This window comes from Portunus trituberculatus, chromosome 38, assembly GCF_017591435.1.
Source record: "Portunus trituberculatus isolate SZX2019 chromosome 38, ASM1759143v1, whole genome shotgun sequence".
Lineage (NCBI taxonomy): Eukaryota > Metazoa > Arthropoda > Malacostraca > Decapoda > Portunidae > Portunus > Portunus trituberculatus.
In genome coordinates this window covers 19,948,762-20,068,761 of record NC_059292.1, presented here as the reverse complement: position 1 = coordinate 20,068,761, position 120,000 = coordinate 19,948,762, and the positions used below count along the sequence as shown (strand labels likewise).

General features: G+C 40.2%; 2 protein-coding genes across 2 annotated transcripts; both read left to right on the top strand.

Annotated features, from left to right (window-relative positions):
• Positions 1 to 9,045: 9,045 nt before the first annotated feature.
• Positions 9,046 to 95,311, top strand: LOC123514585. The gene is made up of 6 exons (XM_045272549.1): positions 9,046 to 9,478; positions 46,697 to 46,861; positions 62,824 to 62,916; positions 73,145 to 73,380; positions 83,194 to 83,414; positions 94,373 to 95,311. Exons 1-6 carry the CDS (start codon positions 9,207 to 9,209, stop codon positions 94,631 to 94,633), a joined length of 1,248 nt encoding a protein of 415 aa, XP_045128484.1. The 5' UTR covers positions 9,046 to 9,206; the 3' UTR covers positions 94,634 to 95,311.
• On the top strand, positions 50,301 to 53,031 carry LOC123514586. The gene is made up of 3 exons (XM_045272550.1): positions 50,301 to 51,498; positions 51,871 to 52,164; positions 52,263 to 53,031. The coding sequence occupies exons 2-3, from the start codon at positions 52,085 to 52,087 to the stop codon at positions 52,570 to 52,572; spliced, it is 390 nt and encodes a 129-aa protein (XP_045128485.1). The 5' UTR covers positions 50,301 to 51,498; positions 51,871 to 52,084; the 3' UTR covers positions 52,573 to 53,031.
• Positions 95,312 to 120,000: the final 24,689 nt, after the last annotated feature.

The window sequence follows — 120,000 nt, the reverse complement described above, 5'->3', positions numbered from 1 at the left end:
GAACCTACTCGTGGACGTTTGCCCGATCCCACGCTCACCACCTTATCCACAACGCCACCGCCTCCCTAACATGCCACATATATGCAAGTTTGTTCACCTCTAAAACTAGAAAATAGATTTCTTTGTTAATAACTACGACTTTCCTTGACTGTCTTAAGACTACCGTTCTAAATTTCCCTCATCCTGTCCTGAAACTTCCTACTAAGAGGTTGTGTTAGACTTTACTTCATTGGCTCAACTATTGTTTTCCTCTAACTTCACTGACCATCATGGTGAACAAGCCTTCAACTTTGCTATCCTCCATGACCTAGAGCAACTGGTGCAACACCCTACTCGTATTCCTGACCGTCTTGGAGATACGCCCAACATTCTTGATCTTTTCCTTTCCTCAAATCCTTCTGCTTATGATGTTACCCTATCTTCTCTGTTGAGCTCCTCCGATCACAATCTCATTTCTGTATCTTGTCCTATTTCTTCAATTTCTCCTTAGGATCCCTCAAAGAGGAGGTGCCTCTGCTATTTTGCCTCTACCAGTCTGGGGGACCTGAGAAGGTATTATGCTGATTTTCCCTGGAATGATTACTGTTTTCGTGTCAGAGACCCATCTTTGTGTGCTGAACACATAACAGAGGTGATAGTGTCTGGCATTCCTCATTCTTTTTCTCAACCTAAACCTTCTGAACCTTGGTTTAACACAGCCTGTTCTCGTGCTATACATGATAGAGAGGTTGCCCACAAAAGGTACTTGAGCTTTCCATCTCCTGAATCTCATGCACTTTTCATTGCTGCCTGGAATCATGCCAAGTCTGTTCTTCAACTTGCCAAACACTCTTTCATAAATAGAAAATGTCAAAATCTTTCAAACTCTAACTCCCCTCGTGTCTTCTGGCATCTGACCAAAAACATCTCTTATAATTTTACTTCTTCATTTTTCCCTCCTTTATTTCATCCTGATGGCACCACTGCCATCTCTTCTGTCTCTAAAGCTGAACTCTTCTCTCAAACCTTTGCTAACAACTCCACCTTGGATGATTCTGAGCTTGTTCCTCCCTCTCCTCCTCCCTCTGAATATTTTATGCCTACAATTAAAATTCTTCGTAATGATGTTTTCCATACCGTTGCTGGCCTAAACCCTCGGAAGGCTTATGAACCGGATGGGGTCCCTCTTTTTGTTCCCGAAAACTGTACTTCCGTGCTTGCACTTTGCCTGGCCAAACTCTTTTAACTATGTCGATCAACTTCTTTCTTTCCTTCTTGCTGGAAGCTTGCCTACATTCAGCCTGTTCTTAAAAAGGGTGACCGTTCTAATCCCTCAAACTACCGTCCCATAGCATTAATCTCTTGCTTGTCTAAAGTTTTTTAATGAAACCTCAATAGGAAGATTCTTAAATATCTGTCACTTCGCAATCTTCTATCTGATCACAAGTATGGCTTCCGTCAAGGAAGCTCTACTGGTGATCTTCTGGCGTTCCTTACTGAGTCTTGTTCATCCTCTTTTAGAGATTTCGGTGAAACTTTTGTTGTCGTGTTAGGCATATCAAAAGCTTTTGATAGAGTCTGGCACAAAGCTTTGATTTCCAAACTGCCCTTTTACGGTTTCTATCCTTCTCCCTGCAACTTTACCTCAAGTTTCCTTTCCGACCGTACTATTGCAGCTGTGGTAGACGGCCACTGTTCTTTTCCTAAATTTATCAACAGTGGTGTTCCTCAGGGTTCTATCCTACTTCTTCCCCTATCCACTCCTACGCTGATGATACCACCCTACATCTTTCCACGTCATTTGAGAGACAACCAACCCTTCAGAGAGTCATCAGATCACGCAGGAACGCCAAAGAACGCCTGACTTCTGATCTTTCCAAGATTTCTGATTGGGGCAGAGAAAACTTAGTGTTCAATACCTCAAAAACTCAATTCCACTATCTATCAGCTCGACACAACCTTCCAGACAACTATCCCCTCTTCTTCAATGATACTCAATTGTCTCCCTCTTCCACACTGTATATCCTCGCCTGTCCTTGACTCATAATCTTAAATAGAAACTTCATATCTCATCTCTTGATAAAGCAGCTTCCTTGAAGTTAAGCGTTCTGCGGCGTCTCCGCCAGTTTTTCTCACATCTCCAACTACTAACTCTTTACGAGAGCCTTATCCGACCTTGTATGGAGTGTTCTTCGCATGTTTGGTGATATTCCACTCACACAGTTTTATTAGATAGGGCGGAATCAAAAAGTTTTCGTCTCATCAACTCCCCTTTTCTGACTGACTGTCTTCAGTCTCTTTCTCACCGCCGAAATATTGCATCTCTTTCTATCTTTTATCGCTATTTTCATGCTAACTGCTTTACTAATCTTGCTAACTGCATGCCTCCCCTCCTCCTGCGGCCTCCCTGCACAAGATTCTCTTCTTCCTCTCAACCCTATTCTCTCCAACCCCTAATGCAAGAGATAACCAGTATTCTCAATCATTGATACATTTCTCTGGTTAACTCTGGAACTCCCTGCATGCTTCTGTATTTCCATCTTCCTACAACTTGACTTCTTTTAAGGAGGAGGTTTCAAGACATTTGTCCCCGAATTTTGGATAACTCACGTGACTTTTAAAGGAACTGACAACCCAGTGGACTATCTCTTTACCCTATTTTGTTGCCCTTGGCCAGATATCCCTCCTGCATAAAAAAAAAAAAAAATCCAGTGCAATGTTACCACGTGAGCGAAAAACACCAACAGTGCGCAGAACATCAGGCCGGATGAAGCACACACACACACACACACACACACACACACACACACACACACTAAGAATAACATCATTGTCTCTCTCTCTCTCTCTCTGTCGTTCTTTTTTTTCAGGTGTTCACCATTCTTTATTTCAATAGGAATCACTATGTGTGATAGCAGTTATCCCCGCTATTTCCAGGACAGCTGTGTATAAGGGTGACCTCCTTTGCTCTGGCATTCAGTGTGTATGTGTGTGTGTGTGTGTGTGTGTGTGAGAGAGAGAGAGAGAGAGAGAGAGAGAGAGTGTGTGTGTGTGTGTGTGTATGAGAGAGAGAGAGAGAGAGAGAGAGAGAGAGAGAGTGAGTGTGCGTGTATGTGTGTGTGTTTTCCTTGTTCTATTGAAAATATTTGCTATTCAGTAGCATGCATCATACAGTACATATATTAAATATACTAAACTTTCAGTTACGAGTCATTATATACAAAACTTTAAAGTTATTTCTAGGTGTGCCTTTCGAACGGCGTGGTAACACTGCGCTATGGAATGTTTCGTCTATACTAAAACTGCACTTTTGTGTTTTACTTTAAATTAAGATTATAAGTATCAATTTAAGTTTCGTCCAGTCTGATGACACTGCAATGGAATATTTTGCCATACTTGAAAACTGCACTCTTACGTTTTCCCTTAAACTGAAATATGAGTGTTTCTGAGTGCTTAACCTGGAAGCCAGTGGGTGATGATTTTCTTAGTCTAGCATCGGAATAATTTGCAATATTCTTTATAAAATTATGAGTTAAAGATGGCAGAATAGTAGCTGAGAAGCAACATATGCCATTTTGTATTCAAATAAATATCTTTGAATACTAATACGAACATACGGCTGTCTTATAACCAGAACTATTATTTATAGTCTACCAATCAAGAACTAAAATCCTGTAGATAACAAGTAAAACATGATAAAACTAGCAAACCTTAACTCATGTACACACAGCAGACTGTAGTGTGCCTATACAAATACACACCATCCTTCTATCCGCCCACCCGCGCACTGAACCACAAACACACACACACACACACACACACAAAGAAAAACAAAATATATATATAGGTACAGATAAATGCACAAGTGTTTTGTTTGCGAGTGTGCGAGATGTGGGCGCTCATGTCCTCTCACTTTTCTCTCTTTCTCTCTGAACTGAGGTGAAGGATGTAGCAGGGCCTAAGGGCCCCGAGTCCACTACCGACCTGTCTCGCACGCGTAGGATAGCAGTGATGACTCATTACAAAAAAAAAAATATCCTATTACTTTGCTCCATGGACTCAATACGCTTTATTATACTAAATAATTTGTCATTATCATACATTTATTCTTATTACAATAAAACATCCAAGTTCTGCTTAACAAAACAACTTGCAAAGTGAGATACACGACGTAATAAATTCTTTTAAGTATAGGTAATATCGGCAGAAAATAAGCCGATACCGATACTGACACCGATACTCCTTAAATGTGCCGATACTGCCAATATCGAAACCGATATCGATGCATCGGTACATCTATAATATATATATATATATATATATATATATATATATATATATATATATATATATATATATATATATATATATAGATAGATAGATAGATATATGTATATATATATATATATATATATATATATATATATATATATATATATATATATATATATATATATATATATATATATATATATATATATATATATATATATATATATATATATATATATATATATATATATATATATATATATATATATATATATATATATATATATATATATATATATATATATATATATATATATATATATATATATATATATATATATATATATATATATATATATATATATATATATATATATATATATATATATATATATATATATATATATATATATATATATATATATATATATATATATATATATATATATATATATATATATATATATATATATATATATATATATATATATATATATATATATATATATATATATATATATATATATATATATATATATATATATATATATATATATATATATATATATATATATATATATATAAAGCTTAAACTTTTATAAACAAGATGTTATTTTTAAATGGCTCCAAACACTTGGCTACCTAGGTAGACTGGTTTTTTTTTTTTTCGGGGAGGATTAGATGTTTTTATTTTGATTTTTCTTTTTCAATGACAACCATGTAATTGATACACGTATAAATAAAATGTAATAACATTTACAGAAACTCGGCTAGGTGGAGTAAATCATATTTCTAGGCAGGTAGGTAATAAAGACTTTGAATTGAAATTTTTTAATTAAATCACTATGATGGGATAGGCAGGATAGAGGGAAAGACAACAATATAAGTTCGATAAATTTTGAATAGTTATATGAATGACTTGATGAAAGACAATATCGAGTGTATTATGCACTCCGATAATGTCTTACGTACGAAAAAAAAAATGAAAAAAAACTCGCTCACAATATCATTAAAAAAAAAAAAAACAGGAAAAACAATCGATGGAGAAAACTAGTTTTATTTTACCGTGTTACTCCTCTTAAAAAGAAAAAAAAAAAACGAGAGGAAAAAAAAAGTTCTATGCAGAGTAAAGGAAACGAAAGCGGAAGAGGAAGATATACTCGTTTCTTGTGTTAAGAACGTAACAGAAAAGTACGTAAAAATAAATAGAAATTGTTGCGTAGTTATTGAAAGGGAGGGACTTTTTACAATATGACGTCACCGAGAAAGGTTTGAAAATGTGGTGTCCAGATGTAGAGAAGATGTTGGATTTAATGAAGGAAAAAGAGCACATCAGAGACCCTGAAAGTGAATTATACAGCAAAAAAAGCTTTAGGCGGGTTCACACGTGCCAATTTGCGACTGGAATTGCGAGTCGCTAGAAGTATCGACTGAATCCTTCTAGTCGGAAAACGTCACAAATAGTGATTGGAAAGTATCGACTAGTTGGCGCCTTGGTGGGAAGTGAATGTAAACAAACAGCTACCCGCCAAGATGTCTTCCTCCAGTGACGATGTAGAAGCGGTGGTTGCTTTTTCTTTTAGCGTATCAGAAGAGTCAACAGAAAAAAAAAAAAAATGCCTGTGGATAGGCTACGTCCCTCGCTAAAGACTGGTTCACGTGTGCCAATTTGCGACTGAAATTTTACGTTGGTATAGTTTCCAACTCAAAATCAGTGCCTAGCGACTGGAGAAACAGCTGCAAAACAAAACTAACATGTTGGTCTGTTTAGTCGATTTGAGACTTTATTTACGTCGTGACGTCACGGAGTAAGCTTTGAAAATGTGGTCTCTAGGTACAGAGAAGATGTTAAAGTTGGTGAAGAAAAAGAACACATCTGGGATCGCAGAAATTAATTATATATACAGTAGAAAAAGCTTGCGCAAATCGTCGTTCGACGAAATAGCTACCACTCTGCAAGAACTGTTTCCCATAATGCAGGGTGTTGTTGGAGGTGAGGATTGAAGACGAGTCAAGATTTTATTTATTTTTTTTTTTATTTACACCACGTGGGCTTTTCACAGGAATTTATGGGCTAAAGGCGATACTTTTTGTGGTACCTCCTATTTCAAATCCCACCCGCTAGGAAACCATTGCCCCGAGTGAGGAAGCCCACCCTACACTCGGACCGTGGACAGGATTCGAACCCGTGCGCTTGGAGACCCCTCGGACCCCAAAGTACGCATGGTTCCACTGTACCACGGCGGATCAAAAATAAGCATAGTCTGTTTAAGATTAACAATTTTCTTGTGAGAAATGTATAGGCTAATGTAAAGTGTGTTAGACACTCCTTTCTTTCCTTCTACTTAGCCATAGATGTATCCACATACTTATTCTTTTCTGTTGACTCTTTCGGTACGCCAAAAGAAGAGCACCCACAGTTTCAGCACTGGAGGAAGACCTCTCGGCGGGTAGCTGTTTGTTTACACTCACTTTCTGCCAAGGAGCCAACTAGTCGTTACTCTCCAGTCACTACGTGTAACACTTTCCGACTAGAAGGGATGAGTCAGAAACTTTACTAGGGTAAAATTTCTGTCTCAAATTGGCATGTGTGAATCCGCCTTAGGTAGAAGGAAAGATAGGAGTGTGGGCCACACACTAATCTTAGAAGATTATGCACAATTGAGATCAAATTAAATCCTGACAACAACAACCTGCATCGAGGGAAAAAGTTTTTGGAGAGTGGCAGCTATTTTGTCGAACGACGATTTGATCAAGCTTTTTTTTACTGCATAATTCATTTTTGGGGTCCCAGAGGTGTCTTTTCCCTCACCAACTCTTACATCTTCCCTACATCGACACAGGCATAGACGATCCAGTTCTTTCAGGGAGTAAGATACTTTTTGCCCAAATTTTATCCATATACCTAATAAAAATAAATCAGTATTTTTTTTTATTTTGTATTTTTATTACAGATGAACATTTTTATAAAAAGCAATATTAGGCCGGGAACTAGGAACTTCACGATTTTACTTGTAGTTTTAGACCGACAATCAGTTTCAAGGTTTTGATATGTATTTTTGTTCAGCATTTAAACTATCCTCTTCCAGAATGTAGAAATCAGCTATTATCTTATAACTGTCATCATTGGCATCTCCCATCAAAATTTTTGTCAAGGATGTAAGGAGAGTTGAGCTCCTACTTATCAAATCTTTCATGCATCTCAGTTACAACCCTGTCAAATTTCAAATTTCAATTCTTGCTCTCTGTTCGTCGGACACTGTCTTTTCTTGCTTGGTTCTCCCCTGTTAAGGCCAGCAGCATCCTTGACGGCCTTTTTTTTTTTTTTTTCCAGAGTAATGAAAAGTTTTCTTCATCCCTGCATTTCATCAGTGTTTTTACAGTGACTTTATCTGACATAACATCCATGTCCTGCCCCTGTAAGTGTCTTGACAGTGCAATGGTTTTGCAAAAAATTACCTTCAACACATCTAAACTAATAATGAACTGTAAGTCACATACAGAGGTCAGAAGGTCTCTGGCATCATCAGATGTCTTGACATCTTTCATGTTGCTGAGTTCCATCAAGGTTAGTGTTATTCTCGCAAGTTGTTGCTCCACTGCCTTTACAGCTTCCCACCGACACGCCTATACCTTGTCTCACTCATTGATTTTGATTCAATATATGGCTCAGACTCATCCCCCCTGTAAGGTTGCCTTCGTCCTGGCAAGGTTTGCTTTACTAGGGATGATCTCTCTCTCTCTCTCTCTCTCTCTGCATATTTTCTGCCATGTTATCTTCAGTGGAAGACTGGCAGTGCTTTCTACTTTAATTATGTTTGGACCCAAACCACCAGTCACAAGGGAGACAATAAGGCCAGTATTGCTTAAAGATAGTGAGGCTTATGTGCCATTGACACAGTAGTACCACAATTTATTTCAGTCTTTTTGCAGTTTTTTCTATTATTTGTGGATGTGTTTTGTAGGTTTTCAGAGCATTCTCAAACTTTTGGGCTCATCTTGACTAATTTTGACAGGAATTTCTAACGGGGGTTATTTTGGTTATTCGGGCAAAAATAGGCCTACATGATCTGCCCGAATTTGAAGAAAGTTTTGCCATAATTTCATTTGTTTCTGAGAACATCGGAGGAGGGGGGACAATTGCTCCCCCTGCCCCTCACCTCTTACGCCTATGCATCTACACCACATTTTTAAAGCTTACTCTGTGACATCAAAACGTAAATAAAGTCGCAAATCGACTGAACAAGACCAACGTGTTGGTCTTGTTTTGCGATTGGTTTCTCCAGTCGCTGGGCACGATACTCAGCCGGAGACTCTACCGACTTGCAATTTCAGTCACAGATTGGCACGTGTGAATCCGCCTTTACGCAAATCGACATTTGATGAGTTAACTTCTACTCTCCGAGAACCGATTCCCTATCTGCAGGGTGTTGCTGGAGGTCAGGACTGAATACTTGTGAGAATTTAATCTTGATCGCAATCGTCATCGTCACCAACAGGAGGAAACTGTTGAGTAGCTGTCTATTTACATTCACTTCCCGTCAACTAGCCGATACTTTTCAGTCACTATGTGTGAACGTGTTCCAACTATAGAAGGGCTCAGTCGATACTTCTAGCGTTGGCAGTTTCAGTCGCATATTGACATGTGTGAATCCACCTTAACTGTGGCAATGATGGTAAAAGATATCTAGTAAGAGACAATGGTGAAGGTGAAACTTCCTTGAAATGGGCCGAGTTTGATGTACCTATTTAGGCACAGCTTTGAATGAAAGTCAACATAACTCGGAGGGATCCCTTGTAACTCCAGCAGGCGAATGAAATACTTTCATTTATTGTTTTGATGTATTTTTCCATCTCTTTCGTTAGTGTAGTAATAGGAAAGAGAATAGCCTATTTGCTTTTATCTTATGACATCTTAATAAGAAAGAAAAATATACGCTATAGTTGGTAATGAAATGAAAAAAAAAAAAAAATTAAGTGATAAGAGTAATAGTGAATTTCAAGGAGTAAGTTTATCATTCCGTTTGACAAATGCAAACAAACATAGGCTTGTAGGACTAAGCAGGTGCGGTGACTGCGGTCCGCGGGTTGCTCAGCTGGGAAGATTTCGTTCGAAGGAAAGCACGAAGGTAGCAATGGTGCATAAAAAGTCCACATATCGACTTAACTACAGAAATTATGCCCCTCATGTGCGCAAGACTGTGTGGCAGGAAAACAATGACATAAGGTAATGGAATGCAACTAATTTTTAGTCTTAAATAATCAATGTTGGGCACTGTCCCTGAGAAACCTTCCCGCACTCTAGCCTCGATTCCCGGCTCCCCCTTCGCAGCTCCTCCACCCAGCTGATTTGACGTCACATAAAATGAGAAATATATGGTATATAATTTTCGCAATTGGTACTTTTTTCTTTTTTTATTACCTCTCTCCCTCCTTTCCTTATGAATTGCCGCCACTGCTGCTCACCCCTGGCTACACCACCCTACTTCAAATTATTTATTTAACCAAAACTAACTTAACCTAGCAAACGTAACCTAGTTGAGGCAACACGCACCACTGATATGTCTTCCTCAGAACAAAATTAACTTTAACAATTAACTGATCTAACCAAAACAAACTAGCCTAATAAGACTAGCAGCGCTGAGAAATTAATATGAAATTGTTACCTTATTTTTCTTCTTGAAATCTGGTGATACAATGGATATAATTGAGGCAACATCCTGCCCAGGCAGACATCTTCCATAGACTGATTTAGATAGTCCCTTCTCTCCACAAACCGGTCTGATTGACTAAATTTATTATGTATTATTTTTATTGGCCAGTAGTTGCATGCTCAAACAAAAGAACCAATCACCGTCATTCATTTCACGCATGTGCAAATAATGTGACAATACGCACACATGAATGAACACATGATGGTGTTTCTCAGTACCAGCAGTCCATCACACAGGCAGGTGTCACTCACTATCCCCAAAAAAGTGGTAGTTCTTATACAATTCTTATCAACGTTATAAACAGTTTGCGATGGGTATGAATGGGTTCAAATTACTCAGAATAAAAAGTGCTATAAGATAAAAAGTGTAGCAAAAGTCATGTTGCTGTTGGTGTAAGAGTATAACAATACCTTTACTTCAAGGTACTGTTATACAAGTATATACTAGTTATGGCAGTTTTGATTAAATGTATATTCTTCCTATTCCTATTTATTCTGATAATTTTTGTCTTCTTTTGAATTAGTATAATGTTATTATTTTCTTAGCATTTCTTGGGTTTATATATATATATATATATATATATATATATATATATATATATATATATATATATATATATATATATATATATATATATATATATATATATATATATATATATATATATATATATATATATATATATTTTTTTTTTTTACCTTTTCAACATGCCCTCCCCCTATGGTCCCAGATAATTGAACTTTGTACTTTCCTTGATTTTTATGATATATATATATATATATATATATATATATATATATATATATATATATATATATATATATATATATATATATACTGCATTTAGGTCTTAATAGGCCTCTTCATACAGCTCAGTGAATTTAGTCATGTTTACTGCATGGTTGTGATTAAGTGGATGGAAGGCCCAGTGTATGTCCAGTCTCTTTAAAGAATTATCATGATTTTGCTTGAATGACTCTAGCGTGGAGTTTGTTTCATATCTGGGGCATATGATAGTAGAGAAAAATTAAGCTGGACTTATTTCACTCTGTTGTATGATAGGTGGTTGAATAAGGTATTTGAAAACCTTGCTCATAGCTTGGTCTTAATTGAGATTTGAAGTTAGGTGGTATGGTTTCTTTAACTTAGGTGTGAAAGCGTTTCTAAAATCCTGTCACATCCCCCTTGGACATTAATAAACTAGTAGTTAAGTGTACTGTTTAATGGGACAATAATGAAATAAAACCAGTGTTCTTCTCTAAGGTTGATACTATATCTGTGGTATTATGGTGGCTGAATGTAATGCAGTTTACAATATCTTCTATAAACTTTTGATGCTTCAATAAAATTAAGTTGAAAATTGTTTATTCTTTTAATCTGCATCAGTCTCAACATGGTTTTTCTTACCTTTCACATAAGATAGAGCTTCTTATTTTCAGTAATTTGAATCCTTAAGATACCATCTACAAATTGTTTAAAACCCTGATGGCATTTTATATAGATTTATCTGTTTTTGGAAAAGCTAGCTTGCTTACTCGCAGTAACAATACTGGAAAGTGATGCACTCTTGCATGTGATAGATAAGTAGGTACTGTTCTACCCTGGTGGAGGTGTGTTTGTCCCTGCATGCGTATGTCACACCTGTTGTGCAAGTGCAAGTGCAATATTTGTCAAGGTGATTGATTCTGTTGTTTGAGAATACTCCTGCTGACCAATTAAAAATGTACAGGATTAATCTATCCTGTCATACTCTCACTGATGTCTAATAGCAATAGTTCTGGTCTTACAGACCAGTTCACAGAATGCTATGAACATACAATTAAAGCTAGCTATGACCTCACTGTAACTTTTTGTGTCTTACAACTTGAAAGGGCAGTCATAGCCTGCCCTCTAAAGAAAACTCTCCTCCACACACAAAATACATTACTGAGTCCTTCTTCCATCAATGTCTTGTAGTTAGCTACTTCATTTTTCAGTTCTTCGTTTTCCGCTCTTAGCCTAGCTTCGTTTTCTTCCACTTTTTTTTATCCTTTCTCTCAGTTTTATAAACTTTTTCCTGTTCTTCATTCTCTTTCATTTCCATATTCTCCTTTATCAATTTATCTAGTTTATGTTCAATATTGAACACTCTCTTAAGTAGTGAAGTATTCGCCGTATCGAATCGAAGCCTTTGAGTGCGATCTCTCCCTCACCAACATAGTCATCATCAGCTTTCATTCTTTCCCTAGTCTCGTGTGCATTTTGATGGAATCTCTTTTTTACTCATGATTCTTTAATAATTGCAATCAAAATAGACTTGGATAATAGGTATAATGTATGGAGAAAAGGCAGAGTGGGTAAAGGAGGAGGAGGAGTCATGATAATGTTAAGGAAGGAGATAGTGATAAACCAAGTGGAATATGGGGAAGGAAAAGCAGAAGTATTGTATGGTAAGATGCATATTAATAAAAATGAGTTAACAATCATTGTAACATATGTGCCACCAAAAACAAATTCATGGACCAATCAAGAATATAAAGACACGATAGATGACACAATAAAGAGTCTAACGAGAATCGTTAAAGAAGGGAAAAAAGTGATATTAGTAGGAGATTTCAACTGTAAAGAAGTGGACTGGGAAAATTATGAAAGTGGTATGGGGGAAGAAGCCTGGGGAGAAAGATTCTTGAACCTAATGATAGACAATATGATGGACCAGAGAGTAAAGGAATGCACATGATTCAGAGGAAACGACGAGCCGGCGAGATTGGACCTAGTTTTTACAAGGGGTATATAAATGAATGATGATATAAGTGCCCATTGGGAAAGTGACCATGTAATATTAGAAATGGATATAGAAGAGGGAAAGGAAAATAGAGACAATTCATACAAAGGAGACCGATTGAATTACAGAAAGGCTGATATTGAGAATCTCAAGAACTGTTTTAAAAACGTAAACTGGGAGGAGATGGAAAACTCAGAAACGATGCAAGAGAAGTATAACTTATTTTTGGAAATATACAAAACAAGATTCAGGGAATATGTCCTGAAATATAGACCTAAAGAAGAAGGAAAGAAAGATTGGTTTAATGCAAGGTGTGCTAGGGCAAAGGAGAAAAGAGATGGAGCATGGAAAAAGTGGAGGAGAAATAGAAATCCAGCAAATAAGGAAAACTTCAAGACAGCGAGAAATTAATATGTTAAGGTGAGGAAGGAAGAGGAAAAAAACTTTGAAAAGGACATTGTTGAAAAATGTAAGGAGCAACCAAAATTGTTCTACAGATTCATAAATGGAAAAATTAGGCAAAAAGAAACAATAGAAAGGTTAAAGGGAGAGAATGGGATGGTGGAAGACCCAAAAAGTATGGCAGAACTATTAAATAATAAATTCCAGGAGGTCTTTACTAAGGAATCCAAATTTGAAAGGCCACAGGGTAATAGAGAGACAGTCTATATGAAAGAGATTAAAGTAACCAAGCTTGAAATAAAAGAGTTAATGAAGGAACTGGATGAAGAGAAGGCAATGGGACCTGATGAAGTCTCAGGCAGAATACTGAAAGAATGTAGGGAAGAACTAGCAAGTCCTATATACAACATCATAAAATGCTCAATAGAAAATGGAACAGTACCAGTAGAATGGAAAAGAGCTGAGGTGGTTCCCATATATAAGAGCGGAAGGAAGGAAGAACCTTTAAATTACAGACCGGTATCACTAACTAGTGTAATATGCAAGATGTGTGAAAGAATAATAAAGAAACAATGGATCGAGTTCCTTGAAGACAACAAATTAATATCAAATAGCCAATTTGGTTTTAGAAAAGACGGTCGTGTAACTAATTTATTGAGTTTCTATTCTAGAATAGTTGATAGAGTACAAGAGAGAGAGGGATGGGTTGACTGTATTTATTTGGATTTAAAAAAGGCGTTTGACAAAGTGCCACATGCAAGAATACTGTGGAAGTTAGAGGAGAAGGGTGGCCTAAAAGGAAGCACATTGAGATGGATAGAAAATCACTTGAAGGAGAGAAATAAGGACGGTAGTTAAAGATATGAAGTCCAAGTGGAGAGCAGTAGAAAGCGGAGTGCCACGGAGGTCAGTATTGGCACCAATCCTTTTCCTCATTTATATTAACGACATGCCAGGAGTGAACAGCTACATAAATCTGTTTGCAGATGATACGAAACTGTGCAGAGTTATAAAGCAAAAGGAGGATTGTGAAATACTGCAAGAAGACCTAAATAAGATCTGGGAATGGAGTAAAAAATGGGAAATGGAATTCAATGTGAACAAAAGCCATGTCATGGAAATGGGAAAGAGTGAAAGACGACCTGTGGGAATCTATAAGATGGGAGATGGAGTAGAACTGGAGAAAGTTAAAAGGAAAAGGACTTAGGAGTGACGATGGAAGAAAACAATCAACCAGTAAGCCATATTGATAGAATTTTTAGAGAAACATATAATTTGCTAAGGAATATTGGAATAGCATTTCACTACATGGACAAAGAAATGATGAAGAAATTGATAAGTACTATAATAAGACCCAGACTGGAATATGCAGGAGTAGTGTAGACCCCTCAAAAAGAAACACATAAGGAAATTGGAGAGAGTACAAAAAATGGCTACAAGAATGGTTCCAGAATTTAAAGGGATGACATATGAGGAGAGACTAAAGGCTATGGATCTACCAACCCTGGAACAAAGAAGGGAGAGAGGAGACCTGATACAAGTTTATAAATTGATCAACGGAATGGACCAAGTGGATAATGAGAAACTGATCCTGAGAGAAGAATATGACATCCGAAGCACAAGATCGCATAGTAAAAAGCTGAGAAAAGGAAGATGTCTGAGAGATGTTAAAAAATATAGTTTCCTGCAAAGATGTACAGGCAACCCCCGTTTAACGAAGGTTCATACAACAAAATTTTGCTACAACGAAGGTTTCGTTTTACTACCATCTGCTCGTTTAACGAACACCAAACTCGTTTTAACGAAGTTTTATCCAGGTAACCAAATTTGAAAGCCCCACCGTATCATACAAGCTGACAGGCTTTTGAATACACCAGGAGCTGCTGGTACTAAGGCCTGCCTCAGGAGAAATCCTGAGACACCTGTAGAATAAAGATCAAGATCAAGCCTCTCGTGGACAACACAGGCGCTGCTGATACAAAGGCCTGACTCAGAAGAAATTCTGCGTCACCTGTAGCATTAAGATCAAGATCAAGATCACGCACACCACTCACTCCTCAGTCAAAACATAACAGCGTCACCAGCAGCTCATCTTCTCTAGTTCAACTTACCACCAAAACGCCCTGCAATGTGGCCTAACATTCCTAAGAAGACCAGGAAGTGTCTTCCTCTCGAAGTGAAGGTGGGTATTATTCACAGACAAGAGAGAGGCCAGAAAACTAATAACATTGCTGGCCACCATCTTGACTCCATCTACTGTCTACTGTTTTCAAGTCAGCAGACTATATTAAGAAGGCTGGTGAGACCGTATCTTCCTTGAAAGCTAAAAGAACCACCTGAACTCGTGACTCTACAATGGATAAAATGGAAAGCCTTGTGGAAATGTGGTACATAAGTTTTGTATGCGGTACAATGATGCGCACTTTGTTTACATTCCACAGGTTGCCGGTTAGTGTATTTCCCGTTTCACTCTCCCTCCCTTCATAAAGTTAAGATCATCAACATTATAAAGTTATGTACATACATACATTAGTGTACATTATAATGACTTAAATTAAACTACCTAAATGTTTAACTTCATAATTTTTACTTTCATTAAACCTTTTACTGTACTATGATGCACTCTCGCTTTGCTTACTCTCAATGGAAGTTCAAATCGGGGTTAAACTTGTTATAATCGGTTAAACAACGAAGTTTTGAACGAAGTGTTTTTAGAAGAATTCGTTAAGCTGGGCTTGCCTGTATTGAGACATGGAACTGTTTAAATGAAGAAGTAGTGTCTGCAACGAGTGTGCATACTTTTAAAGTAAGATTGGATAAGTGTAGATATGGAGACGGGGCCACACGAGCATAAAACCCAGGCCCTGTAAAACTACAACTAGGTAAATACAACTAGGTAAATACACACACACACACACACACACACACACACACACACACACACACACACACACACACACACACACACACACACACACACAGAGTGTAGTAGTCAACACACTCGGCTCACAACTGAGAGTTTCCGGGTTCACGTCTCAGGAGTGGTGAGGAAAATGGGCAAGCCTCATAATGTGTAGGCCCTGTTCACCTAGCAGTAAATAGGTACTAGATGTAACTCGAGGGGTTGTGGTCTCACTGTCCCGGTCTGTGGAGTGTGGTGTGGTCTCAGTCCCACCTGAAGATTGGTCAGTATTAGCTCTGAGGTCATTCTGTAGGGGAAAGGCTGGCTGGGTGACCAGCAGATGACTGTGGTGAATAGCAAACACACACACACACACACACATGCATAGTGTAGTGGTTAGCACGCTCGACTCACACTCGAGAGGGTCCAGGTTCGAGTCCCGGAGGCGGCGAGGCAAATGGGCAAGCCTCTTAATGTGTGGCCCCTGTTCACCTAGCAGTAAATAGTTACGGGATGTAACTCGATGGGTTGTGCCCTCGCTTTCCCAGTATGTGGAGTGTGTTGTGGCCTCAGTCCTACCCGAAGATCGGTTTATGAGCTCTGAGCTTGCTCCGTAATGGGGAAGACTGGCTGGGTGACCAGCAGGTGACCGAGGTGATTTACACACACACACACACACACACACACACACACACACACACACACACACACACACACACACACACACACACACACACACACACACAAACACAACACACACACACATGCAAGAAATTAGAGTTTGGCAAGAGTGAAAGAAGAATCAGGAGTATGTACAAGATAGGAAATGAAGACATAAAAACCACACACACATACACACACACACACACAAAATGCAAGAAATTAGAGTTTGGCAAGAGTGAAAGAAGAATCAGGAGTATGTACAAGATAGGAAATGAAGACATAAAAACCAGTCATGAAGAAAAAGACCTTGGGGTGACAATTACCAATGACCTATCGCCAGAGAGACATATAAACAAAATAATTGGAGAAGTATTGAACTTATTGAGGAACATAAGAGTGGCGTTCGTATATTTAGATGAAGAAATGATGAAGAAAATAATTACTGTAATGATAAGACCAAGGCTTGAATATGCAACAATACAGTGGGCTCCAAACTTAAAGAAACACATAAGGAAACTAGAAAAAGTACAGAGGGCTGCAACAAAAATGGTGCCTGACTTAAGAGATTTGACTTATGAAGACAGACTGAATAGAATGCAACTTCTGACCCTGGAAAACAGAAGAGAAAGGGGAGACCTGATAGCAATATACAGAGTGATGATTGGCATGGAAAAAATGGATAGGGAAGATCTGTGTATGTGGAATGAAGAATGTCGAGAGGGCATGGGAAAAACTAAAATGGCCACTTATAGGAGAGATGTGAAAAAATATAGCTTCCCTCATAGAAGGGTGGAAGCATGGAATAGTTTAGACGTGGAAGTGGTCAACGCAAGGAATATTCATGATTTTAAGAAAAAGCTGGACATTAGTAGATATGGAGATGGGACAGTACGAGCATAGCTCCTTTCCCGTATGTTGCAATTAGGTAAATTAGGTAAATACACACACAGCTGTGCCACCGCTGAGTGCATGAGTCCTGAAAACAGCTCCTCTTCAACTGAGGACGAGGGAAAAGGAGCAATTACCTATAGTGTTTACAGGGCCCGGGTATCTCTATAGGGTGTAATTAGTGTCCTGTCGGTGTCCTGCTCTGAAAAAGTGCAGAAAATAGTCCATTTTCAAATGAAAATGGAAAATAGTCCCTAACTGGAGAGTGTCGGCAATGTTTTTGTTTTGGGTGAAACAGCTGGCGGTAACATGACGTCGACACCTAGAACCAGGAGGGATTTTGAGGATTGTGACCACTAAGTGGATTAAACAAATTGGACATGGATTCAAGAATTCAAGAGAGAAGAATGAATACCTCTCAAAAAGAAATCTACATGCTAACGAGAGATAACAAGAAATCTACTGAACGAGAGAACAAGGAATTATGGAAAAAAATGAAAATCAGCATCTAAGGAAACATTGTGACGAAATGAAGGCTAAACTACTTGAAATGGAAAAGAAAATATCCGAAGGTGACTTAGGGAAGGAGGAGTGCCTCAACCTAATTGATGCTAGATTGAAGGAAGTGAAACATGAAAACGAAGAAGTACAGAAGTCCTTCAAAGGGATAATGAAAAAAGCAAGAAAAAAATAAAGTGATTACACAGAGTGAAATGGTTAAGGCTTTGAAGGGAAATGAGTATGTGGTGAGAGATATTGCTGAAAAGAAAAAATGCGTGATCATAACAGGTTTAAGAGAGGAAACTAACAGGAATTGGCAAGATAGGAGGGATAAGGAAAATGACAGGATAAAGTTGTTACTGAATAAGATCTCCGAGGAGGACGAATGCCTATATGCTGAAATACGTAGAGGAAAGTGTGAGACTAGGAGCTTATGAAGAAGGCAAGAGTAGACCATTAAAACTGAAATTAAAGTCTCAGGTGGCAGCCGAGGCCTTACTGAGGAGGGCCTGGAAAACAATTTACATAATAAGAAATATGACACAGGAGGAAAGAATGAAAATGAGAGAGCTTGTAACTGAAGTGAGAGAGAAGAATGAGGAAAGAACCGAGGAGGAAAAGACCAAGTTTTTTTGGAGGATGAGAAATGGGAGGCTGAAGAAGTGGTGGATAAAACAGACGGAATAGACAGTACACAAACTGAAACATGGAAGAAAGAGATTAGGAATGGAATTCAAGTGACATACACGAGTATAGATGGATTTCTGTCTAAAAGGTTAGAATGTATGGATTACCTAAGAAACAGTGAACCGGACATAATGTGTGTGGTGGAAACAAAGTTAAGGCCTGAAATAAAGCTAGATTGGTTTGATGTAAAACACTACAAAGTATGGAGAAATGATAGAAAGAATAGAGGAAGTGGTGGTATAATGGTTTTTACTAAAAAAGATCTGATAGTGAAGGAGATGAACTTTGGTAAGGGAAATGAGGAAGTGATAAGTATGCTTATAACAGATGGTAAGAGGGACATTAATATTATAACAGTATACATACCACCCAGAACCAGTGCTTGGAATTATGAACAGTATCAAGAGGTGATGAGAAATACTCTAGACAGAATGAAACAGGAATTCACCAGAAAGGATAGAGTGATGATAGTCGAGGACTTTAACTGTAAGGAAATAATGTGGGAAGACTACGAAGTGGTGAATGGTGGTGAGTAGGCAGAGGAATTGTTAAATGTAGCAACAAATAACTTGATGACACAGTGGGTGAGATCACCAACAAGGTGCAAGGGACAAGATGTTGCAGCGAGGTTGGATTTGGTATTCACCAGGGGCATCTCCCTAAAAGAGGAAATTGAACATGAATGTCCCTTGGGGAAAAGTGACCATGATGTCCTAAGATTTGAGCTGGATACGAAATTAAGCATGGAAAAGAGTGTGGAGTACAAGGAGGAAAAATTAAATTATGTCAGGGCAAATTACAACCATATAAGAGAGTTCTTTAATGAAATTGACTGGTCTGTGGTGTACCAGGAAGTGGATATGCAATTGAAATATGATAAATTTATGGATTTATATAATTGTGCTGTGAAGAAGTTTGTGCCATATCACAGAATGAGGACTTTAAATAATAAGCAGTGGTTTAATGGAAATTGTGAAGAAGCAAAAAAAAAAAAACAAAGAAAAGGCATGGAAGAAACTTAAGAAAAACAGTGAAGTATTATCAAGAGAAGTCTACAAAACAGCAAGGAATAGATATGTTGAAGTAAGGAGAACAGCACAAAAGGAATATGAACAGAGAGTGGTGGAAAACTGATAGTGACCCAAAAATGTTTTACAAATTCATAAATGGAAAATTTAATAAAATGGAGGCAATAGAAAAGTAAAAGTTGGGAAAGAAGTATATGAAGATGCTGGAGGGATAGCTGAAATATTGAACAACAACTTTTGCAAAGTGTTTACAAAGGAGGAGCATTTTACAGGAGAAAGGCCTATGGAAATAAAGCAAATGCAAGACATCATGGTTACTAAAGAAGATATAAGAAAAATTATAAGTAACTTGGATATTAATAAATCAATAGGGCCTGATGGCATATCTGGGAGGTTGCTGAAAGAATGTAAAGATCAATTGTTGAACCCCATATTTGATATTGTGGAAACCTCCATACAAACAGGAATAGTCCCGAAAGAGTGGAAAAGAGCTGACATTGTGCCTATATATAAAAATGGAAGTAGAATGGAACTGTTAAATTACAGACCAGTATCGTTGACTAGTATATTGTGCAAGGTATGTGAAGAAGTATTAAAGCAAAGTGGAGTGAGTATCTAGAAAGTGAAAACATCCTGAGTGAAAGGCAGTTTGGTTTCAGAAAAGGAAGATCGTGCGTATCCAATTTATTATGTTTTTATTCAAGAGTGACTGACATTCTACAACATAGAGGGGGATGGGTGGATGCTATTTACCTGGACTTGAGAAAAGCCTTTGATAAAGTGCCACACAATAGACTGATGTGGAAACTAAAGAAGATTGGAGGAGTAAGTGATAAACTAGCAAAATGGATGGGAAATTACTTAGTGGGAAGAGAAATGCGAACAGTGGTGAAAGGAAAGAAGTCAAAGTGGAAAAAGGTAACCAGTGGAGTTCCACAAGGGTCAGTGCTGGGTCCCATCATGTTTTTGATTTATGTTAATGATATGCCAGTAGGAATTGACAGTTACATGAATATGTTTGCAGACGATACTAAAATTATGAGGAGAGTAAAGAATGTGGAAGATTGTAACAAGTTACTGGAAGATCTTGATAAAATATATGAGTGGAGTAAAGAGTGGCAGATGGAATTTAATGTAAGCAAGAGCCATGTTATGAAAATGGGAAGAAGTAGATACAGACCAAACAAGGATTACAGGCTGGGTGATGAGAAAATTGAAGAGACCAGTGAGAAAGACTTAGGAGTAACCGTGCAAAACACTCTGTCACCGGAGAAACACATAAACAAGATATTTGGGAAAACATATAATATGCTTCAAAATATTGGTCTTGCATTCCACTACCTAGATGAAGGAATGATGAAGAAGATACCATGCACTTTAATAAGACCCCAGTTAGAATATGCAGCTTGCATCTGGTCAACACACATGAAGAAAAATGTGAAGAAGGTGGAAAGGGTACAGAGGCTGGCAACAAGGATGGTACCAGGATTCAAGGAGTTAAACTATGAGGAAAGACTGAGGGAGCTGGGGCTGAGCACATTAGAAGAGAGAAGAACAAGGGGTGACATGATAACTATGTATAAATTGGTGAACAAGATTGACATATTGGACAGATAATTGATAAAGGTCACCACAAGTAATCATCTCTGAGGACATGGAAAAAAAACTAATAAAAGACATCTGTTTAAATGACGTGAGAAAGTACAGTTTCCCGCATCGTAGTGTTGATAAGTGAAATAAACTTAGCAGTGATGTCGTTGACGCGGTGTGTGTCAATGAGATGAAAGAGAGATATGACAGGAGTAGATAAGGAGACAGGACACAGAGAGCTTAGCTCGGGCCCTGTGATACACAAATAGGTAAATACAAATAGGTAAATACACACACACACACACACACACACACACACACACATTATAGTAAGAGAAATGAGGAAGTGATAAGTATGCTTATAACAGATGGCAAGAGGGACATTAATATTATAACAGTATACATACCACCCAGAACCAGTGCTTGGGAATATGACCAGTACCAAATGGTGATGAGAAATACTCTAGACAGAATGAAGCAAGAACTCATCAGAAAGGATAGAGTGATGATAGTTGGAGACTTTAATTGCAAAGAAATAGTGTGGGAAGACTACGAAGTGGTGAATGGTGGTGAATGGGCAGAAGAATTGTTAAAGGTAGCAACAAATAACTTGATGACACAGTGGGTGAGATCACCACCAAGGTGCAGGGGACAAGATGTTGCAGCAAGGTTGGATTTGGTATTTACCAGGAATCTCTAAAAGAGGAAATTGAACATGAAAGTCCCTTGGGGAAAAGCGATCATGATGTCCTAAGCTTTGAGCTGGATACAGAATTAAGCATGAATAAGATTGTGGAACGCAAGGAGGAAAAATTAAATTATACTAGGGCAAATTATAACAATATAAGGGAGTTCTTTAATGAAATTGACTGGTCCATGGTATACCAGAAAAGAGATATGCAATTGAAGTATGATAAATTTATGGATTTGTATAACTCTGCTGTGAAAAAGTTTGTGCCATATTACAGAAAGGGGACTTTAAATAATAAACAGTGGTTTAATAGAAATTGTGAAGAAGCAAAAAAGAACAAAGAAAAGGCTTGGAAGAAACTTAAGAAAAACAGTGATGTATTATCAAGGGAAGGCTACAAAACAGCAAGGAATAGATATGTTGAAGTAAGGAGAACAGCACAGAAGGAATATGAACAGAGGGTGGTGGAAAACTGATAGTGACCCAAAAATGTTTTACAAATTCATAAATGGAAAACTAAATAAAAGGGAGGCAATAGAAAAGGTAAAAATGGGAAGAAGTATATGAAGATCCTGGAGGGATAGCTGAAATTTTGAACGACAACTTTTGCAAAGTGTTTACAAAGGAGGAGCATTTTATGGGAGGAAGGCCTACGGAAATAAAGCAAATGCAGGACATCATGGTTACTAAGGAAGATGTAAGGAAAATTATAAGCAATCTGGATATTAATAAATCAATGGGGCCTGATGGCATATCTGGGAGGTTGCTAAAAGAATATAAGGATCAATTGTTGAATCCCATATTTGATATTGTGGAAACCTCCATACGAACAGGATTAGTCCCGAAAGAGTGGAAAAGAGCTGACATTGTGCCTATATATAAGAATGGTAGTAGAATGGAACCGCTAAATTATAGACCAGTATCGTTGACTAGTATATTGTGCAAGGTATGTGAAGAAGTAATTAAAGCTAAGTGGAGTGAGTATCTAGAAAGGGAAAACATTCTGAGTGAAAGGCAGTTTGGTTTCAGAAAAGGAAGATCGTGTGTATCCAATTTATTATGTTTTTATTCAAGAGTGACTGACATACTACAGCATAGAGAGGGATGGGTGGATGCTATCTGCCTGGACTTGAGAAAGGCCTTTGATAAAGTACCACACAATAGACTGATGTGGAAACTAAAGATGACTGGAGGAGTAAATGATAAACTAGCAAAATGGATGGAAAATTACTTAATGGGAAGAGAAATGAGAACAGTGGTGTGAGGAAGAAAGTCCGAGTGGAAGAAAGTAACCAGTGGAGTTCCACAAGGGTCAGAGCTGGGTCCCATCATGTTTTAGATTTATGTTAATGATATGCCAGTAGGAATTGACAGTTATATGAACATGTTTGTGGACGATACTAAAATTATGAGGAGAGTAAAGAATGTGGAAGATTGTAACAAGTTACAGGAAGATCTTGATAAAATATATGAGTGGAGTAAAGAGTGGCAGATGGAATTTAATATAGACAAGAGCCATGTTATGAAAATGGGAAGAAGTAGATACAGACCAAACTGGGATTACAGGCTGGGTGATGAGAAAATTAAAGAGACCAATGAGGAGAAAGACTTAGGAGTAACCGTGCAAAACACTTTGTCACCGGAGAAACACATTAACAAGATTTTTTTGAAAACATACAACATGCTTCAAAATATTGGCCTTGCATTCCACTACCTAGATGAAGGAATGATGAAGAAGATATTATGTACCTTAATAAGACCCCAGTTAGAATATGCAGCATGTGTCTGGTCACCGCATATGAAGAAAAATGTGAAGAAGGTAGAAAGGGTACAGAGGCTGGCAACAAGGATGGTACCAGGACTCAGGGAGTTAGACTATGAGGAAAGACTGAGGAAGCTGGGGCTGACCACATTAGAAGAGAGAAGAACAAAAGGAGATATGATAACTATGTATAAATTGGTGAACAAGATTGACATACTGGATAGGGAGTTGATAAAGGTGACCACAAGTAATCTTCTCTGAGGACATGGAAAAAAGCTAATAAAGGACATCTGTCTAAATGACGTGAGAAAATACAGTTTCCCGCATCGTAGCATTGATAAGTGGAATAAACTGAGCAGTCATGTCGTTGACGCGGTGTGTGTCAATCAGATGAAAGAGAGATATGACAGGAATGGACAAGGAGACAGGACACAGAGAGCTTAGCTCGGGCCCTGTAATACACAAATAGGTAAATACAAATAGGTAAATACACACACACACACACACACACACACACACACACACACACACACACATGGTGCCTGACTTAAGAGATTTGACTTATGAAGACAGACTGAAAAGAATGCAACTTCCGACCCTGGAAAACAGAAGAGAAAGGGGAGACCTGATAGCAATATACAGAGTGATGATTGGCATGGAAAAAATGGATAGGGAAGATCTGTGTATGTGGAATGAAAGAATGTCGAGAGGGCATGGGAAAAACTAAAATGGCCACTTATAGGAGAGATGTGAAAAAATATAGCTTCCCTCATAGAAGGGTGGAAGCATGGAATAGTTTAGACGTGGAAGTGGTCAACGCAAGGAATATGCATGATTTTAAGAAAAAGCTGGACATTAATAGATATGGAGACGGGACAACACGAGCATAGCTCTTTTCCCGTATGTTACAATTAGGTAAATACAATTAGGTAAATACACACACACACACACACACACACACACACATGTGAAGAAGGTGGAAAGGGTACAGAGGCTGGCAACAAGGATGGTACCAGGACTCAGGGAGTTAGACTATGAGGAAAGACTGAGGAAGCTGGGGCTGACCACATTAGAAGAGAGAAGAACAAGAGGAGACATGATAACTATGTATAAATTGGTGAACAAGATTGACATACTGGACAGAGAGTTGATAAAGGTGACCACAAGTAATCATCTCCGCGGACATGGAAAAAAGCTAATAAAGGACATCTGTCTAAATGACGTGAGAAAATACAGTTTCCCACATTGTAGCATTGATAAGTGGAATAAACTGAGCAGTGATGTCGTTGACGTGGTGTGTGTCAATCAGATGAAAGAGAGATATGACAGGAATGGAATAGGAGACAGGTCACAGAGAGTTTAGCTCGGGTCCTGTAATACACAAATAGGTAAATACAAATAGGTAAATACACACTTGAAAACAGAGATGGGTGGACACAGTATACCTAGGTATTAAAAAGGCTTTTGATAAGGTCCCTCATGGAAGACTATTTTGGAAACTAGAGAACATAGGAGGACTGTGAGGAACTTTGCTAGAATGGACAAGAGATTATTTGAAGGATAGGGAAATAAGAACTGTGATCAGAGATATATACTCATCTTGGGGTAAAGTAACTAGCGGAGTGCCACAATGATTAATGTTAGCCTCCATTATGTTTCAGATTTATGTAAATGACATTCACATTGGGGTAAACAGTTATCTAAATTTATTTGCTGATGATGCAAAGCTGCTAAGAGTTATGAAAACCAGAGAGGACTGTTTGCTGTTGCAGGAAGATATAAACAAGATCTATGAGTGGAGCAGGAAGTAGAAATTGGAGTTTAATACCAAGAAATGTCACATAATGGAACTAGGAAAGAGTAAGAGAAGACCAGTATGGAACTATTTGATGGGAGAGGAATAAATAATGAAGACTAAAGAAGAAAAAGATCTGTGAGTGATCATGCAGGAAAATCTGAACCCCCCAAAACACATAAACAAGTTATTTGTACTATCATATAAAATGTTGACTTATATAAGAGTGACATTTCAATACATGGACAAAGATATGATGAAAAAAATCATCACGAGCATGATACGTCCAAGGCTGGAATATGCAGCAGTGGTATGGTCTCCAAGCTCAAGGACATAAAAAAATTGGAAAGGATACAGAAGATTGCTACAAAGATGGTGCTGGAATTAAAGGACATATCATATGAAGAATGACTGAAGGAAATGGGACTGCCAACCTTACAAGATAGAAGAGAACGTGGGAACTTGATAACAATGTACAAGATAGTCAATGGCATTGAAAAGATAGACAAAGAAGACCTGGTGCTGTTGACAGAAGAAAATGGAAGGACAAGAGGACATGAAAAAAAGATCAGGATGAGGCAGTGTGTGAAGAATATTGGAAAATACAATTTTCCACACAGAACGGTGGAAAAGTGGAATGCATTGGATAATGAAGTTGTTACAGCACATAATGTGCATAACTTTAAGGAAAAATTAGATAAATGGAGATATGGAGACAGGACAGTATGATCCCCACTCGGAGCCTGTACAATACAACTAGGTAAACACAACTAGATAAATACACACACACACACACACACACACACACACACACACACACACACACACACACACACACACACACACACACACACCATGTAGTGTAGTGGTTAGCATGCTTGGCTCACGACTGAGGGGGGTCTGGGTTCGAGTCCTGGAAAGTGTCGAGGCAAATGGGCAAGCCTCTTAATGTGTAGCCCCTGTTCACCTAGCAGCAACTAGGTATGGGATGTAAGTTGAGGGGTTGTGATCTCGCTTTTCCGGTGTGTAGAGTGTGTGTTGTGGTCTCAGTCCTACCTGAAGATCGGTCTATGAGCTCTGAGCTCGCTCTGTAATGGGGAAGACTGGCTGGGTGACCAGCAGGCGACTGTGATGAATTACACACACCATTCACTTTAATTTAAAAATTATGGTGACCCCAACTCCAGCCTCTTAGATATATGCCTGTAGGTCAGACTGCTCTTCTGTTATTAACTTGAATTATCTTGACATCCCCCTCAACTCTTTCTCTATGAACTTCTGCAAGGTTTATGGTCTTAGATCTAATATTTAATCTGTAGAACACCACCTCTTTACTAAGCTTCATCATCTTTTTCTCACTGAAACACAGCTGTCTGAGGCAACTGACAGTAGCCCCTTTTCTGTTCCTTCCTACTTTCTTTATCCTCATTTTCTTCAGAAAACTGGATGTTGCATCTATGTGTGAAATAACTTGACTTGTTCTTGTGCCTACGCTCTTGAATTTTCCAAGCTTTCCCCATATGACTACTAAATTTATCTGTGCTGTATACCTCTCACCTAACTCCTCTGACTATGAAAAATTCTTTGACTTTTTAACTTCTGAAGTGGAGCACATTCTGTCTATCTTTTCAGTGAGATCTCCATCCTTGGAGATTTCATTGTTCACTACCTCTCCCTTCACTGACTATCCTGTTGATCTAACCTTCAACTTTGGTATCCTCCATGACTTAGAGCAACTGGTGCAACACCTTACTCATATTTCTGACTGTCTTGGAGATACGCCCAACATTTCCGACCTTTTCTTACCTCTCCTTACCTTTCTCCTTATGCTGTTACCCTATCTTGTCTGATGTGCTTCTCCAATCACAATCTCATTTCTATTTCTTATCCTATTTCTTCAATCCATCCTGAAGATCCCTCCAAAGTGGAAGTGTCTCTGGCATTTTGCCTCTGCTAGTTGGGGGCATCTGAGGAGGTATTATGCTGATTTTCCTTGGAATGATTACTGCTTCCATGTCAGAGACCCATCTCTGTGTGCTGAGGGCACAGAGATGGTGATAGAGTCTGGCATGGAGATGTACATTCCTCACTCTTTCTCTCAACCTAAACCTTCCAAACCTTGGTTTAACACAGTCTGTTCTCAATCTATACATTTTAGAGAGGTTGCTCACAAAAGGTACTTCAGCCTTCCTTCACCTCAATCTCATCCGTTTTACAGTTTTGTCAAAATTTCTCAAAATCCAACTCCTCTTGAGACTTCTGGCATCTGGCCAAAAAAATTCTCCAAATAACTTTACTTCTTAATTTTTCCCTCCTTTATTTCATCCTGATGGCACCACTGCCATATTGTCTGTCTCTAAAGCTAAACTGTTCTCTCAAAACTTTGCTTATAAATCTATCTTAGGTGGTTCTGGGCTTGTTGCCTTTGATTAAAATTCTTTGCAATTATTTTCTTGATGCCCTCACTGGCCTGAACTTTCACAAGGCTGATGGGGTCCTTATATTGTTTCCAAAAATTGTGCATCCATGCTGGCCAAACTCTTTTAACTCTGCCTATTGACTTCTATTTATCCTTCTTGCTGTAAGTTTGCCTACATTCAGCCTGTCCCTAAAAGGGGTGACCATTCTAATCTCTCAAACTACCACTCTATAGCCTTAATCTTTTACTTATCTAAATATCTTAAATCTGTCTTCAATAAGAAAATTCTTAAAAATAGTTTTTTAAAGTAAAAATTTTTTTTTGTGAATATACTTACCCATATGTAATTACATATGCCACTCTGCCATTATTCCCACACTCAGCACAGAAAATCAACCAGCACCTCTATATATAGAGATCGTGCCTATAGAAGTTCCATGTCACCTCCGTGCGCATGCGTGACAGGAACCACCAGCCCAGTTGGCCAACCATACCTGAGGTCCTTTCTGCCAAAAGTGACAGAAAAACAGAGGGGAGGGAGGAAGGGAACCTCTTACTATGTAATTATATATGGGTAAATATATTCACAAGAAATGTTTTTATTTAAAAAAACTATTTTGTTGCTACATATACTAATTACCCATATGTAATTACATATGCCAGATTCCCAAGTATAGGTGGGAGGGTGTAACAGAACCCCGAAGATGGAAGACACGATCTCCAAAATCGCCAAAACCCTGAAAACGGAAAGACAAACGGTATCCGTAAATCTTGTTGCTGACAACAAGGAAAAACCAGAAACTAAACCAGCATTAGTGAACAACCCTCAGCGCTGAAACTATTGGCCCAAGGGAAAAAGTATCTAAATACCTATGAGTAACATCTCTTAGGTAAAAGGAGGCTAAGGTGGTCATACTCTTCCACATACCTTGGGGACCAAGTCCAGACTCTTAACTTTCCTAAAGAGAACACTGGTCACAATAGCCCGAACCTCATGAGTGTTCATTTTCAGAAGGCATGACTCCTCCGAGACACTCACATTGGCCCTCCGAATCACCTGACAAATCCACTTAGACAAGGTATGAGGGTGGACAGCTCGTTTGGGATCTAAAACTGTGACCAACAACATCAAGCAGGCTGGTCGACAATCCTTAGTCCTGCGAAGATACTCATGGACTGCCCGAACTGGACAAAGAAGGCAGTCTACCTCGTCCTCTCTGACAAAATCAAGAAGAGAAGAAATAGTGAACTCGTCCAAGGAAGGCTGGCCCGGACACTGAGTCTTATCCAGGAAACCGGGGGCAAAGGAAAAGGTCATGGACGTCCAACCCTTGGAGTGACGCACCTCAGCCGACAGGCCGTGAAGCCTATTAACCCGATGAGTTGAAGCGAGCCACAGAAGAAACACGGTCTTAAGCGAGACATCTCTCAGTGAGGCTGTCCGCAAGGGGTCATAAGGAGGACGCAACAAGGACCGAAGGACCAGAGAAGGGTCCCAGGCAGGTAACCAAGGCAAACGAGGTGGACAAGAGACCACAAAGGAGTGGAACAGAGAAGAAAGGTCTGGATCGGTGTAAAGGTCTATGCCTAACTGACGCAGAACAGGAGCTAAGGCACAATGATAACCCCTAATTGCTGACGCTGACAGGCACTTTGACTCAAAAAGGAAAATGAAAAAGTCTGCCAGCTGCACTATAGAGGCAGAGCACGGATCCAAACCCCTCGATTCACACCAACCACAAAAGACTCTCCATTTCGCGTAGTAAACCGAGGCGGAGGACTGCCTGACTGGTCAAGACATGAACTTAGCAGCCTTGCTCGATAAATCTCGCGCTCTTAAGAGAAGCTGGAGAGTCGCCACGCGTGAAGATGGAGCTTCTCCGCAGAACCATGGAAAAGGGGACGGTGAGGTTGTTGAAGGAGAGACCGCCACTTGGGAAGAACCCGGAGACTGTCCACGAGCAGGTCCAGCAACAGGGGAAACCAGTCTGCCTGAGGCCAAAGAGGAGCAACTAGTGTCATATGCACAGCCTGCGACTCACGAACCCTCACCAGAACATGGCGGATCAGAGCGAATGATGGAAAGGCGTACAGATCCAAACCGTCACACGGAAAAGAGAACACATCCTGTCACCAGGCTCCCTGATCCAGAAGAGGAGAAACATACAGGGGCAGACGACGAGTCAGTGCCGTGGCAAACAGATCTACCAGAGGAGACCCCCACACCTGGAAGACTTTCCTGTAAATTTTGGGATGTAGGGTCCACTCTGAACCAACACACTCCTGATTGAGCACATCCACAATTACATTGCGGCATCCTGGAACGAAAACAGGGCACAGAGAGAGGGAACAGCTCTCACACCACTGGAGAACCATCCTTGCTAAAGCCGACAGAGGTTCAGAACGTGTGCCCCCAGACTTCCTGAGATAGACGACCACTGTTGAGTTGTCAGACATCACAGACACCACCGACCCCGACAAGGCCTGTTGAAAACTCTGGAGAGCCCGAAAGACTGCCAAAAGCTCGAGATGATTTATGTGGAGCCCTTGCTCCTCTACAGTCCAGACTCCCGAAGCCAGAGAATCTCCCAGGTGAGCTCCCTACCTGAGCTGAGAAGCATCTGAGAATACGGTTTGTTCTGGGGGCACCACCACGAATGGAGCACCTTTCTAAAGTTGATCTGGAACCAACCACCAAGCAAGGTCTTGCAAACACTGACGACTTGGAGCTACCTGCTACCAATCTGGGCTGGAAGCAGCCTGCCAATGCCTTTTTAGGCACTGCAGAACTCGCATCCGCAGGAGCCCACCTGGCAATAACTGTGCTAGGGATGCAAGATGTCCCAGCAAAGACCTCCAGAGTGACACTGGTGGAGCCTTGGCTAGCAGAAACTGTTGGGCCACTGCCTGAAAACAGTTGACCCGATCTGGTGACGGGAAGACTTGGGCTCTGATGGTGTTGAGAACCATACCCAAAAACTGTTTCCTCTGGCTGGGAGACAAATTGGATTTGGCCCAATTGACCTGAATCCCCGAGAACACAGAAGCAAAAGAGACCGGGCATTGTCGAGGCATGAAGACCAAGAAGGGCTGGAAATCAGCCAACCGTCCAGATAGCGGTGCAAGGGTATGCTGAGGCGATGGGCCCAAGCTGACATGGGAGCCATTACCTTGGTAAAGACCTGAGGAGCCGTGGCAAAGCTGTAGCACAGAGTCTGAAACTGGTAAACTCTGCCCTGCCAGACAAACTGCATGTACTTGCATGACAAAGGATGGACAGGAACTTGATAATAAGTGTCCTGCAGGTCCAAGGACACCATCCACTCGCCCTCAGCCATTGACTCTAGCACTGATGAAACTGTCTCCATGCAGAAGTGGGTTACCACCAGGAAATGATTTAAGACCAAAAGGTTGCAAATTGGCCTCCAGCCCCCTGTGGACTTGGGCACAAGGAAGACGTGTGAATAGAATCCGGCCTGAGGGTCTACCACCAGTTCTATAGCTCCCTTTATCAGCATCTCAGAAACTGCTGCCTCCAGAGCCGAATGACGGTCTGAGCCCTCCCTGTATGCTGGAAACTCTACTGGCGCCCTCGAGAGGGGAGGATCCCTGAGGAAGGGGAGAATGTAACCTTACTGAGGGGTCCTGACCACCCACTCGCAGGCCCTGATGTTCTCCCACTCCTGCCAGTGCTGCTGCAGACAAGCCCCAACTTGCAATGGCACCTCCGCAGTATCCCTAGCAAGATCCCCGATGGCCCCTAGAGCGGCCATGGAAAATTCCTCGAGAGTGAAAGGAACCACTCACTTTAGGAGCAGGATGGGGCGGAACTGAAGGAGGCACAACCGGTGCAAGGTGTTGGAAACCAATGGCACGACCAGCCTTAGCCCTGATGCCCTGAGCTGTGGAAGCCAGACCACGAGCAATGTGGGAAACAAGTGACCGTTATGAGGACTCAAGCCCCCTCTGCTCCATTGTTGTAAGAGATTGACCATCAAAAAGGTGGGAGCCAATGGGGGAAGACATCAACTGCTGTCTCTCCCGATCACCGTAAGTATTAGGGAGGTTTCTCACCACAGCCGGCTTGTGTAACATCATCATCCTCAAATGGAGCATTTCACAGGGCTGCATAATATCTAAATTTGCCCTATCCAATCCCCTCTGGGGGGCAGTGGTGGAAAGACCAGACTACTCAAAATACCCTCTAACTGAGTAGCCATATGCCAGGGAAGACTCACAGACAGATCTTTACTCTCCACCAAATGAAGCAGCTCATCATTGAGAGGAGGAGCCCCACAGAAATCTCCTTCTGGAGTGTACCAGCTCTCTGCCCTTGAAGCCCACCTCCTGGGCAAGGCAAACTTGGCTGAAGCTGGATTAGAGATCCCCAGAGAACAGCCCAATTGTTCCCTGTGAACCTCCAGAGCCAGAGGGGAATGAGGCAGCACCAAGGGAGTGGGGCCAGGCCGTGAAGTCTCAGAGGTGCGCTCGACCCCAGTCTGAAGAGTGGAAGCAAGAAAAGAGGGCATGGGGAGACCCAAAGACTCTCACTGAGGTAATGAGCTCACAAAAGGAGGACGCACCCTCCTCATCCGGAGTGCCAGCCTCCCCTGAGGGAACGTCATCAAAAACCTCATCCATCTCTTCAGAAAACGAAGGCCAGCCCGTGTCACCAGCCTGACTAACTAATGTGCCACCAGGGTCGACGCCCGCATCAACTGGGTAGGGCGGGACCTGCGAGGGCATTGACCCATGTAGCCAATTAACATGAGGTAGGCCCATGGAGGACACGCTTGCCGAGCCTGCAAAATTACCATCATCCGGCAACCCACCATGAAGTCCCATTTTTCTGCCGCCAACAAGGCCCAAGGAGGAGACTGGCCCGGCGGGAGCTGGCTCCCCACAAACCCCCGAGGCCTGACCAGAGAGAGGCGCTGCGTGTAGACTCAGTCCACTGACCCCAGGACTGGCCACGGAAGAAACAGGAACAGCAGGAGCCTGCAAACCACTCAATCCCGGAGCCACATCGGGGAGCGGGGCTGCACACAAGCTCATTCCACCAAGACCTAAAAACTCCCTGGAAGCACCTGACACAGCGGGTGTCTGCACCACACTCACTGCTGGGGTCAAGCTAGGGAGTGGGACTGCACTCAAGCTCACACCCCCGAAGCCAGAATAGTCCGCGGAAGAGCCTGAAACAGCAGGGAACTGGACCCCCCCTCCCAGAGCCAGACTAGGGAGAGGGGCTGCACATACGTATGCTAACTCCATCGAGCCCCGAAAACTCCGTGGAAGGGCCAGGAACAGCGGGAGAAGGGACGCTACTGGCGGCGGGGCAGAGCATGGGGCTGCATGCAAACTCACTCCCCTGACTGCCAACTCTGGGGCAGGGCTTGGAACAGAGGTAGCCTGCCCCCCTCTCACTCCCAGAGCCAAACCAAGGAGAGGGGACACACTGAGACTCGCTCCACCACTACCAGCAGCCACCACCGAAGGGCCTAAGCCAGGGGGAGACCAGGGCCCCCCTACACCTGTCACCAACCTGGGGGGCGGTTGCACACTCGCTCTGCTGTCCGCAAACCTTGAAAATGCGGAACCGAAGGCAAGGGGCAACAAAACTGCTGACAACTGGCCAATAGAAGCCTTCATAGCAGCCAGATCAGCCTCTACAGCAACAGAGCTGCTGGCCCAAGTGGCCTCAGAAGTTGGCTCCTGCCGGCGAGAATGCTTCTCACTGGAACTGCCAGATGACTTGACCCGCTTCTTCTCCTTAGCAGAATGCTTCTCAGTATCCTTCACATATGCTTGGAACTGGAGAAGGGGGAGGTGGGAACACTCACTATACCAGTCTTCAGCTAAACACATGGCGTGCCGACAAGACACACAGCGGAAATGCGGCTCTAAAACCTTGCCCAGCAACCACCTCTTGCATCCAACACAACTCTGAGCGGCCATGGCAACTCAGGGAGAAGTAGAAATGGAAGTAGCAAAGAAGCGGGCACAAAAAAAAAAGCAGGAAGAAGTGAGAAGAGGCGCAGGTTAACACCGTGCTGAGCACAGAAAGGATCTGAGGTATGGTTGGCCAGCTGGGCATGCACACGGAGGTGACATGGAACTTTTATAGGCACGATCTCTATATATAGAGGTGCTGGTTGATTTTCTCTGCTGAGTGTGGGAATAATGGCATATAGGCATATGTAATTACATATGGGTAATTAGTATATGTAGCAACAACATGTCACTTCACTATCTTTTATCTGATCGTCTGTATGGCTTCCATCATGGCTACTTTACTGATGATCTCGCTTTCCTTATTGAGTCTTGGTCATCCTCTTTTAGAGATTTTGGTGAAACTTTTACTGTTGCCTTAGACATATCAAAACTTTTGATAGAGTCTGGCACAAAGCCTTGATCTCAAAATTACTCTACTACAGTTTCTATCCTACTCTGCAGCTTCATCTCAGGTTTCATCTCTGACTGCTCTATTGCTGCTGTGTTAGATGGCCACTGTTCTCTACAATCTATTAACAGTGGTGTTCCTCAGGGTTCTGTCCTGTTACTCACTCTCTTCCTATTATTCATCAGTTATTTTCTAAACCATTCTTAACCTATCAACTCCTATGCTGATGACATCGCCTTACATTTTTCCATGTCTTTTCAGAGACAATTAACTCTTCAGAATGTAAATAGATCGCACAGGGAAGCCACAGAATGCTTGACTTCTAATCTCTAAGATTTCTAAAGTGTGCATAGAAAACTTAGTAGTGTTCAATGCCTCAAAAACTCAATTCCTTCATCTATCTACTTGACACAACCTTGCAGACAACTATCCCCTTGTCTTCAATGACACTCAACTGTCCCCTTCTTCTACACTGAATATCATGGGTCTGTCCTTTACTTATAATCTAAACCGGAAACTTCACATCACATATCTTTACAAAACAGCTTCTATGAAATTTGGTGCTCTGAGGTATCTCTACCAGTTCTTCTCACACTTCAAACTGCTAACTGTGTACAAGGGCCTTATCTGCCCATGTATGGAGTACTCCTCACATGTATGGGGGTTTTCACTCTCAGATAGAGTGGAGTCAAAAGCTTTCTGTCTTATTAATTCCTCTGCTCCATGTAACTGGCTTCAGCCTTTTTCTCACAGCTGCAGTATTGTATCTTTTACTATCCTCTACCTCTATTTTCATGCAAGCCAAGGACGGAGTTTGCTATGGGCAACGTGAGTGACTGCCAAGGGTGCAATCTATTTGTGGGTGTATGAGTACCCCTTCCACCAAAAAATTGCCAATTTTCTACACTAATACTGCTAATTTCCATGTCAAGTCAGAGGAGGGATTGCTGGGGCACCCCTACGATCACATCAACTTGCTGAGTCATGTATACAGGTTGTGTGCCAGAAGAAAGAGGCAAGGGAGAGGTGGGTAGGGGATCAATTTGCACCTGTAAATCTCACTCTCAAAGGTAAAGCAAGAGAGAGAGGGGCAGGGGACAGACTGTCCTCTGGATGATTTAAGATCCCAGGCCACAAACTGTTGCTTCCAAAATAAATTGTATATATTTCTTTCATAAAATTAATATAGACTCCTTATAGCTACATGCTAGACTCATAACAGAGGTGATAGTGTCTGGCATGGAGGTGTACATTCCTCTTTCTTTTTCTCAACCTAAACCTTCTAAACCTTGGTTTAACACAGCCTGTTCTCGTGCTATACATGATAGAGGGATTGCCCACCAAAGGTACTTGAACACTCTATCTCCTGAATCTCATGCACTTTATATTTCTACCTGGAATCATGCCAAGTCTGTTCTTCAACTTGTCAAACATTCCTTCATAAATAGAAAATGTCAGAGTCTTTCAAACTCAAACTCCCCTCGTGACTTCTGGCATCTGGCCAAAAACATCTCCAATAACTTCACTTCTTCATCTTTTCCTCCTTTATTTCATCCTGATGGCACCACTGCCATCTCTTCTGTCTCTAAAGCAGAATTTGTCTCTCAAACCTTTGCTAACAACTCCACCTTGGATGATTCTGGGCTTGTCCCTCCCTCTTGTCCTCCCTCTGACTAAAGTTCTTCGTAATAATGTTTTCCATGCCCTTGCTGGTAAACCCTCAGAACGTTTATGGACCGGATGGGGTCCCTCCTGTTGTTCTCAAAAACTGTGCATCCATGCTTGCACCTTGTCTGGCTAAACTCTTTCATTTATGTCTATTGACTTCTACCTTTTCTTTTCGCTGGAAGTTTACCTACATTCAGCCTGTTCCTAAAAAAGGTGACCATTCTAATCCCTCAAACTTATAGCTTTAATCTCTTGCTTGTCTAAAGTTTTGAATCTATCCTCAATAGGAAGATTCTTAAACATCTGTCACTTAACAATCTTCTGTGATCGTTAGTATGGCATCCGTCAAGGTCGCTGTACTGGTGATCTTCTGGCGTTTCCTTATGGTGTCTTGGTCATCCTTTTTTAGAGATTTTGGTGAAAATTCTGCTGTCGCATTAGACATATCAAACACTTTTGATAGAGTCTGGCACAAAGCTTTGATTTCCAAACAGCTCTCCTACGCTTTTTTTTTTTTTTCTAATCTAAACTGCATTACAGAGGCTTAAAGAAAAAACGTTTTTTATTGGTATCCTTCTCTCTGCAACTTTATCTAAGTTTCCTTTCCAACCGTTTTATTGCAGCCGTGGTAGACGGCCACTATTCTTCCTGTAAATCTATTAATAGTGGTGTTCCTCAGGGTTCTGTCCTGTCACTCATTTTCTTTTTATTATTCATTAATGATCTTTGAAATCAAACTTCTTGCCCCATCCACTCTTACGCTGATGATACCACCCTATATCTTTCCATGTCCTTTCAGAGACGACCAGCCCTTCAGGAGGTCAACAGATCATGCAAGGATGTCACAAAATGCCTGACTTCTGATGTTTCTAAGATTTCTAATTGGGGCAGAGAAAACTTAGTAGTTATCAGTGCCTCAAAAACTCAATTCCTCCTTCTCTCAACTTGACACAATCTTCCAGAAAATTATCCCCTCTTCTTCAGTGACACTCAACTGTCTCCCTTTTCTATGCTGAAAATTCTTTACTCATAATCTTAACTGGAAACTTCACACCTCATCTCTTGTTAAAACAGCTTCTATGAAATTAGGTGTTTTGCAACATCTTCAGTTTTTCTCGCCCCTGCAACTGCTAACTTTGTATAAGGGCCTTAGCTGTCCTTGTATGGAGTTCTCTTCGCATGTTTGGGGGGGGGTTTCACTCACACTGTTTTACTAGATAGGATGGAATCAAAAGCTTTTATATCTCATCAACTTTCTCTTCTGACTGACCATTTTCAGCCCCTTTCTCACTGCCAAAATGTTGCATGTCTTTCCATCTTTTATTGCTATTTTTATGCTAACTACTCTACTGATCTTGCTAACTGCATGTCTCCCCTCCTCTTGTATATATATATATATATATATATATATATATATATATATATATATATATATATATATATATATATATATATATATTTCTATCATGGACACCTGTTTTTCATACAAAAAAACTAGCAAATCCATTGTTTCACTTACTTTCGTCCGTTGAGATTTCAAAAATTCTGCCTGGCGCTATGCCTGCCAGCGCGGTGCCTGGCGCTGCCGATGGGGTCGGCTGCGCTGCCCCTCAGTTTATTCTCGACTTGCATCATGTTCTCACGCGCTGTGCTTCCATCCCTGTTTCGCTTCTTCCTGTTTTCACGTCGGAGGACCTTATGGGCAGCATGCTCATCCAGAGCAGCCTGTTGCTGCTTGGGAGAGTGGTTTGCTGATGGACGTGGCTGTGGCTGCTTCCACGCCTTGTTCTTCCGGCTCTCAGTCATCTTCTAAGTCTTCTAGATGCTCAAGACCAGACTGCACCAGGGTCTTGTGCAGTTTCCTCCAGGACCCTCATTCTGTTTGTGTTAATTGCAGGGATATCTGCAACCCAGGTAAGAGGTGTGGTGAGTGTTCTACTTGGAGCAGTGATAAAGTCCTTGCCGCCTATAAGTACCAGTGTGGTTTTAGGCGCAGGAGGTTCGCTAAGGCAAAACATTTCCATAGTTCTGTTGCCCACCCTTTTTGTAATGTCTCCTGTGATGTAGGCACGTTGGAGTCTCTTAAGGCACCTTCTTCTGTTCAGGGGACAAGGGATTCACCGGCTGCCTCTGTTTTGTCCAACATTCATGGCGGTTTGGAGATGTTGTTTCAGGACGGTAGTGTTTTGTCCCAGGACAAGCTCACAGCTGGGGATTTGGCAGTAAGCCTGGCCTCCCCCCCCACCCCTTTGCTTTGGGTGAAGGCCCGGCTGGGAGAGACGCTTGCCCCCTTGCCTTGTCTCCCCGCCCACAGGATGGCATGCTCACTCCTTACCCATCAGCTGCCTCCTCTGTCCTTTCAGCCGACAGGGGCCTAGTGTCTGATGACCCTATGGCCCAGCAAACCCACTGTCTTGCTCATACTAGCTCTCACAGCGGCCATGTTGACTCTGTTTCTGCTGATGTATCTCGTTCCCGGACTGACCTGCACAGACAGCCATCGTCCTGGAGGTGATCTTTTTCTCGCCGATTGGCGTGTCCTGCTTGGGTCTCCTCTCCCTTCTTGTTCTGGGTGGCAGGACTTGGGTGCCTCGACGTCCCCAGGGCCTGGCGGGGCAAGACATGATTTAGAGAGGCATGATGGGATCCCAACAGGCCTGGAGGGGGATGAGGGGCGTGAGTTCTTCTCCATGTACCATCACATGATAAACTACATTGACTCAGTGTTTGAGGATGCAATGGGCCAGCAGATTGACCTGGAACACCCAGTTGCCCCGGGTACCAGCACCACACCTACAAAAAAGGGACCCATCCTCCTTGGAAGGGCACAGCCTGTAAGGTTTTTCATGGAGCAAGCCTACAGTGCTTATTTGAAGGCAGATGAGAAGAAACCTACCTCATTTTGCTATCCTTTGGGCAAGTTTGCTAATATTTACAGTGTGGTGGGTCAGGAGGTTTACAGGAAAGTTGCCTTGGTTAACTCTAGCTTCCACACTGCCCTAAACCCAAGAGCCTCGCGTCCTCCGTGAGCACCCGGAGGTGGCCAGGATGGAGGGGGGTGGTTGCCAGGTCTAGAGATGCCCTAAACTACTCCTTTTGGTGCTTGGGGACCATGCATCTTCTGGCAGCTTGCAATCTCTCTGCATACCTCTTAGACCTGGTGGAGCAGCTCTTTGAAGCTGTACATATGATGCTTAATGACACTTGCAGGGACTTGACTTACGTTATCACCAACTTGCGGGCCTGGAGGAGGGAGGCTTACCTCGGCCGCCTCAGACCCTCCTTCTCGCAGGTCGAAAAGGGCATCCTTTGAAAGTCTTCCATTTTTATCCCTCTCCTTATAGATAAGGACCGACTTCAGGAGGCGCTCCAGTCCTCCAAGAGTAATGCTGATAGGATGCTCCATGAGGCCGCACTCAGAGCTCTTGCCCGGCCGCATCCTGCTCTGGGTTTGGTGGAGCGTGGTCCCTGGCCTTCTACCACCACAGCTGTAAGGCCCTCTGCCACTCCCACCCAAAGACCGCCCATCGCCGTTTGTGCCAGGGACTCCCGGGGTGGGTTTTGCAGCTCTCACTCTTCTTGTCCCGGTGGGCAAGGACGTGGATAGAAGGACAAGCCCTTTCAGAAGTGACAACCTCCCTTACCGGGGGGCAGTTGCAGGCTGTCTAGCCCACAGGTGGGAGTGGCTCAAGATAGGGGCAGAGACGTGAATTCTTGACATTATGAGGGAAGGCTACAGGATTCCCTTCTCTGCCCTCCTGCCACTCACAACCCACTTCAAGGAACCCAGAGGTTATGCCCCAGGATCACTCAAAGAACAAGCGCTTCGGTTGGAGATCCAACAACTAAAGGACAAGGGTGCCATAGAGGAAGCACCCTCTACCCTGGGGTTTTTACAGCCACATATTTGTGGTTCCGAAGGCCTCGGGAGGTTTCTGACCCATCATTGACCTCTCCATCCTAAACAAGTACGTCGTCACTACCAAGTTCAAGATGGAGATGGTCAGGACCATCATGTCTGCAATACAACAGGACGACTGGATGGTGTCTCTCGATCTGAAGGACGCCTATCTCCAGGTGCCCGTCCATCCAGACAGCTGGCATTTCCTGTGCTTTACCTGGGAGGGCTGCCACTTACAATTTCGAGTTCTTTGCTTCATTCTCTCTACTGCCCCACAAGTCTTCACTCAACTCATGGCTCCTGTGTCAGTGGACTTCCATCGTCAGGGCTTCTGCATTCTCCGGTATCTGGACGACTGGTTAGTCCTGGCTTTGTCAGCAGATGAGGCTCAAAGAGCCACAGCTTGTCTCATCGACATTGTTCCATTCTGGGGATCTGCATAAATTGGGAAAAGTCTTCCTTGACTCTAGAACAGGAGAAGACCTTCCTCGGGATGCTGATTCGCTCTCCTTCTTTGAGGGTTTTCCCGATGCTGGGGAGGATACACAACCTACAGAATACAATTCGGTCCTTCCTCAGTTGTCCGTCCCCACCTGCAAAGGACTGGTTGCAACTTCTCGGGCACTTGTCCTCCGTCATTCATCTAGTGCCAGGATCGAGGAGGAGAATGCGCCTTGTGCAGATTCAGCTGAACCAGCAGTGGGACAGACAGTCGACGGCAGATGACCATCCCATCCTCTGGGACCCCAGCAGTCGTCGGGACCTGGAGTGGTGGCTGGAGGACAAGAACTTGGCACAAAGTCAATCCCTCCAACTGGCTATCCCGGACATCTTTCTCTTTCCAGATGCTTTAAACGAAGGGTCGGGGGCTTCTCTCCTTCAGGACTCGGTGAGTGGACTCTGGGACAGCCGAGAGAAGTCTCTCCATATCAACATCTTGGAACTCAGGGCAATTTTCCTGGGGCTCCAACACTTTGTGGACATGCTGCAGAATTCTGTTGTTGCTGTTTTCTCTGACAACGCCATGGCGCTCGCGTACTTTAGCAAAGAGGGGGTACCCACTCCACCCTCCTCAACAACGAGGCTTAGGAGATCCTAGACTGGGTAGAGGTTAATTCAGTGGGAATTCTGACCCAGTTTGTAAGGGGCTCCGACAACGTGATAGCTGACTGCATCAGCAGGCAACACCAGATTCTGTCCACAGAGTGAACACTGTATATGGACGTGTGCCGTCATTTGTGGCAGGTATGGGGCTACCTGACTGTTGATCTCTTCGCCACACGTCTCAACTACAGGATCCTGAACTTTGTCTCTCCATTTCAGGATCCCGAAGCAATTGCCATGGATGCCTTTCTTTACAATTGGGACAACCAAGACCTGTATGCCTTCCCTCCTTTTTCTCTCATCAGGAAGGTGCTCAACAAACTTCGGGCTTCCAGCAACACCAGGCTCATCCTGATTGCGTCATTTTGGCTGCAGAGAGAGTGGTTTCCAAACCTGTTTGAGGCATCACGAGAGCCACCCCAATGCCTTCTGCTGCGGAGGGACCTCTTGACTCAGCCCCACACCCACAGGTTCCACTGCGGTCTCCACGGGCTTCAGCTGACAGGGTGGAGACTGTCAAGCGATACTTGAGATACAGAGGCTTCTGCTCTAAGGTGGCACAGTTCTTGGTACATGATAAGAGGCCTTCTGCTTTTTTAAACTATCAGCACAAATGGAAGAGGTACAGGAAACGGTGCAAGAACAACAGGCATACTGTTTCCAACCCCACGGTCCAGAAAGTCGCAGATTTTCTTGTTTATTTGCGCCAGGTTTGTAATCTTGTCACCTCTGCTATCAAGGGCTACAAGGCCATGCTTAACAGTGTTCTGGTAATCAGAGGGTTGGACCTCAACAAAGACCAGGTGCTGAGGCTTATTATCAGAGCCTGCTCTTCCCAGCCACTGAGGCGTACCAAGGATCTTAGACCTTCCTGGAACTTGGATGTGGTTCTTTGCTATTTAATTAACCAAGGCTCCCTTTGAACCTCTGTGGCTCTTGTCCACCAGAGACCTGACTAGGAAGACCCTTTTTCTGCTTGCTCTTGCTACAGCACAGAGGGTAGGAGAGATCCAAGCACTCTTTCACAAGACGAGCTGGCAGGGACAGGATCTGCTGGTCTCTTATCTTCCTGAGTTTATTGCCAAGACAGATACAGATGCCCACAGTACTCCACGGGAATTCCGTATTAAGAGCCTTGCTACCGTCGTGGGTTCTGAGGATGTGGAGAGACTACTATGTCCCGTTCAGGCTTTGCCTACAACACCCCGAAACCTCTTTCTTGCTATTAAGTGTCCTTCCAGACCTATGTCCAAGGCAGCAATTTCCTTCTTCCTCTGGGATACCATCAAGTCAGCCCACGCTTCTTCCTGCTGCGAGCTTAAGGTCCGTGCCCACAACATCCATGGCATTGCTACCTCTATGCTCATGTGGAAGAACTGCTCTGTTACCACTATCTTGAGGGCAGCCTGCTGGAGGATGCAATCTATCTTTGCTGACCATTATCTCTGGGAAATAGTAAGACAGGATTGGGATATCTTCGCCTTGGATCCAGTGGTCACTGCTGGACATGTAGTTGACTAACTACTGCACCTGGCCATGCACAACCTTAGGAAGTATGCTCAAGGTTGCTTGTGATAGAAATGTAATTTTTAATGCTAAAATTAATTTCTTCACGTACCTGTTTTTCATACAAAAACAAGTGCTCTCCCTTCCTCCCCCTGTCTGATTCAACACACATGAGAATTAACTGAGGGGCAGCGCCGGGCACCACGCTGGCAGGAGTAGCCCCAGGCGGAATTTTTTGAAATCTCGGCGGATGAAAGTAAGTTAAGCGGTGGAACTGCTAGTTTTTTTGTATGAAAAACAGGTAAGTGAAGAAATTAATTTTAGCATATAAAATTACATATTTTGTGTGTATATTTACCTAGTTTTATTTACCTAGTTGTAGTTTACGGGAGGGGAGCAAGCTCATATTGACCCGTCTTTATACCTTGTTTCGCCCTGCTTAGCTTTGAAACTGTGAACACTGACTGGATTTAAGATGTCTATATCTAATCCATTCCAGGTGTCCACAGCTCTATGAGGGAAACTGTACTTCTTAATGTCTCTTATGCATTGCACCTTCTTCAATTTTTTCCCATGTCTCCTTGTAGTCCTTGTATTTGTGTGTGTGTGTGTGTGTGTGTGTATTTACCTAGTTGTATTTACCTAGTTGTAGTTTTACAGGGCCTGGGCTTTATGCTCGTGTGGTCCCGTCTCCATATCTACGCTTATCCAATTTTTCTTTAAAACTATGTACACTCTTTGCTGATACCACTTCCTCACTCAAACTGTTCCAAGTCTCAACACATCTTTGCGGGAAACTAAATTTTTTAACATCTCTCAGACATCGTCCCTTCCTTAGTTTCTTACTATGCGATCTTGTGCTTCTAAAGTCATATTCTTCTCTCAGGATCAGTTTCTCATTATCCACTTCATCCATTCCGTTAATCAATTTATAAACTTGTATCAGATCCCTCTCTCTTCTCTGCTCCAAGGTTGGTAGATCCATTGCCTTTAGTCTCTCCTCATATGCCATCCCTTTAAATTCTGGAACCATTCTTGTAGCCATTTTTTGTAGTCTCTCTAATTTTCTTATGTGTTTCTTTTTATGGGGAGTCCACACAACTCCTGCATATTCCAATCTAGGTCTTATTTTAGTACTTATCAATTTCTTCATCATTTCCTTGTCCATATAGTGAAATGCTACTCCAATATTCCTTAGCAAATTATACGTCTCTCTGAAAATTCTATCAATATGGCTACTTCTTCTTTAGGTCTATATTTCGGAACATATTCCCTGACCCCAGTTTTGTATATTTCCAAAAATAAGTTATATTTCTCTTGAACCGTTAATGAGTTTTCCATCTCCTCCCAGTTTACGTTTTTAAAATAGTTCTTGAGATTCTCAATATCATCCTTTCTGTAATTTAATCGGTCTCCTTTGTATGATTCATCTCTATCTTCCTTTGTGTGTGTGTGTGTGTGTGTGTGTGTGTGTGTGTGTGTGTGTGTGTGTGTGTGTGTATATTTACCTAGTTGTATTTACCTTGTTGTAGTTTTACAGGGTCTGGGCTTTATGCTCGTGTGGCCCCGTCTCCATATCTACACTTATCCAATCTTACTTTAAAAGTATGCACACTCGTTGCAGACACTACTTCTTCATTCAAACTGTTCCACGTCTCAATACATCTTTGCGGGAAACTATATTTTTTAACATCTCTCAGACATCTTCCCTTTCTCAACTTTTTACTATGCGATCTTGTGCTTCGAATGTCATATTCTTCTCTCAGGATCAGTTTCTCATTATCCACTTGGTCCATTCTGTTGATCAATTTATAAACTTGTATCAGATCTCCTCTCTCCCTTCTTTGTTCCAGGGTTGGTAGATCCATAGCCTTTAGTCTCTCCTCATATGTCATCCTTCAAATTCTGGAACCATTCTTGTAGCCATTTTTTGTAGTCTCTCCAACTTCCTTATGTGTTTCTTTTCATGGGGGGTCCACACTACTCCTGCATATTCCAATCTGGGTCTTATTATAGTACTTATCAATTTCTTCATCATTTCTTTGTCCATGTAGTGAAATGCTACTCCAATATTCCTTAGCAAATTATATGTTTCTCTAAAAATTCTATCAATATGGCTTACCGGTTGATTGTTTTCTTCCATCGTCACTCCTAAGTCCTTTTCCTTTTTAACTTTCTCCAGTTCTACTCCATCTCCCATCTTATAGATTCCCACGAGTCGTCTTTCACTCTACCATTTCCACGACATGGGTTTTGTCCACATTGAATTCCATTTCCCACTTTTTACTCCATTCCCAGATCTTATTTAGGTCTTCTTGCAGTATTTCACAATCCTCCTTTTACTTTATAACTGCACAGTTTTGTATCATCTGTAAACAGATTTATGTAGCTGTTCACTCCTGGCATGACGTTAATATAAATGAAGAAAAGTATTGGTGCCAATACTGACCTCTGTGGCACTCCGCTTTCTACTGCTCTCCACTTGGACTTCATATCTTTAACTACCGTCCTTATTTCTCTCCCCCTCAAATGATTTTCTATCCATCTCAATGTGCTTCCTTTTAAGCCACCCTTCTCCTCTGTCTTCCATAGTAATCTTGCATGTGGCACTTTGTCAAATGCCTTTTTTAAATCCAAATAAATACAGTCAACCCATCCCTCTCTCTCTTGTACTCTATCAACTATTCTAGAATAGAAACTCAATAAATTAGTTACACACGACCGTCTTTTTCATTGTGTGCGTGTGTGTGTGTGTGTGTGTGTGTGTGTGTGTGTGTGTGTGTGTGTGTGTGTGTGTGTGTGTGTGTGTGTGTGTGTGTGTGTGTGTGTGTGTATTCACCTAGTTCACCTAGTTGTAATTTTACAGGGCCTTGTGTGGCCCCATCTCCATATCTACACACATCCAACTTTCCTTTAAAACTATGCACACTCCTCGCTGACACCACCTCCTCACTCAAACTATTCCACACCTCCACACATCTCTGTGGGAAACTATATTTCTTCACATCCTTCAAGCATATTCCCTTGGCTATCTTTTTACTATGCGATCTCGTAGTTCTATTTAAATTTTCCTCTCTCAACATCATTTGCTCATTATCCACTTCATCCAAACCATTCAACAGTTTATAAACCTGTATTAAATCTCCTCTTTCTCTTCTTTGTTCCAAGGTAAGCAAATTAATTTCTTTTAATCTCCTCATAGGTCATTTCTGCCAATTCCAGAACCATTTTTGTTGCCATTCTCTGCAATCTCTCCAACTTCCTTATATGCTTCTTTTTATAAGGGGACCAAACCACCCCAGCATATTCCAATCTTGGTCTAATTACCGTACTAATTAATTTCTTCATCATATCTTTATCCATATAATGAAAGGCTAATCCAATATTTCTAATCAAATTATATGTTTCTCAAAACATCTTGTCAATATGAGCCTCAAACTGCCCATGGTCTTGTATTATCACTCCCGAATCCTTTTCCTTTTCCACTTTTTTCAACACTACTCCTTCACCCATCTTATATGACCCTCTTGGCCGTCTTCCACTCTTCCCCATCTCCATTACATGACTTTTGCTCAGATTAAATTCCATCTCCATGTGTGTGTGTGTGTAATTCACTGTTTGACCTGCTGCAGTCTCTGACGAGACAGCCAGACGTTACCCTACGGAACGAGCTCAGAGCTCATTGTTTCCGATCTTCGGATAGGCCTGAGACCAGGCACACACCACACACCGGGACAACAAGGTCACAACTCCTCGATTTACATCCCGTACCTACTCACTGCTAGGTGAACAGGAGGGGCTACACGTGAAAGGAGACACACCCAAATATCTCCACCCGGCAGGGGAAACGAACCCCGGTCATCTGGCTTGTGAAGCCAGCGCTCTAACCACTGAGCTACCGGGCCGTGTGTGTGTGTGTGTGTGTGTGTGTGTGTGTGTGTGTGTGTGTGTGTATAGTATTTAGCTCCTTTATTGATGAATTAAGCAAATAAGTAATGGCCATCGATAGCATGGAAATATTATGTGGTCTGATTGTACTATCTGTGAAATTTATTTTCAGACTGAGAAGACGAGAAGAGGAGAGATCACACCATTCAATAGAAGAAAGTGACTCTGACTGTGTGTGTGATGAATCTGAAGAGCAAGAAGTGGAGGCCCTAGCACCAAGAGGACTGGGAGTAGTCAGGGTTTCTGGGTCAAGAGACAAATTCACAGATTCTCAGGAGTAAGATTCCATAGTTTATTGTCAGTATTGAATGGTGAAATATTGTATAGAGTCAACTGAAATATTAGGATTTTTCTAGTATGTATTCCTGATTTGTTTATGTACACATTGTGAAATAGCACTGAAAATAGAGTAATTGTACACTTTGCTGCAGTGTATCAGTAATTTTATTTGCATCTAATATTTTTTTCAGAACTCTACATATTGTATATGATGGCTCATAAGACACACTTTTTCTTCCGCAAAAAAGTCTCAGGAAATGGGCCTACATTGTATGAGGCCAAGGTTCAGTATTGAGGCAGTGGTTGGTGGTCAGTCTCTGGCAACAGAGGCTATAAGATTAAACGCCAGACATCTTTGCACATATAAACAAAGTGATGATTGATACTGCACCATAAAACAATTTTTTCTTTAAAGGTAACAATATATAATAGGTCATATTTACCAGTAATTCACATAGAATGACACATGTCAGGAAGGTTTTCTATACATCACATGAACCAAAACAAAACATGGAATCAGCAGTCTTGATATTAACAAGAGCAAGACTCACTGTGTTCTTTACAGTGTTACTCCTTGAGGTAGGACACACTTTCACACAATTAAAGTGCACCTATCATTTAACACTCTTACCTGACATACATGTAAAAAAAATATGAAAAAAGAAAAATTATGATAAATAGGCCTGTAGTCTCTCACAGTCAGTACTGATGCCATATACCAGTTACATGTTTACATAACCATCTCACAACTTGATTGCTACATAAGCTAGTAGCAAATATTAAAGTTTTTAAATGCAAAATACTGGGATCTAATAATTATCTGAATGCATGTGAGTCTTCAAATGTCAGGTGAAATCCTTCAATTCATATTCAGAGCTTAAATCTGCTCATCTACCTTCTTTTTTTTTTTTTCTTTTTTTTTTTTTCATTTCAATGTCTGCCAAAACTAGGTACATCTTATGAGCCCATGTGCCTTATGAGCCATCAAATACGCTAAGGTGTTACTTGAACTTGAAACTTATTATGTTATGGACTCCCAAAATCTATTTCCAATTTTCATAAAGAATGTTGCTAAATTGTTGTCACTTGAATTAGCTTCAAATTTTCGGTTTAGTTAGAGAAACTGATCTTGCCTTTTGATGTATAGAAAACCCCCAGTTATCATGGGGTTGTCCTAAAGGCACCTGTGAATTACAGTACTAAAGTCTGCATTATACTCATATTGATACTACTCCTCAAATGTCTATTTATTATCTCTATTAACCAGTAAACTGAGTAATAGGGTTCCAGTAATTATACCCATGTTGTTCAATTATCAACATAAAAGAAGAAAAAAAAATTTCTAAGAAAATAGTTTTTACTGTTATAAGATGAAAAATTGCAGGGAAAAAGTATAGAAAAACCAACTATTGGTTCATTACTGGAAGTAGTGGTCAGAGAGTGAATGTTTCATTGAGCTGGTAGATAGTTGTTGTGGTGGTGAGTGAGCTGATGGATAAATGGTTGTTGTAGTGGGGAGGAGGATGTCTAGATATAGTTGAGATTTACTTATTTCTGATCATCTAATTTCTGGTCATTTATTTCTATTTGTACAGTAAACTATGCTATTTTTATGTAGCATAATATAAACTAAAAGTTTCTTTTACTGTAATGGTAAAGCACAATTTTGCATCATCAGCAATTTTGCATCATCATCAACTAAATTAATATACCTAGTCACTCCATACTGTATTTCATTTACATATACCTGGAACATAATGGGGGCTAACGCTGGCCCTTGTGGGAGTGAGTGAAAGTGGTACGTGTTCTTAAGGCCGAAAAGGCTTCTGTCACATAAATACAGTAATACCTCGAGATAAGATCGCCCCAACATACAATTGTTTTTGTATACAACGAAAAATGTCATATAATTTACGCATTGAAATACGAAGATATTTTTAACCCCTTCAATACGGTGACGCCTATGTAGGCGTCATGAAGCCCCAGTAGCAAATACGGTGACGCCTACGTAGGCGTCATATTTCTTTTCCGAGCTTTCTTCAGTTCAGTTGTCCCGTATAGTGTGTTGGATACCAACTACACACACCGTATGCTGTCTTTGAAATCCTAGTGCTCCTCCCACCATCCTTGTCTCCACCAATCACTAAAGATAAGCTACATGCATCCCTGCCTTGTGTCTAAAATTACCCAATGGCATAGACTGTTCCCATCTCTCTCTCTCTCTCTCTCTCTCTCTCTCTCTCTCTCTCTCTCTCTCTCTCTCTCTCTCTCTCTCTCTCTCTCTCTCTCTCTCTCTCTCTCTCCTCTCTCTCTCTCTCTCTCCCTCTCCCTCCATCTCCTTCCCTCTCCCCTCTCCCTCTCGAAGATAAGTTACATGCGGTGTCCCGCCTTGTAACATTTAGTGGCACACACACACACACACACACACACACACACACACACACACACACACACACACACACACACACACACACACACACACAAAATACAACAAATTTTCTAATCTCTCTCTCTCTCTCTCTCTCTCTTCTTTCTTTCTTTCTTTCTTTCTTTCTTTCTTTCTTTCTTTCTTTCTTTCTTTCTTTCTTTCTTTCTCTCTCTCTCTCTCTCTCTCTCTCTCTCTCTCTCTCTCTCTCTCTCTCTCTCTCTCTCTCTCTCTCTCTCTCTCTCTCTCTCTCTCTCTCTCTCTCTCTCTCTCTCTCTCTCTCTCTCTCTCTCCTCCCCTCTTCCTCTTGAAAGATAAACTACATGCATCCCGCTTGTGTCTAAAATATTAGCAAATGTCACTCTCTCTCTCTCTCTCTCTCTCTCTCTCTCTCTCTCTCTCTCTCTCTCTCTCTCTCTCTCTCTCTCTCTCTCTCTCTCTCTCTCTCTCTCTCTCTCTCTCTCTCTCTCTCTCTCTCTCTCTCTCTCTCTCTCTCTCTCTCTCTCTCCTGTCGCCTGTTCTGATACCACTCTCATTCAAAAGTTGTCTCCCTGTAACATGGCGAGAGACCCGAGGTATAGAAGTAAGGTGTGCGGGAGAGGTGGCGGAATCAGACACAGTGAAATCACTCTCGCTCCCACTATCCATGGTTGGTGACACAGTGACATAGAGCATATGTTTACTCCTGATGAGTGTTGCCAGCTCACAAGCAAAGAAAACGGGAAGAAAATAGCCAAAATATATCCGTAAAAAGTCTAAATGTCTATCGACGTGCCCCAAGTCTTGCATGATGAACGTCTATCGATGTGTCCCGAGTTTTGCGGGTTAAGTTGTTATTTTGGGCAATATAGTTAATTTATATTGTGCATACAATAAACATTGTATTTATCTTATATTAAATCTATATTTGGTTGGTATTTAAAGCATGTTAATTTTTTTTTTGGGGGGGCGGGTAAATTCATATCACAAGAATTAATTAATTCTATTTCCATGAATTTCTATGGGAAAAATTGATTTGATATACAATTTTTTTTATATACAACGATCGTCACGGAATGAATTAAATTTGTATGTCGAAGTACCACTGTACATGTCAGTTTAGTACATGAAATGTCTATGTGAATTTGGTACTTGCCACGTACTCATATGACACCCCCGTCTCTTAGTTTTACAGGTGCTTTGTTGCTTTAGTACATGGTTATTAAACTTTTAACTGCCACTGGAAACTGGTACATGTCTTTTAAGTATGTGTGAGTGTAGTATGTGGTGGTGTCACATTTGTATGTATTAGAAAGGTAACATATAAGGTGTAAAGACTTTGTAAAGCCCCTTACACATGAAGGGCATGATCGGCGAGCAGACATTGTTACCAATTTGTGGTGTGGATGGCGATAACGAGTGTAGATGATGTCACTGATGAGGAAAGCATGGGAAAACTATCAGAGTGCTTGTGGTTGAGGCACTGGATGGCCGCCTGACTAGGGACCATGTTGCCAGACACAAAATGTTGCAAGTCAACACTGCCTTCCGTAGGTATCTGTGTTAAGTGTACAAAAGCTAGCGTTAAGCTATAGAGAATCAATCAATACATTTATATTTAAACTGCCCGGCAACAATTCTTACGTCTCATGTTGTCGTGTTCAACACAATTCATGCTAGTCATCGTTGCACTTGCCAGCACAGCTGACTCCACTCTGCCCTCTGCTCTGTATCTGTCTGGTCCAAATCGTTCGCCTGCCTATTGGTTATCTTAACTGCCTTAAAATGGCAGACTATCACATGACAGAAGGTAAATGTAAAGGCAGCATTGTTTACGTTTCCGAAGGCCATATTTTCGTGAAAGACCGGCAATATCAGTCCAAGTTACATGTTAGGTGTTGGCTTTTTTTACAACTGGCCTGAAGTGCCCAGCAAGAGCACACATTTGTCTCAACACTGACAAACTAGAAGTTAAAGTGCCTAACCGTGATAGTGGCTCTCAAGAAGTTGAGCTTGGCAAGAAAGATCTGAGGATACATGTCAAGGAAATGGTCATTGCTGAGCCTCCACGTAATCCAAGAGAGGTCTTTGATGAGGTTGCCGTGATGTAAGCGATGGGATTGCCAGTCAAGTGTCATACAATAACATCAGAAGCAGCTCTGGAATGAGCACCTGAAGCTGCAACCCACCCCCTGCCCTCTTGTCCCCAGGAGGCTGACCCTGCAATATAGGTGAGCATGTACAACCACATTTTATCAGGGTCAAAGTGTTATTGACAACCATATAGCTGTTTACTTGTGGAGGAATGACATTCAGCAAGTGTTGGTGAGTAATGCATCATTCTGTTGCATGAAATTATATGATATGGTTATAAAACGATGTAAAATGTTTGATTCTATGGTATGTTTACTACTTCTCTTGTGATATGTTATAATGTATGATCGTACGTTAAGTTTACTACTTTCCTATGATAACTACTTAATCAATAAGAACTACTTCTAACTTAACATATATGTAATGATTTATATTACTCTCCATTTTCCTTTCTAATTTCTCTCTTCTCTTTTTTTTTGCCTGGTATTATATCTGTTCTCTTTTTTTAGGGGCAAGTTCAGGAAATGGTGACGGATTCCATGTTTAAGACCGTGCCAAAGCTGTTCAAACTGCATCTCATGTTCTTTGGCCTGTTTGGTGACAACTTCCTGCCCCTGTTCTCCACCTTGATGACTGGCAAACCAGAGGTGCTGTACAGTGCAGTGTATGAGACTATTTCAATTAAGTATCCCAACTTGAAGCCATGCAAAGTACACACTGATTATGAGTGTGCGATACATTCAGCTATACTGTCTGTCTGGCCAGAGGCAGAAGTGGAAGGCTGTTACTTCCACCACAATCAGGTAAGATTTTTTTTACTTGTTTTTCTTTAACTTTAAACTTTCTACTCTTTCACTTTCCATTCATACTTTTAATAGTACAAATTAGTATTATCTTGCAGGCTGTGGGAGAACATCATGGTATGTAGCCTTGTCCCAGCTTACCACAACAAGGAGTTACTGTTTAGGAAGTGGGTGAAGAGCTTTTTTGCCCTGCCCCTTCTTCCCAATCACAAGATTGAAGAGGGCTTTGGTTTGCTGAAAAGCAGTAGGCCCCAGATCCACCACGACGGTGTTCCTCTCAATACGCAAGTCATCAGCTTTGTGGTCTACTATGAGAGGTTCTGGATGGGTGAGATGAGGGACAAAATGTGTGTGTGGGGTAGTGCTCATTGCACTAACAACAGAGACCAGCTTTCGCATTCAGGCTGACCAGGAGGTTGTTGCCCAGGAGGAGGATGCTTCGGTGGTTGCTGCACAGGAGATTGCTGCCAGGAGGTTGTTGGCCAGGAAGCTGCTGCCAAGAAAAAATTCAACCGTTGTGCTGTCTGCTTGCAGGAGAACATCTCGGTCACACGGCCCATTTACTTGGTGCTGTGTGGCCATGGGGACATATGTAAGGAGTGTGTTCAGAAAGTTTCCACCAAGACCTGCCACCTGTGTAGGGCTGAAATCTTTACTTTTGTTCAGGTTATTGTCAATGACTAATTACAGATTTACTTTGTCTGGAATGTGATTGATTGCGATTGATTAATTGTGATTGATTGATTGTGTTAGAAGCAAGTGGATGCAAAAGGATGTAGTTGATAACTTTTGACAATAAAGGTATATATTCATTATAATGTACTTATATTATCATTAACCACATATCTAAAGGACAGTGGTCAAGAAAACCATGTACTTAGTACATTACTGCAGAAAAACTAGGTACTTAGTTCTAGTATTTATAAAAAAAACCATGTAATTAAATGACAAGTTATACGTACTAAAATGACAGTGAAGGCTACTTTAAACCCAAGGGACAAGGGTAATTAGTACGTGAAATCATGTACTTAAGTGACCATACTTATGAAACACTGGATCATGAACTTAAATGACATGTGACCACGTACGTTTGAAACACGTACCAAAGTCCCCCACCCCCTTGTGGTACTCCACTTGTTAGTTTACTCCAGGATGAGTATGTATCTCTGATCACAGTTCTCATCTCTTTGTCCTTCAAGTAATCCCCTATTCAATATAACATTACTCCTTCCAGTCCTCCTATGTTCTTTAACTTCCAAAGTAGTCTGCTATGAGGGATTTTATCAAAAGCCTTTTTTATGTCTAGGTGCACAGTGTCCCCCCATCCATCTCTGCTCTCCAGTCCTTCTACTACTCTTGAGTAGAAACTTAGTAAATTTGATTCACATCATCGTCCTGTCCTGAACCCAAATTGTCTGTTCGATATAACTTTCTTTTAGTCCAGATATTTAACCCATTTTTCACATATCTTCTCCACAACACTTGTAAGTGACACTGGTCTGTAATGTAAGGGCTCAGTTTACTTTCCTCCTTTGAATATTGTGATTATGTTAGCTCTCTTCCATTCCAGTGGTATTCTCCCTTCCTTTAACCCCTTCGTGCGGGATGTTAAAAAAGCCCGCCTGTATGATATACGGGTGGTAGTGCCACGCGCCCGAGCGCGGGAAACTCGTGCAAGCTTGTCATACTTGTCGTCTTTGTGTATTATGCTGCTAGTTTTTAGTCACTATATCGCCTTCGAAGAGGAAAGTGGACGCTTCTCTCTTCGGAGAAAAGAGAGAGAGAGAGAGAGAGAGAGAGAGAGAGAGAGAGACATTTGCTAATAGAGAGAGAGAGAAAGAGAGATTAGAAAATTTGTTGTTTGTGTGTGTGTGTGTGTGTGTGTGTGTGTGTGTGTGTGTGTGTGTGTGTGTGTGTGTGTGTGTGTGTGTGTGTGTTTTCACGAATGTTACAAGGCGGGGCGCATGTAACTTATCTTTCGAGAGGAGAGGGGAGGAGGAAGGAGATGGGGAGGAGGAAAGGGAGATGGGGAGGAGGAAGGAGATGGGGAGGAGGAAAGAGAGATGGGGAGGAGGAAGAGAGAGAGAGAGAGAGAGAGAGAGAGAGAGAGAGAGAGAGAGAGAGAGAGAGATGGGAACAGTCTATGCCATTGGGTAATTTTAGACACAAGGCAGGACGCATGTAGCTTATCTTTAGTGATTGGTGGAGACAAGGATGGTGGGAGGAGCACTAAGATTTCAAGGACAGCATACGGCGTGTGTAGTTGGTATCCAACACACTATACGGGACAACTGAACTGAAGAAAGCTCAGAAAAGAAATATGACGTCTACGTAGGCGTCACCGTATTTGCTACTGGGGCTTCATGACGCCCACATAGGCGTCACCGTAGTGAAGGGGTTAATGAGCTGATAACCATTTCCCAAATTGGTTCTAACAGTTGATCCTTTAGTGCCCAGCTGACACACCATCTGGCCCCATTGCTTTTCTGATATCCAAATTTTCTAGTAGTCTTTGAATTTCTTGCTTGTGCACTATGATTTCCTGCAAACCTTGACTACTGAATGTTCTATTTGGTTTTGTAAACCCCTCTTCTTCAGTGAAAACAGTTTTGAAGCTCTCTTCATAATTTCACTCATTTCCTCTGCTGTTTGGTATGTCTTCCCTCCTTTAACTATTTTTTCTATTACTTCCTTATTCTTCATCTTAGCATTTGTATATTTGTAGAAAAGCTTGGGTTCATCTTCGCATTTCCACAGCACATCTTTCTCAAAGTTTCTTTCTTTCTCTCCCCTTATTCTAATACATTAGTGTCTTGCATCCCTATACTGCTGTCTGTTGCTTTAATTTTTCTGCTTTTTGAGTTTCTTCTATACATCTACCATTGTACCAGGCTTGTATACTGTTCTTTACTCTATAGATTGGTACGTATTTCCTCATTTCCTTGTTATACTTCAGTAGGAATTATTCATATTTCTCCTATACTGTCATTCCATTCATAATGTTCCTCCATTCTATAGCACCAAAAAATTGTCAACTTTTCAAAATTTACTATTGCATAATTTAATCTCTCCTTTTTGTAGTCTTCTCTGTATCTTAACACATCCTCTTACTGCATTTCTAATTCTAACGTTAATGGTCAATTCTTCCCATTGGACTTTGATAATGTATGATAGGAGAGGGCTCCAGCTTTGTGAATACCAAGTCAAGCAATGATGGTTCTTCTTCCCCTCTGTATTGTGTTGATTCTTCCACCCACTGATCCACTGTATTCACCTTAGTTAACTGTAATATCTCCTCGCTCCACGATCCAGCATTACCCATTACTTCATCTCTCCAGTATACTCTTTTGCAGTTGAAGTCTGCTACTAATGATATTTTTCCATCTCTTCCAATCATATTATCATATACAGTAATACTCCTCTTAACAAACGTCCGTTTAACGAATTTCCGGTTTAACGTACTATATAAAGTTAGACCAAAAAGTCCGCATAACGTACAACCACATCTGTTTTAGCGAATTTTCTGGGTTTGAATTTGCCGGGTGAGGGACAGAATGCGGTAGCTTCGCTGTGATTGGCTGGCTCACCGCCTCTGTCTCTAGCGCTCCTGGAGCTGGATCCAAGATTCTTTAACAAGGTCAGAGCAGCCTCTTGTAGCACAATGGCATCCATGAACGCTTGGAAAGGGACGGTGACAAGGTTGCTCTGAGGTTGCTAGGAACACCACCTCTCCAGGTGGTGTTACTGTCTTATATATGGATTTATGTTCACAAAACAACATTTCTCTTAGCTTTTTACAAACCTTGCCCCCAAGAAAGGATTGTTTTGTAATGCATAAAGTGAAATCTTACATGAAATACCAAAAAATAAAGCAGAGATGAGACGAAGCGGGAGACTCGCGGCCACTCGGCCACTTCTTCTTCTTCTTATGACCCTTTTGCTTGCGTGTTACTTTCATCATGATGTTTATGTTTTCACTCCTCTATTGCCTGCTATAATGGATATCATATCTTAGTATTCATATACGGTCATGCCACGAGGATAACCTTGACTCCGTGGCACTGATTGATAGTGAATTACTAATGAAATACTGCGGTATTTCACAAGAAGAAGGGTCACAAGAAGAAGAAGAAGTGGCCGAGTTGCCACGAGTCTCCCGTTTTGTCTGTGGCTCATCTCATCTCTGCTTTATTTTTTGGTATTCCATGTAAGATTTCACTTTATGCATTACAAAACAATCCTTTCTTGGGGACAGGGTTTGTAAAAAGCTAATAGAAATGTTGTTTTGTGAACGTAAATGCGAGAATGTGAGAGAATTTGTACGTAGCTCCTCTAACTTTAAATGATTCATATGACATCATAAAAGTAGTGGTACACCGGTGGCCCAATATGGTGCCAAACGTATATATATATATATATATATATATATATATATATATATATATATATATATATATATATATTTTTTTTTTTTTTTTTTTTAACCCATGTGGTATGTTGGGGACCAGCCCAGAACGCATCCCCCCTATTTCCATTATTTCCTATGGGAAAATTACATCCGCTTAACGAATTTTCGCTCTACGAACAGCTTTGACACCCCCTATCCTGTTTGTTAAGCGGAGTATTACTGTACTTAATCACCTCTCCTTGCATTTCCTTATGTTCTTTTTATTCTCCATGTATTTGTCTTAGGTGGCACATACATGAGTATGATTCTCCTTTTTTTTTTTTTTTTCCATTTCTTCTGTCTTGATTGTTACTTCCATTACTTCTGCCATGCCATCTCCATAGTGCACTTCCTCCATACATATATTATCACAAACCATTATTAGCACTCCTCTTCCTTCCCCTTTTCCCCATTCTGTCTCTTCTCCAACTTTTATATCTTTCTTCCTTAAAGCTAACATGGACTTCCTCTCTTAGGTTTGTTTCAGCTATCCACTTTACATCTGGTCTTTTCAAATCCTTCTAGTAGTCTCTAACCTCCAACACACCTGACAACAATCCAAATATATTTATATATGTCACTTAATTCCTTGGCTTTTCCATTACCTCCTCTTTTTCCTGAAGATACCACTTCTTCAGCCTTATATCTAGTGTGTGTGTATGTGTGTGTGTGTGTGTGTGTGTGTGTGTGTGTGTGTGTGTGTGTAATTCACTGTTTGATCTGCTGCAGTCTCTGACGAGACAGCCAGACGTTACCCTACGGAATGAGCTCAAAGCTCATTATTTCTGATCTTGGGATAGGCCTGAGACCAGGCACACACCACACACCGGGACAATGAGGTCACAACTCTTCGATTTACATCCCGTACCTACTCGCTGCTAGGTGAACAGGGGCTACACGTGAAAGGAGACACACCCAAATATCTCCACCCGGCCGGGGAATCGAACCCCGGTCATCTGGCTTGTGAAGCCAGCACTCTAACCACTGAGCTACCGGGCCGTGTGTGTGTGTGTGTGTGTGTGTGTGTGTGTGTGTGTGTGTGTGTGTGTGTGTGTGTGTGTGTGTGTGTGTGTCATACACTTAAGGTCATTTGCTGGTCACCCAGCCAGCCTTTCCCCTATAGAAAGAGCTCAGAGCTTATACTGACCAATCTTTGGGTAGGACTGTGACTACTCACATACCACACTTTGAGACAGTGAGGCCATGACTCCTCAAGTTACATCCTGTACCTACTTACTGCTAGGTGAACAGGGGCTACACTGTAAAGGGCTTGCCCATTTACCTTGTCACACCTAGGACTTGAATTTGGGTTTTCTCAGTTGTGAACAGAACATGCTGTGTGTGTGTGGACAAAACTAAGATTAAATGCCCATTTACCTGGCAATCGAACAAGGACAATGGAACAGATGAGGAGGAGGTAGACAGTCAGTGGAGGAATGTTTGTTTAGTTGTGGCCAAATACAGACTGAACAACATGCATTCAAACATTGTCTGGTGTCATGGAATGTGTGTAGGCAATTGAACATAGCATTCTTACAAAATTTAATGGAAAGATGTGACTATGATAATGTGTGTGCTGCTGTATATTCTGTTTTAAGTTTATATTCATAGTTGTCAGGTAATTAGAGGATTAAAAATTCCATTTCTTTTTAAATAGTTGCATTGTCTAGGGTTTTTTTTTGTGTAGAAAGTGTTATGTTGAAAGTGAACTTATTTTGTTTTTGTAAGTGTTTTCTCCTTTTACTTGTGTTTTAAGTTACTTAATTGCTGATTTGTCTTATCTACTTTGCTTATTTTTATTTGGTCTCCTATCATAAATATTTATTTTTAAGATGTATTACAAAGCTTACAATATCAGTTTTGTGTTGCTTTTTTTCAAGTTGTAGTAGTGCAATGACTCATGTTAGTGAATATAATCCACATGTCATTTTAGGTATTTTTATTGTGTTTTACTATGTTTCATTCTCTTATTATGGACAACCGTTGTATTGATATATTATTATTTGTAATACTGATTTATTGTGGTCAGTAAATATCTATCTATCTGTCTGTCTGTCTGTCTGTCTGTCTGTCTGTCTGTCTGTCTGTCTGTCTGTCTGTCTGTCTGTCTGTCTATCTATCTATCTGTGTGTGTATTTACCTAGTTGTATTGTACAGGGTTCGAGCGGGGCTCATAGTGTCCTGTCTCCATGTCTCCATTTATCCAATTATTCCTTAAAGTTATACACATTATGTGCTGTAACAACTTCATTACTCAATGCATTCCACTTCTCCACCATCCTGTTTGGAAAACTGTATTTTCCAGTATCCTTCACACACTGCCTCATCCTGATCTTCTTTACATGACCTCTTGTCCTTCCATCTTCTGTCACAAGCACCAGGTCTTCCTTGTCTATCTTTTCAATGCCATTGACTATCTCGTACATTGTTATTAGGTCTCCTCATTCTCTTCTATCTTGTAAGGTTGGTAGTCCCATTGCCTTCAACCATTCTTCATATGTTAGGTCCTTTAGTTCCGACACCATCTTTGTAGCAATCTTCTATATCTGTTCTAATCTTCTTATATCTTTTTTAGAGTTTGGAGACCACACCACAGCTGCATATTCCAGCTTTGGATGTATCATGCTTGTGATGATTTTTTTCATCATATCTTTGTCCATGAATTGAAATGCCGTTCTTATATTAGTCAACATTTTATATGATAATCCAAATATCTTGCTTATGTGTTTTATGGGGTTCAGACTTTCCTGTATAATCACTCCCAGATCTTTTTCCTCTGTAGTCTTCATTATTTGTTCCTCATCCATCAAATAGTTCCATACCGGTCTACTTTTGCCCTTTCCTAGTTCCATTACGTGACATTTCTTGTCATTGAACTCCAATTTCAACTTCTTACTCCACTCATAGATCTTGTTTATATCTTTCTGTAACAGCAAACTGTCCTCCCGGGTTTTGATAACTCTTAGTAGCTTTGCACCATCAGCAAATAAATTAATGTAACTGTTTATCCCATTTTGTGTGTGTGTGTGTGTGTGTGTGTGTGTGTGTGTGTGTGTGTGTGTGTGTGTGTGTGTGTGTGTGTATGTGTGTGTGTAAGTGTGGAAGGGGTGGTGGATAATTTGATTATGGGGGTGTGATCAGAATATACTCAGAGAAATCGCTCAAATTGAGTTTTCGTGGCAATATATATATCTGAACCCAGACTTCCACCTCGGGGACTTTTAACCGTGATCCATCCAGCAGTATCATGTTGACCTCACGGCCAGTATACTGGTCACCATGAACTAGCTCTCTTCTCACCGTGCAACCCGTAGATCCACTGTCACACATTACCTTAATAGCATGCTCGCCCAGTCGGCCATCCGCGACCACCAGGTTCCCTTGGGGATGCACATTAGCGGCAGCTAGTCATATGGCGTGAGCCCCAACTTCGCACATATTCTCACGCGGAAAGGCGCCTTCTCGATTCTCAGTGCCCACAGCCTGAGTACCTGCACTCCTGTTATATTGGTCCCTTGGGCCTTCGGAGGCTTGATATGCAGCAGCATTCCTCTGCCAAGGTCTATTATGATGGCCTTCGTGCCGCGAACTATACCCTCTACCACGAGAAGGATAATTTGGGTAATTTGATCTGGCATAATGAGGCTTATCCCAGAACCTGTATTGTGATGGCGGATGTGGACCCCTTTCCTTCGCCATACCTACTGCCGCAGGCTTCGTCGAGTTCGAGTCTGACTTAGCCGCGGGGTGGGGCTGTAGGGCCCTGTCTTTGACAGACTTACTCCTATTGCCTTCATGTGCCTCGAAATAGGCATTCGCCACGCCACCTCACTCATTTCTTTAAGTTTACCCACTTTATCAATCTTCAAACGGGCAACTAAATCCTCAGGGCAAGACTTAACAAACTGGGTTTGTAGGAGCAGATCCTTAATACCCTTGACGGTATTTTCAGCACCATCCTTTTCCTGCCAGTCACGTAAGTACACTGCAAGCCTTGACGCAAACTGGGATGCTGTCTCATTGCTGCTCATAGAGGCAGAGAAAAATTGCTCCTTCAGCTTTTCAGCTGATAGCCCATATGCAGCTAACAAAGCCTCTTTCATATTCTTATAGTCCCGGTTCCCAGGATCTAATCTGTGAATTATCTCCAAGGGCTTGCCTTCGAAAAGAGTCACGAATTGCAGCTTTTTCGTAACCTCATCATACTCTAGTGCGTCCGCCGCCTGTTCGAATCTTTCTATGAAAAATTCGATTCTGTCACTTCCAGGCTTGAAACTGGGAAGTTTTATCCTAGGCGTGGAGAGATGAGAGCTCCTGCCGTTACCATAGTTACCAGAACCCTCACCATTCAAATGAACGGCCTTTGATCTGAGTTCTAGTATCCTGATTTCATTCTCCTCCTCCTTCACTCTCTCTCTTTCCAGCCTTCTCTCTTCCCTCTCTTTGTCTCTCTCCTCTCTCTCTCTTTCTTTCTCTATATAATTTCTTATCTCCTCCGTGGTCTTATATTATAACCGAGGCACTCGGCCTCTTCCTTTAATTCGCGGACTGTTTTGAAGCTAGACATCGCTACTTCTGTGACCTGTGATTGTGTAAGAGTGTGAGAAGTCCCTGTTCGGGTGCAAAATATTGTGGAAAGTGTGGTGGATGATTTGATTATGGGGGTGTGATCAGAATATACTCAGAGAAATCGCTCAAATTGAGTTCTCGTGGCGAATATATTATATATCTGAACCTCTTAACCAACTTGCACCCGCAATCCTCACAATTTCAAATTTATTTTAAGGGAACACTCTCTCGGGACCCAACACAGACAGGTAATCACAGAAGCAAACACAGTTGCTACGCTTTTCACTTTATTAGATAAATTATAACAACACCATACATGCCATGCGGTCGCATACACACACACACAGGCACACACTAAATATTCCTAGAATAACTAAGGAAAAGGACTTACCACCACTCTGGGGTACAATACTCTGCCATGTGTGAGCTCGTGAATATTAAATACTACCTTGTACAAAGGCAGCGACCACCCACGTGGACTCCAGGGCCTCCAGGATCACTCTGCCACGTGGGGACAAAGGCACGAACGCACAACACAAATGTTTCTAGAAATAGTTCATCTCAGCTCTTCACAGCTGGGTAACCACCTGTAAAACACTAATCTGTCCTTGCAGAACAGCCTGAAATAAATGATGTAGCTCGTGGCTCCCAACCACTGCTTAACACACTCTCAAAGCCTGAAACAGATGATACACGTGGCCCCACGGCCTCAGTACGTGAGCACAGAGTCAAAGTAATCCGTCTTTTATCTTGGAGATCGGTATCTCCTCCGCTTCTGCACAACGCTCGGCAAATCGTATCTATCTTAAGAGGCTGTTTTCCCTCTGATAAGATGATAGAATCGAAGCCGCGTGCAATATATGGAGGAAAATTACCGACCTCGTGAGCAACACACCCACTTCACACCGAGACGCGCACTAGACTGACCTGCGCGGAGACCCACTGCAGGTCACGTGCCCTGGCTTGACCCCATTAAACAATAGCTTTTTGTCTAATTCTCCTCATTCCTCTTTCTAACACTATCCCAACTCTGCACAGACACGTTTATACACCGAAGATGCCCACAGATATGCACAACTCGATGGTGTGCACATGAAAGAAGCAAATTGTTGAGGAAATTTAAATATCGCGCTGAGGTTGAGATTGGCAACTCTGCGCTGCCATCGGCCTCCTCGCCAGACTCAGAGTTGCCAATTATCTATCTGCTGTTTCTCATTACTACAGCTCCATAATGACACTAGTCATTTCCTCAGCATTCTAAAATTGTAGCCAATATGTAATTACACATCTCAGTACTATCAGCTGGGAGAATAACTCGTTCTTCTGAACTAGCTTCTCCCAGCAATGTGTATTCCTCCACCTTGAAGACAGGCGAACATAGCCTTGCGCGGGCATCGTCTGTGGTTTCTTTCTATGAATTTATTCGCTGGCATGGCTTACCATGACAGTAAGTATGTGTAAGAGCACGCCTGTGCTTGCTTCAGGACATAATTGGATTATGTCACTTCTTGAGGGATAAACAAGACAAGGTAATAAAAAGGAGTAAAAACAACAGAGCAGTAGGTTTTCATTATCATTTATTGGAACACTATTTCGTTTTTACAATACAGAAACAATTTAATATTATTTATCATAATTTACAGACTAAATCATCATCCTGCAATACAACCAAATCGACCCACAGATCCTCCTCCAAATGTGCCACGTCTCCGCTTCTCTCCTGAACATTCTCCAAGGTAAGACTTCTTTTTAGTAGGAAAGCAAAGTTCAAACTTTTCATAGTGAATAAATAATTGCATGTAGTACATTTCACCCCTCAAGACTAACATTCTCTCTTATAAATTATATCTTACAAATCAAGCCAGGGACAATCTTTTCTAGTTTTTTTAGGGAATTAGAGATAATTATTTCAGGAAATAATCTCATAACAGAGATCAGGATCGGTATGGAAAAAAAGTCATAAGTCTATTAAGAGCTGAATGCAGTTCATAAGCTCATAAGCCTTACGAATAATGTAGAAAAGCTTGCATTGAGCTGTGAGTTCTATTATCTTGTTGCTGTTATAAGTCATAGAGAGGAAGGACTTCTACTAAAGAGGTTACTAGCTACTCAGTGATAATGGTGAAGCAGCAAGAACTCTTGGTACTATAGCGCTAAAATATTTTGGTTGGGTTTGGCTAAATTTTACTTTGAAAACTTGAATTCAAAGTTTTCTAAGTACAGTAAGTCCTCGTTATATGGTACATATGCGTTCCTGAAAATCTTACCGCAAATCGAAATTACCGTATACCGAACCCATTATAACATGTAATAATAGGGAATGCGTTCCAGCACGTCAAAAGTCACCCCCTACAGAAATAAAAATACATGAAAATAGTCATTAAAAAAAAAAAAAAAGTAAAGTACCGCACAAAAGAAATAAACAGAAAATATTTTTATTTACCTTTCAATCGCCATGTATTCTATCAGATGATGTCCCTCCCGAGGCTAAGGGACAGTAGGGATTTCAGCCCTTACTTATCTTCCACTGAGTGGGCAGATGAGGATAAGATGTCGTCGTCTGCACTGTTGGAAGCAGATGTGGAAGGGGCAGCTGTAGCAGGGTCGGCACGTTTCACTGGTTTCAAGAAAGAGGATATGGAGGAAGGACTAGCTGTAGAACCATTGGTAGCAGATGTGGAAGGGCCAGCTGTAGCAGGGTTGGCAGGTGTGACAAGGACGGCATGTCTGACTGGCTTGAAGAACGAGTAGATGGAGGACTGTTTGTTTTTTCTTGTTTTTTCATCATAGATTTATTGATAAAATCTTGACACTTCTCTACGTCATGAGCCACTTTGCTACTCCTGGCAGGATTTGGGTCACGTTCCTTCAGAGTTTCCAGAGCTTTTCAATACCACCGAGACATTCTCTAAAAGTTTTGATGTCCAGGCCACGCACAGGTTCTTCTTCCTTGTCTCTCTCTTTTCTGCCTCCTGTGATGCCTTGTCTAGCTCTATAAGTTCATCATTTGAGAGAGGTTCAGCATTGCTTTCCAAAAGATCTTTAACATCATCATCATCAATTTCATTGAAGCCATCCCAATGGCACAGATTTACTATGTCATTTCTGATCGCACCGATGTTGTCTTCAGCGAAGCCTGAGAAGTCATGTGCGCATTCTGGCCATACTTTATTCCACGCCAAGTTTATGGTAGACGTCCTCACTTCGTCTCAAGATGACGATGTTATCTAAAGCGTGCTTGATGTTATACGACTTCAACCATTCTCTGGTAGTGGGCTTGCCAGGCCCATCTGTGCTCTTTATCAGTTGCTGCATGGTTCACTGCTGATAGTAGGCTTTAAATGTTTGCCATAATTATTATGAATATATTTGTGCTTACAAAAGACCCTTTAATATTCCATTTATACATCTAATTAGTAATGCATGTAAGTAATATGTTATTAAGTTAAAAAAAAAAAGGGTTAGGAGTGGAAGAGATAGCATTCTCCAAGGGTGGTCAAAGTCAGTACTGTGAGTGGCGGGAAGGTGTGGCATGGATGACGTCATCACCCCTGCTCCCCCATGCTGGGCCCTCTTGGATGACATGAACGGATACTGTATCTGTGAATTTTTCTTACCGTATATCGAATTGAGGATAGTAATTTCCAAATACCGTAACTGAATTTACCGGATAAAGAACTACCGAATAACGAGAACTTACTATATTTGATGATCTTTACAAGGGAATGAAGGTGTAGCCAGTGTAAGTTCACTTGAATTGTATGTTTGGCAATGTTTACACTTGTGTGAGTCCCTGAGTGCTGGGTAGACCAAGTGAATGTACACTGGAGCAGCACGCCCCAAAACCTCATCCAACAAAATCTAATGAAACTTTAATTAACGAAAATAATTTGTTTCAAAATAGCAGAATTAATTAGTTGTGGCTAGGTTTGGTTTAGTTCAGATTGGGTGATATGAGACTCATGCTATTGCTAGAATCACTATCAACCATGCTGGCATGGAAAAAAATAGCCTAAAGAATGGAAAATTTGAGGACCACCAGTCTGGCTGGTGCCAGGAGCTTGGGGCACTTCTGGGAATGGCTGCATCAGCTGCTAGTGGTGGGCAGGATTCAATAACTTAAGAACTCATGGTTCCGAGTCTGAAGGCTTGTGGATTCGTGGGAACTGATTCTGGAACCGGTTCCCACACTCTTCTGGGACTCGGGTGGAAAGCACATAGCGAGTCCCAGACACTGGACTCGCCAGCATGTTGCTAGACAAATCTGAGTGCAAGGTGAATCTGGGAACTGAGTTTTGCTCTCTCCTTGGACTCGGGTGGAAAGTGCGTAGCAAGTCCCAGACACTGGAGTTACCAGTGTGTATGCTAGTTGAATCGCAGCATAGGAATGGATAGGGCAAGAAGTTTGGTTACGAAGGTCATTAATGAATAATCGAAAGAGAGTGGGTGATAGGACAGAACCCTGAGGAACACCACTATTAATAGATTTAGGAGAATTGTGCCCATCTACTACAGCTGCAATAGAACGGTTAGAATGGAAACTTGAGATAAAATTGCAGAGGGAAGGATAGAAACTGTAGGAGGGGAGTTTTGAAATCAAAGCTTTGTGCCAGACTCTATCAAAAGCTTTTGTTTAACACAACAGCAAAAGTGATAGCTGGTGGCATCTGGAATGTGTGAGTGGGATGGATTTCAGTGGAAAGTCATTGAGGCAATGAGTTTTTTTTATGATTTATGTAGATTAAGTTGTCTTGCTATTGTTTAATCAAACTTTACATGGAGTATTTTGAACATTTTCTGTTGGAGATTTATTTGTTTATGATTTTCAACACTAACTAACAGTTTCTCTTAGTTTGTTTGTCAATACATTATATGTAAAAGTAAAAAACTAGTTTGCAGCCATTTTTTTTTTTTTTTTTACTTTTATACCTTGACAGGCAAGAGGAGTTACTAAGTACTTAATGACAATGATTTTGATAGCTTGTGGATTAAAATGAAGAACTTAGGCACTCAGCACAATAGCCCTACATCCCATAGCACACTGACCTTCCACTGGTGCAATTACCTCCTCCACCTAGCACATAAACTTGGCTGGTAGGCATGCTGAGCTGCCCAACCTTCCTTCACTTACAGTACTCCATGCAGAGAAACTGTAATGATAGAGGGTAGTGCATTACTTGTCATCATAGCAGATATAATTTTATCCATTAGTGAAATTTTTGTTGTCGCATTTGAATCCGGAGGTTTCGTAGCAAATATTGTTTGCTTAGGGTAGCACAAACTGCTGCCTCTACTCTATCATGTATTTATTCAATAAGGTTTTTAGGGAATTATTTGATTTTCCTGGATTTGAGATACTGGTTTCCTTATGGGATCTGATATGCAAATTTGCCATTTGCATAACAATTTATGACCTAGGAATGTTGTTATTCCATGTGGCTTTCATGGATGGAGGAGTCCTGAGGCTGTTATTGTCTTGGTTAGCAGGAACTAGTGATGCTGTTTTGGTGGTAGAAATCACCATTTAAGTCAGTAGTTCCCAAACTTTTGTCTGTCATTTTCCCACTGCACCCAGCTTAACCATCCAGATATCCCCCCCTGATGTGTGCGAGGGAAAGAGTAGTCAAAACTTGCATGAAATTAATCCGGTAGATACAGTGCCACCCATCTACAACAGGCATACTCTCTCTCTCTCTCTCTCTCTCTCTCTCTCTCTCTCTCTCTCTCTCTCTCTCTCTCTCTCTCTCTCTCTCTCTCTCTCTCTCTCTCTCTCTCTCTCTCTCTGACAAAATCTATCAGATTTTTTATTGCTAGTAGGCATTGTAATTATTTTCTTGCTGGTAGTTTCAAATTTCCTCCCTGGGATAAATTTCCCCTATTTTATGAAATGCTGGGTTAAATAGTTTTTCCAAGGAGGAGTTATGAGCCCCAGTGGGGAGCTAAACACAGTGTCCTCTCTGATTATGCAGAAATTAGATGTAGCTTCTACAGCTATTTTCCTAGTTTTTACACCTGGTTTCCCTTTATTGTTAGGGCTGGGACGATGTCTCCTGACAGAGGACTTTGTTTTTGGCTTATGAGAACTGTTATCCTAAGTAGATGCCCTTCCTAACCTTGGACTATGGCCAGGATTTGCACCCATGTGCTTGAGGACCCTGTGATCCCTGAAGTGTGTGCAGCCACACTGTACCACAGCAACCCTATGTAGCTTCTATAGCTCTCTGGTTCAGCAACCTTGATTGGCCAACATATACCAACTTAGCTTCTGGCTAACCATCTCTGTTGGCAGGCAAGGAAGTGGATGAGCATGAGATTGTGGTCCAGTTAAGGGGAGCAGGATAACCTTTGTGGCTGTCACTTCAAGAGTGCTTTTCCTCTTTCTTTTGGGTGGTGAATACCAGAAATATTTTGTTGATCAAGGTGAAGTTGTATCCAACTATCATCACCAATAATGAGATCCTTGAGTAACTCAGTGAAAGTTGCTGTAGTTAAGCTAACTCACTGAACAGAATTGTCTTTGCTGACAACTCTTTGGGTTTAGGAAAGAAGTTAGACATAAGCAATGAAAATTTGCAGTTTATTCCTATTGAATTAAAGTAAAAAAATAAAGATACATATAGATTTATATCATATATTAACTAAGCTACCTTAATACTACACATTAACTTTTTAACATACTTATCTTGGGGCAATGTCACAAGTACATATGCATGTTGTATCCAGGGATACAAAATTTCAAACACTATTACTGCACTGTTGCCCATTGCTAACTCAGACTAATAGGAGGAAAGGTTGGTCCAACAAATGTGAATGTCCAACTTAAATTTTTGGGATTTAAAATTTGGTATTACATTTGCCTCTTCGAAACCTTCAGACCCTAAATTACCCAATGGTGTAGTTTATTTTTTGCTAATTAAATACCCTTCCCACCAGGAAGCCATTTTTAAATGTCTCGTGGTTGCGTCATAGCCTGACTCACGCCCTATACAGTGTGTGGCCAGGCGTCAGAAATAACGTCCTTACAGGCATAAGTTGATGAGGATTAGAATCAGAAACTTCAAGAAGAGAAGGCAACAAGAAACAAACAAACAAACATATCATTGGGAGACAGCTGAACCTTGAATCCTTGCCTCCCCTCTCCCTTCTGTCATGTTTGATATCTCCCCCTCCAAGACACTCCCCACACCCCACGCCTCACTGTCACCCTTCTCCACCATCTCTCTACATCATAAGACTACAGTGGTGCCTTGGAATATAAACTTAATCTGTTCAAAATTTTGTTCTTAGTTCTCAAAATGTTCTTACTCCAAAGCATCAAAATACATGTATTCTTATGGAAGAAATAATTCGTTCTAAACCACCTCTCAAGACCAAAAAATTGTATTTTTCACCTAATTTCTTACTTTTTGCATACTTTTACTATATATACTACTACTACTATCATGCTATAACTATAGAAGATAGGAAAATAAAGCAGAAAAGTAAGCAAAATGTAATATAATGAAAATTCAACTTCTCATGGTCAGAAACAAGCTTCACCACATCCTCCTCATGTGACTCCATCAAGCCAGCACCACACACTCTTATATAAGCCAATAAGTTTTTCTTTGATATACTGCATTCATTATGGAAAATAAATCAATGAAGTAAGCAAATTGTAATATGAAAATTCAACTTCTTCATGGTCAGAAACAAGCGTCAACACATCCTCCTCAGACAACTCCATCAAGCCAGCAATATGCACTCTTATCTAAACCAATAACGAGATGAAAATAACGATTCCAATATTGTCATGCATCATAATATGTTTCTTAACTGCTTACTTATCCATGGAAATACATGTATATCTTATATCTCACCAAGAAGTACAGGCAACCCCTGCTTAACGAAGGTTCAAACAACGAAATTTCGCTACAACGAAGGTTTCATTTTACTACCATCTGCTCGTTTAACGAACACCAAACTCGCTTTAACGAAGTTTTATCCAGGTAATTTTTTCCAAGTTTGAAAGCCCCGCCGTATCACGCAAGCCAACAGGCTTTTGAATACACCAGCGCCTCTCGTGGACAACAGGCGCACCACTCTCACTCCCCTTCCCTTCCCCGCTCTTGGTTCAAAACAATAACAGTGTCCAGCACCAGCTCGTCATCTCACGCTCAACATGCCACCAAAACGCCCTGCAACCAGCCCTGCAATGTCACCTACCATTGCAAAGAAGAAAAAGAAATCTCTTACTCTCGAAGTAAAGCTCGATATCATTCACAGACACGAGAGAGGTGAGAAAACTACTAGCATTGCTCGCCACCATGGCTTACCTCTATCTACTGTGCCTACAATTTTCAAGTCAGCAGATTCTATTAAGAAGGCTGGTGAGACATTAACTTCCTTACAAGCGAAAAGACCCACCCGTACTCGTGACTTTGCAATGGAGAAAATGGAAAGTCTTTTGGAAATGTGGATTAATGACCAGATATGTCGCCGCATGGCTGTATCTACCACGCTCATCACTGCCAAGGCACACTCACTCTGGGAAGATGTCCAAGCACAATTACCTGAGGAGGAAAAAGCAAAGACTCCCTTTGGTGCAAGGAAGGGGTGGTTTGATCGTTTCCGTAAGCGAGCTGGTTTACACAACATACAGATAACAGGTGAGTCTGCCAGTGCTGATTGTCCTGCTGCTGATGCATTTCTGTTTGTCTTAAACCAGCATATCTCTATTGGTGGCTATTGTAGTAAACAGGTAATTAATCTAGATGAAACTGGCCTGTATTGGAAAAAAATGTCATCAAAGACCTTCATCTCCCAGGAAGAAAAGAAAGCTCCAGGATTTAAGACAGCCAAGGATAGGCTAACTCTCACACTCAGGGGTAATGCTGAGGGCGACCTAAAGCTGAAACCTCTCGTTATTTACCAGTCAGAGAACCCTAGGGCACTGAAGGGCTTCACAAAGGCACAACTTCCAGTTATTTGGAAATAAAATAAGAAGGCCTGGCTCACTTCGTCCCTTTGCCAAGATTATGTGAGTGAGTATCTCTCACCAACATTAAAGGAATATGCAGCAGCAAATAACATAGCTAACTGATTCCTGCTGCTCATTGATAATGCACCAAGCCACCCACGTGCCATGGAAGATTGGGCTGATAACATAGAAGTCCTTTTTTTGCCACCAAATACTACATCCTTAATCCAGCCCATGGATCAGACTGTCATCGCCACCTTTAAAGCCTATTACCAGCGTCGCACTATGGCTCAGCTGGTGCAGGCACCGGAAAGCAATCCTGAGCTCACCATCCAGCAATACTGGCGGAATTATAACATCAAGAAAGGGATTGATAACATCACAACGGCATGGAATGAGGTGGATAACAAAACTATGAATGCAGCCTGGAGTAAAGTTTGGCCTGAAGTGGTCACTAACTTTACTGGATTCGTCCCTGTCAGCATCACCAACCTCCGTAAAGACATTGTTCGGCTGTCACACCGTGCTGGCTTTGAGGAGGTGGATGAAGATGATGTTCAGGAGTTGTTGGACAGCCACAGGCAACCCCTGACTAACGAAGAACTTGAGGAAATGTTAAATGAGCGAGCTCACCAGGAAACGACCAAACCTGAGAAAGAACGAGTGGTAACAATGAATTTTTTGCAAGAATTTTTATGCAAAATAGAGAGTGCCATTGATTCATTGAAAGAAGTGGATCCAAATTATGCCAGGAGTTCTACTCTAGCCCATGAGATAGAAAAAGCACTCGGTTGTTACAAAGAAATATTGGCTGCGAAGAGACGCAAGGCTACACAACCATCAATCGAGTCTTACTTCAGGCCATCCACTCCTTCCACCAAATCATCAGTGTCACCAACACCGTCACTCTCAAGAGATATTGCTCAGTCCATCTCTTCAAGGTCATACACGCCCTCCTCTCCTGTGGCGTCCACTTCATTCCCCCGTGACCAAGACTCACCAGCTGCTGACTCACCAGACGTCATAAGCATTAGCTACTCATCAGATTCTGACTGAATGTGTAAGTAATATTTGCACTACTACTTATAATTTGTTGTGAAATAAGATGCTTAAATGGTACGTAAGTTTTGTATGTGGTACAATGATGCGCCGTTTGTTGACATCCCAAAGTTGCCGGCTAGTGTCTTTCCACTCTCCCTCCCTTGTTGTGTCTGAGTGTCGCCTGCAGGCCGTCGCATACTGCACTTTTGGGGCACTAGAGGCTGTGACATATAGCCTGCATGGCCCCAACCTACCTCCAAGAAGAAGAAGACTCTCCCTCCCTTCATAAATTTAAGATCATCATCAGCCTTAAAGTTATTTACATAGATACATTAGTGTACATCATAATTAAACTGCTTAAATGTTTAACTTCATAATAATTACTTTCATTAAACCTTTCACTGTACTATGATGCATTCTCGCTTTGTTTACTCTCAATATAAGTTCAAGTCTATAAAGAAAAAAAAAGTCAGAGATCAAAAATGTTATAATTGGTTCACTTAACGAAGTTTCGCTTAACGAAGTGTTTTTCAGGAATGTAACCCCTTCGTTAAGCGGGGGTTGCCTGTACATGAAAAATGATAAAATACAGCATACTGACATAAGTGCTCTTACCATCCTCATCCTCATGCTTGGCGCCCTCACACTTCCACAAACATATCCTTGTAAAAGCTGATACATGATTGGCTAAGTGTCCACCATCTTGAAAACAATGGGCCAATGACAGGCCTCGATATATGATAGATAGCCTCAAGCATAAACAAACTGCGGCATAATGGAGCGCGCATGGTCTAGATATAAGATATATCTGGACCGTGGGAGTGCGGCTTCTGAAAAGTGCCATGATCATGCCTGATGGGCTCTAATGTAAGAGCCACGATCGTGCCTGATGGGCTATAAGGGTTAAGGCTTTTAATTCATGAGCTGGATACTCTCTCTTCCCTTCGGATCTTTTAGAGTCTTCCATATGTCTGTCTGTATGTCTCGTGACAGCGTGGTGCCTCAGGATGCAGTCAGCTGATCACGCAGTGCTGCGCGCAATCTGTTGACCACGTTTGTTATTGTTCGCACTCCAAAGCAAAGTTCATCCTCCAATGCAAAAAAAACACAATTTTTTTGTTCGTAATCCAAATTGTTCGTACTCTAAAGCGTTCGTTCTCCAAGGTACCACTGTACTATTATTTTTTTCAAACACTTTTTTCTCACTACCTCATTATCACAACTATACATCTCATAATTCTTACAATAACACTATTACAAAAGATGATGTTGAGACAAACTAAAATTAAACAGGATTTATGTATACATCTCATGGATGTAGAGAGTACTAAATAATATGTATAGTTACATCCACTGGATGGGAGTACATGGTAATCAGGACACATTCCCTAGAATGAGAAGGTTAACACTATGTCTGGCAACAGAGAAATATAAAGTTACCTTCTAACCTCTTAACTACAGCTAATTTGTTATGCTGACAAAATAACTGGTAAATTTTGAGAAGTTATTTCCTTATGTGATGTTGCACAACGTTGCCAAACCTGTCACCATAATCACTTATATTTGACCAAGGAAAATGGGCCACTGTTCTATTTCTTCCATCTCTTACACAAAGAGCAAGACATATGGCAGAAAGTAGGAACATACATCAAGAAGTACTTTTCTGAAGATTATGCAGGTACCACATCCTGTAACTATAAGCTGTTGTGGATTATCTCTTTCAGTGTCTAGGTACACAGGATAATGACATGAGACATTAGTCGTCCTTAATCAAAACTTAAACAGTGTTTATATGAAATGGATTTGCAAGTAAATTTGCTATACACTTAGCATGTCCCAGATGGTGATTTGAAAAAACAATGCACATAAATTTTACTGTTGTTAGTCTGGAAAGTTTAGCTTTTATCATATTGTTATGATCTATGAAATTTCTACAGAAATAGTTTTGTGCTATCCCTTTTCAGGATTTCTGATCAGCAGAGGACACCAGACAGCACAGATGAAGGGATAGGCAGGGAGGAAAGAAGCACTACAGGACAGAAAGGGAATGGCAGAGGCAATGAAGGAGATGACCTCCATGAGGCACATGTAACAGATCATAATGTTGCTACGGAGTCAAGAAATAGAACCAGGTCATCCAGCATGCAACTTGGAGTTATGAGACCTGGAGGTCAAGCTAGAGAGTATGACCTTATACCTGGTATGCAAAACTTTTATAATGATATTCTAAACATTGTTGTTTTATGTAGTCTGATCCTTATGCTTTTCCTCTTTTATATCTGTTGGGTAATCTTTTTTACATTCATTTCAACATCCTCTTTTCAGCATGTCCTATCCTGCATTTAAAAAAAAAATTTATGCATGAAGGCCACTTTCCAAGGGCAACAAAAAAAATTTATATAAAAAAAAAGGCCCATATGGAAATACTGATCCTATCACACAGTATCCATGTAGTACTGGTTTGTGTTGCAACTTGTATGTAAATTATAAAGTTATGTAATCCTTCACTAGTCAAGGCCTATCGTCAGACGTTGCCTGATTTTTTGCTTAGTTCCTGGAGGGCAAGCATGAGGACTCATTATGGGCCACATATAAAAAACTGGCTGTCTTTTTGCCTCGGCAGGGAAATTAATCCATTTCAGCCACCTTTAAATGTCCTCTTAGACTACCTCTTATCTGAATTTAAGAAGAAAATGGGCTGAACCTACAGCTCAGTGAATACAATACAGTTAGCTATTTCGGCAGTAGCCAGTATCAATCATCAGCCTGTGGGACAGCATCCCTTGGTTGTCAGATTTGTGAAGACAGTCTTCCAAGAGAAACTATCTTTTCCCCGATACCGTACCACTTGGGACCCTCACTTGGTCTTAGATTACATTGCAGGTTTTGGACCCAATGAGGAATTGTCACTTATCCATTTATCGAGAAAATTAACTATTCTAATGCTTCTACTCTTTGGTCAACATGGTCAAACTTTGCATTTATTAGACATTAGAAACTAAGCTATCTCAGCTTAGAGTCTCTTTCAGAACATCTGACCCTCTAAAAACATCAAGACCAGATATAGTGTATAGTCACTTTCATTGTGAGTTACCTTGAGTGCACTTGCACCCTCTGAGGGCCATTCACAGGCTTCTTTCTAACCAGGAAACCTCCAATAAGGGTAGCCTCAAGAGACACTTTGGGTCGTTGGACAAAAGATATACAATCTGCTGGCATTGACCTCAACATCTCTCCTCACTCTACTACTAAGAAATGTTGTTATTTACATTTCACTCGCCACGTATTCTATCAGATGATGTCTCTCCCAAGGCTAAGGGACAGTAGGGATTTCAACCCTTACTCATAATATCCACAAAAAACACGCCATAAGAATTTCACTTGTGTTCAGTGGGAAACACGGGAAGAGACTAATTGCTGTGGTGGCCGTGCGGCGTGGTGGTGCTACAGTACGGTGTAAATAAAGCATGAGTGGATACCATATTTATGAATTTTTCTTACCATAAATAGAATCGAGGGTAGTAATTACCAAACACCATAACTGTGAATTTACCGGATAATGAAGTGCCATATAAGGAGGACTTACTGTGTGTATATATATATATATATATATATATATATATATATATATATATATATATATATATATATATATATATATATATATATATATATATATACAGGCAACCCCCGTTTAATGAAAGTTCACACAACAAAATTTCACTACAACAAAGGTTTCATTTTACTACCATCTCGTTTAACGAACACCAAACTCGCTTTAACAAAGTTTTATCCAGGTAATTTTTTCCAAGTTTGAAAGCCCCGCCGTATCACACAAGCTGACAGGCTCTTGAATACACCAGGAGCTGCCGATACTTAGACCTGCCTAAGGAGAAATCCTGGGACACCTGTAGAATCAAGATCAAGATCAAGGGCAGAGGATAGTGAAAAGTTGACATATTCCTATAACTAAGGTGATGGTAGAACAGGAGATGGATAAACTAAAGAAATTCAAGTCATCAGGACCTGATGAAGTATATCCAAGGATTCTAAAGGAATGCAAGGAAGTCGTAAGCGAACCTTTAGCGACACTTTTTAGGATGTCACTGGAGTCAGGTGAGGTACCGATAATGTGGAGAGAAGCTAATGTGGTTCCTATATTTAAGAAGGGAGATAAAACCCTAACGTCTAATTACAGGCCTGTCAGCTTAACTTCAGTTATGGGTAAATTAATGGAATCAATAATAGCAAAAACACGGCTTGATAAATCACACACAACATGGATTTATGAAGGGGAGGTCGTGTCTCACCAACTTGTTGAGCTTTTATAGTAAGGTTTATGAGACGGCAGATAAAGTAGATAGTTATGACATTCTATACTTGGATTTCAGTAAAGCCTTTGACAAGGTACCTCACCAGAGGCTCTCAAAAAAAGGTTAAAGCACACGGTATAGAGGGTATAATATTAGGCGGGATTAAAGCGTGGTTAGTCGACAGGCGACAAAGGGTAGTAATTAATGGATCGAATTCCGAGTGGGAAGAAGTAGTTAGTGGGATGCCACAGGGCTCAGTTTTAGGGCCATTATTATTTCTAATATATATCAACAACTTGGATAGTGGAATTAATAGTGATATCAATAAATTTGCGGACGACACAAAGATAGGTAGATTAATTAGATCCGATTCGGATGCCAAGGCTTTGCAGGCTGACTTGGATAGGATGAAAGAATGGACAGATAGATGGCTAACACAATTCAATATTAACAAGTGCAGGGTGCTGAGCGTGGGTAGAGATAATCCAAGCAATAGGTACACAATAAATAATATGGCACTAGGAAGTTCCAGGTATGAGAAAGATTTAGGGGTCTTAGTCAGCTCTGATCTCGGTACAAGGAAGCAATGTATTGAGGCCAGAAATAAGGAGAATAGAGTATTAGGTTTCATCTTTAGAAGTTTTAAAAGCAGGAGTCCTGAAGTAATGATAAAATTATACTTGGCGCTGATCAGGCCACATCTTGATTATGTGGTACAATTCTGGTCCCCACATTACAGGAAGGACATAGCTCTGCTAGAGTCAGTGCAAAGGAGGATGACTAAAAAGATACAGGGAATGAGGGATATTCCCTATGAAGAGAGACTGAAAAAACTCAATCTGCATTCCTTAGAGAGACGTAGGTTAAGAGGAGACTTGATAGAAGTATTTAAGTGGTATAAGGGTTTTAACAGAGGGGGCATGAATGTAGTTCTTAGAATCAGTAGCAGGGACAGAACCAGTAATAATAGGTTTAAACTTGAAAAATTCAGGTTTAGGAAAGAAATGGGAAGAAACTGGTTTTCAAACAGAGTGGTTGATGAGTGGAACGGTCTAAATGGGCATGTAGTCAGGGCTGAGTCAATTGGGAACTTTAAAAGAAGGTTAGATAAATTCATGGATGGGGAAGATAGAAGGAATTAGGTAGATTAAGCACACTGGGACTGCCTCTTATAGGCCTGGCAGCCTCTTGCAGCTTCCCTCCTTTCCTATGTTCTTATGTTCAAAGATCAAGCCTCTCGTGGACAACACGCGCACCACTCACTCCCCTATTCAAAACATAACAGCGTCAGCAGCAGCTTGTCTTCCCTCACTCAACTCACCAACAAAACGCCCTGCAATGTGGCCTAGCGTTCCTAAGAAGACCAGGAAGTCTCTTACTCTCAAAGTGAAGCTGGATATTATTCACAGACACGAAAGAGGCGACAAAACTATAGCATTGCTCACCACCATCTTGACTCCATCTACTGTCTCTACTATTTTCAAGTCAGCAGACTCTATTAAGAAGGCTGGTGAGACTGTATCTTCTTTGAAAGCTAAAACAACCACCTGAACTTGTGACTCTACAATGGATAAAATGGAAAGCCTTGTGGAAATGTGGTACACATAATAGGTTTAAACTTGAAAAATTCAGGTTTAGGAAAGAAATGGGAAGAAACTGGTTTTCAAACAGAGTGGTTGATGAGTGGAACGGTCTAAATGGGCATGTAGTCAGGGCTGAGTCAATTGGGAGCTTTAAAAGAAGGTTAGATAAATTCATGGATGGGGAAGATAGAAGGAATTAGGTAGATTAAGCACACTGGGACTGCCTCTTATAGGCCTGGCAGCCTCTTGCAGCTTCCCTCCTTTCCTATGTTCCTATGTTCTAAGATCAAGCCTCTCGTGGACAACACGCGCACCACTCACTCCCCTATTCAAAACATAACAGCGTCAGCAGCAGCTTGTCTTCCCTCACTCAACTCACCAACAAAACGCCCTGCAATGTGGCCTAGCGTTCCTAAGAAGACCAGGAAGTCTCTTACTCTCAAAGTGAAGCTGGATATTATTCACAGACACGAAAGAGGCGACAAAACTATAGCATTGCTCACCACCATCTTGACTCCATCTACTGTCTCTACTATTTTCAAGTCATCAGACTCTATTAAGAAGGCTGGTGAGACCGTATCTTCTTTGAAAGCTAAAACAACCACCTGAACTTGTGACTCTACAATGGATAAAATGGAAAGCCTTGTGGAAATGTGGTACACATAAGTTTTGTATGTGGTACAATGATGCGCCCTTTGTTTACATTCCACAGGTTGCCGATTAGTGCCTGTCCCATTTCCCTCTCCCTCCCTTCATAAATTTAAGATCATCAACATTATAAAGTTGTGTACATACATACATTAGTGTACATTATAATGACTTAAATTAAACTGCCTAAATGTTTAACTTCATCATTTTTACTTTCATTAAACCTTCCACTGTACTATGATGCACTCTTGCTTTGCTTACTCTCAATGGAAGTTCAAGTCAGGGGTTAAACTTGTTATAATCGGTTCGCTTAACGAAGTTTCACTTAACGAAGTGTTTTTAGGAACGTAACCACTTCGTTAAACGGGGGTTGCCTGTGTATATATATATATATATATATATATATATATATATATATATATATATATATATATATATATATATATATATATATATATATATATATATATATATATATATATATATATATATATATATATATATATATATATATATATATATATATATACAGTAATATTCCGCTTAACGAACGTTTGTCTAACGAATTTCCGATTTAACGTACTATATAAAGTTAGACCAAAAAGTCTGCATAACGTACAACCACATCCGTTTTAGAGAATTTTCTGGGTTTGAATTTGCCGGGTGAGGGACCGAACGCGGTAGCGTCGCTTTGATTGGCTGGCTCCCCGCCTCTGTCTCTAGCGCTCCTGGAGCTGAGTCCAAGATTCTTTAACAACGTCAGAGCAATCTCCTGCAGCGAAATGGCATCCATGAATGCTTGGAGGGACGGTGACAAGGTTGCTATCAGGTTGCTCTGAGGTTGCTGGGAACACCACCTCTCGAGGTGGTTTTACTGTCTTATAAATGCATTTATGTTCACAAAACATTTCTATTAGGTTTTTACAAACCTTGCCCCCAAGAAAGGATTGTTTTGTAATGCATAAAGTGAAATCTTACATGGAATGCCAAAAAATAAAGCAGAGATGAGATCAGCCACAGATGAAGCGGGAGACTCGCGGCGACTCGGCCGCTTCTTCTTCTTATGACCCTTTTGCTTGCATATTACTTTCATCATGATGTTTATGTTTTCACTCCTCTATTGCCTGCTATAATGGATATCATATCTTAGTATTCATATACACTCATGTCATGAGGATAACCTTGACTCTGTGGCTCTGAGTGATAGTGAATTGCTAATGAAATACCGCAGTAATTCATTAGTAATTCACTATCATTCAGCGCCACGGAGTCAAGGTTATCCTCATGGCATGAGTGTATATGAATACTAAGATATGATATCCATTATGGCAGGCAATAGGGGAGTGGGAAACAAATATCATGGGGAAAGACAACACGCCAAGCTAAAAGGGTCACAAGAAGAAGAAGAAGCGGCCGAGTCGCCACGAGTCTCCCGCTTTGTCTGTGGCTGCTCTCATCTATGCTTTATTTTTTTGGTATTCCATGTAGGATTTCACTTTATGCATTACAAAACAATCCTTTCTTGGGGGCAAGGTTTGTAAAAAGCTAATAGAAAATATGTTGTATTGTGAACATAAATGCAAGAATGTGAGAAAATTTGTACGTAGCTCCTCTAACTTCCAATGACTCATATGACATCATAAAAGTAGTGGTACACCGGTGGCCCAATATGCTGCCAAACGTATATACTCGTATAATTTTTTCTTTAACCCATGTGATATGTTAGGGACCAGCCCAGAACGCATCCTCCCTATTTCCATTATTTCCTATGGGAAAATTACGTCCGCTTAACGAATTTCCACTCTAAGAACAGCTTCGACACCTCTTATCTTCTTCGTTAAGCGGAGTATTACTGTGTGTGTGTATATATATATATATATATATATATATATATATATATATATATATATATATATATATATATATATATATATATATATATATATATATATATACAGTAAAGTCCCGGGTTACGTCGGTCTCGAGTTACGTCAAACTCGTAGTTACGTCAGTCCACTATAAGGCAATTTAAGATTAAAAAATTGAAAATTTATAAATCATAAAGTGCGGGATTTATTGTTATTGTTGGTGGTTGCCCGCCACACCGCCCGCCTCACGCTTAAATACAATAACATCCTGCCTCTGTTCCACCACACCATCGCCCCTGGCAAGAGTGTTATCCTACTTTTGCGTTTACTGACTCAAGTTCTTAGTATCTTGCTCAATGGCACCAAAATGAAAACTTCTTAGTGATAGAAGTGATGCTAAGAAAAGGAAAACCATTACGCTACAAGAAAAAGAGGACATAATTAAAAGACATGAGAAGGGAGGCAGCAGCTGTGTGTGAGGGAGGGAAGAAAATGGGAAGCCCGTTACCATGACAACGGGGAGGTTGACGACCTTGAGGGCTCGCACACCCATCACAACAATAACTCCGGAGCCTTCGCCTGGGCCACACGACACTCGCAGCTGACTTGCACCGTCTGCGCCTGTCTGCTGATCCCTATTGCCCTTTCCTATTGCATTTCCTGCCCCGCTGCCCACACTTCTACTCTCACTGCACTGCACTACGCTCCCAGCTATCCCCCCCTGGGGGTCACAACATTCGACTTGCCCACCCTCCTGGCGGCCTCAGGCGTCCACCCCTCTCAGCAACCTGCAATGCTTCGCGTTCGTGGCCCTAATCAACAACAAAAACAAACTTGTGTTTCATATTCCTACGTAGTTGTAAATAATATAACAATATAACCTTTAACTTACCTGAATGACCATAAACAATGATTGGTTGAAAACTCGATAATATGCTTTGAAATGTACGGAAACTCGAGTTACGTACAAAATCGACTTACGTCATGTTTCAGGAACGTAACTCTGACGTAAACCGAGACCTTACTGTATATATATATATATATATATATATATATATATATATATATATATATATATATATATATATATATATATAGTTATACATATATACAGGGGATCCTCGTAATTTGACTGTTCACAATTCAAATTATCACTAATTCGAATTCAGTTAATTAATACCCAATATATATATATATATATATATATATATATATATATATATATATATATATATATATATATATATATATATATATATAAAAGTAGAGGCGGCAGTTTATGCTACCCTAAGCAGGCAATATCAGCTACGAAACCTCCAGACTGGAATACGACAAAGAAAGTTTTATCCATAGTTAAAAATTGTATTTGCTGTGATGGCGGGTTTTGTGCTACCCTCTATTGCTGCAGGTCAACAGGCATACACGTGTAAATCAACTCATTTTTCATTTGGTCACCACAACAGAAATACACACTGATGCTTCCCCATCATGCTGTGTGTTGTACAGCCTGGCCTAGGAAAAAAGTCTCTCCATCCAATAATGTTCAATAAATAAGTCGAGCTTGAGGCAATAATTGAAATAAAAAGCTGTCTCATCTTATGTTTCTTCTCACCACTCATTGTGTTAGATTGGGTATCTCAAGAGGACATAATACTAAATATTATGTAAATTACCAGTCTCATTTTTCACTTTTATAACCAGAACCTTTACTGTATTCAATTTACTTATGACATAATCACTTGCAGAAATCTTCATGTCTCCTGTGTCCCCCAATGCTTATTTTTTTCGTTTTTAATGAAATCATGCATTAAATTGAATAGAAAACTTATTCCATTTTCCTTGAAGTAACAAGAGATATGGCAATGTCATACGGATTATCGGCCTCAGCCTGTGGGCCAGTACAATTTAGTTTTACTATACCCTAGTAATGCCCTACCCTAGTTGGTGCTCTACCCTCCAAGGGCATTTTATGGAGGATTTACGTGTTACTCATACAATTCCTTATTTGTTAAGACCAGACATATTTATCCTCAACTATTTGACATCCAGGTATAATATTGATGAATTCATTGACAAGTTATGTTAGTTTTGTATGAAAATAGGTGGTAGTGACTAACGCTGACATTCATGTGTGCTATTGAAACCATTAACAGACCTCAACATACCTAAGTTATAGTGGAAACTATTGCCTAGTTCTCTTCATTTCCACTCTCTGTTTGTGTTATGGGACTTAACACAGAAAGTTTGCAAAGGGTGTAAGACCAGATGCATTTGCAAGTGCAGAAAATGTGATGTGGAACTCTGCACTAACTGCTTTGAAGACTATCACCTCTCTTAGTTCTATCTAAAATATAAGTATCCTCAAGTAAAAGTGAAATGGGTCTGTCAATAGTTAAATATTTTAGTTTTTATTATTTTTTTCTTGGTGGTTAAAATTTTCTAAATGAAATAGAGCTTAGCAAAAATATGTGAATGTTAAAGAATAAAGGCAAAGAAACTAAGTATTTACATGCATTTTTTTTGGTTAGAAGTTGCTTATGTCATGTATTTTATCCCACGTCTACCTCCTATGCGTACATGTATGTATGTTCCAAGAAATCGTGTTTCGTATTAAAATAAGGGAAAATATATATAGACTTGATTATCAAAAAAGGGACTCACAGTAAGTCTTGTCTTAAAATTCAATTAAAAAATTCCAGTCGGATTGATGCTCGGGATGTAATGAGTTAATTACTTTAACCTCTTCACTCCAGGCAAAAAAAATGGTTCCTGGCACTGTATCCGGGCTGGGCTGGAGTGGGGAGATACCTGACTCAGAGGCAGCTTTCTCTCTCTCTCTCTCTCTCTCTCTCTCTCTCTCTCTCTCTCTCTCTCTCTCTCTCTCTCTCTCTCTCTCTCTCTCTGTGCTACAAAAAATTATGATAAGTAGTTTTTCATAGTAGGAACGTACATTAAGAAATCCACACAAATTTTAGAGAAAAAATTGTAGTTTGCCTTCTTAAGGCCATTTTCTGAAAATGACAGATGAGAGAAAACATAAATTTTTTTTATGATAAAATAATGTATTGGTATCATTAAAAAATTAACAAATAAGATAGAATTATTTCCATCACGACACATCAATACTTATCCTGGTATAAGTGAATCATATACCTTTGTAATAATGATGAAAATCAAGTATTTCATTGTATCATATACAACCTACATTCTGAGAAATCTCATACAGAATCCAGGAAAGAAAAGACACCATTTTAGCAGAAAGCAGACATGACACAATATGCACGTCATTGGATATGTGATGACCACCCCGATGACACAATATATGTCATTGTGTTGAAGGGGGTTAAACATTTCTATGAGATACTCGGAAGGTAATAGGTTGGACTTTTAAGCTTATAGTTTAATTTTAATTTACATGTCATTGTGGTCAATAAACTATATAATATAATGTGTGTGTGTTTGGAGGGATATACTGTAAAATATGGTATGTGAAAAATCTTTAGATCACACCATAAGATAATTAGCTTAATATTTTATTGAGTTTGAGGGAGATTCTCTTTTATTGTAGACTGCCTCTGACACTTATATTTCTTTACTTTAGCTGAAAGAGAAGAACAGGATGGAGCATCAAGGAAAGAAATTTTGCCAGGGACTAGAATATCTAAGAGTTGGCGATTTCCTCTCACCTCGCAGCTTTCTAGGACAACTCGCAGAAACTACCACAACCGGAATAGAATCACTTACTTGCCCTGTGGAACTAGCTCATCTGTCCGGCATATTGGAGATAAGACATCTTTTAACATCCATCTCAATAGAGATCAGGTATTGACATCTTTTTATGTTGATGCAAGTATTTGTTTACTCAATTATTCTTATATGAATTGATTAAGTGCAGTTCTTTTACAAATAGCTTTACATCTAGAAAATAAATTAATCTTTTTTTGTAGATTTAAGTTTTACATGTAGAACCAAGGAATGGAAAGTTTTCAGAACTAACTCACCAGATGTCCTTGCTGTTACAAGTCCCCAAGTGACATGAGGTGAAATCTTGTTATAGTAAATCCCAGGTGCACACAGATGCATATAAAGTTGATCATTATGATGCTGTCAACTTTTGAATATCACATGTAAATGATTTTGGGAGAATTTCGTTAAAACAAATATTTTCTATGATTATCTTATCATGCACCACTAGTTTTACATATCATTTTTTTGTTATAATTAAAAAATTAATATGATACTCATGTTTGGTTTTCTGTCTTAATACCTATCTGAAATTAAAGGCATTTATTGCTTTTTTATTTGTATATATATTCATTATATGTATTTCTTCATTTTAAAAGATTAACTTGATGAGGACACCAAAGGGTCAGAGGGGACCAGAAATGTCCCCTGGTGGGACTGTTCTCTCAATGGCGTGCCTAAATGTCTTGCCACCTCCCTCGACTTTTTCTTCAATAACTTCTGCAACATTCATGGTCTTAGATCTAATTTTCAATCTGTAGAACACCACCTCTCCTCTACTAAACCTCATCTTCTTTTCCTCTCCAAAACACAGCTGTCTGAGGCAACTGACAGTAGCCCCTTCTCTGTTCCCTCCTACTTTCTCTATCATAATTTTTGCTGCAAAGCTGGATGTTGTGTCTATGTGTGCAACAACTTAATTTGCTCTCATATCCACCCTCTCGAATCTTCTGAGTTTTCCAACATCTGGCTTTGACTCAACAGTCACTCTCTAACTAAATTCATCTGTGCTGTCTATCTATCCCCTAACTCCTCTGACTATAGTAAATTCTTTGACTATTTAACTTCCAAAGTGGAGCACTTCTGTCCCTCAACCCTTTTGCAGAGATATCCATCCTTGGAGATTTCAATGTTCACCACCAACTATGGCTTTCCTCTCCCTTCACTGATCATCCTGGTGAACTAGCTTTCAACTTTGCTATCCTCCATGACCCAGAGCAACTGGTGCAACACCATACTCTTATTCCTGACCGTTTTGGAGATATGCCCAAAATTCTTGACCTTTCCCTTACCTCTTATCCTTGTGCTAATTCTGTTACCCTATCTTCTCCATTGGGCTCTTCCAATCACAAAGTCATTTCTGTATCTTGCCCTATTTCTCCAATACCTCCTCAGGATCCCACAAAATGGAGGTACCTCTGGCATTTTGCCCTCTGCCAGATGGAGGTATCTATGGAGGTATTACGCTGATTTTCCCTGGAATAATTACTGTTTCTGTGTCAGAGTCCCATCTCTGTGTGCTGAACACATAACAGAGGTGATAGTGACTGGCATGAAGGCGTACATTCCTCATTCTTTTTCTCAACCTAAGCCTTCTAGACCTTGGTTTAACACAGCCTGTTCTCGTGCTATACATGATAGAGAGGTTGCCCACAAGATACTTGAGCCTTCCATCTGAATGTCGTATACTTTATATTTCTGCCTGAAATCATGCCAACTCTGTTCTTCAACTTGCCAAACACTCTTTCATAAATAGAAAGTGTCAAAATCTTTCAAACTCCAACTCCCTTCGTGACTTCTGGAATCTGGCCAAAAACATCTCCAATAACTTTACTTCTTCATCTTTCTCTCCTTTATTTCATCCTGATGGCACCACTGCTATCACTTCTGTCTCTAAAGCTGAACTCATCTCTCAAACACTTACTAACAACTCCACCTTGGATGATTCATCTCTTCAATTAAAATTCTTCGTAATGATGTTTTCCATGCCCTTGTTGGCCTAAACCCTCGGAAGGCTTATGGACCAGATGGGGCCCCTCCTATTGTTCTCAAAAACTGTGCTTCTGTGCTTGCACCTTGCCTGGCCAAACTCTTAACTATATTTATCGACTTCTACCTTTCCTTCTTGTCAGAAGTTTGCCTACATTCAGCCAGTTCCTAAAAAAGGTGACCGTTTTGATCACTCAAACTACCGTCCTATAGATTTAATTTCTTGCTTGTCTAAAGTTTTTTAATCTATCCTCAATAGGAAAGTTCTTAAACATCTGTCACTTCACAAGCTTCTATCTGATCGCCATTATGGCTTCCATCAAGGTCGCTTTACTGGTGATCTTCTGGTGTTCCTTACTGAGTCTTGTTCATCTTCTTTTAGAGATTTCAGTGAAACTTTTGCTGTCATGTTAGACATATCTAACACAACTTTGATTTCAAAACTGCCCTCCTTTAGTTTCTATCTTTCTCTCTGCAACTTTATCTCATTTCCTTTTTTATCGTTCCGTTGCAGCTGTGGTAGATGGCCACTGTTTTTCTCCTAAATCTATTAACAGTGGTGTTCCTCAGGGCTCTGTCTTGTCACCCACTCTCTTTCTATTATTCATTAATGATCTTCTTAACCAAACTTCTTATCCTATCCACTCCTAAGCTGATGATTCCACCCTACATCTTTCCATGTCCTTTCAGAGAAGACCAACCCTTCAGGAAATCATCAGATCACACAGGGATGCTACAGAATGCCTGATTTTTTTTTATCATTCTAAGATTTCTGATTGTGGTAGAGAAAACTTTGTAGTGTTTAATGCCTCAAAAACTCAATTCCTTCATCTATGAACTTGAGACAACCTTCCAGACAACTATCCCTTTTTCTTCAATGACACTCACCTGTCTCTCTCTTCCACACTGAATATCCTCAGCCTGTCCTTTACTCATATTTTAACTGGAAACTTCACATCTCATCTCTTGCTAAATCAGCTTCTATGAAGTTAAGCTTTCTGCGGTGTCTCTGCCAGTTTTTCTCGTCCCTCCAACTGCTAATTCTGTACAAGTGTCTTATCCGTCCTTGTATGGAGTGTTCTTCACATATTTGGGGTGGTTCCACTCACATAGTTTTATTAGATTATTTATTGGAATCAAATGCTTTTCATCTTATTAACTCACCTCCTTTGTCTGACTCTCTTCAGCTTCTTTCTCACCATCGAAATGTTGCATCTCTTTCTATCTTTTATTGCTATTTTCATGCTAACTGCTCTACTGATCTTGTTAACTGCATGCATGCCTGCCTCCTGCAACCTCACTCCACAGGGTTTTCTTCTTCCTCTCATCTCTATTCTGTCCAACTCTCTAATGTAAGAGTTAGCCAGTACTCTCAATCATTCATACCTTTCTCTGGTAAACTCTGGAACTCCCTACCTGCTTCTGCATTTACATCTTCCTCTGACTTGACTTTTAAGAGAGAAGTTTCAAGACATTTATCCCTGGATTTCGGATATCTCACTTGAGCTTTAAGGGAACTGGCAACCTAGTGGGCCTTTTTTTCCATTTTCTGTTGCCCTTGGCCAGTTGCTCCTTCTGCATAAAAAAAATGCTAAGTAGCACTTTTGGTGCTAAATCTAGCACTTTTCTAATGATAAAGCTCCAAAAAATTTTATTTGGTGCCATAGGGCTTTTTTTTCTTTATGACTCATATGAGTATGAGCTCTGTGCTCCATTGCATAAACTATGTACTAATTTTTCTTGTATACTATGTACTATATAGTACAACCAAGCACTTAAATGTATATATTTCTGAGAAACATTGGTGACTGAATTACATATTAATTATTTTACAGGTACACTTGGCGAATTAATTAGTCTGGCAAAACTACTGCCAAATGCAAATTTTTGCATTTGGCTTTCCTTGTCTGTACTCGCATTTTTCCACCAGTTTTCCTCGCCCACTTTTGTCCTTGCTGCCACCACCGTTGCCCTTAGCCCCACCGGTACCACCTATTGTGCTGGTAGAGGCCATGTTGGCGGTAAATCGCCAGAATTCGTTCCCACGCTAGCAGAGCAGAGGGTACTACAAACAAAATGGCTGAAGGGGACTCTCAAACTGCATTCTGATAGGTTAAGAGAGAGGTCTGATGTCACAGGGGAGCCGCGTGGTTTGCTATGCGACTGCCTAGGAACCGCCAAGTTTGAATTCAAATTACCTAGCGTGCACTCGGTGGTCCATGACCACCCTACTGCCAAAAGTGAATTTTGCCAAGCTGAGATTCGCAAAGTGCGGGGTCTTACTGTATACCATTAAGAGTAGATGTGATAATATGATATCAACTGGTGCTCCCATTTCTTCCATGGTGAATGTATGTATTAGTGGATCATTCTTTCCTGTCACTGGTCAGCTCCACCTGGTGAGACAAAGTATTGTCTTACAGTGTTATGAACTGACATGGCTTTTGCTGTAGGCCAAGTACTTCTGGTTGGTGACAGGTTCCACCAAGATCTTAAATTGTTCTGTGGTTATCCTAAAGAAATCATAAATCTTTTCCGGATCATTTACCAAATCTGGGAACAAATGTCCAAAGCTCCTAGATTCAGGTTTTCTAGAATTAAATTAATGTATCCATATTCATTGCCTATGCTTCCTCAGCTACAGTAACACTGCTATTTTTGCAACAGGCAGCACATCGATACTCCTCGAAGGCTGCCTTGGTACTGAATGATGTGTTGATCAGACTCATTTGGTTGGAACTTTGCTGCTTCAAAATAATTCAAGTCAAATGATTCTTCATGAATTGAATTGATTTTATTTGCTTGGTGTAAATGCAGCCTTAGATAACCATTTTCTTCCCATTTCTTTCTTAAACCTAATTTTTCAAGCATGAGCCCACTACTCTGGTTCTATTCTGGCTACTAATCATTAAAACTTTGCTTACATTCCTTTTGTTATGACCCCTATGCCACTTACATATTTCTATAAGGTCCTCTCATAACCTACGTCTCTCTCTAAGGAATGCAAATTTAACGGCTTCAATCTCTTTTCACGGGATATCCCTCATTCCCTATATCCTTTTAGCCATTCTCCTTTACACTGATTCTAATAGATTTTTATCCATCCAATAATGTGGGGACCAGAATTGTATTCCATAATCTAGATGGAGTTTGACCAGAATCAAATATAACTATAAAATTACTTAAGGACTTATGCTTTTAATATTCATATAAATTAATCCTAGTACCATACAATGGAGACTCAATACTTAAACTTAATTCATAAATTCCAAATGGTTGTTCGACTATCAAAAAATCTTTACTATCAATATCTATAAATCAAATAGTTCATTCTAACCTTAGCAAAACCTTAAGTTTACAAAAATTTCAATGTAAATTTTTTATAATTTTGATTTGTTTTTATCGTAAGTGAAGGCTGGTGATGGATAACATAGAAGAGGAGGGAAAAAGGTGGGGAGGAGGAGGGAGGTTAATTGTTGGAGGATGAGTCACCATCCATGAAAACATCTGGTGTGATTCCTCTGAACCCACTTGTGGAGGACTGTGGCTCACTCCCACTTTTGCACTTTCATTAGATTCCTTATTTTCAGCACTAATAAAATGAAAAACTGTAGACAGAATGCAAGAGAATGTTATTGTTTTCATTACCATGATGGAACAAATGGTGGCGACACAGCGGCGGGGAGAAAAGAGGCCAGGAGCCTTTGTTTACAACCATGTGTGCCGGCATTTAAGTATCAGATATTTTTTTCCAGTACCAAGTTGAACTTTTGTGTTTGAGTATTGAAAAGTTTGACTTCAAAGACATTTGAGGATTGAGTATTCACTGTACATGTATTTGCCTTATTTCTAGCCATTAGGCATTGTTTTCTTATACCAAGATTGGAGTTAATTATAACTTCTAAATCATTTTCATATCCTGAACATACCAGGGCCTTGTTGTTTATGGTGTACCTATCTACCTATCTTTGTGTCATCTGCAAAATTACTAATATCACTACTACAGTATTTGATGGCTCATAAGACAAATGGGCTCATAAGATGCATCCAATTCTAGCAGACTTTGAAATGAAAGAACAAATAAATGAGCAGATTTAAGCTCTGAATATGAAGTGAATGATTTTACCTGACATTTGAAGACTCGCTTGCATTTAGATCATTATTAGATCCCAATATTTTGCATTCAAAAACTTTTATATTTGCTAGTAGCCAATGTACCTATTGTATAATATACCGTATTTGATGGCTCATAAGGTGCATGAGGTCATAAGATGTACCCAGTTTTGGCAGATACTGAAATGAAAAAAGGTAAATGAGCAGATTTAAGTTCTGAATACGAATTGAAGGATTTCACCCGATATTTGAAGATTCTCACATGCATTTAGATCATTATTAGATCTCATTTAAAAACTTTAATATTTGCTAGTTGCTTGCGTACCAATCTTGTTGTGAGATGTACCTGGCATATGACGTTAGCACTGACTGTGAGAGACTACAGGCCTAATAATAGTAATTTTTCTTTTTTTATCTTAATTTTTTTACATGTATGCAAGGTAAGAATGTTGAAAGATAGTGCAATTTTAAATGTATGAAAGTGTGTCTTACCTCAAGGATACCAGCATCACACTAAAGAACTCAGTGAGTCTTGCCTGTGTCAAGATTAATTTTTTTTTTTTCTATTATTATCTTTTTTTTACGTTAAGGCCTATAGCACCTGTAGGCTCACTTGAAGAGTGTATGGAAAGTGCTGATTCGACGTCTGCCCGATCCCATGCTCACCACCTTATCCACTGTGCCACTGCCTCCCCGTTTTGTTTGGGTCCATGTGGTGGTGTATGGCAAATTCTTTTTGACTGGTGTCATTCCATGTGAATTACCATTATGTATGACCTATTATATATTGTTACCTTTAAAGAAAGAATTGTTTTCTGGTGTAGTACCAGTCATCACTTTGTTTACACTCTTGATGTTACAGGTGATCTTGATGTTAGGAATGACTTCTGCGTCAGGCCTTTGTATCGGCAGCACCTGTAAGGAAAATACAAAAAACACAAACAACAAGGAGGACAATCATCATCTTTCACACCACTAGTTCCTGCATCTAGCACGCCACATTCTCTCCAGGAACTCTTTCACAGCCTCAATCATCCTTCCATTCGTCTCCCCACAGAGTCCCAGCAGCACCACCATCCATTCCCTTCCTGTCATCTCCACTCTGTCATGCCCCAGCTCCCTCAGCACCACTTGCATCATGTCATACCTGTCTCTGGCATACTTCACACACTCCAGCACCACATGCTCCACCGTCTCATCCTCCCCCATGTCACACATCTGGCACACTTTGCTGCGGGACTCAGACCATCTATAATTCCTTGCATTCACATCCATGCACTGTGCCCTAGCTCGGAAGAGAAGATCCCCACCCAGGCTTCCATCATACCACTTTTCATACATTGGGGCCTCTTTCTCTCTATACCATTCCAAGGTACTCTTCTGCTCAATCCTATTCTTCCAGTCACTCAGTCCCACACCTTTTACTACTCTGTCTATCTCACTCCTCCACTTCCTTACACCCCATTCTCTACCCTCTCCATTTCTAACTATCATACTCCAGTCCTTCTCTAAGTGCCTTCCTTCTACCTGCTGAAAAGCCCAACTAGCTATTAGGCCACTCTTCACCACCATCCTGACACACTTTTTTCCCCACTTGCTACTCCTGACATTCCACAGAAACACTTTTCTCACTATTCTAGCATCGTTCATTCGCTCTAACCTAGCCTTATACCTTAGGGTCGCTTTTACATACCTTTCTCTAAAAGTGCTCCAACCCATGTCTCCCCTAAGGGCCTCTACTGCTGCATATCTAGGTGCATTTAGTGCCATTCTTGCAACTCTATTCTGCCCTATTTCTAACTTTTCTAGTTCACTTTCATTCCATGCAGTCACATCCATACCATACATGATGCTCGGAACAGCCACGCTCTTCCAAACTTCTCGCAGCACGTCATATTTACTCGCTCTCATCCTTGCTGCACTTCCTAGCCGACCTACCCACTGACTCACCATGCTTATCTTCTCATTCTTTGTCTTCACGCAGCCAACCGGACTCATCCACATCCCCAGGTACTTGTATTCATCTGTCTGTTGCATCTCGTTCTCACCTAGTCTCCACACTGAGTTCCTCTCATCCTCTGACCCATTCACAACCATTACCTTGCTCTTTTCACTGCTAAACCTCACTCCAAAGTCTCTTCCATACCCATCTACAACATCAAGCAAACTCTGAAGCTCTTCTGCCGACTCACTCATAACAACAACATCATCTGCATACAAGAGCACACATATCTTATCATTCCCCACATTTACACCTGCATTCATTCTCCTCAATCTAGCAGCCAGTTCCTCTGTATATAAGTTAAAGAGGATTGGTGATAATATGCAACCCTGCCTAACTCCTCTTTCACTCTTCACCCAGTCTGTCTCTACATTTCCTAGTTTATACTTAGCTCTTGTATCCACATACATACTTCGCACTATGTTAACTATCTTTGAACTTAGCCCAATCTTTTCTAGCACTCTACCTAGCATTTCTCTGTTCACCCTATCATATGCTTTCTCTATGTCTAGAAAACCTAAGTATAACTTGCTACCATCTTTCTTCTTTCTCTCAATCAATTCATTCACCACAAACATATTGTCTTCAGCTCTCCTGTCCACACGGAACCCATTTTGCTCTTCACCTAACACTCCAACTCTCTCAATCCATTTACACAATCTTTCATTCAGAACTGCACTGAACACTTTTCCTACTGTGTTAACTAACGCAATTGGCCTGTAGTTTTTCAACTCATTCTTACTCTTGTACCCTCCCTTATGCAGCAAGGTCACCCTGCATTCATTCCACATTCTCGGCACTCTCTCCTCCTCCCACACCTGGTTGAACAACTCAGTCATCCTATCAATCACTACTTCTCCTCCATTTTTGTACATTTCATACGGTATCTCATCCGGCCCTGCTGCCTTCCCATTCTTCTGCTTCTTCACACATTTCTCCACCTCCTCCCTGCTGATCCTTTCATTCAACTCATCTGCATCCTTTCTCTCCAGTGTCACACGCCCTTCACCCACATCAAAGACCTCACCTACACCTCCAATCTCTTCCCAAAACTCTTTTATTGCTCTTCTCATTTTTTCCTTATCAGTCACCACTGCCCCATTCACCTTCAGGCTCTCCACATTCTCACTGTCAGGCATCCCCTCACCCCTCAGGAATCTGTACCATTCACGACCACCTTCCACACCTTCTATGGCAGTGCCTGCCATAGAAGGATTTTGATCTTGATCTTGATGCTATAAGTGATTCAAGATTACTCCTAAGCCAGGTCTTTGTATTGTCAACTTTTTGTTCCTAGCCTAGCCATCTTGGATTTGCTAGGTGCTTCTGATTAAGAATAGAGTGATGATAACTCAGAACGTCTTATCAATACACTATAACATTTTTCATAAATGTAAATGTATATGCCAAAAAGAGCGGTTATAATGACAGGGTATGGATATGCAGGGGTTAGCAATAGCAGGTGGTATACAGACCCAGGCCAGGAAAATGGCAGCAGGTCTGAAGGGGTAAAAGGCATATGCATAAAGGTCTTAGAACGCATTACTATTTTCTGTATACATTCTTAAGACTGCTATGCAATCAGTCACTTTGTGAATGGATTTTCAAGGAATACCTGTACTATGTTTATCTAGACATCTTCCTCCTCCACCATAATTATCTGTCCATCAGTTTTGTCACCATAACATCTCGCTACCAGCTCATTGAAACATTCACTCACTGACCATTAGCTCCAGTAAAGAAGTGATATTTGGTTTTCTTATACTTTTCATGCAATCTTTCATTGCATTATTAAATTTTTATTTATTTTATAAATTTCTTAATTAATTATTATTTTTTTAAAGTTGATAATTGTGCACCACATGTATGACCACCTGAACCCTATTGCTGAATTTGAGTTAGTAGAGGCAATTTTTGGCATTTCAGGGATAGTGTTAACATAGTACAGATTTAAGTACTTCATGGGTGTCTTTGGAACATAACCCCATGATAAACTTAGAGTTGACTGTATTACAGTTATCCTATTTCAGAAGTATCTGCTACTTATTTTAAGATTTAATAGGATATCTTTTATTTCACCTTTATGGTATGAATTTACAATACAATGAACCTTTGTTTCTGATCTTTGTCATAATTTCTTGATGGTGATATTGGGTTTTGTGTCCAAATGACATCCATGGAATTAAAATTGAAAAGTTGTGTATATCAGGGAAATTATTAAAATGTATGATTAGGATATGAGTTCTTATAAATCAAACATTAGATGAAAAGGAATGCTCCTAATAATATTTTTGTTTTTTGTTGACAAAAATAATGATGTGTTGGTAGGATAAGTTGTGATGAGACTAACCTGTCTAGATTTGATTATTTTGATTTGTTGATGTATTCATTAAAGGAAAAATGGAGTCTACAAGCATTTCTAAGATGGGATGGTAGGTATATTTTGATCTTCAACATCTATGGGTATGTCTGTTACCCAAGTCTCTTGACAGATGGTAAAATTACTGTGTAAGGTGATCAAACAGAAAGGATGAACTTGCCACCAGAACTATGTCCTTTTCTCTGGCTGATTTAGAGTTTGCCTCTTTACAATTGAAAATACAAAGTAAAGATGGTGAATCAAATCTGAATTTGATTTCCTAGCTTAAGCCTGGGTGGCTGTCTATGTACTAGATAAGGGCATTTTCCTAAAAGGTAACTTCTGGTAAGGTTGCTCTTTCTTTGCTCAATACTTCATATAATAATGACAAGCATATGTGGTGCATGAGGTCACAGTATGTTGTAGTTCATGGTTATACTGAACCATATTTCCCCTCATAAAATCCTGGTGTCACTTGTCATCATATTGTAGTTTTAATGATTAACATAGAAGTGGCAAAAACTGCTGTCAGAAACCTATGTACTGTTGTGTCAAGCATTGCACTTGTTTCAGGTACGGCAAACAGCACTTCAAGCCTCTTCGTATAGGAACAGGGAAATAGAAAATCTGATTAAGAAACAGAGAAAATTAAGTATAAATGATTGGAGAGAGAAGAAGGAACCTTTTCAGCCAGTGAACCACTCCAGTCTCTGGGCAGATGGACGGCACCAAATCTTCTCCTCCAGGAAGCATCCAAGGGAAGATCACAGAAGGCCAACTAGTGGTGTGGAGAATTTTTCAAACTACTGCAAACACTGTGGTGGAAGAAAGTAAGATATATAATTTTAAGGGGAAGGAACACATTCACTAGAAACAATGTTGGACTCTCTTACAAACAATGTACGATTGTAGTGAAATATACAGTGGAGACTCAATACTCTAACTTAATTTGTTCCAAGTGGCTGTTCGAGTATTAAAAAGTTCGACTATTGATACTTATAAATTGGGTAATTTATTCCAGCCAAGTTTTAAAACAGTAGCGGTTTAATTTTGCAGTCACCGCTAGCACTAAAGCACAGAAACAGGGTTAGCCTGTCTTTCATGGACTTGTGTCCTGGCAAACACTTCTCATCCTTTGTTATATAGATCCTGTTTGGTAGTTTTTATTTTCCAAAACAGGCTAGTTTCATCACAATTAAAGATTTGTTGTGGGTTTAAGGGCTCCTTATCGACAAATTTCTTATATTCAGGCACAAATTTCTCAGCGGCAACTGTTAGCACTTGCAGCCTCGCCTTACCTCACAACAGTATGAATTCAAGTTCTTTTCTTGAAATTCCCAAACCATCCCTTACTCACTTTAAAATAATCATTGAAGTCAGATGTAGTATCGGAAATAAGATCACGATGCAGCAGCCTAGCCTTCACACAAATTATGCCCTCTGACAAAGAATCACCAGCTATCTGCCTTTGGTTTATCCAATCCACAATTTTTCCATTTCTTCCACTGCCGCAGGTCACGTAAAGTGCCTTTTCACACCAATCGCCACATCAGCTCTTTTAATGAGCTTTTTCTTCTTCAGTATTGTGACTACTGTAGATTTAGCCATACAGTACTCAGCTGCAAGATTCTTCCTCCTTTCTCTTATTTATCAATAATCTCTTTTCATTTTGATGGTTGTCACTACATTCTTTCTTGTAGGCTTATTCTCACCACTAACAAACCTCTTTGGTGCCATTGTAAGCTTCTAAATGAAAAAAAAAAAAACTGGAGAGAAAGCGTAGGACAATGTTATTCTTATGACAGCAAAGAATCAACTGGCTGCGGTGGCCCGCTGGTGGGGCGTGTGGGGCGGCGGGGAGGGAGAGACCCTTTGTTTACAACCACGTGGACTGACGTTTGACTAATAGGTATTTTTTCGAGTATTAAGTCGAACTTTTGCGTTCAACTTTTGAAAAGTTTGACTATTTAGACGTTCCAGTATTGAATCTCCACTGTACTTTATTAGGCTATCAGTTTTGATGCCACCAATAAGATGAAAATAAGAAAACATAAATGAGAAAGATTAGGGCATAAATAAAATGAAGCGCAGAAGGAAAAAAGAATTTTAATGTGAGAAAAATAGCACTAAGAAACATATTGGGAATGTGAACAACAAACATGAAGAAAATACAAGCTTCTTCTTGTCTTTATATCTTTGTTACAAGTTACCTGTTGTTGGATGAGCTAATCAACTAATAGAGTGGTGAGAGATTCACATTCTATAACCTGACAGACAAATTGTCAGTACAGTGATTGCCTTTTACTAATGCACAGTTTGGCTAGACAAAGATGTTTGCTACTAGTCACAGTTGTAAATTATAGTGTATAGTGATGAGTATGACTTTAGGGTTTTCAGATCTGTTAAATGTTATATTAAGTAGCAAGGTTTTTATTAAGAGAAAGCATAGATGAATAGGAAGTGATTTGTAAGTACAGAGGATCCTTGGTTTACAACATTCTTGACCTATGGTTACATTGCTGTGCAGCACTATATGTGGAAGACAGCATCATCTACATTTGCTGGTTGTCTGCCATATTGGATTTTCATGCCTCTGGTTTCTTTTGTTTGTGTTGTCTATGAAAAATAAAGTGACCACTTGTCCCTGAAAATACTGAACCATTCATATTGGGTAGTGAAATTTTGTTTACTGTTTTTCAACCAATATGAAACACCATTTGTTCCATATTTAGCTGTATGTGTATTAATAAGTCAAGCAAATAGTTTCTGTTGTCAAGTATTAGAAATATGAACCCATGAATTTTGACATGATAAGTAATGAAACAGTGAAAACTAAAGGTGTTGAAACTGCAAGTCAGAAGTGCAGACCATGACAAGACCAGATTTACAGTGGTGTTATCATGCATAGCCAATGATTATAAGATTAAATAAATACTTACCAAGTATGATGTTTGATCGTAATTTCACGAACATTTAACTGCATCACTGAAATAGTAAACAAGATCCTTACTTTGCCAATTCCACATCAACCCTTCTACTCTCTTTGAGGAAACAGCCAACAAGCAGCCAGTATATACTAGTTATAGCTATAACTGAGCTACATGAAAACTACAGGGGAGGGTAGGGAGACCATTTACTACCTCAGTGGCACAGTTAAATGTTCATGAAATGTATTTGCCTGGTTGTATTTACCTAGTTGTATTGTACAGGGTTCGAGCGGGGGTCAGAGTGTCCTGTCTCCATTTCTCCATTTATCCAATTTTTCTTTAGTTATGCACATTATGTGCTGTAACAACTTCATCACTCAAGGCATTCCACTTTTCCACCGTTCTATGTGGAAAACTCTATTTTCCAATATCCTTCACACACTACGTCTTCCTAATCTTCTTTGCATGTCCTCTTGTCCTTCCAGCTTTTTCTGTCACCAGCACCAGGCCTTCCTTGTCTATCTTTTCAATGCCATTTACTATTTTATACATTGTTATCAAGTCTCATTCTCTTCTACCTTGTAACATTGGCAGTCCCATTTCCTTCAGCCTTTCCTCATATGTTATTAGGTCCTTTAGTTCTGGCACTATCTTTGTAGCTATCATCTCAATCCATTCTAATCTTCTTATATCCTTTTTCAAGCTTGGTGACCACATCACTGCTGCATATTCCAACTTTGGACGTATCATGCTCGTAATAATTTTTTTCATCATATCTTTGTCCAAGTACTGAAATGCTACTCAAATATTAGTCAACATTTTATATGATGATCCAAACATCTTACTTATGTGTTTTTTGGGGTTCAGATTTTCTTGTATAACCATTTCCAGATCTTTTCCTCTTTGGTCTTCATTATTTGTTCCTCTCCCATCAAATAGTTCCATACTGGTCTTACTCTTTCTCATTCCATTATGTAACATTGAATTCTAACTTCCACCTCTTACTCCACTCAAATTTGATATCTTCCTGCAGCAGCAAGCAGTCCTCTCGAGTCTTGATTATTCTTAGCAATTTTGCATCATTAACTCTTTTATTTCAAGCTTGGTTACTTTAATCTCTTTCATATAGAAGGTTTCTCTATTACCCTGCAGCCTTTCAAATTTGGATTCCTTAGTAAAGACCTCCTGAAACTTACTATTTAACAGTTCTGCCATTCTTTTTGGGTCTTCCACCATCCCATTCTCTCCTTTTAACCTTTCTATTGTTTCTTTTTGTCTTATTTTTGTATTGATGAATCTGTAGAACAATTTTGGTTGCTCCTTGCATTTTTCGACAATGTCCTTTTCATAGTTCCTCTCCTCTTTCTTCCTCACTTACCACATTCATTTCTCGCTGTCTTGAAGTTTTCCTTATTTACTGCATTTCTATTTCTCCTCCATCTTTTCCATGCTCCACCTCTTTTTCTCCTTTGCCCTAGCACACCTTGCGTTAAACCAATCTTTCTTTCCTTCTTCTTTAGGTCTATATTTCGGGACATATTCCCTGACTCACGTTTTGTATATTTCCAAAAATAAGTTATATCTCTTGCATCGTCTCTGAGTTTTCCATCTCCTCCCAGTTTACGTTTTTAAAATAGTTCTTGAGATTCTCAATATCAGCCTTTCTGTAATTTAATTGGTCTCCTTTGTATGAATCGTCTCTATCTTCCTTTCCCTCTTCTATATCAATTTTTAATATAACATGGTCACTCTTTCCCAATGGGCACTTATATCCTATATCATCATTCATTTGTATACCCTTTGTTAAAACCAGGTCCAATCTCACCGGTTCGTCGTTTCCTCTGAATCTTGTGTTTTCCTTTATTCTTTGGTCCATCATATTATCTATCATTAGGTTCAGGAATTTTTCTCCCCAGGCATCTTCCCCCATACCACTTTCATAATTTTCCCAGTCCACTTCTTTACAGTTGAAGTCTCTTACTAATAATAATAACCCTTTTCTCCTTTCTTTAATTACTCTCGTTAGACTCCTTATTGTGTCATCTATCATGTCTTTATATTCTTGGTTGGTCCATGAATTTGTTTATGGTGGCACATATGTTCCAATGATTGTTAACTTTTTTTATTAATATGCATCTTAATATACAGTACTTCTGCTTTTCCTTCCCCATATTCCACTTGGTTTACCACCATCTCTTTCCTTAACATTATCATGACTCCTCCTCCTCCTTTATCCCCTCTGTCTTTCCTCCATACGTTATATCTATTATCTATGCCTTTTTTGATTGCCTCATTTAGTTTTGTTTCAGCCAGGCATATAATATCCGGTTTTTCTTTCTTTATGTAATCTTTTAGTTCTAATTTACTTGATAGAACTATGTTCGTATACGTCATTTTTAGTTTCTTGCCCTTATCACTTTAAGTTACACTTGCTCCACTGTTGCCTCTTCCTTCTCTCTTATATACCATTTCCTTATCGTGTCTCCCAGAATTCTCCAAAAAAATACCTTTTTCTCCTCCTCTGACCTTTCATTATTTTTTTCCTTACTGCTGCCGCCAGTTTGTTGTATCTCTTCCTTTTTTCCTTATCTTTATTTTTCCTTATATATATATATATATATATATATATATATATATATATATATATATATATATATATATATATATATATATATCCTTGCAGCCTTCTGTTTCTCTGAGTTTTGTTGTTTTATATAATATCTCTTCTGTTGCTGCTTGTGATTTTAGTAGTATCTTAATTGGCCTTGTTGTTCCATTTTGATAAGGTCCCATTCTGTGTTTTTCCTCTACTTCCTCCTCTAGGTTCTGCCTATCTTCGTCATTTAGATTTTTTAGTATGTCTTTCACTAACTTCATTTCCTCTTTTTCCCTTCTTGGTTTATATTTTATATTTTTTTTCTTTTAGTCCAAATATAATTACACTCTTTTTTTGTTTTCTGCCATTTCCCTTACTAGATTTTCTTTTTCCTTAACCCCTTCACGCCGGATTTTAAAAAAGCCCGCCTGTATGATATACGGTGGTAGTGCCCCGAGCTGGAAACTCATGCAAGCTTGTCATACTTGTCGTCTTTGTGTATTATGCTGCTATTTTTAGTCACTATATCGCCTTCAAGAGGAAAGTGGACGCTTCTCTCGGAGAAAAGAGAGAGAGAGAGAGAGTGACATTTGCTAATATTTTAGACACAAGCGGGACGCATGTAGCTTATCTTCGAGAGGAAGAGGGGAGGAGGGAAGGAGAGGGAAACGAAAGAGAGAGAGAGAGAGAGAGAGAGAGAGAGAGAGAGAGAGAGAGAGATTAGAAAATTTGTTTTGTATTTGTGTGTGTGTGTGTGTGTGTGTGTGTGTGTGTGTGTGTGTGTGTGTGTGTGTGTGTGTGTGTGTGTGTGTGTGTGTGTGTGTGTGTGTGTGTGTGTGTGTGTGTGTGTGTGTGTGTGTGTGTGTGTGTCACGAATGTTACAAGGCGGGACGATGTAACTTATCTTCGAGAGGAGAGGGGAGGGAGGAGGATGGGAAGGAGGAGAGGGAGAGAGAGAGAGAGAGAGAGAGAGAGAGAGAGAGAGAGAGAGAGAGAGAGAGAGAGAGAGAGATGGGAACAGTCTATGCCATTGGGTAATTTTAGACACAAGGCGGGATGCATGTAGCTTATCTTTAGTGATTGGTGGAGACAAGGATGGTGGGAGGAGCACTAGGATTTCAAGGACAGCATACGGCGTGTAGTTGGTATCCAACACACTATACGGGACAACTGAACTGAAGAAAGCTCAGAAAAGAAATATGACGTCTACGTAGGCATCACCGTATATGCTACTGGGGCTTCATGACACCTACATAGGCGTCACCGTATTGAAGGGGTTAAGGACTCCTATAATTTTGTTTGCCATATTCTCATCTCTTTCTTTTAGTTGTTCCTGGATCACCTCCTGAAGATTATCCTTCTCTTTCTTATCTTGGATTTTCCATGCCTGTACTTCTTTCTTAATCACGTCCTGTACTCTTTCTTCTTCTTTGTTAACTAGATCTTTCAGGTCCTCTTTTTCTTTCTCTAATTTACCGAGTCCTTCATCCATCTGTTTCTTATATTTGGCTAGTTCTTTTCTCAGTTCTGCATTTTCTACTCTTAGTCTAGCTTCATTTTCTTCCAGTTTTTTTCATCCTTTCTTTCAAGTTCAGAAACTCTTTCTCTTGTTCATCGTTCTCTTCACTCCTCATACTCTCCCTTATCCAGTTGTCTAGTTTTTCTCCAAAGTTAAAACTTGTGTATGGAGGGCGGTACTTGTCTCATCAAATCCTCCGAATCTTTCCTCTCCCTCATCATAATCATCCTTTTCTTGTACTTTTTCCCTATTCTCATACCTGCTTATGGGTGTAAGCTCTTTCTGACTCATGGTGCCTTTCAATGTAGTTCCTGGAGACTATTGTGTGTGTGTGTGTGTGTGTGTGTATACCTAGAGTGCCTAGTTGTATTGTATAGGGTTCGAGCAGGGCTCATAGTGTCCTGTCTTCATGTCCCCATTTACCTAATTTTTCCTTAAAGTTATGCACATTATGTGCTATAACAACTTCATTATTCAACACGTTCCACTTCTCCACCGTTTTGTGTGAAAAACACTGTTTTTCAATATCCTTGACACACTGCCTCATCCTAATCTTCTTTACATGTCCTCTTGTCCTTTTATCTTCTGTCACCATCACCAGGTCTTCCTTGTCTATCTTTTCAATGCTATTGACTATCTTGTACATTGTTATTAGGTCCCCATATTTTCTTTTATCTTGTAAGGTTGGCAGTCCCATTTCCTTCAGCTGTTCTTCATATGTTAGGTCCTTCAGTTCGGGCACCATCTTTGTAACAATCTTCTGTATCTGTTCTAATCTTCTTATATCTTTTTTAGAGCTCGGAGACCACACCACTGCTGCATATTCTAGCTTTGGACGTATAATGCGTGTAATAATTTTTTTCATCATATCTTTGTCCATGAATTGAAATGCCACTCTTTTATTAGTCAACATTCTATATGATAATCCAAGTATCTTGCTAATGTGTTTTCAGGGTTCAGATTTTCCTGTATAATCACTCCCAGATATTTTTCCTCTTTAGTTAGTCTTCATTATTTGTTCCTCTCCCATCAGATAGTTCCATACCAGTCTTCTCTTGCTCTTTCTTAGTTCTATTATGTGACATTTCTAGGCATTGAACTCCAATTTCCACTTCTTACTTCACTCATAGATTTTGTTTATATCTTCCTGTAACAGGAAACAGTCCTCCAGGGTTTTGATTACTCTTAGCAGCTTTGCATCATCAAGAAATAAATTAATATAACTGTTTACCCCATTGTGAATGTCGTTTACATAAATCTGGAACATAATGGTGGCTAACACTGACCCTTGTGGCACTCCACTTGTTACTTTACTCCCAAGATGAGTATGTATCTCTGATCACAGCTCTCATCTCCCTGCCTTCAAATAATCCCTTGTCCATTCTAAAAAAGTGCCTCGCAGTCCTCTTATGTTCTCTGGTTTCCAAAGTAGTCTTCCATGAGGGACTTTATCAAAAACCTTTCTTATGTCCAGGTATCCTGTGTCCAACCATCCATCTCTGTTTTTCAGTCCTTCTATTAGTATCAAGTAGAAGCTTAATAAGTTTGACACACACGACTGTCCTGTCCTGAACCCAAATTGTCTTTTCCATATAACTTGTTCTTCTTCTAGATGTTTAACCCATTTTTCTTTGATAACTATTTCACACAACTTCCCCATAACACTTGTAAGTGACACTGCTCTGTAATTTAATGGCTCAGGTGCCTTTCCTCCTTTAAATATTGGTATTACATTGGCTCTTTTCCATTCTAGTGGAACTTTCCCTCATTTAGTGAACTTTTAATTATTTCACAAATTGGATCCAACAATTGATCTTTACATTCTTTTAGCATCCAACCTGATACACCATCTGGCCCCATTGCTTTTCTGATATCAAATTATCTAATAATTTTCTAATATCCTCTTTGTGCACTGTGATTTCCTGTACCTAATCTTTGGCAATGCAATGTCCTATTTGGCTCTGTAAAATCCTTTTCTACAGTGAACACAGTTTTGAAGCTCTCATTCATTATTTCACACATTTCCTTCTCTGTTTGGTATGTCTTCCCTCCTTTAATTATTTTTTTCTATTGTTTCCTTGTTCTTCATCTTCACTTTTACGTACCACATCTTTCTCAAAGTTTCTTTCTTCCTCTCTCCTTACTCTAATATATTAATTTCTTTCATCCTTATACTGCTGTCTTTATTGTTATTTCTCTGTTTTATGAGTTTCTACCAAGCTTTATGTTTTGCCTTTTTAGCTTCTGTGCATCTAGCATTATACCAAGCGTGTATATTTTTCTTAACTCTATAAAAAGGTATGTATTTCTTTACTTCTTCATTATATTTCAGTATGAATATTTCATATTTCCCTTGTATTGTCCTTCTGTACATAATATTTCTCCCTTCAATATCGGCAAAAAATTCCTTCATTTTTTAAAATCTGCCCTTGCGTATTTTAATCTCTCTTTTTTGTAGTCATCTCTGTATCTTACCCCATCCTCCTCCTGTATTTCCAACTCTAATATCACATGATCACTTCTTCCCATTGGACTAGGTATTGTATGCTGGGAGGGGGCTCTGCCTTCTTTGTGAATACTAGGTGAATCAATGATGGTTCTTCTTCCCCTCCATACCATGTTGACTCCTTCATCCACTGATCCATTCTATTTACCATAGTCAACTGTAACATCTCCTCACTCCATTGTCCAGCATTATCCATTACCTCCATCTCTCTCCAACTAATTGCATTCTTTCATTTCTTCTTATCATATTATCTAAGAACTTAATCCCCTCTCTGCATATTTTTATGTTCCTCAGTTCCCCTTGTATTTGTCTTAGGTGGAACATATGTAACTATGATTTTTCTTTTTTCCAATTCCTGTTTTGATTCTTACTCCCATTACTTCCACCTTGGCCTCACCATATGGCACATCCTCCACACGTATATTATCATGAACCATTATTAGCACTCTTCCACCTTTACCCTTCCTGTCTCTTCTCCAGCTATTATATCCCTCCTCTTTAATTTAATTTTAACATGGATCTCCTTTGTAATTTTGTTTCAACAATGCACATTACATCTGGCTTTTTTCTTTCAAATAATCCCTAACCTCCAACACACTGGATAACAACCCATCTATATTAGTAAAAGTCTCTCAATTTCTTCCCTCCTCTATGACCTCCTCCTTATTCTGTAGATACCACTTCTTTAGTCTCATATCTAGAACTCTCCAGTAGCAATTCTTTTTCTCGATCTCCCTCCTTTTCTCTTTTTTTTTTTTCCTTAGCTTCATTTCTTAGCACTTTCTCTTTTTCCCTCTCTTACAGGTTCATATCTCTTTTTTATCCATATAGCTTTGTGTTCAGTATCATCGGCCAGCTTCCCTTTCCTTGTCATAATTTCCTCCACCACCACCTGCGATCTCATTCTCACTTTCATTGGTCTCTTACCCCCTTCATTAAATCTTCCCAACTTAATCACTTTCTCCACTTCCTGGTCGAATTCCTGTGTGCTGTCCTGGACCTTTTTGTTAATAGTTTTGGCCAATTCTCTCTCTCCATGCTGTTTGATAATCTTTTTTGGACTTTTTTTTCATTCATCCCAAAGATCAAGAAATATTCCTCTTATCCACTGTATCTCTCACTAGATCTTCTTTCTCCTTAATTACTTGTATAACTGCATCCTTTGTTTTTTCCTGAATTTGTCTCTTTACTACTGATTTTTTTTTTTTTTTTTTTTTTTCCTCTTCCTGTTCCTGTTTCCATGTATTTCATAATTCCTCCAACTTGTTTTCACTCATTCCATTTTCTACTCTGTCTTCAATCCCATCTTGTACTTTTTCTGTAGGCTCCTTAAGTAGTCTCGGTAGTCGTGACATGTAACCTTTAGTATATAATTTTCTTTATTTCCTGTATCTCCTCCTTCAATCCCTGTTTTGTTACACTGACTTGTCACATTCGACTGATCTCAATCTCAACTCCATGTTTTCTGTTATCAGTCTGTCCTGCTTGTCTATTAAACTCGACATCACTTCCTTTATGTATTTTATCTCTCTTTCCACGTTTATCAGCCTCCTCCTATTGCCTCTTTCGCAATAGTGGAACAGGCGTGGGGGTAGAGGAGGTGGTCACCTCAAGCCAACTGTTGCATGGGGGTCCACCACCAGACTGATGATGAAGCGAGGGGAAAAAGAAAAGAGAAAAAAAAGGAAAGAAAAGTCCGAAAGTCACAATGTAGGAGTCGGGCAGCTTTATTTGTAAGGATAATGGTGATAAAGTAAAGTAGAAAAGTAAAAATAAATAAGTCCTCTCCCCTCAGTCTGTCAATCTCTCTCTGGGAGTGTGACGTTGAAGTGCATGGGCGTGCACATGTTCCGTTTACTTTTAGTGATCTACGTGACCTGAAGTGTGGAAGCTAATTAATAAGCTTAGCTGCAAAAAAAAAAAAAAAAAAAAAAAACCGTCAGAAGCACTAAAGCAGAGATTGGTAAAGTCCATGAACAAGGTGATGAAATAGCCTATTGGCAGCTGTGGTGCTGAAATGAACTTGTCGCTGTCTGATGATAAACCCATGATGCTCGCCATGGTGTTGAATTAACACCTCATTGTAATCTATATACTCTCAGTTCTGCCATTCTGACAGCTGTTAGTGTGTGTGTAATTCACCACGGTTGCCTCCTGGTCACCCAGCCAGTCTTCCCCATTACGGAGTGAGCTCAGAGCTCATAGACCGATCTTCGGGTAGGACTGAGACCACAACACACACTCTACACACCGGGAAAGCGAGGCCACAACCCCTCGAGTTACATCCCGTACCTATTTACTACTAAGTGAACAGAGGTCACACATTAAGAGGCTTGCCCATTTGCCTCGCTGCTTTCCGGGACTCGAACCCAGCCCTCTCGATTGTGAGTCGAGCGTGCTGACCACTACACTATGCGGTGTGTGTTATGTGTGTGTGTATACACACTTGGATGCATGTGTGCACGTGTGTGTGTTGGAGGGAGTGATCTGTGACATTGTCGTATGTAGAGACATTTAGCCCAATTGGCATGGTTAAATAACGATCACAAGGGCCCATCGAGAATGGTCCGCCTCCTCTAGGCTGAGACTCCTGCTCCATGCTTGCTCTTTCGTCTCTAACTCCAGAAAAGTCCTTATCTGTATTGTCATTAGCTAATTTCCTCAGTCCAACAGGTGTTTCAATAAATCGCTGATTTTCACAATGCAGCGTTCGTTTTTGATGTCATATGGCTGGCCGTGCCACCCAGTTCTCTCTCTCTCTCTCTCTCTCTCTCTCTCTCTCTCTCTCTCTCTCTCTCTCTCTCTCTCTCTCTCTCTCTCTCTCTCTCTCTCTCTCTCTCTCTCTCTCTCTCTCTCTCTCTCTCTCTCTCTCTCTCTCCATACGGTATCCAAATCTTATTCATTATGGGGACAGGAGAACCATATGGCCCCCTACCCACCTGTACATACATCTTGGTCAGGCTCCAACTCCTACTCAAGTGCTTTCCCTGGAAACTGCTTAGCAACGTCTTGACAGTGCAGCTGCGGTGTGTGTGTGTGTGTGTGTGTGTGTGCACTTGCTCCACCAGAAATTATTTACTGAATTGTAAACACAAAGATAGTTAGTCAATGTTCATATTCCAGTCACTCACACAAAGTGTTGTCACCATTGTTGGAAGGTAGTAGATGAAAATTATCCACTATAGAGACATTCAGTGATAATTGTAGTTATCTATTTAAAAGTGTATGTGTTTTCCTTATACCATTTTGTATGTGAATATATATATATATATATATATATATATATATATATATATATATATATATATATATATATATATATATATATATATATATATATATATATATATATATATACTAGAAAATGGTGAAATTAAAATGTCGACAAATCTTTCTGTTCATGAGTTTTAAGAAACATAACTCCAGTAGGTAACAAGGGAATTTACAATATATTATAAGAATTATTTGTCCCATTAGAATTGTAAGTTTCAATAATTGCTTTCATGGAAGGAAAGATTTCCACATCCATCATCACATAAGGGTTTGTCTTGTTTTTATAATTGTATCTTTATGGTGTAGGTCCACTTTGGATTACTTTGAATGTGAAAAAAAAAATGCTTTGCAAATAACCTCTTTCATATACAACTCATGTGCTAGACTTGTGTGGGTCAAAATGACTCCCACCACTGTGCATTATTTTTTATTCCCTCTCTATTTCATGTCTGTTAGATATGGTATATTGAGCCCTAGTCATTTTTATAAGCTACTAAAAATTATAACATGGGTGAAGAAGTTAAAAGCTTTAAAATGTACAATGGTTGACATGCCATGTAAATTCTTTTATAAAGTATTTTTATGAAAATAAAAAAAAAGCCTTTGAGATGTATTTTACAAAAAAGTTTCTTTTTCCTTTTTAACATGAAAGTTGAAGGCTAGTTCACCAGGATGGTCAGTGAAGGAATAGGAAAGCCAAAGCTGGTAGTAAATGTAGAAATTTCAATTCATGGAGACTTCTGCAAAAGGATATAAAGAGTGTGCTTCACTTTAGAAGATAAATAGTCAAAGAATTTCTGATAGTCAGAGGAAATAGGTGAGAAGCAAACAGCAAAGATAAATTCAGAGAGTCTTGAGTCGAAGCCAAATGGTGGAAAACTTGGAAGACTCAAGAGCATGGGCATGAGAGCAAGTAAAGTCGTTTTGTACATAAATACAACATCCAGCTTTGGAAAGAAAATGAGGATAGGGAAAGTAGGAGTGAACAGAAAAGGGACTACTGTCAGGTACCTTGTTCACCTGTGTTTCTGTGAGGAAAAGATGAGGCCTTAGCGGAGGAAAGATGGTTGAATATTGGCTCAAGAACCACGCATGTTACAGAATATAGAAAAAGTTGAGGGAGATGTCAAGACATTTAGGTTCAATACCAGAAGAGTAGTCCAATCTGGAAGCATTTATGGTCCCCACCCTAGAAGGGGACTCGAAGGTGGATTTGGAGTAGGGTGGCCAGACGTCCGGCTTTATGCTGGACAATTCTCCTTTAGAACACCTTGTCCTCCATCCGGTGCAACCTCACACTGGACGTGCATTTGTCCTCTTTTCATGAGACGAGAGAAACAATAAATAACATAAGTAAATAAATAACAACAGAAAAAAATAATAAATAAATTGATAAATAGATAAATTGGGTCCCATAGAATTAGAATATAATATGGTAGTACCGAGGCCAAGGTCGGCAAACACAGACTCGTACAGTTGAGTGAGTATAGACAGGAACGGCACAGGAATGTGTTGTGACTGAGTTTGCCAGCATGGTGCGGTTAGTTGTGAGTCAAACACTATACACTGTGGTTGTGCAATTTACTATATTAATAATTGAGGAGTCTAAAGATGCCTAAAAGAAAGACCTCGTTCAACGCTGACTGGACCAAAGAGTTTAGTTTCATTGCAAAAAGGAGAAAGGACAAGTATCATGCTTCTTTGTTCACTGTGCCACTGTGATGTAAGGGAATGACTGCGGTACAATGACACGCGGCCGCTGACATTCGCATTGCTGACACCTCGTCACTGCTAGCATTTTTTCCTTCTGCTCGATCATGTCAGGATGACAAAATCACAGCTGCAGAATATTGTAAAGTGTATCATACTGTGAAACATCAACAATCATAAAGAAGCATCGACTGTGCAGTGAAAGTTGACAGAGAAATATATAATGACCCATTAATAGGAGAAGGTGTAACATTTGGAAGAACCAAAGCAAAAGCTCTGGGTGAAAATATTTAAGCACCATATTCTGTACAAAAGCACTTGGAATACATAAAAGAAAATGGCTTGTACTTTTCAGTAGTAACTGACGCTTAAAAAAAAAAAATATATATGCTTCCCAATTATTTTGAGATACTTTTATTTTGAGGAGGGAGCGCAACATGTGTTACTTGACTTTTACGCTGATAATGACGAATCATGCAGAGGCCATCACAAATCAGTTATTGTCTAAGTTAGAGATGTCAGATCTGGATCTGAATAAAGTGTTGGCATATACTAAATAATAAATAGTGTATTACAACATTTTTCATCTTCTGGTTGTCTTTTTTTTCTTCTAAAACTTTTATCACAGTCTTGGATACAAAATCCTTTAGTTCTTCATTCTCGTCCATTTCTTTAACCTTCTGCTGCATCTCCTCCATCTCTTCCTTCACTTTCCTTCTTTCACCTTCGTTTTCCTGCTCTCTCTTATCACCTTCCTTTCCCATTGACTTACTATACTCCCTCATCTTACTCATCATCCTCTCATTTCTCTCCTCCAAATCCTTTATTTCTCGCTTCATCTCAGCATTGTCTTCCTTGATTTTTTTTCGCCTCCTCTAGCTTCCTCTTCTCGTGGGTGCAGCACTCCCCACAGAACCTTACCTTCACACCACCTTTTGAAATTGCTCTGAACAACTACTCTCTTACTTTTTCACATTGTGCATGATACCAGAGGGAGCACTGTCACACTTCTTCGCTGCATTCGTTTCTGCGGCGGGGTGGCCGTCCTCTCTTCACCTCCTCACAGTTTCCACATTTCTTCTCTTCGTTAACTCTTCCGAAGTAGCCACACTCCTTACACTTTTTTTTCTTTTCGCTCCTCGGTTTTTTCCCGGTCTCCATGGCGTGCTATCAGAGAGAGAGAGAGAGAGAGAGAGAGAGAGAGAAAAAAAACCTCAGCAGCAGACCGGAGCTGATTTTGAAACAGCGTGTTGCTGCAACGGATTCTTGACTTTTTTTTTCCTCCTTTTCCTCCTTCTCCTCCTCCTCCATCTGCTTCTTCTTCTTCTTCTTCTTCTTAATGGAGAGAAACTAACTATATTGAAGACTTTTACTAAATATTGAATATAAATAATATTACTTTCTTTAATTTTAATATTATCTGTTGATGCCTTTATTTATTTCCAAATCTGGTCACTTGAGATTTATTAGTACTATAGTAGTAATAGTAACTGGTAGACTAGTATAGTAGTAGTTGTAGTAGTAGTAGTAGTAGTAGTGGTAGTAGTAGTAGTAGTAGTAGTAGTAGCAGCAATAGTAGTAGTAGCAGCAGTAATAGTAGTAGTAGTAGTAGTAGTAGTAGTAGTAGTAGTATAAAATTAGTACTAATTGTAGTAGTAGTAGTAGTAGAAGTAGTAGTAGTAGCAGTAGTAATAGTAGTAGCAGTAGTAGTAGTAGTAGTAGTAGTAGTTTTTATGTCCTGCCCTATAGCGCATGTAGGTAACTTCAAGAGTATTGGAAGTGCTATTAAGCTTCCACCTATCAGTGGCGCAGGGAATTTTATTTACAGTGGTACCCATATTATGGTCCATATCATCACCCAAGCCTATCTTCGTTGTAACTACCTAGAATCTTGGTGTCATGGTGACATGTAGGTAACTTTAAACCACTCGACAAACGGAAAAGTATCAAGGCAATTCATGGTGGACTTCGAATTTACGCGTGGACGTCTGCCCGATCCCAAGCTCTCTCTATCTTATCCAGTATCCACCATGCCACCCAAGGAGGTTACATAGAGGGGAGACGCCGCGCGCCTATTCCGCTGTACTAAAAATGTAAAGCCATTGGGCGGAGCTTACGATCGCAACTTACACCCAAAACGTTGCCCTCTCCCGTGTTAAGCAATAGGAAATTGCCACTTTCTTTGGTGCTACTTTAGCGTGAGGTCTACCGCCATACTTGGCCTACCCAGGTGCAGCCTGAGGTCTACCGCGTGACCCGCGTCCCTCCGGGACGCTACCTTAGCGTGAGGTCTACCGCCATATGTGGTCAACAATGTGACCTGTTCAGGTGATCTGCCCATATAAAAGGAAGCAAATGGAGCTCCTAAATCAGATATTAGCAGGACGGTTTGCCCGTCACCTGTACACTCCCACTTTATTTCCTTTCTCACTATAGCCCTCAACACTTCTTTTCCCACCAACTTTAACTCTTCCTAGTTTTACCCATCTTTTCTATCCCCCCTCAACTCAACTAAATCAGATTCCTCCTCGACCTAAAATAGTTAACATCGATTGAGGGTACTTCTAAATGTTGCAGGAGTTTTATAGAAGAGTCATTCTGACAGAAGAAGTAGCACTCACCTTTTTAAGGGAGCACAATCTCTTGGATACAGTTCAAGAAGCAGATCCATGCCATAAATGTGGTTCTGTTATGCAGGAAAAAAGAAAGCATAACAGAGGAGGAGAATTCAAGCCTGCGTTACGTTACCCTCGAAAGGGTTGTCAAACTACACGGTCTGTTCGTACAGGAAATTGATTTTTCCATTATACGGACATGAACAACAAATTGCACTGCAACCTGAGCCTGTGTGAAATATTATAATTATATATTTCTCTTTGTATTAGATATACCATGTCCATAGTAACGACTCTCACAGGAAAATCTACCAGTACTGTAACTGACTGGTTCAACATGTGCCGAGAGGCGTGTACAGCCATAGTTTCTCATCAACGACGAGGAAAGATGGTAGGAACAAAAGATAACCCTATCCAAATTGATGAGGCAAGATTTGCTGGTCGACGGAAGTACAACCGAGGAAGGATGCTGAATGGAGACAACGCTCCTCTCTCCGAGGACAGTGATGCAGAACAAGAAAACAACGGAAACCATGGGCGTACAATTGATGGGCCTTGGGTTTTTGGTCTTAAACAAGGCTCGGACTGTCGGTACTTTTGGATGGAACGACGTGACCGCAACACTCTAATCCCTATTATTGAAAGGGAGTGTGCATATGGTTCGGTGATTCATTCAGATGAGTGGCCTGCTTATAGCAACTTAAATGCCATGAGGTACCAGCATTTTACAGTGAACCACCAACAACATTTTATGGAGCCAGTGGCAGGATCACACACACGGGCAATTGAGCGATCGTGGTTGTACGCTAAAACGGTGATTCTGAAGAGAATGAGAGGTGTTGGTAGTCAGCTGTTCAAGTCTTATCTTGATCATTTTTGCTGGAAGGTGATGAGAAAAAAAATAAAATGATCTATTTGTGTCATTCTTAGAAGATGTACGAAGTGTGTATCGTTAGAATAAATGTATGGAAATATATGATAACATGTTTATTTTTACCTTTCTTCTTTATCTATTTAAGTCATTCCTAGGATATGTACAAATTAAGTGTTTAACGCTAAGATAAATATGTAGAAATGTGTGATATCCATGAGGGAGGGATAATGCAGCGGTAGACCTCACGCTATAGTGCTGACGGGAGGTAGACCTCTCACTAAAGTAACATCCTTTCTTTTTCATTACAAGAGTAAAACTAAAAATAACTGATGGGTTCTTATGTAAACCACATCGTGGTTTCCTATAAATATGTCATGTAGACTTATTATTAACGGTATTAATACGAAATAGCTACAATATTGAAAAAAATATAGCAGGCTGTTTCTGGGAGAAATTATGGCAAAATATTACTTTTCTCGTTTATTACATGGCATAAAACAAACATTTGCAATGCGGGGAAAAAATAAATAAAAAAATAGATTAAATAGATACTGACGATGAATAAAGGAAAGATTATGAAAATTTTGAATAACTTTTGAAGCTTTATTTTCAAACTAATGGTAGCGGTAGCTATTATCAAGGCACTGGTTATAAATTTAAAAGATTAACACTGAACAAATCTACAGACTTTATCATAAATTGATGGAATGATATTAAATGGACTTTCTCCCCACACTCAATAAACAATTTGATAATATATATATATATATATATATATATATATATATATATATATATATATATATATATATATATATATATATATATATATATATATATACACGCAATATGTTTTATATACAAGTAATGTCAAAACTTAATGAGCGAGTATGCGACTATTTAGTCTGCTCAGGCGGAGAGAGGAACTGCAGTGAGTCCGAGAAGACGTAATCTCGAGTTGTTTCTCACGCTTAACCTCCTGGTGGGCCTCATGTTCTCCCCTTCCCAAGCATTGTCAGTCGCCACAATAGGATTGGTGTGTAGTATTTATAAGTGATTTTGATTGCCATTACTAATGAGATTACATTACTGAAAAAAACTTTTCTGAACACCTCAGTTCTTCTTCTACTTACTGGAGTGAAAAAATTGTTAAAACTTCTGATTACTTAGATAATTAATTTAATGCTTTTAATTCATGATTGGCTACTATTTCTTCCTCCCAGACGTGTCTCTATAGTCTTCCAAATCTAAACGTGGCTTTTTGGCGGGTCTCCTTAGGGAATGGCAGGCCTTCCACTGCTGCCACATTTCACCCAGAATTTGAATGGCCAAGTGTGTGACCTGAACCACCTCTCTCTCTCTCTCTCTCTCTCTCTCTCTCTCTCTCTCTCTCTCTCTCTCTCTCTCTCTCTCTCTCTCTCCGTGTTGTGTTGTTGTTTTATTTTTTCCAGCACGATGACTGGATGGGCTTGAAGGAGTCCTACTAGGGTTGGGGTTGAGACCCAGGCTTTGTGTGAATGTAAGAGCGTCGAAGGTAGGCAGGACCACAGCTAACCTAAAAACGAGATGTCATGAGACAAACCACAGCTAGGAGTGCCCTATCTTCGAGACTGCCTACGGCGGAGGTGTGTCTTGCACTAATTGAATAAGTGCTGGCAATGGTGTGTTGGCAACCAACCTGGCTGCAGTCGTGGTAGCTGTGTCAGTGTATATGTCATGGTTTGTATTCCGTATGTGTGAGGTTGCAGGACATTCCAGGAGGTAGTGGAGGAGTGGGAGGTTGGACTGGGTCTCGCAGTGGGCGCAGACGTCTTCCTGACCTAGGATTTCTGCTGCTGTGTGTTGGCACAAGCGAAGTCGGTGCAGATCGGCTCGTATGCTAGGGTGCAGTGAGGAGGGGAGTGAAAGCTGTTGATAGTTGGTCGCCTCTTGGTACCAACGGGCTGATCGTGACCCACTGGCCACTTCGGCTGTGTGTAGTGTTTGTGCATGCTCTCGCATGTTTCGTCGCAACATTGACTTCACTTGGGCTATGCTAGGTGGGATGTGGACCTCTGGTTGTGGGCGGGAGGAGGCCAAGGGGGCAGCATTATCGGCTTCCTCGTTGCCTTTGATGTCAGCGTGTCCCGGCACCCAGCAGAGGGTGACGGTCATGTCCTGTGCTTGCAGTTGTTGTGCTGTGTGGAAGATTCTGGTTGTGAGTTTGGTGTCCATGGGTTGGAGCTTCTGGAGCGACTGTAGTGCTGCCTTGGAGTCTGTGGCTAGGAGGATGTTTTGAGGCTGAGTCTCGAGGGCGAACTCCAGGGCGCCCCTCTCCGTGATAATCCTTCCTTATACCTTATGTGTGTGTGTGTGTGTGTGTGTAATTCACCTCGGTTGTCTGCTGGTCACCCAGCCAGCCCTCCCCATTACGGAGGGAGCTCAGAGCTCATAGACCGATCTTCGGGTAGGACTGAGACCACAACACACTCTACACACCGGGAAAGCGAGGTCACAACCCCTCGAGTTACGTCCCGTACCAATTTACTGTTAGGTGATCAGGGGCTACACATTAAGAGGCTTGCCTATTTGCCTCACCGCTCCCTGGTCTCGAACCCGGACCCTCTCGGTGTGTGTGTGTGTGTGTGTGTTATTCACCACGGTTATTCACCACAGTCGTCTGCTGGTCACCCAGTGTGTGTGTGTGTGTATTTACCTAGTTGTAGTTTTACCTAGTTGTAGTTTTACAGGGTCTGGGCTTTATGCTCGTGTGGCCCCATCTCCATATCTACACTTATCCAATCTTACTTTAAAAGTATGCACACTCGTTGCAGACACTACTTCTTCATTTAAACTGTTCCACGTCTCAATACATCTTTGCGGGAAACTATATTTTTTAACATCTCTCAGACATCTTCCTTTTCTCAGCTTTTTACTATGCGATCTTGTACTTCGAATGTCATATTCTTCTCTCAGGATCAGTTTCTCATTATCCACTTGGTCCATTCCGTTGATCAATTTATAAACTTGTATCAGGTCTCCTCTCTCCTTCTTTGTTCCAGGGTTGGTAGATCCATAGCCTTTAGTCTCTCCTCATATGTCATCCCTTCAAATTCTGGAACCATTCTTGTAGCCATTTTTGTAGTCTCTCCAATTTCCTTATGTGTTTCTTTTATGAGGGGTCCACACTACTCCTGCATATTCCAATCTGGGTCTTATTATAGTACTTATCAATTTCTTCATCATTTCTTTGTCCATGTAGTGAAATGCTACTCCAATATTCCTTAGCAAATTATATGTTTCTCTAAAAATTCTATCAATATGGCTTACTGGTTGATTGTTTTCTTCCATCGTCACTCCTAAGTCCTTTTCCTTTTAACTTTCTCCAGTTCTACTCCATCTCCCATCTTATAGATTCCCACAGGTCGTCTTTCACTCTTTCCCATTTCCATGACATGGCTTTTGTTCACATTGAATTCCATTTCCACTTTTACTCCATTCCCAGATCTTATTTAGGTCTTCTTGCAGTATTTCACAATCCTCTTTTGCTTTATAACTCTGCACAGTTTCGTATCATCTGCAAACAGATTTATGTAGCTGTTCACTCCTTCTGGCATGTCGTTAATATAAATGAGGAAAAGTATTGGTGCCAATACTGACCCTGTGGCACTCCGCTTTCTACTGCTCTCCACTTGGACTTCATATCTTTAACTACCGTCCTTATTTCTCTCCCCTCAAATAATTTTCTATCCATCTCAATGTGCTTCCTTTTAAGCCACCCTTCTCCTCTAACTTCCATAGTAATCTTGCATGTGGCACTTTGTCAAACGCCTTTTTAAATCCAAATAAATACAGTCAACCCATCCTCTCTCTCTTGTACTCTATCAACTATTCTAGAATAGAAACTCAATAAATTAGTTACACAAGACCGTCTTTTCTAAAACCAAATTGGCTATTTGATATTAATTTGTTGTCTTCAAGGAACTCGATCCATTGTTTCTTTATTATTCTTTCACACATCTTGCATATTACACTAGTTAGTGATACCGGTCTGTAATTTAAAGGTTCTTCCTTCCTTCCGCTCTTATATATGGGAACCACCTCAGCTCTTTTCCATTCTACTGGTACTGTTCCATTTTCTATTGAGCATTTTATGATGTTGTATATAGGACTTGCTAGTTCTTCCCTACATTCTTTCAGTATTCTGCCTGAGACTTCATCTGGTCCCATTGCCTTCTCTTCATCCAGTTCCTTCATTAACTCTTTTATTTCAAGCTTGGTTACTTTAATCTCTTTCATATAGATTGTCTCTATTACCCTGTGGCCTTTCAAATTTGGATTCCTTAGTAAAGACCTCCTGGAATTTATTATTTAATAGTTCTGCCATACTTTTGGGTCTTCCACCATCCCGTTCTCTCCTTTTAACCTTTCTATTGTTTCTTTTTGCCTAATTTTTCCATTTATGAATCTATAGAACAATTTTGGTTGCTCCTTACATTTTTCGACAATGTCCTTTTCAAGTTCTTTTCCTCTTCCTTCCTCACCTTAACATATTCATTTCTCGCTGCCTTGAAGTTTTCCTTATTTGCTGGATTTCTATTTCTCCTCCACCTTTTCCATGCTCCATCTCTTTTCTCCTTTGCCCTAGCACACCTTGCATTAAACCAATCTTTCTTTCCTTCTTCTTTAGGTCTATATTTTGGGACATATTCCCTGACTCCTGTTTTGTATATTTCCAAAAATAAGTTATACTTCTCTTGCATCGTCTCTGAGTTTTCCATCTCCTCCCAGTTTACGTTTTTAAAATAGTTCTTGAGATTCTCAATATCAGCCTTTCTGTAATTTAATCGGTCTCCTTTGTATGAATCGTCTCTATCTTCCTTTCCCTCTTCTATATCTATTTCTAATATTACATGGTCACTCTTTCCCAATGGGCACTTATATCATCATTCATTTGTATACCCCTTGTAAAAACTAGGTCCAATCTCGCCGGCTCGTCGTTTCCTCTGAATCTTGTGCATTCCTTTACTCTCTGGTCCATCATATTGTCTATCATTAGGTTCAAGAATCTTTCTCCCCAGGCTTCTTCCCCATACCACTTTCATAATTTTCCCAGTCCACTTCTTTACAGTTGAAATCTCCTACTAATATAACTTTTTCCTTTCTTTAACGATTCTCGTTAGACTCCTTATTGTGTCATCTATCATGTCTTTATATTCTTGATTGGTCCATGAATTTGTTTTTGGTGGCACATATGTTACAATGATTGTTAACTCTTTTTTATCAATATGCATCTTAATATACAATACTTCTGCTTTTCCTTCCCACATTCCACTTGGTTTATCACTATCTCCTTCCTTAACATTATCATGACTCCTCCTCCTCCTTTACCCACTCTGTCTCTTCTCCATACATTATACCTATTATCCAAGTCTATTTTGATTGCCTCATTTAGTTTTGTTTCAGCCAGGCATACAATATCTGGATTTTCTTTCTTTATGTAATCTCTTAATTCTAATTTACTTGATAAAACCCCGTCTATGTTCGTATACATCATTTTTAGTCTTTTGCCTTTATCATTTTTAGTTAAACTTGTTCCACTTTTTTCTCTTCCTTCTCGTTTATATACCATTTCCTTATCCTGTCTCCTAGAATTCTCCAAAAAAAAGCCTTTTTTCCTCTTCTGACCTTTCATTATTTTTTTTTTATATATATATATATATATATATTTTTTTTTTTTTTTTTTTATATATAGATATCCTTGCAGCCTTCTGTTTCTCTAAGTTTTGTTGTTCTATATAATATTTCTTCTGTTGCTGCTTGTGATTTTAGTAGTATTTTAATTGGTCTCGTTTTTCCTTCTTGATATGGTCCCATTCTGTTTATTTCTTCTACTTCCTCTTCCAAGTTCTGCCTATCTTCGTCGTTTAGATTCTTCAGTAGGTCTTTGACTGATTTCATTTCTTTTTTTCTCTTTTGGTCTATATTTTATATTTTTTTTTTTATTCCAAATACGATTAGGCTACACTCTTCTTTTTTTTCTGCAATTTCTCTAACTAGATTTTCTTTTGTCTTGAGGACTCCTATCATTTTGTTTGTCATATTTTCTTCTTTTCTTTAAGTTGTTCTTGAATCACCTCCTGAAAATCAGCCTTATCTTTCTTATCTTGGACTCTCCATGCTTGTACTTCTTTTTAATCACGTTCTGTACTCTTTCCTCTTCCTTGTTTACTAGATCTTTCAGCTTCTCTTTTCTTTCTCGGCTTTACCGAGTCCTTCTTCCATCTGCTTGTAGTTAGCTACTTCATTTTTCAGTTCTTCGTTTTCCGCTCTTAACCTAGCTTCGTTTTCTTCCACTTTTTTTTTTTTTTATCCTTTCTCTCAGTTTTATAAACTCTTTTTCCTGTTCTTCATTCTCTTTCATTTCCATATTCTCCTTTATCAATTTATCTAGTTTATGTTCAATATTCAACACTCTCTTAAGTAGTGAAGTATTCGCCGTATCAAAGCCTTTGAATGCGATCTCTCCATCACCAACATAGTCATCATCAGCTTTCATTCCTTCTCTAGTCTCATGTCTGCATTTTGATGGAATCTTTTTTTCACTCATCATTCCTTAATAATTGATTTCAAGAAAAAAAAAAAAAAGTCCCCAGGCCACTGTAAAAACTGTACAACCGGTATGTAGTGAAGATCAGCTGATTATCGATCGAAACGGCGCCAGTGCGTCCTCCTTCGACCGCGTCTCGTGTGTGTGTGTGTGTTTCACTGTTTGATCTGCTGCAGTCTCTGACGAGACAGCCAGACGTTATCCTACGGAGCGAGCTCAGAGCTCATTATTTCCGATCTTCGGATAGGCCTGAGACCAGGCACACACCACACACCGGGACAACAAGGTCACAACTCCTCGATTTACATCCCGTACCTACTCACTGCTAGGTGAACAGGGGCTACACGTGAAAGGAGACACACCCAAATATCTCCACCCGGCCGGGGAATCGAACCCCGGTCCTCTGGCTTGTGAAGCCAGCGCTCTAACCACTGAGCTACCGGGCCGTGTGTGTGTGTGTGTGTGTGTGTGTGTGTGTGTGTGTGTGTGTGTGTGTGTGTAATTCACCTCGGTGTTCTGCTGGTCACCCAGCCAGTCTTCCCCATTACGGAGCGAGCTCAGAGCTCATAGACCGATCTTCGGGTAGGACTGAGACCACAACACACTCCACACACCGGGAAAGCGAGGCCACAACCCCTCGAGTTACATCGCGTACGTATTTACTGTTAGGTGAACAGGGACCACATATTAAGAGGCTTGCCCATTTGCCTCGCCGCTTAGGTATCTACCACCGTGACACGTGACCTTTTAAGATGTTCATATGTATTGTATATGGAACACATTTGTTGCATCATTTGTCTTACTATGGACTATGGTGAGCGTTGAATAAGATTATAACGTTTTCACAGCAACACTGTTACACAGGGCTGCCAGTATTTGTTATTGTGATGTGCATATCTTAAGCTTGGAATGTTAATTTTTCTTTTAATTAATTTCTTTTAAGATTTGATGACACTGGATTTTTCGTTAAAACATTTTATATGTCTCTTACTTATGTATACGGAGTTCTGATTTGCTAAATCATGTAGACTTGGCAGAGCTGTAAGGCCTGCTATTCCCTAAGGAGCCCAGCCAGAAAGCCGCGTTTAGATTTGGAAGACTATAGTTCACCCATACATCTGTATGTCTGTATGTATGGTATTCACGTGTGTTGCTACACTTACAGCTATGACCTTGATAACTAAAAACTTAATATCATTATCCCCGGCACTACACATTGAAGTAATATATCAGTGAGTGATGTTTTTTTTTCAAATGCCTAGCTGCAGTAACATGAAATCACACATCATTCTAAATAAAAGCTAGAGAGAGAGAGAGAGAGAGAGAGAGAGAGAGAGAGAGAGAGAGAGAGAGAGAGAGAGAGAGAGAGAGAGAGAGAGAGAGAGAGAGAATATTAATTAATGTATATCTCTTACAGAGAGAGAGAGAGAGAGAGAGAGAGAGAGAGAGAGAGAGAGAGAGAGAGAGAGAGAGAGAGAGAGAGAGAGTATTTGACGTGTTAAGTAATGCTATTTCAAGGAAAATCAACCTTCAGGTTTATTTATCCTTTACTATAATGCACATGTATATGTACATGTTTACATCTACATGCA

Bases quoted from the DNA above. Each gene is read 5' to 3' on its own strand.
- LOC123514585 (XM_045272549.1), top strand. From the start codon at position 9,207: ATGAAAAAAAAAAAAAAATTAAGTGATAAGAGTAATAGTGAATTTCAA. The intron at 73,381-83,193 runs GTATGCAAAACT...TCTTTACTTTAG, and splicing joins AGAGTATGACCTTATACCTG to CTGAAAGAGAAGAACAGGAT. The intron at 83,415-94,372 runs GTATTGACATCT...CACTTGTTTCAG, and splicing joins TCCATCTCAATAGAGATCAG to GTACGGCAAACAGCACTTCA.
- LOC123514586 (XM_045272550.1), top strand. From the start codon at position 52,085: ATGAGTGTGCGATACATTCAGCTATACTGTCTGTCTGGCCAGAGGCAG. The intron at 52,165-52,262 runs GTAAGATTTTTT...ATTATCTTGCAG, and splicing joins GTTACTTCCACCACAATCAG to GCTGTGGGAGAACATCATGG.